Source organism: Astyanax mexicanus, chromosome 5, assembly GCF_023375975.1.
Source record: "Astyanax mexicanus isolate ESR-SI-001 chromosome 5, AstMex3_surface, whole genome shotgun sequence".
NCBI lineage: Eukaryota > Metazoa > Chordata > Actinopteri > Characiformes > Acestrorhamphidae > Astyanax > Astyanax mexicanus.
In genome coordinates this window covers 23,666,975-23,807,500 of record NC_064412.1, presented here as the reverse complement: position 1 = coordinate 23,807,500, position 140,526 = coordinate 23,666,975, and the positions used below count along the sequence as shown (strand labels likewise).

The following is a 140,526-nucleotide window of genomic DNA, read 5'->3' as shown; positions in this document are numbered from 1 at the left end:
CTATGCCCTGCACAATCCTTAAACCGAAATAGACCAAGTACAATAACGTCATTAACAATGACTTTCCTCTACTCTAATATAATTTAACATGGTTTAAAAATATAAAATAATTTCTAAACAAACGAAATATTTAATATTGAGCTTATAGCCCAAGTGCAAAAATACAAAATCAGTAATATGCCCTGCACAATCCTTTAACCGAAATAGACCAAGTACAGTTTACAATGACTGTCCTCTAATATAATTAACAATGTTTAAGAATATAAAATACTTCCTGAACAAACGTTTTTTTTGTTTGTTTTTTTAAGCAAATAGCCTAAGTGTGAAAACACAAACAGCAATTTACTGGGCTGGCTTGCGCAGCAGAGAACCGTGCAGCAGCAGCCTCCTAGCCTGCTTACGCAGCGGATAAGCCGGATAAGAGAGTGTAAGCGGTGTGGGGCAGCAGAAATTCCGGGATGAAAACACAAAGAAATCTGGGCTAAAAACACAGAAAAAATATGGGGTGAAAACACAAAAATCCGGGATAAAAACACCAAAAATCCGGGGTGAATATGTCTCGTCGGTCAGAGCAAATTGAACATTTTTCAGTGGATTAAAGGGGCCGTGATTTGCTTTTTTTTATTTTTTTTTTTACCTCTTTTTTTAAAAACGAATATTCGAATATTCGCTTCGAATCAGTGCCGAATATCCGGAGCTCAAAAAACGCTATTCGGGCCAGCCCTAGTCTGAAGTAACACCCTCCTAGATTACTCACTCACTGCTCTTCTAAAATTTCTGCGTCAGATTTCCCCCCAGGGGAGCCATTTATTAGTCCTAAATATTCCTCGACCCAAGCAGAGCCAAATTATGAATGTACAAAGCTCTCCTCAGTGATAGAAACCTACGACCATCAACACCAGCAGTGTGTGGAGGAAAGGAGAGAAGGCTCCCAGATGACAGATACTTTGCACACAGATTTTGATAGTTTTTTTTTTTAAACAAATCTGAGTCTTAGTTTGAACAGCCTGTAAAGGTAAGGTATTTATGAGCTCACAGGGAGCGCGATGCGCACAAAGACCTAACTGTGGGCGTCCAGAGATTTGCCAGTCTCTGTGCATCTAGGGGTTACTTAAGTCCTTAATACAAAGCAAACAGGCTTTAGAGCTTTACTCTCCGACACATTAACAGCTGAATTTAAAAAGCCATCCTTTAAACAGTCTCACCGTGTCTGCTGTAAGGAGGAATGCAGCGCAGAGCTGCTGCATTAGCAGGGCCAGGCCGAGACCCAGACCCAGGCCCAGGCCCAGGCGAGAGAAGATGCCTGTCTGATAAGAGCATCCGCAGGCCGGATCTCTTTGATAATCACAGCAGCCCATTTCCTTTAATATCTGAAGAATACGTTACGGCAGGTGATGCGTGTCAGCGTCGGCAGGCATTTTATAAGCGAGGGCTGAAACGATCAAAGGAGACCACAAACTTTCATTTCATGTTTGCTCTGACCACTGTCAGTCAAAACCATAGAGGGTGGGGGTGAAACATAAACAGCAAAGGCGCTCAAACATCAAAGTCAACAGAACACCGTAATGTTTATTGTCACAGAGGACTATTGCTGACAAAATTAAACACACCAAGTCTAGAGCAACGTTCTAATATAGCGCCATGCTGCTGAAGCTGGATAATGATAGTCATCAGCTGGGAGCTCCTGCCAGTTGCTACATCACAAACCCAAACACGCAGACACTAGGAAACGGTCCGTACCAAACTGTCCCTGAAGACATGTAACATTAAGCAGACCACAAGCTGCAAAGCTGGGTTAGAGCGGGCCTACCATCCAAGACCAGAACACCCAGCTTTCCCCCAAGGAACATTTCCACATAGGGAGGGGCCTGGAGACCCTGAAATTAATCAAACAATTAAAATCTGTTGATGGAACCTATCATTGTCCTCTCACTGCATGTGGCTGCAAAAGTTCGAGCTGCATTTTAGCCTGGCCAGACTTCAAGCTTGGTAATAAATGGTGAGATGCAGGCTCATTTATTATGCCTGGCTGACATCCCTAATATACAGATTTAAAGGGGATAAAGAACATATGTGGAAAATGATTTTTAACTTGAAGCGATTAATAAATAGCGTTATAATATTGGGCTGGACTAAGCCAAGAGTATGATAAAGCCCAAGATGGATTATAGGGCTTACAAGGGTTTAGCACTTATTGTACACATGCTTGAGTGAGCATTCCTTCCATATTTACAAAGGATTTTGAAAATGGAGTTTTGGACGCTTCAGTAACTGCGCCATGCGTTTGGAGACCAGATTAAACTGTGGAGTGTGACCAGGACTTGCAGAACAATCCTCCCTAACATGCCTTTTTCCTGAAGTAAAGTGCCTTTTAGTGTCAACATGACATCCTGCTCAACACCATAACCAAACGACTCTGCCTCCATGATTTACACTTGCTCAACTAGTATTAAGCTTATTATTAAACGGCTTAATTACTGAAGGCGTCTGTTTCCATTTCAGCTGCTGGTCCCATTTCAGCTCATGGGCATGGATATGGCCTGGCAGAAGGAGTGTAGGTTAAACGTCTGCCACCATAAAGACTCATTTGACATGTTTAGCATTTGATGAACATCTCATGCATCTCATGATACCAGTAATAACAGGTGGTGAACACAAATCCACTCAATCCACTAAATCATCAACAGGAGGCAGTAATCCAGCTTCTACTGACAAGCTTCCTCCATGAAACTAGAGGTCTTCATTTACATCCTGCCATAAAACAGAGCCACAAATAAAAGGAAGACCAGTGACTTTCTCAAGTCTGCCCCTGGATGCACCCTCACCTGCAATTTATTGCTTTTCGCATGTCCTAATACACCTGATTTAACTAATCAGCTCATTAACAAGTACTTTCAGGGTTGAAAAGGGTGTGTTAGAGCATTAAACCAACCAAGATGTGCAATGTGCTTACTCAGGGTGTCTCCAGAACAGAGAAAAAAACTGGACTACGTTCAGATCAGACCAATTGAAGTAAGTGATCAATAAAATCTACTGATAAAACACAGTGAACATTTTAAACATTTGTATATGGCGAGGGTCGGCAATTAAGTTTGGCCCCAGGCCAATTACTTTCCAAGCCATTACGTAGTGGGCCAAAAAAAAATTCTGTTTTGAAAAATGTAATGGGATGGAGTGCTACAGACTAGTAGCTCTCCAGCCCACAGGGATGTTGAGCCCAATTGCAGAACAATTGATCTCAAAGCAGGTAAACCCAAGAAGGAAAAAATAAATAAATATAAAATAAAACACACCATTCCTCACGCAGGATCAAACCCGTGTCCAATACACTACCGCTGCCCCGGCTAGTGAACTGAGACACAGCCAGGAAAAAGGCCCTTATAAGGAGCCCAAGAACGTGCGGAAAGACGAGAATGGGCAAAAAATAAAGTCATGCTAAGCGCGACAGAGAGACAGGGGAATGTAAACAAAAGCTTGTCAGAGAAGAATATTATATTTTATTTTTTCATTATCATTCATTATAGTTCGAACAACCTCACGGGTTAGATGTTTCATGCTTGCGGGCCTATTGCCGACCCATGGTATATGGTGTGTACTTCAGTTAAGAGCCAATCATCTCTATCATAAGTTAATATGAGCTTTTCATTGCTTATGCCAATGAGGTAGACTTCTTTTTAGGGTAAACTTAAGTGCACATCCATTAACTTAGCATTAAAAACAATAGACAACTTTACCTTTCTTACCTCAATTAGAAGTAAAGTTAAAGCTTTAAAGACATGAAGGGTTGGTTTCCCAGACGAATTCTCAGAGGAATTAAGCCTAGTCCTGGACTATACAGTAGTGTGAATGAAGATTGTAGGTACAGTATTTAGGCTAGGACTAAGGTTAAGCAATGTTCTAGATCAAACAACGGAGATACAAATGAAAAGTTTAGTAAATCCCTGATTAGTTTGGCCATATGATGGGCACTCACCCTTATAATCATACGTAAGACTCTATGGGGAGTTTCCTCAACGGGGTTTAAGCACAGTCTAGGTGTACAGATTATTTTGAATGGAGATTTTCTATCAAAAGGAAAATATAGTCTACAACTAGGCTTAATCCCTGTCAAGCAAAACGACCCCATAATTGATAGACACAACAACGACTTGAAAATAGCAATTTTGACAACACTGGCTAAAATGTCCTTAACTGACCCTAATGTGTCTTTGTATGTATGTTAATTGACTTACTTCAGAAGCGTGGTCTGCTCTGGATAACTGTGAGCTAACTATCTTAAGCTTCTCCTTTTTTAACGCAAATTAAGCACTCCTGGCTTTCCAAAGGGGCTCCAGCTGAGAGCCTAAACTGTGATATACACACACTCTCCCAATGCATTTTCCAAGTCCCATTGTCATTCAATAAAGAGCTAAAACCAATATGTGCTTACATTTGATGGAAGGGTAGTTTGGTCAACAAGCTTGGTCAACAACCAATAGGATTCCAGCAGCTATGCTATAGTGAACCAACTGCACGACTTAACCAGCCACAGACAGGAATTTCAGTCAGGAATAACCAGAGGACGGGCATTTCAGTGTTTTACTCTTCGTCCAGTCTAAGCATTTTTGAACAGTAGAAAGAAACACCCACTAATCAAATAGCTATCTATTTAAACCATTATAGTAATGTTCAGCTGCACTGATTTTTATTCCTGGCTATTTAGATAGTATTACTGGTTCTCCCTGCTCCCACCACACCTATTCCCTCTAATCAACTAATCTACCTAGCTAGCTAAATAAACCCATGTTGGGACAGTTTCTCAGACAGGGATTAAGTCTAGTCCTGGACTAGGACTAGGACTAGGGTAGGCCTGTCATGATATCTATTTTTGGGTGGATGATATATTGTCCTAAAAATAATATAACAAACAATATTATTGTCATTTACACCATTTTATGTCAATAAAATAATAATAATGGAATAGAATAATAATACCATAACCAGCCACGTTTGAAGTAATAGAGACAGAAACTTAAAAAGTACACGTTCTTTAACAAAAAAGTGACTTGAGTAGAAGTTTTAGAGTTTTAGAGTGTTTTTTAAGCTCCACACTTAAGCAGAAGTATTAAAGTATTTCTTTTACCTAAGTTTTGCAAGACTTTTATTCTAAAATTTACTACTCAAGTACTAAAAGTACACTACAGTGCTCTACGTAGTAGCATTTCACTGCTATAGAGAGAATTTACACAGATTAACTGAGAAATTACACAGATTTTAAAAGTAATGAACTTTCAAATCTTAACAATATATTAAGACATTCAAATTGAAACATTTTTAATTTTTTTAAATAATAAAAAAAATGAATCATACATAAAAGTTTACCCGCTCTTTGAAAAATGTACATTTTCGACTTTCACATTAAAATGTACTGCATGTCCATGTAAGCCCATGTACTGTACAACAAAGTCTTATAGAAACAAAATAAAGTAAAATGAGTGTTTTAAACAAAGCAGACATGCTGGCTCATTTACATTAATGGCCTGTCTGCAATAAGTTAAATCATTAAGGCTGTGTCCATTTATTGTATGATAAATCAATAATACGATCATTGTGAGAGGACTAGGGGTAGGATTACACAGCATTCTGAATTAAAAATATGGTCTAGGACTAGACCTAATTTATGTGAGGGAAATCAAAAACCTTAGTTAGAAAGGAAGAGACTAGTGATACTTCTATTACTTCTAGATTTTTTATAACAAGCTGATCGTTGGAATCAGGTGTTTTAGAGCAAGGGAGCACCCAAAACATGGTGCAAGGTGGGAGGGAGCAGATCTCCACCAGGACCAGAGATAAGAATCACTGCTTCATGATTAATCTAACAAAAGTGCACAAGGCAATGAATAAAAGATAAGAGTGTAAGAAAAAAGTAAGAATATAAACAGACAAATATAGCTGCTTCTTTACATATTCTTGTACACATACATTGCAGCTGGCTTTTCAACACTGAATCAACGTTAATGTTATGGTTGAATCAATGTTGGATTTGGTGTTGATTTTGAAAAGCGAATCAACCTTAATATGGCAACGTTAACATCATACATTTAACCTCTAATAAACCATGGCTCGCTAAAACTAGAAAATCCTAGGGTGAACAGAGTGTTAACAATAAACTCACATCACTGTAGTAAAGCTGAGAATAAAGAATGTTACCCACCACTACCAATCTGATTCAACATCTGATATAAAAAATACAACAGTAAAACCACTAAAACATGAACATACATAGGTATACATAGGTATGGTGAAGAATTGGAGCCAGATTTAAAAGCATTTACTGCAAATGGAATAAAACCACTTTTTTATCCCTCCATCCAATTTTTTTCAATTGTATGGTGATAAAATGTAAAATGCTATTTCAATATTCAGAAGGTTGAGGACATTATTTTAACGTTTGCACAACCATTTAACATTAAATAAACATTAAATGTTGTTTTAATGTTGTTTCAACGTTGAAACAGCAACAGACATTACTTTAATCATATTTCAACCACATTTAAAGGTTGAAGGTCGGCTGTGTGCCATCTGGGATATTTTACTTATGACTCTCTCATTGTATTAGAACTGTATATGGATTGTAAAATTATTTTAAAGAAAAATAAATAAGCAAATAAGCAAAACAACAAACAAATGATAGGTGAAGGTATGGTATGGAAAGGTGTAATAACCAGATCTAGAATAATAATCTATGCCATAGATTTTTTTTGGTTAACACCAAAATGATATTACAGAAGAGCTCACTTTAAAAACCACCTTCATGCAACAACAGACAGAAGTTAGTAGATGATGCTCCAGAACTGTGGTTCCCATTCCAGCCCTGATCGAGCAGTATCTACCTGGAGATGCCTCCTGGTTCTGGATCAGAGTGTTCTCTATTCTCATTATAATAAATAAACTCAATAGTTAAAAGTTAGATCACACAGCCAGGCAGGCAGGGCGGGGGGTCTCCGCCGCTCTATAACTCTATAGATCGTGTATAATAACAGCGTACCTGTTGCAGCGTGCAGCCCGCAGATGAGCGCTAAGAAGCGGACGGTCAGCAGCAGCAGGCAGCGGCAGCAGCACACGCTCCGTGCCCGGGTTAGTGGAGCCCGCCTCGGACACATTTCCACAGCGAGAGCGCCTTACATCCACTGGAAATCCTCTCTCAGGTGAAGAGGTGACTGAGATCAGGCACAGTCACTCTCGAGCTGCTCTCCACGGTCCGCTGGGTCGCTTTTTCCCGCTCCGTTTTCTCGGACTCTCGCTCTCTCCGGCTGTTCCAGAGCTCACTTTCTCTTACCCCGTTTCGCCTCCTGCTCTCTCGTTCTCTCTCTCTCCCTCTTTCTCATCCCCCCAAACTCCTCACACACTCCTGCTGTTGCTGCCGCTGCTGCCGAGCCCCCATGCCGAGACCACGCGTCCCGGGCAGGGGCAGTGCCGCCACCTGCTGGTGAGCGTGGACACAATACCATCACACACAGGGTATAGCTGATGTGGGACATACCAGGATTTTTGTACATTTCCTGTCCCACCACTTAAATTTAAAATATACATATCCAAAAAATTACTATTTTTTGTAAAAAAAAAAAAATGTACTTGTTATAAGACAAACTGTAAAATATGGTGGAAAAATAAGCTCCTTAGATATTATTCAAAAGACCGAATACCTTTGGACCACCTCAAAAAATGTCCGTTTTCTCTTGTCCCACACATTGGGTGACTCCTTTGGCAAGTTTAACAATTAAAATAAGCTCTAAATAAATGACTTCCTCTTGTATGTTGTTGATATGCATCTCCTTTACTTATGAAAACAACTTCTTTGGTCTACATTGTAATGCACAACCCTGTTACTCATATTGTAAGACTAATATTGAGTAGAGTCCAATTTTTCTTTATATACTTATATAACCATGTTTGTCCTTGATCTTGTATACATAGCTAAATTTTACAGTTAGCATCTGTTCCTGGGGTAAACCACAGCTTAGCCTAGATTTGCAACCCTGTTACTTGCAACCCTGTTACTTATATAAGTTACCAAATATATTGCATAATCTAATTAAAAGAACTGCTTTGATACCTGAGCTTGACAAATCAAACTTTTTGATAGTCTATTACCTGTATTTAATAAATATATGAATAAAAATGATCAAATTGAAGATCAAATTTTCAGAAGTGACCACCCCTGAAATGTACCAAAATCCTGGAATGTCCTATGTTTCAGTATATCAGGGATTTAGTAGCTGTTACTTTTAACACTGTGCAAATATTTAATAAGTTAGGGAATGCCAGTTACACTCCATTATACATACCATGTTTCTTTTACCTCATTATTGATTGCTATAGATTTTTTGATTCAGCATTGATTCAAACTAATGTTGTTTTTTTATGTGGCTTAATATGTATCGTTTGTGTTAAAAGCCTTACATTAAATTTGTATATCTTATATTTTTGTTTTCTAATTGTCCACCCCAGACCTTACTAAATCTAGAGGTTTTCCCTGCGTTTAGATGTGGAAGGAGATTTAACTAACCATTTTATACCAACTCATATGTCCATGCTCCTTAGCTATACATGTTATGTTCAGCTTATGTTCAGGTTAAATCTCTCTTGGTTTTATTCTACTTAATACAACATTACATGTAGCTAGCTAGATACTTTGAGGGGTAAACCATAATTATATGATTTTGGAAGACGCTTTTGTCTATACATGTCACAACAACCCATATGAACAATAATAAAAAACACAAATGATAGTTTGCAAACTTTAGCTTAAGGCATTGTAGTAGCTATTGCGTTAGCGCTAAGCTAATGTCAATAAGCCTACATTTTTGCATTTTACAATTACATTAAAAGAAATGCTTATTCAGCTCAGATTTAGCTTGAGCACAAGTTTTAAGCATTTGAAACACCTTCTGTGTTTTATTATTACATCATAAGAATCGTTAGGTGACACATGTTTCTATGTATTTTGCAGTTTAGCAGTGACTTGTTTTTTAACCCTGGAGGCACATTACTAACAAATCTAACACAACCATTCTAATCCCCTTTTTTATTTCTTTCCTGTCTGTTTTCTCTATATCTATCTTTTTTGCATGTATTGAAATGCCCTGTTTCTGATGTTGCCCAGCCCGGTGCATTCCTGCTTTACAACCCTGCACAGATTAACATTAACACTGAACATATGTCCATCAGCTATTCACACTAATAACTCAGAGCCTAATAACTTGTAGTTTCTACAATAGCTATAGCTTCACATTATCTCTCTGTACTGTTGTTTTGGTTTGTTATTTGTTTGTACTGAGCGGGTCGACCCGAGGGGGATTCAAGATTCAAGATTTTTATTGTCAGGTCACAGAGTACAGGTGTACATGTAAGTGAAAAAAATGGGTGTAGATTCCCACCAATGTGCAGAGAACAATATTTACAAGAAGAAGAATAAAATAAAATATAATATAAAATAAGACATACAGATAGCTTTACAGTATAAACAATATACACAGTACACTTAACAATAACAATGCAGATGCAGATATCTAGAGAATGTGTGTGAAAGTGAGGAAATATTCCAGTAGGTGACAGAATAAATGTAAGTAAAGTGCAGGTAAGGAATGAGTTGAGTTGGAAGTACAGGGCAGAATGCTGTATAACATTGGGAAAGTCTGATAGATTCAGTGTAAAGTGCAGGGTGCAGAGTTTGTATGGGTGTCAGTGGGGTGGGTTGGGCAGAACACTGTTGTACTGGCTGTTCCACAGCCTGGTTGCCTGGGGGAAGAAGCTGTCTCGGAACCGGCTGGCTCTGGTCTTCAAGCTTCTGAGCCTCCTTCCAGTGTTCCTCTGACTAAGTCTTGGTTCCTCCTAGAGGTTTTCCCTCTTAGTATGAGGAAGTTTTTCCGTGCCACTGTTACCGCCACAACCTTGCCACTGTTGGCATCGTAGTGGTGTTCACTTGAATTGAATTATTGTTTTCTTTAGCTATGCTGGTATGTGACACATCTTGGACTAGAGTTTTCCTGCCCACTGGACATCAAATTGGTTGATTGGTTGATTGCAGCCAGCTCCTTTGTGTCCAGCCAATAGAAAAGCTCCTTTAGCTATATTTATCCAAGACACAAATTTAGTGTCCAATATGTAAACTTACAAAAAACACATACTGTTGCTAAAACTTAATATCTCCCTACAGAACCTTACAGAAGAAGGTTTTTTAACCTCAAATGGAATTTAAGGTGAAAATATATATTTTTTTTACTTAGCTTTGTATTATTCAGCTGTTTTCCATTAATGAATTTTTAGAAAATTGTGGTTGTTCAAAAATGGTTTGTGGAACTATCCACCTGTATATCTTTACATTACATATCAAGACATCTCCCGACACTTTATGTCACAACATTCCTTAATCCATCTGTTTGCACCACAATAAGATGAGGAGGATTTATGAGTATTTAAAGTCGAGATGTCTTCACTTTCCTGATAGCCAGCACGCTCCACTGTTTCCACTTTAAAACAGTGCAGGGCCATGGGGATCGGACAGAGAATGGTAGCAATTTACATGCTCGGGGTCTTGCATCCTGACCTGTTTCTGTTCATTTGTGTCATGTCGACAGCAGTGGAGAGGGTTCAGAGCGTGTGCCTTTTGAAGTGATGGGCTGTGCTGGCTCTGTGAACCCAAAGTTCATCTCTCATTTCCTTTCCCCCTGTCAGCTCTGTGACACATGCTAACGTTAGCCTGCGATCAAAGCCCAGCCTTATGACGCACCCCAGCAGCCTCTAATGTGATATTACATGAAGGAAGGCAGGAAGGAGACAGCTGGGTGCTTTTGCTTGGTGAGCCAGGGTACCGTACAGTACATATGTTCCTCTGCTGGGTCTGTTATGGAGTTAAAAACAGCACACTGAGGCCATAGTTCAGCAAAAAAAAAATTATCTGCTGAGTATTTGCCTACATCTCACATGTAGTGAACAGCCAGGTTTGGTGCCTGTGGTGCAGAAGTTCTTTAGTTTTGCAGTGTATAGTGTAAAGTGCATAAACAGTGACATACAGTATTTGCCTCAACCTTGTTTAGCTATGGTAACCTCAAATAGCTTGTTAGCTACATTAGCATTATGGGTCCAGTGCAAAACGTAACAAGCATATATCAGATAATTGCCAAGCCTCTGGCTGGGTCAAATAATGAAGTTGCTAGTATGAATTCTAACATTGAATGACACACTAACTAGTGATCAACAAATATATCAGCCAGCCGATTAATCGGGCAATGTGGACATGCTTTTTCTCAAGTAATAGGGAGACACTGGACAGAACTATGTTCTTACAGGCCAGGCTCTCTTTTATTACTCTGTGATCTCACTGATTGACTAAGTTAAGGTAATATTGTTGTATTTTTTTATGTCATTTTCAGTTTTAAATAAACTGTAAAAGAGATTCTGTTGCTTCTTTTCTTACACTGTACACTTTCTAAACGTAAGGGGGGTCTCAAATAATCAAACAAAGTTTTTGTGCATCTTGGCATGTTCTCCTCCACCAGTTTTACACACTGCTTTTGGATATCTTTATGCCACTTCTTATGCAAAAAATCAAGAATTGTAAGCTTGGATTGGTGGCTTGTGATCATCCATCTTCCTTCAGAAGTTTTTAATTTGATAAAATAAAAGAAACTCATAAGTTTTAAGTGGTCTCTTATTTTTTCCAGAGCTGTTTGTCGGCCCCTGGCCACTTATGCTCTCTAAATATCGCCATCGGTTGATCACTAATATTTACATCTATACAAACATTAACAACAGAAAAACAGTAAAGTAGCAGCTTGTTTTTTTCCTGTTGTATATGAGCGAATTATTAAATGTAAACCCATATAAGAAAAAAGATCAGTATGACTGAGAGGGAACAAATAAAATTCAAATTTGAAAGAATGCACAATCTTGTGGTGCTTCCAGGATTTTAAGCACCTATAATGAGAAAAGAAACAAGAAAAGAGAGAGAGAGAGAGAGATAGAGAGAGAAGGGAAAAGAGGAAAGAATTGTGTAACAGTCATTCATGTGGGAATGATTACAAAGCCACGTTGGGCTGATTACATTTTTATTGACACTATTCTTTAATCCCCACTGATGGTAAAATGGCTGGATATTATTAAAGAAAGCTACAATATAACCTTTTCAAAACAAAAAATGAATAATCTGAGAAAACAGACACCCTCAAAAGCCTCCTGGAGGGCAAAGAAACATTTGATATAACATGATACTTTCCTTAAACTTTGCATACGCTATGATTTATGCAGTTTCTTTTGGAGTTAAGCATTCCAACCTAGCCTAGTAAAAAAAGAGAAGGGTGCAGGGCTTTTTCTTCAGCCTGATTGCATCTAATATTAAACATTTGGAAGCTATTATCTGCTGTGCAGCAAAGGAGGTGAAGTATTTATGACATGGGGCTATTTTTTCTTTATTTTTCTTTCTGATGTCTATCTGTTTTATTTTCCCAGAGCAAAATAAGATTATTGAAATTGCAACCACGCACAGCAAAATGCATCTAATTGTAATGAGCTGGGAGTTTGAGGTCTGTGCGCACAAGCTTCTTTTGAAGGGCCGTCCGCTCCACCCCAAAACAGCAGCAGAGCTTTGGAGAATAGAGCCTCTGTTCTGGACCACTGATGCTCTTCTTAAGAGCTGGAGAAGCTTTCCAGTTGTAGGAACAGAGCTTCTCCCAGACAAAAAAATTAGAGACTTATTCCCAAATTCTAAATCTATTAAACAAATACTAAATCAGATTAATAGAACACTGCAGGATTATTCAATTTGACAGGTGACTGAAGGAATGACTCATGGAAAAATAGTCTAAACCTTTTAAATTACACTTGTTGCTAGCAGTAACAAGTGCATGCTGTAATTTTAATACCGATTTTTTTTTTTGCTGGCTCAGAGAAATTATGTCTGTTTGAAAGATACATGTATGTGTTTCTAAGATGAAGAAATTCATCTCAATTCAATTCAAGTAAACTTTGAAAAGTCATTGTTGTACACACAGGTCTGGAAAAAAATAAAGTTAATAATAATAATAAAAAAATAAAGTTTCTGAATCAGTTTCTCTGATTTTGCTATTTATAGGTATATCTTTGAGTAAAATGAACATTGTTGTTTTATTCTATAAACTACAGACAACATTTCTCTCAAATTCCGAATACAAACATTGTAATTTAGAGCATTTATTTGCATAAAATGAGAAATGGTTGAAATAACAAAAAAGATGCAGCGCTTTCAGACCTCAAAAAATGCAAAGAAAACAAATTTACATTCAAAAACTTTTAAGAGTTCAGAAATTAATATTTGGTGGAATAACCCTGGTTTTTAATCAGTTTTCATGCATTTTGGCATGTACTCCTCCACCAGTCTTACACACTGCTTTTGGGTAATTGTATGCCTCTTCTGGTGCAAACATTCAAGCAGTTCAGCTTGGTTTGATGGCTTGTGATCATCCATCTTCCTCTTCATTATATTCCAGAAGTTTTCAATTTGGTAAAATCAAAGAAACTCACCATTTTTAAGTGGTCTCTTATTTTATTCCTGAGCTGTTCTGTTGTCTTGATTTACACCGAGTGAATACAGACTTGGAGCAAGTTTTCAGACATTAAAGATTAAGATATAATAGATTAAAATGAATAAAATGTACACATGTCCTTTCAGAGTCTTCAGCTTTACCTACACAACCTCTCTAAAACATAAATAACTTATTTTACTACTGAAGAAAGGGTCAGGTTCTGTATCAACCTATGGCCCACATACAAACCAATGATTATTAATAGTGAATTATGTGTGCTTGTCTGTGTGTGTGTGTGTGTGTGTGTGTGTGTGTGTGTGTGTGTGTGTGTGTGCGTGTGTGCCAGGTCATATATTTTGAATCCTGGGTGGCCTTTTTTTATGTTGTCCAACCTGAAGGCCTCCAATAATCATTTGCTGTTAAATGGACAGTGGGACATGTTTGATCAGGTGAAAGTGTGGGTTGGAATTACCCCACAAGTAAAGCGTAGGCTATTAAGAAAATAGGCTGTGCTGTCATGTCTGGTAAGCGTGAGTGTGTTTGTATGGGGGGAGGGGGAGGGTTGTATGGAGAGTTCACAGAGAAAATAGAAGAAGGAACGTGTCGACTAGAGAGAGGCTGGCAGGATCATGTTCGTGTATTTATTTTGCCAGCCTTGAATAGTCAGATATGATAGCATGGCTTTGATCAAAATGACCTGTTTTAACTGACCTATTGTCAGAAACTTGGTGTCGGCATGTTTCACATTATAACCTTCTACAATGAAGCAAAATAAAATATAGCAAACAACAAAATGTAGTCCAGTACGATTCTTGATACATTGTAGTCCAGATTCATAAAACTAAATGGTAACTGTCCCCCACATTCCATGGTATTCCTTGTGAGTTTTTCAATCAAAATGTTAATAGACCAATGTAAAACCCTAACGTTTTGTAATATTTTGACTCTGACTCCAAGCCATAAAAATTAAGTATAAAAATGAAACATTTTCTTCAGTACTAGCTGTTATTGTACATAAATAAACTAGTTTTAAACATAAAATTTGATGAGAATTTTTACCTGGCCCATGTTTCTGTTTGGACTGGCTGTAGAATTTCTGACTGGGATTCCCGCTGTCTTGTTTTTACTAAATTGAGTGAAATGTTGTCATATGTCCATTAGCTGGTATGGGCAGTGTCTCCATATGAGGTCAAATGGTCTCAAGAAATTAAAACATTATAGAAAAAAAGTGTGTAATTGTATATATTTTGCTGGGCAGACTTTTGCAAATGTACATTTGTGATTTGCTTTTCTCACTCACTCTCTCTCTCACTCTCTCAGTGTTTGCTGTTTACTTCTCATCATGTCAGTTATACTGCTCTACAATGTACTTCAGGTTTGGACAAATACAGATTAAATATGCTCAGAAGATACTCATTGACTTCTGCTTGCATAAATGGTAAGGAATAGCCATGTGATGACCTATACAAACAGAACAAGTTCACATAACTAGTTCATGAACTCTGCAGATGATTACTCTGACACTAACGTTACGCCTCACTAAATGACATGTGAGATTTCCCATTATGGAAGTGGACATTTCCCTGAGTTTGTAAAGAATTATGCAATAAATTAACTTAAACCCAAACAACAAGTGATCTGAGTTATTTTCATTAGGTGAACTTTGCAGAAGGAATTGTGTGGGCTTACTGTAAGGAAAACAATCACTGTTCCTTTTCTCAGCTGTTCACCCTCTGGCTGAGGAGTTATTATCTATTTATTTACATTACCCCCGAATCCCTTGTTGAAACAAACAGCGCAGGAGAGAAATTTGTTATTTTACTCTGAAGCAGCCTGGAATTACTATGACTTGCAAGACTTTCCACCAGAGTGTGTATGCCCACAAAATAGCTTTGTGTGCAGAACATGTTTAAGGAATAATATCCTTACACAAAGCATCTTTGGTGCTCCACATTTTTTTTTAAATGATTTCAGACTACCCATAAATCATATTTTCCAGCTTAACCACTTTATTTTTTCACTTTTTATTTCCTCTTATGCATGCGTCCACCATGTCAAGGCAAGCTGCATCACAGGAGGACAATGAAAGGGTGGACAATTTCAGTTAAAATTAGAATGAAAAACACGGACCTAAAGTTGGAAACATTTTGTTAATTTTGAACTTTGTTCATTGTGTTAACGATACTGTTAAATTTTCTAAAATTATTTTAATTACCATAATATTTTACCACAACTTGGGGGATGGCTTAAGATTTACACCCGAGTAAGGTTACACTACCAGTCAGATTTTTCCCCTTTATTTTTGCCATTTAAGCTCTTCAGGTCTTGTCAATAACCGGAAATTCTACAAAATCCAGTGTACAACATTTAGCATTAAAAACTGACAGGGCCTGAAACTGAAACTGAAAAAAAAATTGTATTGTAAAAGATGTTGTTGAGATGAGGAAAAAAGCAGCTTTTCTGGGCCATACAGCACTGCTATTGCACAACAAAAAAATAGGGGTGTCCGGAGATCGGGAGATCGCTGGTTCGAATCCCGTTCATGTAGCTTGCTATTAGCTGCAGGAGCTCTGAGAGAGCACAATTGGCCTTGGTCTCTCTGGGTGGGTAGATGCACTTTCTCCCCACATCACTCCAAAGAGTGATGTCGATTATCACAAGGCATCTGTGAGCTGATGTATCAAAACTGAGTTGCTGCACTTTCCTCCGAGTGCGCTGTGATGCTACTCGGCAATGCTGCATCAGCAGAGGTGCAAAAAGAGGCAGGGTCTGACTTCACATGTATTGGAGGAGGCATTTTCTAGTCTTCACCCTCCTGGTATTGGGGCATCACTAGTGATGAGGGAGTCCTAATGAGTGGATGGGGTAATTGGCCATGTAAATTGGGGAGAAAATGGGATAAAAATTTGAAAAAAGAAAACAAATCCAGTGGTGATGAGCCCCATTACCTCCAATTTTAGACCAATGTTTTGAAAGGGGTCTTCTTACTGATTTGTACAGTTTGTATTGTTTGTAATAATAGAATTACGCATGACTGAATGTAGGTAGATGGTTGTACATTTTAGATTAGTGCCAGTAAAAAGATTAATTCAGACACCCCTCTTTAGAAACATTCATTCAGGTCAGCCGGTCAGTGGATTGATGGTTCATTGTATAAATTATCTATTGTAATTATCATCTACAGTCTATAGTTTACATATAATTGTACATTGTATTGTTTGTTAAAGGCTTCATTGCCTTATATCACACACACACACATGCTCCCATTTGAGTTTTACTGCAAAGAAATTCAAGATGTGTGTAACAGAACTGCTGTATCAGATTAATTTACTTATTCACAGCATACTGATGCAAATACGACTCAGAACATCAAAGATAAAACCATGTCTACCAGAGGAAAAACTTTGCATAGCCCTCCAGGGTCTAACATTTTAAATAATTGAATTATTTTTAGGAGACTGTATAATCTGATAGTATTTAAGGATGAGATATTTATAAGTTAATTCTAACTGATTTTTAACAGATGTGCCGAGAGCTTGATTCAGTTGCAAATGTTCTGTTCAATCAGCCATTTCTTCATTGCAGTGCTGCTCTGTGCTGTCATAGACATTTAACTTAAGCTATCAGAAGCAATAAAAATGAGTGAACCCTTTTGAAGTTGATCTGGATTTCTGCATTCTAGTCAAAGTTTGGACACCTTAATTACAGTGTTTTTTTTATTATATCAAAATGTTCTTTATTGATTAATATTAAAGTCATCCAGAACCAGAATATGTTTTTTATTTAAATTTATCAAAGGAGCACCTCTTGCTTAGATGTTGCACAGGATAAGTTAATCAGAGTTACCAGCCTCAGAATTCGCAAGTTAACAGCACCTCAGATAAGAGCACCTAAATGCTTCTTACAGTAATTTGGTTTGTATTACACTTTTAAGTTACTACATGATTCCTTATGTGTCCCTTTATAATCTACTCTACAAAGTTCAGACAGCTTCTACCTGTCATAGAGAGGAGTAGAATGATACAGGAAGGTTTCAAAAACTCCTTTTCAACATATGAACAACGTAGAGATAGTATTTATAGGATGTTAGATTAAAAGGAGGGCTTTGGGCATGTTCCCCCTCCCACTAGACACCACCTGAATTCATTGTTGGCAAAAATAACTGCAAGTCTTAAAGGATCTTAAAAGGATTGCTTTTAATATGTAAAGCAACAGGTCTTCCCCCATTTGTAGACAAGACAATTCGTCTTTTTCAGCATCATGAATCTCCAAAACATGTCTTTTAACATCTACTTGTATTAAGGCATGGTTCACAATTATCTTTAGTTCAGATATTCCTTGAGAAATTGATTTTGTTTGCCCATGATTTTGATCTAATCAGACTATTTTTATTAAAAGTCAGTGCAGAAATCCTTGCACTTCCAAAAAAGCTCTCTGATCTCCACTAGTTGGTCATTGGACAGAACCAAATGAAAAGCCAAAGGGAAAGGAATTTAAAACGAGGCCTATGACTAAAAATACCACCATTTTTGCCATTAACTGTTACCTGACGTAATGACAACCAATCAAAATAAAGCCTGCAAGCCATTAAAGTCAGAGCCAGTCCACTTTGTGTGTCACACCATGTAGCGGTGGAGAACCTAGACAATGCAGAGCCTTATGAGGAATAAACCACCCACCTTAATTTACCCAAAACACGAAAAAGGAACAAACTGCAGCGTGCCACTGCCAGAACCTGTCACACTGCACATGTGTCAACTGCTAACCAACTATTTTGACACAACTAGGGATATGCAATGTTAAAAAAAAAAAAAAAAAAAAACTCATCTTTTCCATGGAAGGGATGAATGTTTGACAACATTATCCTGCTGCAATTCAATTTTATTGAAGTCTTTAAAAATGCATACATTTTCTACATGGGCATCAATTTGAAAGGCCAATTACCGTATTTTTTGCACTATAGCGCACACAGAACTATAAGGCACGCTATCAATAAACGCCTATTTTCTAGTCTATTTTTATACATCAGGTGCACCGGATTATAAGGCATTTTTACATGACACTAGTAAGAAAACCGGTGTCACCATGTTTTCCTTCTAATTTAGCAGCCTAAAGCTGTAAGCAGTAAAGCTTAGCTAAGTAAACAAAACTGTTCCTAAAAAAAACAAAAAACAAAAAAACATGTTCTTTTAAAGTCAAACAAGCGCTGGATGTTAATCTACACAGATTTCACTCCTGAAAACTATTTATTTGGGTGAGTAAAGCACTTGTTTATTTACAGTAAGCTTAGATTTACAGATTTACACTAAGGCTAGCCAAACAGCACTACTCCGAGGAACTACTCTGTGTTCTGCTTAGCCAGGACCATATTGGCTAGCAGTTTGTCCCATGTAGATTGTTTTAACACAGTAAACACGCATACTACAGTCCAATAAAACTCACCTCTGAATGGCAAAAGAGATAGCACTTTGCAAGGTTAGTGGCTAATGCTAATATTGCTTCAGTGTTGGTGCTGGAGAACTGAACCTTCTGTATAACGCTGCACTTCAACAAAGTGGCTTTACTGCTTCTTACAACCTGACTGGTAGAATTCATACATAAGGAACACCTGATTAAAAGGCACACTGACGATTTTTGGGAAAATCAAAGGGTTTAAAGTGGGCCTTATAGTGCAAAATATATGGTTCCAAATCTCTGTTCATATGAACTCACCCGTTTATTAACAATGCCCTCAAAATTAGGCCAGTAAAATCAGCCACAGCCACATCACTTGGTACTCAGAACATGGCCAATTGTGCCCTCTCTGTGTCTCTCTTGGCTGCAGATAATCAAACAAACAAACCCTACTACGCTAATATTGTTCAAATTGAGATAAAATTTTGTATAATACAACTAGGCAGCTAGTTCAAACATTTTTGTTTAGCTTGTATCAGATTTCAAACCCTTCTCTTGTGGCTGTAGAAAGTGGATTCTGGTCTGGTCTGAGTTGATCTGCAAAAAGGATTATGGTTCAATCATTCCTCAAGGACTGAGCATTTTTGACAGCGATCGTGGTATGGATATGTATAAATATATATAAAAATATGAATATATTTTATTATTCAGGTTTCCTGGCGGATGGCATCTTATTTCACCACCATGACCACATCGGAGTACCGATCTGAGGGCTGACTGGCTGAATTCAGCATTCTGAGGCGATTACTATCGCAGTTACACTGAGGAGGGTTCTTCCATCTAAGAAATGTGCAGTTGGCTTAATATGAATACAGTGGATCTCTTTTGTGTCTATGACCAAAATAAAGTGCTATTTATTTACAGTATTCAGAATTCAGGTATATGTACATGTACTTGTACTACATCTATGTCTTTTTTATGTCCAAAAGTACACAGATACTTCTTTTAAATGATAGATGAATTCTGCTATTTTAAGATGCATCTATTTCTGCCGCATTCAACTGTGCACCCACAGCTTGTATAATCTTATCAGAATGGCACTGTCAATAGAATGGAATGCTTTGTTGTACCTGTCTGTACATGAGCCTCTTATATGTAGATGTACAAATGCTGACTGGACAAAAAGAACAAAAAAAAAACACACACTTGAATCAAAATTAATATATCAGGGGGCTTTATAGAGTACCATTTTTATTTTTTACAATTCTTCACAGCAATATAAGTGCTTATGGGTTTGTTTCTGGGACAGTGATTAAGTCTAGTCTTAGACTATACAGCACTGTAAACAGAGTTTCTCTGTTAAATGAGATATAGAGAGTCTAGTGCTAGGCTTAATCTCTGTCTGGAAAACCAACCCTAATGGGTTTATTGAGACAATGAATAAGCCTAGGCTTGGATTACACAGCATGAATAGAGATTTAAAATCTAGGACTAGGCTTAATCCTTGTTTGGGAAACCAACCCTAAAAGTCCACAATACATACTGTAATTTAATACCATTTTTATCCATCTATTTAACATTAATTCAAAGCTTTCTATTGCACCTATTGAACACACAAAATTTGAGACGTGTCTGGAGACATACACAACAAACAGCAGACAGGACGATGGTGGTGGATGGGGGAATATAGGCCTGGTGGTGGACCGGGAGCAAGGCAGTGCTGGTTAGAGTGAATTCTGGTCTGAGCTAGATCTGAGTTGTAAACGGGGTCTATAAGGTCATTATGTGATCACAGTTGGGCCGGTGCGCCCAGTCTTCTCCTGGAGCTGGGAGATCTTCAGGGCGATGTCCACCAAAGGAGCCAACATGACCTAATGAACACAAATAGCACGTAATGTAAATACACGTTAATACAAGTACCCCCACTTTAAAATCCCATGTAGAGAAATCTAGAACAGATCCCTCGATTTGGTCTTCCCAGCTCGTAAAAACGACTTTGCGAGTTCTTTATGGCACTGCTCTCTTCCTCCTCCTGTAGAGCTCGGCTGTACATTGGCCAACAGTAACTCAAGCCCAGACATTAAGTGAGAAAGTGAGACAGCTGCTGGGCCCAAAAAATAAAGCCTGACCCAGATTTGCTGTCTCTATTTAGGCTGACTGCATTTGATGGTGATCCTTAAGGACAGCTTGATAGCCTTGTGATCAGCCCGATCAGAATTAATTCTACTCAGAAGAAGAATTTGACACAGTGCACGGCTTCACCTGCTGTGCGTGTTATCAGGATTCTGCCACAGCCAATCACCACACACCTGGGTGTGAGCAGTCACTCAAAGGGCAGACTCATCTAGGTTTCAGTTTTCTTTAAATCAGCATGTCTTTACAAACGTGATTGATGGTGGGAGAGTAAACTGATTTCCAGGGAACGTTTCCTGAGCTTAAATATATGATCATAAAAGAACTTTAGTGGGCTGAGATTCGGCCAAAAAACACAACCATATAGGCTTCCCGAGTAATTTAACAGATGTTGAAACAATGTTTAAACATTCCAACATTAACCATAACAATTAATAAAACCACCACTCATACTGCACATTATTAAAAGAACATTGTCTGGTAAATGTGCCAATTAAGATAAATCAATGTAATGGTTTGAAAAGGAAGAGACATTTCTGTAGTACAACTTACGAACAATGAAATGTCCAATAGCACTGTAAAGGAATAGTCTCTGTTACCGCTTGGAAATATGACAAATTTTTTTTGAGATGGACTAGTATGATAAAAAAATATATAATTGACAAGTTCCTTTATTTCAGTAATTCAGTTCAAAATGTGAAGTGAAGTGTTTGGGTTGTCACTGGCTGTAAGCCACAATTGTCAACAATAAAATAGATATATGCTTAAAATAGATCACTCTGTGTGTAATACATCTATATAATAGAAGAGTTTTACATTTTGAACTGAATTACTGAAATAAAGTAACTTTTCAATGACATTCTAATTTTTTGAGATCCTAGTGCATGTTGTGATAAATGTTCTTATATTGACAATTTTTTTTAGCATACAGAGGATACCATCAGTGCTTAAAGAACACTTATGCAACTGGATATTTCATTACAAAGAGCATAGTTAGTCTTGTGTAATTTAATTGGTTAAATTGTAAAAACAAACCAAAAATAATAATAATAATTTAAAAAGTTTCACTATTTCCATTTTCTTTAAATCTTGGCATTACTTCCCCAGTCTGCCAGCCAATTGCCCAAATTTGCACAGATCTGATTAGCTGAGGAGCATTTTTGGGATATTTTTTAACTGTGCACCAAAAAGCCCCGACAGTAAAGTCTAGAAATGTTTCGCCTCTTAAAATAAATGCTGTCAAAATTAAATGTCTTAATTTTTAATGCTCTGAGACCAGTCAGTGGCCTCTTCACTTAACGTTCATTTGGTTTTCTGTATCGTGTATTCTCTGTGCAAGTGCGCAAACCAAACTGTGATGGTTCATAAACAATACAATTATCATTACACCCCTGATACTGATTCATTTTAATTGTGATCACACGTATCAACCATGATTGTGGATCTGTCTTTAAATATTGTTATATAATATTATTATTATTATATTGCACAGCCCTACCCTCTGTTATTAAAATTAGAACTCAGAGTCTAACCTGTGGATCCTGATAAATCTTCTGAGGGTCCTTCTCATAGCTGTCTATGTAAAGTCTGATAGTTGCACCAGCACTGCCTGTCCCGCTGAGACGGAAGATGATACGGGACCCATCACTAAAGATGATCCGGAGTCCCTGGAAAAAAAAAATAGGAATTCCAGGAATAATGTAAACAGTGCTGGACAGCTCTGAGAAACGTAAAACGTGAGAGATTCATTTCACCAAAATATTTGCTGTTTCTGTTCTCATGTTTCTCAAACACAATAAAAATGATGAGAATTTTTTTTCCAAAGACCGTATCAAACTAGAAACAAATGGCGGATGTGAACTAAAAAACTTAATTATACTAGAGAGAAGGGTCTCAATAAGAAGTTACTCCAGAGGTTAAAGTGCTCATGTTTCTGAGATCTATACTCTTTAAGTTTCGAAATCAGTAGAAATCAGTATCTTGAGATCTTCTAACAGATGACATTCTCACCTGTCACAGATTTCATACTAACTGTGTACAAAACAAGCAGAGATTGAGGCTCTGTCTCCAGCTCACCTGCCCCTTCGATACACTGGCATCCACTGGGTCTGTATACTCAAAGTTATCAGCTTTCTCCACCTGATACGTCTTATCCCCAGAGGAAAACTTCTGACCAACAAAGGCTTTATCAAACATGGTGTTCTGCAGCTCTGTAATCATCTTATTAGCAGCATCTGAGTCCACCTCCTCATAGTCGTACCTGTTGGCATGAAAAACGAGCCATGAAGATACGTGTAGACATACTGGAATGGGAAAAAAACACTTCAGAAAAACCGAAATCTTACTTCAGTCATTTATGTTTGACAAAAAAAGGAATGACATCATTTAGAATGTGTATCTTAAAAACCCACACAGTTCACAGTTTGTTATTTTTGTAGAGTAATAGCATTTCCCACTTATCCTGTTATATATACACAAAACCTCAATCATTTTTGGTCACCTCAATACTATGTGTACTTAGAAAGCTTAGATCCCACTTTATCAACTTTGTAAAAAAAAAACAAATCAAACAAAAAAAAATCAGTAAAAATGAGTATCTATCTATATATAAGTATATTTAAAAATATATTTATCCATTTATTTATAATGTTACATATGAACATATATTCTAGATTCAATGTCTGAATATTCTTTGTATTTACAGTAGCTCTTTAATCTTAAATATTTATGTTTATAAGGGGTGTCAATGCTAAAACATTAATGCACATGCTTAATTTGGAATCAGAAATGCACGAGGAAGCACGTGATCTATGTAATTATGTGTTTGTGTATTACTATAATTACATGGTATTTTAACATTTGGTACAAAAGAACATCAGCAATGCCTACATACCACCACAAGAGGGCAGTCACATTTCCAAAAAACACACACACAGGACACACACACAGGACACACACACAGGACACACACACAGGACACACACACAGGACACACACACAGGACACACACACAGGACACACACACAGGACACACACACAGGACACACGTCAAAACGAATAAAAATGAATTAACTGTTGTCTCTGAAACAGTTACCTGGTGAAGAAGTTCCTGCCAAACTTCTGCCAGTGCTCCTTCATGATATCCTCCACACTCTGTTTACGAGCAGCCAGGATGGACAGCCAGGCGAGCACAGCCCATAGACCATCTTTCTCTCGGATATGATCAGAGCCTGTCAGACAAAACACCTACACTGTAACCATAAAGACTACACAGAGCAAAACATCCACACACTACTACACTTTTATTCACACATGAATGAAATACCCTGTAAGAAAGATTTGCTGGTAAACAAAAAGGTTACAGTGTATTAGGAAATAGTTTATATAATCTATATATAACGTAGCTAACTACGTTAAGTAAAGTTAAGCTAAGTAAACAAAACTGTAATAAAACAAATCCTTTTTTTAAGGTTAAAAAGAGCACTGAATGTTAATCTACACATATTTCTCTCCTGAACACGATTTATTTGGGTGAGTAAAGCCCTTCCGTTTATTTACAGTAAGCTTAAATTACAGAATTTCTGCAACACTAAGGCTGGAAGCATTGGCATCAGTGGCTAACCGCTCCGGCAGTGCTAGCCGTGTTTAGGAGCAGGCTACAGGCCGATAATACTCCCCTAAAATACGGTGTTTACTTTAATTTCACTGCAGACAGTATAAACCTAAGATATTTTATGTTTTGTCTGTTCAACTTAATTAAATTTATTAATAAACAAACATTTCTGCATTTCAGGACTGCAATGCATGTTAGATAAGCCAGTATTGTTTTAGACAGTATTGTATTGTATTACTTAATCATATTATAGACATAGGTCAATGCTGAGTTTAGCTTATAACCATTTATTGACATAGCATGCTCTTCTAGACTTGGCAGTTTTGTCTATAGTTGTTGCTGATCCCAACTTACCAGTGCCAAAACTCTCCTCTCCACACAGAGACAGTTTTCCAGCATCCATGAGGTTCCCAAAGAACTTCCAGCCTGTGGGCGTTTCATACAGCTCCATTTTAAGAGCTTTGGCCACACTGTCAAACACAAACACAAACCAGGTATGTACAATAATAAATGCAACCAAAGTGACTAGAATAAAATGGCACAGTGACGTGTGCTGCTCTTACTTGTCTAGAGCACCACTGGTGGGCATACTGCGTGCCAGTCCTTTGACACCAGTCTTCTGGAAGTACGGGATGCAGGTGATGTTAGCACCAATCACAGCTACAGAGTCAGAAGGGTTTACAAAGAATCCATGTTTCCCCAGAACCATGTTACGATCCTAGAACAGAAGGGCAGACAGAAATGAGGGTCAGATACTGAGATAGCACAATACAGTAATTAAATTAATACGATAAGCATTTTCCATTCACAAAGGGTCTAGCCATTTCTGGACAGATCTGTTTGTAAGAGAGGTCTAAAATATACCTTCCCCTGTGCGGATTAAGTGCATTTTGCTGCATCTATTTTCAGTGTTTTTTTATTTTATTGTTAATGATTATGGCTTACAGTCAATGAAAATCAGTGTCTCAGAAAATTAGAATATTACATAAGACCAATTGGTGTGTTGTATCAAGTCTAAAGTCCAAAGTCAATGCAGTGCTTTCAAGGAAAATCTTACAAGTTTACAGATGCAGATTTTATTTTCCAGCAGGACTTGGCACTCTGCCCACACTGCCAAAAGTACCAATTCGTCTTATATAATATCCTAAATTTCTGAGACACTGATTTTTGGGTTCTTAATGGCGGTCAGCCATAATCATCAATAATAAAGGAAGTAAACACTTAAAATAGATCATTCTGTATGAAATACATCTATATAATATAGGAGTTTTAGTTAGTTAAATAAAGTAACTTTTCAATGATATTCTAAGTTTTTGATATGCAGTAGTACATAACATATATACTTTTATTAGTTATGCAATTTTTTTATGCTATTTAGGAAAGCTTTGTGAACAAAATCGATCGCATGACATCACTGGATTGTTATTCTTACACCAATTATCTGCTGAACTTGATTTTAAATTGGTTTATACACATTCATTTTGCTTTTCAAAATGTATGTTTATTGCAGACAGCAACAAACTTTTTGAAGTCTGGCGTAAAATAAACTAAGCACATAGCCACTGTGAAAGTAAACATTTGTCAATCCATTTGTGACAAAGATTGTACAGAATAAAACTCTTAAACATAAGAATTATTACTAACAACAAACATAAACCAGTGTGTCAAACTTATTCCTGACCTAAAAACTAGGGATGCACAGAATAGTTTGCAAGTTTTGTAATTGTTGTAATTTGTAATTTTAAAGAAGATAAAATGTTAATTTAGCCTATTTAATGCAATAAATAATAAAAAAATGTTTCAAGCAAATGTTTAATTTTGTTCGTTTTTGGTTCCGGACAACTAAAAAACACTTTGTCATGGCACACCCATCTGCATATCAGTAATAAAACAATTTCTGGTTAATGAAGACAGAAAAAAGCATAAACACGTACACCATCACCATCAAAAGCTGCTCCAAAGTCATATTCACCTCCCTTCATAGTATTGACCAGGTCGGCAGCGTAGGTGAGATTAGGGTCAGGGTGGTGACCTCCAAAGTCCTCAGAGGGGACACAGTTAACAGCAGAGTTGGCAGGGGAGCCCAACTCTTCACACACAATCTTCTTCACATAAGGACCCACCACTAATTATCAGAGAGAATTTAAAGAAGAAGAAACATGTCAAAGAAACATACATACAATTATTCTTAAAGAACATAGTGTAATGTATAGTGAATTTACAGTTTAAAACAAGATATTCTTGATATTACTTTTATTGTAACTCTTTTTCTTCTAATTTTTGATGTTGTAAATGTTGTAACCGTTCCTGTAAGTGTTTACCAAAAGACTGCTTAGTTTTCCATAATACAAATAACCATTATACCACAGTATTATACAAAAGTATAATTTATAATAATTAGTATAAAAATCATTAGTAATTAGTAAAAAAAAAAAGAAAAAAAAAAGAAAAAAGAATAACCAATAAATAGGCCTGTCACAATTATAATATACAATACATTGATTTGTGGAAAATACATCGTCCCAGAAATGATTGTGATAAACAATATTATTGTACTTTTAAGATCATTAAATGCCACTTAAATAATGATAACAGAATAACATAAAAAAAGCATTTATACCCTTTTTTATAATTTATTTATTTTTTTTTTCCCCATTTTCTCCCCAGTTTACATGGCTGATTTCCCAACCCACTCATTAGGACTCCTCCTATCACTAGTGATGCCCCAGCACCAGGAGGGTGAAGACTAACACATGCCTCCTCCAATACATGTGTCACAAGTCAGTCGCCGCCTCTTTTTGAACTGCTGCTGATGTTACATTGCAGAGTAGCATCACAGCGGAGCGACTTGGCTCTGATACATCAGCCTTGTGCTGATTGACATCACCCTTTGGAGTGATGTGGGAAGAGAGTGCCATGTATGTGATAATATAAATTGCATACATTTACCTGCAACCACATAGGATTTGTTGTTTTTAAAAATATTGATTGACATCTTTTATATATTTTCGACAGCAGTCTGTTTCAATATTATGGATGGCATAGGATCCATTTCCTAGGATCTGTACAGATGTACTGCGCACTGTATTTGTGAAAGGATTGCTGTGAACAGGCCTTGTACAATTTGCTAAGTTTCCAGAAAGTGGGACAGAGACACACATACACTCCACAGAAACTCTGAGTACAGTACATTGATTCTGTGAGTTATTGGGAAATATGAAAGCATGCTCTGGAGAGTTGTTTGGCTAAGCTTTATCACTTTGCCCTAAGCCTTACCATCTGGAAAAGATATCGTTTTTGCTTCATATAGCTAGATAGCTATACCTAGCTATAGGTTTTTTTTATGATATAGTCCCTAAAGGGAGACCAACGTGGATATTTAGTTTTTGCTATAACCAAATAAAAAGCATGGGCATGGCAGTGTTCATATTGTGCCATAGGAAAGCATAGAACAACCATTACTAAGCAATGCAGACAACCACAATACACTTTACTCACCTCCGTGCATTGCATCTAACCGGACATTGATGTGATTGGGTCCAGAGAGTAATTCCTTCAGGGCAGCAAAGTCAAAGATGTCTCTGAGCATCTCTGCATATGACTCCACTGAGTCCACAATCTCCACTACAGAAAATACAAATGCAAAACAATAAAAAAACAAGCCTAAAAAAGTTATAATAAACAACGCTGATAAACAATATGCAAGTGGAGAAAGACAAGATAAAAGACACCTGTGAAAGGCTTAAACGTGTCGACCTCAAAGGTCTGTTTGCCGATGGTGGACAAATCCGCTTTGAGCTCTGGGCAGATGTGGTACTCTTGGAGGCCTTTGCTGATATCGAAGATTTTATTAGTAATTCCCTCTGGTGCAGGCCCTGGAGAAGGCAGATTTAGAGGGTTAGAATCTGTACTCAAGTATTCTGCATCTAGTAAAGTCGTGCAATAAAAAAAAAGAATGCAGTTTATGACAGCCTAAAGCACTACACTAGCCTGCACATTACAATGATGCACACTGTTAAAAGCATAATATAGTGGTTCTTCAATTTAAAACTTAAGGAGCTTTAAAGAACCTTCAAGAAAATGTTTTTAGAAAATATTTTTTAAACAGCTTTATCTTTATTAAAGGTTCCTCAAATCATCACAATTCCAATGCTTTCCTTAAATTGAAGAACCCTAAAAGTGTTTCAAGGAACTTTTTATATTTTAAAGAGTGTATTAACTTTCTTTTCTGTTGCTAGCCAACTTCATAGATGTGGATCAGAGGGTTTCCCACAGCGTTTTATAGTTAAGGTGGCTGCCTTGACAACCCTCCTTTGGCTATGTACTCCCTGCTTTGCAATGAGTCTAAAAAAGAAGCATCTGTTGGTTAAATATATGTTACTGCGGCATCAGGAAGATGCTAATTATGCTAAAAAAAAATGAAGGCATCATCTTGACTAACCAGTTCTCTGTGGGAAAACCTGGATCCTCTCTATAGACATTCATGGGCTGTTTATAGCTTTGAACCAATCAGACTCCAGCTAATAAAAAACATGCTAAAAGTCTTTCTTTCTCTGCCACTGATAAACAACATAACAATGTACATTACATACACCATACATAATGGCAACCCAATGGTGATGCATTTCCATCAACAGACAGGGTAAAGTGGATGCCGATAAATTATGCAGCTACAGATGCAGCCATCTCTCAGCAAGGGTCAAGGGTCACCATGTAAATCCATTAGTCTTGTTGGATATTATGAAACTTTTAGTTAAGAAATTATGTGACATTACCATATTTTCACCAATAAACATTGTGTACCTCCATTGGAGATGTTATACTTGATGCCGAAGTCTCCGTTGGGACCACCAGGGTTGTGGCTGGCAGTCAGAATGATCCCCCCGATGGCTTTTGTTTTGCGGATCACACAGGACACGGCAGGCGTGGACATGATCCCATTCTGACCAATGACCAGTCGGCCAATCTGTGAGAAGTTTCAGAAGAGTCAAAAATTAATAATGCATGGCACTGTGCATGTTTGTCATATGACTCTACTACCTCAAACAACACTGAAAAAAAGAGACACAACAAACTGCCCTTGGGATATAAATACTAGGAGCTGTTGGTGCATCAGATGCTCAAATGTATTTTTTGTTTTTAACAGTTCTGGGCAATTTTATCTTTCGATTATTAATGAAAGAGCCCTTCAGTTGCGAGTGTGGCTCAGTGTTGCAATTTTCGTACTTAAACACATTACCAGATGAGCTGAATCAGGTGTTGCAGAGCCTTAAACTATTTCCTTATGTGCCAGTAGCAGATAGTGGTTTCCAACTGTGGGTCTGGAGGACCCCCAGCCCTTCACATATGAGTGCTCTCTCTGTTCCCAACACACCTAATCCAGCTAATCCCATAATCAAGCCTTTTCTGAGGTGAAGGGAGTGTGAGTTATAGCAGAAAACCACTCAAGTTGGACATATCAGAGCTAGGGTTAAAAATCATAAACTTATAAGCTTGCACCGTTTTCATTTGACATTGCAACTGACATTGAAATAGTGCTCATCATATTTCAACAGAAGCAAATGATTCTAAAAAGTAACAATATTAACAATGTAGTCTGTAATTAAAGAATGGGGTAAAAAAATGTATTATACAGGGCAGTATTCCAACATCATACACTGGTATACAGTATGCTTTCTCTTGGATGACCTTTCAACCACCTTAACCATCAAATACCAGTTTAGAGCACCTAAAACCAGCTAAGCTACCAGTAAATCCTGGATATTTCAGCAGGAATGTGTACAGTACAGTATTATAGTACAGACAATCACATAAGACCAGAGGCAGATTCTTTGTGTGTGTCAATAATCTGATACATTAAGAAACAGTGTTTGTTTGTGTGCGCGCGCGTGTGAGCGTGTTTTCACTGAGGACTCGCCGTAGTGCTGCGTGCCAGCACGCACGCTCCTCCTTCACTGCGCAGTCTCAGCAGAGCATCTCTAATATAGAGGAGAAACCCCACTTCTGTATGTGTTTGGAGTTTGTTTAACCACCAGGGGGCGGGCCCGAGTGAGTCCAAAATGAATGGGTTTATATGGAGCAATTGAACAAAATCAGAGTTTATATAACTATGTAAATATATGTTTAATATTGTTTTGTACTGTAAAATGTATCAATTTCCTCAACACAGAACAGCACTGCAGACATATGTTTAAAAGCTTTTACTCTCTTATTATTTTTATCTACTTATTTTTTTTTATTTATAATCATTTTTGTCTTACAAAATAAATAGATCACATCCCTTACAATTCAAATGCTTCAGATGACACATATATATGCAATTATTTATAATGCAAATAAAGTAGTAATGACCCAAGATTAGCTTAAATAGTTAAAATACAGAAAAAAACCCCCACAAATATAGCTACCTAACCCAAAACCATGCCTTAATTGAACCATACACTGCTTATAAGAGATGGAAGCACAGAATGGCTTTGCTAAACCCTGGTCTTCTTTGAGGAATAATATTATTAAGGGGCTCCAGATTCTGTCATTTAAGTTGTGGCATGAATTTTATTTTATTTGGATGAAAAAAAAAATCAACAACCACTTCTTAAAAAGAGGTCTGACTGCATATAATACTGTCTTGAGGAAACGAATAAAAACTCAATATATTTCATTACATATTTATGCACATATTGCATATTTTATCTTAAAGCTATTTAAATTTAAATGTGCAATTACATTATTGTCAGCTTTTCAACTACTGCTATTGCATCCCATACAGCCTCGGCTGCTAACAAAATATACTCCACCTCCAGGTAGAATTTTATTTTATGATCTCATTTTATTAAATGAAGGCTTTTTATTAAAGGGATTCTATAATTACTAAAAAACGGTTTGTTGCCTTAAACCCCAGTTATTATAAGCCTTTTAAAAACTCCAGCAGTATCAGCAAGCTAACCAACCAGTCAATCAGTTCACAGAGTAGCAGTAATGCTAGCACCTTCACTTCCTAAAAATCCGTTTACTTAAGAAAAATAAATTGTATAGGTGGGTTTTCATTGCTTTTTAAGCAAAACACTTATTTCTACTTTGTGAAATTAAAGGAATATACTGTTCAGGTAATAAGTTACTTTTTTTATTTGGGTTTTAGCCGTTTATCTTCATTTACCCCCATTCATTCGGGTCTCACTCGCGAGCTCCCTCTAGCGGTTCTACAAATCATGTTCTATTAATCGGCTCTGGACTCACTCACTAAGCACCTCGCTGCTTTAGCGAATGCAGCCGTATCTGGAGCCCCTTATGAGGGGCTGCACTGCTGAGACCCGGGCTGGTTTCTCACCTAACCGGCCAGCAAATGTCAAAGGTGTCTCTTGCCGTGGAGTAAAGGCCACAGAGGTCATCTGGCGCTGTGGGGAAGCTAGAGTCGCTTAGAATAGCTAGGAGTTTGTTAGGTTAGCTAGACTAACTCGCTCATGTGAAGAAAACCCTGCAGTTAGCTAGCAAAACTGAATGACCGCATCCTTGCAAAAGCGTATGTTTTGAAACGACCCACAGGCTTGCGAAATGTGCTCTTCCTCCATCTGCAAGCTTGTACGCTAGTGCTAAATCAGTACTAAACGCTAAGCTAATCTATTAGCCTGACTCTGACTCGGATAAATCAGCCCACACTGACCCCGTTGGCTGCAGCGATCTGAACGATCAGCTGAATGGCATCCTTCATGAAGAAGCGCCCGTCCCCTCCCACGACCAGCGTGCCCTCCTGCCGCTGAGAGGGCTCCACGGTGGAGATAATGCTCTGGATGAAGTTCTCGGCATAGTGCTGGTTCTGCTGGAACACGGTCACCCTTTTCCTTAGGCCGCTGGTTCCGGGCTTTTGGTCAGTGTAGGGCTTGGTCTTGACCACCGTGATTTTCACCATGTTTACCCCAGCAGCAGCTCGGCTGTGTGATCCGTATGTTCAGGGGGATGTGGGCCGTGTCACCTCCTCTCCTGCACACACACACACACACACACACACACACTGCTGTACTCTGTTAGCTGGTTGTCAGGCGGCCACGCCCACCACATCATTTAAAGGCAAAGTACAACACTTACTTCAGGCGTGACACGTCGCTACAGGAGTACTTAACGTTCACATTACCAGACTAAAGTGACTTAAATCCGATTTTTACTCAATGTGACTCAGATCTGATTTTTTCATGGCTGTGTGAACGTGCCAAATCCGATTTTTTTAAAACTATATATGACACTGTCATGTGGTACTAAATCCAATATATCCGTTTCATGGACATGCAACATGATTGTCTTTTTGCTTTTACGCATGCACTATGTACTTTTCTCTCGTATCCACACATCTCTTGGTGCAGCTGTGCAGCTATACCTGCAAAAACAGCAAAAGCAAGACTCCTGGCCTTTTTTCACCTCCTGGACCTGAGCATGTACTTCAGACCAAGCTGTTTGCTTTACATTCCAGCAAAAGATGCTCCACATAAGAGCTGCTAAATCATCTATTTCACCGTTATAAAGCTAAGAGTGCATCAGTGTGCACATGTGAGACGTTTCAGGGACAGATTCATTTACACAGATTACAAACAGATACAGATCACTTACATTTGTGAATGTGAACCGATAAAATAGCCAAATCCGATCTGAGCAAAAAATCAGATTGGAGCAATGTGGCTTGTAATGTGAACGTAGCTTTAGTTAAGTCTTATTTGATTGTATTCATCCTGTAAAGGATTCGACCTCTTCATTGACAAACAAAGTAATGCACTGAGAAGAAGGAGCTGCCGAAATCAAATTAAACTTTACATGTATGAATATAATGAAAATATGTGCACAGTACAAGCCAAATGTTTTTGACGCACCTTCTCATTCAATGTTTTTCTTTATTTCTTTATTTAATGTATTTTCTATATTGATTAACATTAAACACATGAAAACAATTAAGAGACACACATGGAATTACATAGTAAACAAACAAACAAAAAAAGGCTTTGGCTTTCACAGTCCCCTGACCTAAACCGTATCAACTAAGATGGGTGAATTGGGACGAGCTGGAGCTTCACAGTGTGAATAAAAAGCAGCAGCACCTCCAGAAACTCCTTAAAGAGATAAGAGAAAACTATTCCAGGGGACTCTACCTCATGAAGCCACTGTGTGCAGATCTGTCCTCAAAGCTAAAATGTGGCTACTTCAAAGAATCTACAGTATAAAACATTCTCTAATTTGTTTAACACTTGCTGTTTACAAAATACATTCACATGTGTTCTTTAGATTTGATGTATTTAATGTTAAATTTACAATGTAGAAAAACATAAAAAGAACATTGAAAGAGAAGAGGTTTGTCTAAACATTTGACTGGTACTGTATGTGATTACAAAGGATAGGTTTATTGGGGAAAAATGTGCAAATATAAGGATTCATGAAGGTGGTTGGGTATTGAGAAGTACAGGTTCTGTATGGCATCCTGCAGCACATTTCCCCACAGATGTTGCAGCCCTGCACACTCTCAGATTGCCAAATTTAGTGTCTCAGCTGATCACATAAATACCCTGAAAAAAAGTTGCAGCCTGCATTTAACTAAGCAAATGGTGTAGCTGCAGTAGGTCAGGTCTAGGTTTATCAACAGTATGTGCTCATTCCATGTTTAATTTGTGTTTAATGTATAACTGTGAACCCTCACATATATAAATGGCTGCTTGCAGGGTAAAATTGTACTTTTTTAATGACAAGAAAACCTAATGTATATTGTTCTGTTAAAGACCATTTACTTCCATATCAACTCATTTCTCTAATCAGTTTCAACAGAACTGAATGACCACTGCTAAATACAAAGTATTACCTGTATTACCAAAGTATTATCTGCGGCTAGCCGGCACTGGAGGCCTGCTAGAAGGAAAAAAAAACAAGGTTCAAGCCTTAGTTTGACTGTTGCACCCAGCCTTACCTGGACTTTATTCAAACAAGAACAAAGTTTGTTATGATGCAATGTTTGCACACTCATTACATTCTGGTTTTCTTTCACATATATAGGCTAGAAGGCAAGCAGTTGAAATTGACACACCCTCTTTTAATAATAATAAAATCTGGATAAAAATATACCATAAGACATTAAAGTATCTCCCGAGTTGTCAGTGAGCTGTGAATTATAATTTTATATTAATTTAAGTTGTGAACAATAGGGAGAAGCTGGTGCTGCTGTGTTGCACAGAAGTGGAAGGGAGACACAGTCCTCTTTAAATACTCTAATAATGCGCCATGTGACATTTACTGTCCCGGGCTACAGTTACAGTAGAGAAAGTCAAAGGGCAGAAGAATTGGCTGAGGGTTATAAATAGAAGGTCAAGGCTGCATGTGGCATTACAGGCTACCAGTGAATAGACATCAGACCTGTGGGCCTGTCTGCCCAGTGCTCTGGAATCTGAATGACTGCCAGACTGCTTATAGATGACCAGTGGACATTATCCCCTGCAGAAGTGGGTGTTCACAGAGTTAGTGCTGTAATAAAACTAATATTTTGATCAGAAAAAGAAAAAATAAACTGATAGATATGCTAAAATTCTATCATGACTCAATTTATTCACAGTATTATAATGAATGCAGTTAAAATGATTCAGTAAAATAAATCCATTACTATTTTTAATGACAACTGACATGTGTCTATAATGCAGTTTATACATTGACCTGCCAAATTAATCATGAATACCTTAGGATACACCTTGGGAACACCTACAACTGTATAAGTTATGAGGTGTTATCTTGTGAGTGATGCTGAACATTATCCAGCCTGCTAATCCTTGCTGCCACACAACCGGCCCTTAACGTTGAAATGTGGTTGAAATATGACTAAAGTAATGTCTGTTGTTGTTTCAACATTGAAACAACGTTGAATCAACATTTAATGTTCAATGGTTGTGCTAAGGTTTAAATTTTAACGTTGAATCAACATAACGTCCTCAACCTTCTGCCTTTTAAATCAGCATTTTACATTGCATCACCATATAATTTCTAAAAACGATTGGATGGAGGAATGAAACTGTGTTTTACTTCTATTTGCAGTAACTGCTTTTTAATTTAACATCATGTTCATGTTCTATTAGTTTTACTGTTTGAGTGTTTTTGAGTTCAGATGTTAAATCAGATTGGTAGTGGTGGGTAACTTTCGTTATACTCAGCTTTACTACAGTGATGTAAGCTTATTGTTAACACTTTGTTAATCATAGGATTTTTTAATTTTAGTGATCTATCTATTAAAGGTTGAATGTATGATGTTGAAACAATGTTGCTATATCAACGTTTATTCAACGTTGAAATGCCAGCTGGGATGGCAAGGTGATGTGAATTATCGGAGTATGAGCAAGCCCTGATAGTGGGTGTCAGATGGATGGGATTCTTCATTAAGAAGACATTTCATTACCCTACATATCCATCCTGCAGGTCATTGTATCTATGGGCAGCGCTATCCCATGACCTGAAAATTCTCCCTAAAGAGAAACAATTTGGTGTGCTTCATTAAAAATAATTACAAAAGCTGCATGAGTCTATGAATGCATGCATGTTTTTTTATAAAAAAAAATTTGTGTATATTAAAAAAAGAAAATTAAACTGTTGATGTATTTACTGTGTTCACTGCATATAAAGTAACAATGTCTATGAAGTAAAATCAAGTTTTGTTTAAACTACACATCGACTATACAGTTAGCAGCTAAATAGACCAGCAGGCTACTCCAATTTTAGCATTAAATATTTTTCAAACTCTCTTAATGTACCATGAAACAAGCTAATATGCATGTTTGGAGGCAATATATGCATGAGGCAAATGTAGCTAACAAGTGATTGAGACATTTAGCAGCAGCAGTTAGTATCATGCCAACTGTATATATAAATCATCACACGCTCGCTTAATCACCACAGCAAGTTGTTAGGTAGTCTCAAACATACTTGCTAGTGTGATTTTACACCCTCCTATATACTTTGTCGTGCAAAGTCCAGACAACAAACAAACAGTGATTGAGTATATTAGTGCATCTAAAAAAAATGAATATCATTGAAAAGTTACTAGATGTATTACACAGAGTGATCTACAGAATTTTAAGCATTTATTTATTTTATTGTTGATGATTATGGACTACAGCCAATGAAAAAACAAAAATCGGTGACTCAAATTTTTTTTATATTATTTAAGACGAATTGGTACTATTGGCAGTGTGGGCAGTGTGCCAAGTCCTGCTTGAAAATGAAATTTACATCTCCATAAAAGTTGTCAGTTGTAATATTTTCTGGGAAAACACTGCACTGACTTTGGACTTTAGAGAGCACAGTGGACCAACACCAGCAGATTTTTTTTTTAAAGCACCACTTATTCTAATCAAAATTGTGTAAATTGCTTTTTTGATACAGAAAGCAGTACCGGAAGTATGGGAGGGTGAACCAAAATTTTCATGTTGCTTAAGTTGGGGCTTTTTTTTACTACTGATGCAGGTTTTTGGTTTATTAGTTTTGCTTTCAGAGTTTAAATGATGAAATGATGTGTTAATCTATTTGTATTGTTGCTTAAATATATATATTCTAATTATGTACAGTATATTCTTGTATCATTACAAATTCTTAAACCTTCCAGCTGAAAGTTTCCACCACTCTGAATGTTCGGCCACATTTACTGCAGCTACTATTGACCTTCAGTTCATTAACATTCATGCCCAGTGCTCTTTCTTACAAGCCAAACAAAAGACAGGCAAGCTGCTACATGTTACAGTCAAGAAGAAGTGCTTTTTAAAGTCACATTTTAAACAAAACAAATAAAATAAAATAAAAAAACAACATTTAAATCTGATCTGTGTAAGCCTAGTAATTGCAAGTGAGAACATGACCAAATCTTTCTAAATCAACATAACATTTCAATGTAAATAACTTTAATGCCATAACTGAATAATATCTTCCTGCTTACTTTGTACATTAATAATATGTGAATAAATATTTATACTGAGTCATATACAGATCCCCTGCTTGTTGCATAAAGGTGATACACTCTTTTGCTCTGTTCTACACTAGACCTACAATAGACCTGTTGTATTCTAAAGTATTACCCCACATACCTCACAGTAGTCATCAGTAGTAGTTAATTCTGGCTTCACATTGTTCAAAGAAAACCCTATCCAGATAAATCTCTCCATCCAGATAGTGATTGTGGTTGGATGAAAAGTATAAACTGTAGGGTAATTTACCACAGCACGACTTAGATAAAACTCGGATGTGAGAAATCCCAGAACATGAAATGATGACCAATGAGTCAGAGCTTAGAATTTAAAATATATTAAAGTTTACTTGAAAAATAGTTTCAGCATTACAGATATATAAAAGGAACAAAAATTAATAGATATATATTAGAAAAGAGTAAAAGTACATCAACGAATAAAATCTCGATAGATCAACACATTCACAACCCAGAGAGAGAGAGAGAGAAAGAGAGAGAGAAAGAAAGAGAGAGAAAGAAATTAAGCCAGTCGAGGGACAGAGAGAACTCCTCAGACTTCATCCAAGCAGTTATACATTTATGCAAATGACGTGATTGGACAGAACTTATCAATATGATTACGTCAGCAGAGTCCAGTTAACAGTTTGTTGTCCAGTTTTAATGACGTGATCCGCTCCAGCCTGTCTGAGGAACAAGTTCTTATCATGATGTTCAGCACTGTGTCCTTCATGAACACAGCAAACAGTCCTTAAGTGTCCTAAAGTCTGTGAGAAGAGGAAAAGAGTGGATGCAAAGATCTTCTGGCCTGTGCGACTTTACGCCGTGTAGAACAGGCATGCGCTGGATATCTGAGGAGAGGTTCCCAGCACTTCACTCAGATAGCTTGTTGTCTCCTAGTTCATATGCACTGGTCCCAGAACAGCAGTGAAGCTTCTCTGCCACTCACGTTCTCCTCACAGCTCTCATTGTTGATAAAAACACTCTGACCTTCCTGATTCCTGAAAAAGCAAAAACAACCTCCAAAGCCTTGTGTCATTGTGACAGACAAAAGAGAGCAAAGATCATAAGGTTATTAAGTGAATTATAACGTGAACAGTAAAAATAATAACTGTATATATAAATGTATAAAAACATTTAAGAATTAGAGTGTGAAGGTGTGGTTATCTCCAATCACACACTTCAAAACATATACCATTCTGACGCCCTATTGGTTTATACGATCCATCGCACCTGCACACGTCACCTCACTCTCCAGCAAGAACATAGCAGATGTATGTAGCCTAGTATGAAGACGATCTGAGGCAGACCCAACAGAACTTGAGCAATTTCCCAATTAAGCTTCTTTAATATATCTGGATTTTACTAAAATTCATTATTTTTTATTGGGCTTATGCAGCTGACAGGTTGCCCAAATTTTTCAACATTAACAATTTAATATAACATTATAGTCATTATTGCTTTTAGAAAAAGAAAATGTTTTGGAGAGGCAGGTAGTGCACTATAGGATCCTGTGTCACAGCCTAAGCTTTTGTCCTCAATGGCATTTTTTCTTACATTATTTTAAATTTTATACTTAAAGTAGTTTTGCTTGAGTAAAAGCTTGAGTTGATACTCAAACAGGTACTAGCTATACCCTAGTATCTATACTTCTACCCGAGTAATGAATGTAAATACTTTTGACACCTTTGCTACTTCACACACATCATGAGGTATTTGAGTATTACATGATTACACTACTTTTTTGATACGTCCTGCAATGTCTTCCTCACAACATAATTTCGTAACATGATTTGATTTTTTGAAACTTCCTTTCTTCTTTAGTTGTATATTGTTTTGTTATTTTGGCCCTAAGACCACCATAAACTGTGCACTGTGCTCCTACATTCATGACTATAAACAACAGGCCTAGAGCTTTTACAAGAGTTTACAAATGTTTACAAGAGAAAAATGCACCACAAGATGGCGCTACTCGTACATTTTAGCTTGAACAATAGCAGATGAATCAACCTTGATTTCTGAGCTCATAGAAGAAGAAAACCACTGTAATTCAAATGTTTCTAAAAGGTAATTAACAGTGGTTTCACTGGTTGGATGCCGGACACATAAATCTATAATTTATCACAGATATAAAAGACTCTAAATGTCTCTGTAAATTATGGAGTATTTTTCTTTTGATAGCTGTTGTTTAAGAGTCCGGCAGAAATGGTACAGCAAATAAACTGTAAATCAAGAAGAAATAATCAAAAACTCAGACCAACAGCCTCCTCTCTGACCAGTGTGAGAGCCATTTAAAAAAAAGAATAGTCCTGAGGTTCCACAGAGGGTTTTTAATGTTTGAAATAGTTTTACACATCTTTTAGAGAGACCTTAAAACGTAAGGCCGGAATGACACTTTTTTAGCAAAAGCAATTTCCTCTCAGTATTTATGTTGAGCTGTGAAATGTGTAAAGTATCAAACCATAACACTTTGGTGGTTTGTCCACCCAGACTCAAATGAAGAAAAGTGCCCCAGGCGTGTGTCCACTTGAAAAGACCCTGATGTAATGTCCCATGGAGATGGGTCACTCTGCTGAACTAATACACTGCCCTGTCAGCCCGGCAGAACCCCTTTAATTTACAAGCACCCACACACACCCCATAAAAACACACAAAGCCCAACCCTGCTAACTCTCCAATCTCTTCCCCCAATTATGAGGCCTTAGGCTGAGGCAATATGGCTGGCTTGAAGCTCTAGAAGTCTCTGCAGTAATCTCCAAGCCCTCATTCTTCATCCCACTGCATCTAGCCCTTTTTCCCAATCTCTCTGCTTTGACGAGACCTGCTATTATTTTTCTGCCGTAAAGCAAACTAGCTGAGGTTAAAGTCAAAAAGAGTGCAAACAAAGGGAGGGAGATCGATACCAAAGCTCTGCTCATATCGACCAGGTGTAAATACGCCCACAAAAAGGCCTGGAATTACAAAAACAATAATGACAGACGTGTGGCCTGTAGGATATGAAATTAAGACAGAGTTTAACAACAGTAGTCTATACTATTTATTATCAACACTGCTAGTGAGGCTTTAATATGAGTTCATAAACTTTGGTTTGGTGTCTGCCCGTACATGCTCAGATCAATAAACATGGAAGGGTTTACCACAAAGCAAACAACACTGTGGTTTGACTGAGTAACATTGTTGTATATTAATGCATATAGGTCTATATGAGAATTTTTAAATGAAAAGAAATATGACCATCAAAGAACATTGTGCTAATACTAAAAATACTATAAACAGCTTTTGCTGTGTGACATGGAGCATGATCATACTGAAAGTAGGCATTATAAGATAAGTAAATTGTGGCTATGTAGTCTAAGATGTGCCAGTTGTTGTGCTGGATACTCTAAAGCATGTGCTGGTTAATGTGGCAGCTTCTTAAATTCTCAAATCCTCTTTTACTTTTGCTGTGTGACTGAATTATACACACTTTTGTATCTTTTTTGGGGGGTATATCGCCAGTGTTGGGAAGTAACGGATTACATGTAACGGCGTTACGTAATCAGATTACAAATTATGAGTAACTGTAATCCGTTACAGTTACTGCTTCAGTAAATGGTAATTAGATTACAGTTACTCTGCTAAAATAAATGGATTACATTGCGGTACTTTTCTATTTTTGGTCTTCCAATCCAACACTGACAAAACGCAATCACATTCACATAAATCACGACATCAAAATATTATATGATTCACAACCTCCTGCTCAGAATGTTTTCACTGCAGAAGCGCCCCCTAGCCCGTCGGCGGGCCCGTTCTGACTATGTAAAGTAGAATGCTTATAAGCGTCAAATATTCTAAACACACCGACCAAATAACCGACTCATATTCTTTAGTACTAATTTAACTACCTGCATGCAAATTTACAACCATCTACATGAAACCAGTCGCCAGAAATCGCCAACTGAAAACAGCCTGTTTTTTCACATTGTTTACATGGGGAACACGCCTCCCCAACAAAATAGCCTTATAAAATATTATTAGTATATAAAATAACATCATATTACATTATAGAAAATTCACTTACTATCACAGCATCCACAATACAGCACTGAACCGCAGATAAAATATCCATAAAGTCCTTTATTCGCCTGCTTACTTCTCCTCACAAACATGCGTTTATTTTCAGCGCAGCTGAAACGTAATATTCTCAAGCTCCTAGCGACCACACAATGTAATATTTTCACGTAAAGTTGTACGTGAATACAAAGCTAAGGATGTCCTCTTCTAGATTCTGTGTTTTTTATATTGGTCCACAAACCACTATTTCTCTTGAGTGATCGTCTTTTGAACCAATAACGTGAGCGCTGGATCAATCCAATCCAATCAAATCAGGTCATAGCCTTTCTCCAGCGTCACAAAAGTGATTGACACCTATTTCAACCAATAGTCCACCCTTAGACGAAAACATTGGTACGTAATTTGCCCTGATTGGTCTCCTAATGGCTGGGGGAGGGGCATGCCTAACCGCTGTCACCAAATTCCCTCTGCTAAACATAAGTGCGCCCACAGTGCGCATACGTGTGATTTTGTTTGTCATTTCATCAAAAAGTATTAATATTACTCTGAAATAGACTTACATTCATTTATTTTATCACAAACAAACAAAAATATTACAAACTCTGGCTGTATAGAGACAGATTTACTGGAGAGGTTTTGAACACTTTGGAGACGCCTGGTGGACACCTAATATAATGCAGTGTAACTCTTCAATGCATTGTGATATAAATTACAAATTTTGTAATTTGTTTGTCAAGACCCTACTGAATCAGGAAATGTAGAGAATGATTGACTATTCATCACCAACATCCATACACACATTGTAAACTCTAAATGTAACAGGCGCTTTTTTTTTTTTTTACTTCTGCATTTGATGTTCTCAAATGGAACTTAAATAATGGAAATTAAAGTGTTGAAGTGAATTATTGTTTACTGTTTATGATTACACTGCATTTGACATTTAATAATAAAACATTCAAATTATATTTTGTTTGCATTTGTGAGTTCTTAGAAAAGGAACAGATTGTAATCGCATTAAATCCTATTGGACCGAATTGTATCATATAAAGACATAATTTGAGGTATCGTACATTATCGTATCGCTGACTAAAATAATCGTATTGTATCGTATCGTAATGAATCTTGTGATTTACACCCCTAGATAATCCTGGCAAAAAATCCACCTGCAGAAAGTGGCAAACCTGCAAATAGTTAGCTTACAGTTGTTGTTACATTGTTTGGTTTTTAATGATTTTATCATCAATTTATAGAAGTGTTTTATAAAATTGTTTGATTAAATGGTTTCATAAGTATTTTTATAGGGTGATTGAAAAGGCTGTTTTATTTGTCTATCTATTAACTGGAAGGAAAAATAAAACAATAATATGCAAGATGTGGTTGCTACATTCATTCAGGCTTAAAAAAATGACAATATTGTAAGTAATCCAAAGTAATCAGATTACGTTACTCACTTGAAGTAATGTAACTGATTACGTTACAAATTACATTTTGAGTGATGTAATCAGTAATCTGTAAGGGATTGTATTTTAAAAGTAACCTTCCCAACACTGTATATCACTATCAGCTTTGCACATCTAGACTGAGATTTTTGCTCATTCTTCTTTGCAAAATAGTCAGGCCGGATGAAAAGCATCTTCAAGTTGTTCTGCCAGCTGCTTTAAGTTGTGCCATTTTGTGTGCCTGCTAGCTGTTGTTTTTCCACAGCTTTAAAATGTTCCGGTTTGTGTCAGTTTCTTGAATTCTCTTTGACTTTTGCTGTGTGACATGGTGCGTTAAAATATTAGTGTCTATAAAGGCACACATATCTTCTATCAGCACAGAACTTTAAGAGGGTGTAGAATTTACACAATGATTGATTTTAATTAAACTGCATTCTCAGATTTCTGTTCTTGGCTGACAAAAGTGGAACTTAGTATTGTGGACAACCCACGTCAATGTTTATCATGTTGTGCAATCTGAGATAATTACTGCTCACCACAAACATCATTTGTAAAAAGTGGTTATCAGAGTTACTGTTGCCTTTCTTTCAGCTCCAACTGCAAATTGTTTTTCATAAAATATGGCCAATATTGCCCAATATTTGCATAATTAATATAGAATATGTCTAGAATACTTTTAGAAATAGTAATGTGTAATGTGTATTTAACTCCCACTTATGTGGGGTTATTTCTCATAGCATGGCTACGTCCATTAATAGTTGTTTAAACTCTATTAAATTCATAAATTATATAAAATATATACATTTTCCAACAATAAAAATGTGTTTATATTCCAGTGCAGTCATGACAAAGATACAAACTACCTTTATATTTATGAAGCTCCACAATATGTTTCATTTATCCTTAATGTGGCCTGCTGGGGTCTTCCAATCAATAAGTGTGGGCACACACTAACAGGGACGTCAGGCCTGCCCAGAGTATGAGCGCTGTGCTGAGAAACACCTTTAATGGGAAATCTCTGCTCTCTGTGTGGCTTGTTAATTTAGTCCCTATTTCACTGAGCTAACTTGGTCATAATAATGACAAATGTTGCCTTAATCAAAAGATGAAAGGCAATAAATAACAGAACCATTACTTACTCCCTTATAGTACAGCAGTACTATACACAGCAGAACTGTGTTTGCAGTTTGGAAGAGAAGGTGTTTTAATAGAATGAGGAAAGAAGTCTCAGGTGAGGCTGTGTTTGTTTGTGAGGGTTACACATTCAGAGATTCAGTTCAACTTTTAACATTTTGAAATATAATTTTAATATGATGTAATGGCCAGGAACTAATTATATTATACACAAATTCAACATTCACTTTTTGACCTACTACTTATTCTACAATTGCTGCATAAATCTCATCACATTAAGAGACATCAAGAAGAAATTTACTGATATTTCATTTATGTCTAAGCATACAGTGGAGCAAAACAACACACCTTCAGAGACTCAAGACAAAGACTCTAAAATGTGCAGGTTGGTGTGCCGACTGCTTTAGGATGTGCCAGGTGCTGTGCCAGGTACTCTAAGACATTTATAGTATTTATGTGATTGCAGGTTTAAAATGTACCGGTTGGAAAGCTGGGTTTATAAAAACACTGTGTATACAGGACCACACAAGATGCAGACTTTATATAGTGCATTAAAACAATACAACACACTACAATACAATTCAGTAACCTGTGTTCATAAGCCCAACAGTAACAAGCAAGGAAAATACAGTATGCTATAAGACAGGCAGCAAGATGTATCAGCTAAACAAAGTGCATTCAGGAATAGATAATTAATTATGTTTAGCTGATCCCCAGCCAAGCAAGCTGCTTTTCTCTTAAGCTCCGACTTCCAAACAAACTAATTCATCAATCCTGATCTAAGACAGGGCCTTTAAATCAGGGTCTATTTGTTTGTTGGCCTGGGAGTCAGAGCTCAAGAGAAAATCACCTTGCTTTGTTGTGCATAGCACTGTCTATTGAGCAAAACAGGACTCCAGTTGTTGTGACTCCAGATGTGGCATTTGGCATGCCAGATGTTTTAAGATGTGCCAGTTGTTGTGCCGAATGTATTAGGATGTGCTGAGTGGTGTGTCAGCTTTGGTGTGCCCACAGTTTTAATATGTATCCATTGGTGTGCCAGCTGTTCTAAGACATACCAGTGTGTGTCAGCAGCTTTAAGATGTGCTGTTTGAGTGAAATTGAATTGAGGTGTTGCCTACACTGAGATGTTCAGGGTGGTATGCCGATTAACCTAAAATGTGCCAGTTGATTTGTCAGCTGCTTTAAGATGTCAGCTGTTTTAAGATGTGCCAGTTGTTTTGTCGGCTGCTTTAAGATTAACATTTTGAAATATAATTTTAATATGATGTAATGGCCAGGAGAAAAATAATTAACCTTACATATTATACACAAACTTAATATTTGCTTTTTGAATGTAAAGCTGGTGGTGTTATTACTTTTTGTACCACTGCTGCATAAATCTCATCATATTAAGAGACATCAAGAAGAAATACACTGATATCTTATTCATGTCTAAGCATACAGTGGAACAAAACAACACACCCTCAGAGGCTCAAGACAAATACAAAGACTCTAAAATGTGCAGGTTGGTGTGCCGACTGCTTTAGGATGTGCCAGGTGCTGTGCTGGCAGGTTTGAAATGTACCGGTTGGAAAGCTGGCTTTAAAAAGACTGTGTATAAAGGACCACACAAGACGCAGACTTTATATAGTGCATTAAAACAATATAAAACACTACAATACAATACACTACAAAACCTATGTGCAAAAGCCCAACGTGAACAACCAAGGAAAATACAACTAAACTAAACAAATAAAATGTGCCAGTTGTTTTGTCAGCTGCTTTAAGATGTGCCAGTTGTTGTGCCACCAACCTTAAGATGAGCCAGTTGTTGTGCCGGCTGCTTTAAGATGAGCCAGTTGTTGTGCCGGCTGCTTTAAGATGAGCCAGTTGTTGTGCCACCGACCTTAAGATGTGAAATGTTTCATGTCTATAGTATGCCAATTGGTGTGTCCACAGTTTTATAATGTTGATGTGGCAGCTTCTTTAGGATGTGCCAGGTGCTGTGCCAGGTGCTCTAAGATGTGCCAGTTGGCATGCTGGCTGCTTTAAAATGTACTGGTTGGAAGGCTGGATTCAAAAGTTTTCAGACACTTTTTTTGTTTACTATTTTTTTGTTTACTTCATAGCTTTAATATTATTAGTAATAAATGTATTGTGTGAAAGGGAGAAAACACATTATAAAGAGAAGAGGTGTGTTCAAACCTTTTGACTGGTTCTGTACATAAAAAAATAATTCTGAAACTCTGGACTACAACATCCACAAAGCCCAGTTCAAACTGGTGCACAATTAAAATTCATTCGGGGGAAACAGCGCCATTCGCTAGAGGTTCCCCATACCTCTAAACTTTTATCTATTTGTGTTTTTCACACAGGGGAAAAATAATATCCATGTATGATCTGATGTTGTTCGAATATTGAAATACAACGACGCGGGTAATAATAAAGTGTGTGTTATAATTTCAAGCATCGTTTAGGTTAAGGGTCGTTTCCGGGGGAAGGAGTTAATGTTGGGTTTCTGGTGTAGCGCGGCAGTTATAAACAGATTGGAGCTGAGTTTTAAAGTTAGATAAATAATTAACTGCTCGTGTTTACTTTACTTCGAGGAGCTCTTCAGCTTTTGGTAGCGGTTAATTTTTTTATAGGACAAAACACAACACCACATAACCTACAATGCCGTAAGTTTAAAGGCTTTAATTGCTGATATAACTCTAACGTTACATGTCTGTTTCCTGCATGAATCAAGCTACACAGACACACCTATCATAGATAACTTTAGCTAAATAACTTACATTTATATACACTCCTGCGTCTAAAACTATGTGCACTATAAAGTTACACACTAATCTCATTAACCTAATGAGTAGTATGCAGTATTAACGAAGCTAACTATTTAACCTAATCTAGTGTGGATTATCTGCATGGTCAATTTAATCACTTAAAATAGCCACTTTACACAGTAACTTTATGTATTAAATCTTGAACATATAACCAGGATAGTCAGTTAGTTAGCTTCACTGGATTTGAATCAAGATTCCAATATAAACATTTGAAAGTTATATTGTAACAGAGCTCACCATTATAAAAACCAATGATACTGCTTTAAATCAATCTATTCAGGTGGTGCTTGTATTTTTGTATCTGCATTCATTCAGATATTGTGGGTGAAAACTCAGTAAACAGGATTAGAACTGTGTATTATTCCAGTTCATATTAACAAACAACACTTTCTACATCCACAGGGCATAAAGGGTCACTGAATGATTTAATTAAAATGAAAATAATTTAAGGCATATTCTGCCAAGTCTGTGCTATTTCTGTCCATAGAAAATTACATGTATAAATGTAAACGAAATAACTTTAAAATACATTTTATTATTAAGCATAGTGTGCAAAGGTAAGTTATGTATAAAAAATAAAGTTCTTAAAACACTGAAAAAATAGCAATTGTTACCTGTCCCCACTCTCTAACTATAAACTATATACAATAAAATATAATTATTAAAATCCTTCAGGGATCTAATTTTTTCCATCTATGCTTTAAAAATATATATTTTTCATAATATATATTTAAGTTAAAATACACATTTTAGTTGTGTCCCTGGTTTTCCCTTATTCCTGTAACCATAACATGTTACCCCATCTGAAACATCTGGGACCTTCCACAATCACATCTACAACAGGAAGTGACATCAGTTGTTTTTTCTGAAGATCATGGGAAGACCAAAATGAAGTTCCCTCATTAGTTTTTCTGTATATTTGATCTTATTGTAACTATGACTGAGGAGGTCGATTTCAACCCTCTGTCCTGTTACCTAAATTAATTCTTAGATCTTTTTTGTTTAATTTTAAAATACAAATTTTGGGAAAATCACTAGAATGTGCTCAGTGTCCTCATACTACTGTCATATAGACCATTTAGCTATTTTTCATGTTTTTGCTAATTCTATGCTGAAAACTCAGTCCTGTTACTTTCAGTCCTGTTACTCATAAAATGCAACATAAAAATGAGTGCCAGTAACAGAGAAGAGTATTGTCCCCTGGTTTATTGATTTATTAATGTGAATATTAGTTAATGTAAACCACTTTTTTTCCAATTTTGTTTGGTTAATCTTTCATTAATTTGTTTAATAAATAGTAATTTTTTTGTCATAAATATAATTTTTTTGCGGTCAACCATTTAAACACTTTCTTGAGAGAAAATCGAAGAAATTATTTGACTTGCTTATAAACATGCTTTTTAAATGTCACATTAGTTTTGGTAACAGGATTGAGGAAAAATGTAGTCATCTTCAGTTTATAAACCTTGTAATAATTAAATTAAAATTAAGTTTAGCTGCCTGACTTTGACCAGTACATGTTTTTGGAAGATTTGGAAGAGTTACTGCAAGCAAACGGCACCCGTTTGGTGGAATGGCCCTTAAGTCATCTGCCAGATTCATCACAGATCTTAGACCAATTAAACAGCAAGTTTGGGACCACTTGATGAGTTGCCCTCTCCACCACCAAAATCAAAACACTAGCACTAGTTGAGAAAGTATCTTTTGTGGGAATGGTGCTGCATTCCTCCATTTTGAAAATGTGGTAAGAAGCAAAAAGCGTAATTTGTCCCCAATTATGAAGGCCAATTACCCAACCCGCTCATTAGGGCTCCTCCTATCACTAGTGATGCCCCAACACCAGGGGGGTGAAGAGTAACACATGCCTCCTCCGATATATATGAAGTCAGCCACCGCCTCTTTTTCAACTGCTGCTGCTGATGCAGCATAATTCGGTAGCAAGCATGCTCTGAGGAAAGCACAGCTCTGAGCCGTGCTAAGCAGCTGCTGACCAACATCCACTCAGAGCCCTCCTCCTGTTTGTAGCTTAAAATAAATCTAAAAATGTTACTGTAAAAATTATTTATGGAATGCTTTTGTTTTTGTTGCAGTGTCAAAAGAAATCTTCCATCAGCAGATAAAGAAAACGTAAGAACTACACTGACAACTTTTAAGTAAATTAAGAAAAGGTCCCCTCCCTGACTGGTATGTCTGTCTGCCTGCCTACATGTCTGTCCTCACTGTTCGATTTTTTTAATCAATTTGTAATCTAGACTCCATCAAAGAAGCCATCTTCGAACAGGACGTACTCCCCTGTAAAAAGAACTGTACCCAAGAACCCAGCATCCAAAACTCAAGGTACTAGAATGTTCTTGTGTTTAGAAATGTAATGCTGATGATCACATTTTACTGTTTATTCTAAATAAGAAGCAGGAACCATTAACTATTGCATTTTAGCAGTATTATCATTAGTTTGGACACCTGTCTTTATTGTAGTGAGACAATGGCTTTTTGTAAGCATAACTGATGTCTTTCCTCATACTGCTTTGATGCTTAATGTCTTATCAGCAGGTAACTCCAAAACCAGTGGGAAGACTGTCAGTTCCTTAGGAAGAAAGGAGCCACAAACGGAAGAAGAGAAGTGAGTGTATTTGTTGTAAAACTCATAAAACATGTGTTGGGTAATTTAAGACAGAATCTCCTCCCAGTGTAACCAAAACCTTTCTCAGTACATATTCTGTTTCACACAGAAGTACGATTTTAGGCTGAATAACCACAGACACATTTGACTATCGGGTGTAAATACATTTAGCAGAACTTTTATCTGGATACAATTCAGATTGTAAACTGAAAACTAAAGCAATGCATTTCGAAGCCTTGACTGCTGCAGTTGAGGTAGCATTGTCCTATAAAGACTTCTTCTCAATATGCTCTTGGTCATCATATAGTGACATTGTGACACAATTTCTTTAATTATAGTGATAAAAACTTTTCTGCCTTTTTCTACTTCATTTTTGTGCCTTTACATTGCATGTGCACAGTAAATTGTGCAAAACAGTTTGGAAAAGCTTTCTACAGGGTAATGGCCGAGAAATGCAATGTATCTCAGCTGCAGACTAGGTTCACATATCTCTATAGATCAGTGGATTAATAGATCAATCTTTTAAAGCAGTCTACAACCTATAACCAAACCAAACCGTTGAAGTACCACCTACTGGGGGCTACTGTGTGGGCCTTACCCCCGTTTAAATGCAGTAAGTCTACGGAAACATGACAGAAAGCTTGAGAATGGCACCTTCTTGAACCTTAGGCTAATTATTTTGCTATTAGTTCCACATGGTTCAATTGTAGGACCTATGAAACTGTAAAGAACAGAAGTGTAAGCTTACATACAAGGTCTACCAATTTAAGAACTAGACACAAACCTCTTAGATTGAATAGAATTTATATATTCAATATAATATTTAATATTTTTGTGAATACATTCAATTTTCTGAGGTCATCTGATGTAACACCCTTGAAATGCTTTGGGTACCACAGTTTGGGAAGCACTGCTGTAGATTATTACACAATTAGTTAAGTAAATTAGTCAAAAAAGAATAATAGGGGGTTGCCTCTAATCCCTCCATTCAAATGAGAGTGTGTACTAATTTTCAGCTTTATGTTTTATGTTTAGCAGTCAAAATCCACAATTAATTTGGAAAGAACTGAAGAGATTTTGCCAGTACATATTGCATGTGCATGTGTTTTGTAATTGCCTAATGTATTGTAACTTTCAGTTCTGCTAAAATGGTAACATTTAAAATCAATAATTAAAAACATGCAACATTTTCCTGTTTGGATTGTACGCAGCATCTCCATCTCCAACTTTTTTTTCTGGTTTAGTGGGAGTGATATTCTTATCAGACCATTGGAACCAAAAGACATCTCTCATCATTAGGGGATATTTCCTTTGTCCCACTTGGCTGATGGTCATTATGACTGATCAGAATTTAATGACAGGACATGGAGGGAGCTTCATCACCAGCCAAAAGCCTTTGTGATTTACACAGCACTAAAAATAGTTAGATAAGGAGTGTTTAAGAAAAGACCTATTTCCTCTCCAGCGCTTACTAACACAGAGCCCCGCGCGATCCATCAAGACAAGCATTAGTTTTGAATTTTATAGTGAAGTCATTTAAGAGGAAGCTAGTTAAATATATATAAAAACATCAATAAAGAGAATGAGCTTATGATTCATTTAAGAAAGTATTCATTTGAACGAGCCATCGCAGTGCCACACACGGAGTAGCACAGGATGTTCACTGGAACTGGATCTGAATCACAGGATCAGCGGGGAATGAGCATCATAGAGTTACAGTACAACATTTTAAACTCAGTTTGGTACAGTAATTGATGTTGTCTAAGACAGTGGTTTTAAACGTTCTACAGAACTGTAATTATATTCTGCCAAATTTGTTTGGCTCAGATAATATAAAAAATCTTTTAGTCGCACAGTGGGAAATGTGTAAATACATATATATACATTATAACTGAGTTTTTTTTTTTTTTTTTATAAAAATATAATAAGAATTAGGGAAGGCTTTATTTAACTAATCTCTTTTTCTCCAGAATGATTTTTTACAGATCTAAAGTGGAGGAATCTATAGGAGCAATAATGAAAACTAAGCAGGAGCTGGAGAAAGTAATGGTATGTATGGTCTCTCTTTCTTTTATTTTCCTGTACTTTTTTTACATCATGGAGGTATAATTTTGTCAATCTAATTTAACTATTTTTTTTACTTTGTATAAAGTTAAGTATGGATTTTTTTGTGTAAGGCACCAGCACTTTTTAGGTTTGTTTGCTGAATTTATTATTTTGGAGAAGAAAACAAGAACACGCCATAAAGTGTTTATATTATTGTGTTTTAGCATAATAATATGCGATTGCTTTTGCAAATTTCATATACCCCAAGGGATACGGATGTGTTTGTTTACATGTGTATTCAGTAAAACCCTAACACAAAAAATATATATATAATTTTATTCGTTTTAAAACAGTTTACAACTTCACTGTATGTTTACCAGTTTTATGTAATTATTTAGTGATTTATTTATTTATTATTTATCTAAAGTATTTACATAAAGTATTTACTTTGTTTGTTACCCTGGATTTTTATAAATATTCTAATTATTAATATATATATATTTTAAGTACTTTTTTCTGAAGCTAACATGTCATTAGTGCCAGAGTCCTGCTCATTGATTTGATCTACTCTTGGATTACAACAATGCTAATAAAAATCACCATTCAAAATCCCTGTTAATTCTAAGTTTAGGTTTACTTTAGGTTTTTTATTAATTAGTAATCCTCAGTGTAGTAAGTAATGCACGCTGACTATACACCACTGTGTCTGTGTAATTGATTTATTCTGTAGCCAAAAGAGGGCAGCAGTGAGCTGTGCAGCATCTTGCTGATGAGTCCTGCTGATCTGCACACTGAGCTGGAGAAACACAAAGAGCTGAGTGAGTCCTCATCACCCCTCACCATGTAGCTTCACCATTCCTACGCTCATAATCACAGCTGCTGTCTGCATACTGCATTTCTATATTCCTTCCTCTCAGTATTCAGAAATAGACTTATATTAAGAAACAGTATTTATAGATTTGTGTTTTGTGGTGAATGAAATAATTATTTATTCTCTACTTCAAATTTTTTCTTTTCTTATCTTTCCAGCATCTAAGGTTGGTGTTTGTGTAAATGCACCACAGAGGCATGAAGATTGCCTTCTAGGTGAGTGAATTAATAATAAAATTAACTTGAGCTAGTAGCCACTGATTGGTTAAATTCTGTTCCAAATATGATTTAATCCCTGTTCAAGTAGCAGTCAGTTTTTACCATAGAAATTTGCGAACAGAGATATGTATTCACATTGTGTATAGATATTAATATTGTTTTATGAATGCAGTAAGAATGCATACTATATGTAATGTATGTAATAAATTATATATATATTATATAATGAATTTACCATTACAATAAAAAAGGGATTTGTTGCAGTTTGGAAAAACTCAATTTAAATAAATGTTTTACATTTTAAATTTGCATTGGCAGCTTTTGGCACATGCTCTCATCTGGAGTGACTTAAATTTGTGTTCTGGAAAGAGCCAAATGTAGTGTTAGGAGTCAGATTGTTGTCTTTTTTAGCCATTTTTCATTTTCCTTGTAGCATAATGTTACATTTATCACAAATGCTGTATCTCCATAATGGAAGCTTTTATTAGAACTAAATTTTTTTTTGTAATTTTGGAGCGTTTCTGTTGGTCTTTTCATCATAAAATTTCGGCACAATGTAAAAACCTGCCAGATTCTCATTGAAGCAAAAAGTGAAACATTTTACAGGCAAGGTTTTTGTCTGACAGTGACAATATTTTATTGAATACATATCTGTAACTTTAAAACAATTTGTTTTTGTTTTAAAATGTCGAAATGTGTTTTGTAATTTTTATGTAATTGGACACACCTCTTCTCATTCAATGTATTTTATTTTTTTTATATATACATTTTTATATTGTAAATTTGATTTTGAAGACATTACAGCTATACAGGAACACATGCTGATTTATTTTGTATTTAGTAAGTGTTAAACAAACCAGAATATATACATATATACAATTTTATACTTTAGATTTTTCTGAGTAGTCCTATTTAGCTTTTATAACAGGTCTGCACACTCTTTTGGGTTTATTTTTTTATCTCAGTGGTTTCATGAGGTTGAGTCACCTGGAATAGTTTTGTTAGCATGAACAATAGTGGCTGCTGTTCCTTCACACTGTGAAGCTCCAGCTCATCCCAAATGACCCATCTCAGTTGATGAGGTTTAGATCAGGGGATTGTGGACTTCAAACATTTTGTTTGTTTAATATGTAATTCCATATGTGTCCCTCAACTGTTTTGATGTATTTAATATTAATGTAAAATGTAGAAAATACATTAAATTTAGACAAATATTGAATAAGAAGGTGTGCTCAAACTTTGGACTGGTACTGTGTATATATTGTGGCTAATGAGCATGTATTTGGCAACAGTCAATTCAGCCTATAAAACAACACCAAAGTAGTTTTTTTTTTCCTTTCAGATTTTTATTAAACATAACAGTACACATATATTTTTAGTGTTGAAAAGTTCCATAAAGCCAGAGCACTAATAGCACATTAGTAAGAGAGTGACTATCAGACTTGCGATCCACATTCAGATGAGCGCAGAACGATCAGAGTTTGACAGAACGATCATTGTTTGTCTCTAACAGGAGGATAAGTGGTGCGCCGTATTGAATTGATTCAAATCACAGTATTATGATTGTGACCTTTTTGCTTTGCTTAAATGCGTCTGAGAAAGAAAACATTTGGAGTTCCAATCATTTACGGTTCGTGATTGATTTCAGGCTCGGAAGATTTTGGTTTTGTTCACATGAGGTTTTTGAGAAGGCTTTGGCATTTTCTGGACTCTGGCTTTATCGCAGCGAGATGACCATAAAAAAATGTTCGCTGCAATCACTGCCCGAATAAAAGACTCCTTCTTTCTCGAGAGCAAGAACAACATTTAGTTTTCATAACACAAACAGCCGAGCGCTTCTGTTCGTGGGACAGAATTAATTTGATTATTTCAAGCATGTATTGTGCCTTCAGCCAAGTTGCACTTGTGATCCAGTCACATAATGGTGATTTGTAGCAAGTGAATGGGGGGGATTGTAATGACGTTCAGCATGTTTTTAAGATAAGGTCGTTCGAATTGTTTTAATTAGTCACACTAAAGGACCTCGGCGTATGCGCTGCTTGTAGCTTAACACCACAGGAATGTCACATTTTTGATCACATGGTGGAGCATGAAATTTATCAGTGTGCAGAGCCTGTCTTACAACAACAGAGTACACTATGTTTTCACATTGATCGCCCCACACTGTGAATTGAGCTTCTGTTGCTGTGAGACATACATTCAGTAAACAGTTTGTTATTCAAGGCTGCGTAGGGGCACAGCTATGGATGTGTCGGCGTGTGGAATCGGGGCAGATGATCTTGATGTTTTCAGACTCGCATTGGGTTAAATGTTTGCTTTGCTGAGAAAGAGAGAAGGGAATGAGGAAGATAGAGAGATGTGTATCTGTCATTCATGTAGAAATGATTACAAAATAAGGATGGAGTGGAGTTTTATTTTTATAAGCAGAACGAGTGACAACATACATTATATAATAGCAAACAAACCTTTAATTTGTTGCACCATTAAAAATTCAACATTAAAGTTTGATTTGTGGAACCTTTCAAGATAAAGTAGTAAAGTAGCAAAGGGTTTAATGGTGGGACATAAGCACTGAAAGTTACATTTTACTTTATTGCTATTAAGGTCTTCTATTAGGGTCCTTCAACTTGTTTCTTTTTCACATGCGTCTCACACTCCTCACACAAGCAAACGCAGACACCCGAGCTGATGTGATTATGAGGATATGACATTAAGTTTGTGTCATGGCCAAGTTGAGCGGCAGAAACTGTGATACCGCCAAGACAGCTGAGAAAATTAACAAGACAAACATCCAAATCTGTGTTTCTACTGCTGGTCTTCTTCTGCTCCTAAACATTCCCAGTAGAGCTGCAGCTAACAATGATTTAATATTTGATAAATCATCAGATGTTTTCCAATTAACTGATTATTAATCAGATAAAAAAGATTTCCAAAAAAATCCAATTTCCAGCATTTTATTTTATAAACCAAACTGTCTTTGTACTAATTTTGTAATTGTATAAGGAACACACAACCTACCATTATTCAAATAGTGTTTAGATAAATAATTAAACAATGAATTTTGTTCAATAACACAACAGTGTATTTGTCAACATACACTTGGTAGTGATTCTTCCACTTCCACACAACATGAGAGTCATAAAAGAGCTAAAAAAAAAAGGCTGTAACTGCTTCTGCATTAAGGTGGTACAAGGACTTGCTAATCATGAGTGAGATCTAAAATTTACTGAAAATGAGCAACATCTTGTTTAACTATTCTAGCAGGCTCTAGTAACATTGAGTGAGAGAATAAATAGAACTTGCTGCTAGCGTAACTAACACTATGGTTATTTTGAAACTGCTGCTTGAACTGCAAAATTTAAGGTGGAATATAAGGTGGAAGGGAAAACTTGAGGGGGAAAATGCTAAGGCTAACTTATTTGCTAAATGTTAGTGAGATATATATTTTCTAAGAATGAGGCACATCTTGTTTAACTACTCTAGCAGGCTCTAGTATATTAAGTGAGAGAATAAAAAATGGAACTTGCTGCTAACGTTAGCTTAACTAAAACTACATTGGTTTTGAAACTACTGGTTGAGCTGCCACATTTAAAGGTGGTATTTAAGGTGAAAGGAAGAACTTGAGGGGGAAAATGCTTTTGCTAACTTATTCGCTAAACGTTAGTGAGATGTACATTTACCGCATTAAGAATGACACACATCTTGTTTAACTACTCTAGCAGGCTCTAGTAATATTGAGTGAGAGAATAAAAAATGGAACTTGTTGCTAACGCCCATAGGAACATTGACTGAGAGAACAGAATGAAATTAATTTCCTACGAACTAGGCATGAGTATTTCACCCATGACTCCAACATGCATCTAGATTAATGGTGCTTTAATGCTAAGGCTTTGCTTGATTTACTGCCCCACATTAGGGGTAGTTTCTGTACTTATGTGTACAATAACGTAGATCCAGATAACTGATTATTAAATTAGTTGCCAACTATTTTAATAATCAACTTTAACCGATTTAATCGATTAGTTGTCGCAGCTCTAATTCCCAGTGGCTTCTGCAAACCTACCTGGTGGTTGTAGGCCCTGAAGTAATAACCAGGAGGTTAGGAGAGCATAATCAAACTCAATCGGCTGAAGACTAAAGAGAAAGACTGAGAAACACTAGAAAGGGGCATGATTCTCAATACACTGCAGAAAGTTTTAGTAAGCAGTCTTGAAGTCTCACTCCCAACAGTTGAACCGGCTGTAAATTTTCTTAACTCGTTCACGCATTACCAAGTGGCCAGGCTGGCACGGCATGTGCTGATGAGCGCAAAATGGAAAAGAGAGCACGATAATTCTGGGGCAAGTTTGCTGCTCAGACTAGAGAGTATTGATTATTTGTGTGTTTCGAGAGATTTGGAAAATTCAATTAAAGGAGTTGAGCAAAGGATTCATAAATCGGCCCTCGCCTCCGCCCACCGCCCGCCCCTACAGAGACATTGTTATGTTCTAAATCAATGTTGCACTTCACAATATATTTTCTTTGGAGCATGAAAATAAATAACATTTAAACAGTTCTGCTTACTGCTGAAACAAGTTTTATCTTCACCAGAGCCCTCTGTCACTGCGAGGCGGCCGCCGGCGCGCACTGCTGAGGTAGTAACGGATTTTTATGGCAAATGTTCCATAAGAAAATCCTATATAATGTGAATTTTGCGATGGAAAAATGAGGAGGAAGGGGACGGATCAGCAGTATAAAAATTGATCAGGCCGCAGATGGGGTCGAGTCATGGGAGATTTGTAAGACAGCCTTAATAGACTGTATTAAAGAAAGATTCCTTTAAAATGTAATAAAACAAATAGGTTTTCAGCAGTTGGCTGGGGAAAAGGGTCACAGACCCTGCTCTCGCCACATCAATCTGGCACTGTTGATGGATAAATGGGGTCTGTTTGGGCTGGATTTTATGCTTTTTTATGCTTTTTTCTTTGGAAAACAGAGACACAATTAAAGGCATGCCGTATATTAGAGAGCATTTGGTAGGACAGGTGACTGGCTCTTTTTTTTTTTTTTTTTTTTCCTAGGCTTTGATACAGATTCCATCATATGCTTTTATGACCACATACATCTGCAGCGGAATTTCAAATTGAATACATCACTATGATCTGAGGAATGTTATAGTTTTCTCATTTGAATACAGATTACAGGTGTGGCTTGAGCTATGTTAGAGCTATCAGTGCTATCTTTGGGGTTTTATCTCGTACTGTTACATTTGTAACCTGACTGTATGCTTTGTCAAAACTGATCATGTAGAGTGTGTATTCCCTTTGTGTGGCTCTCACAGGTAGAACGCAGACTGGCAGCTCGTATGAGTTTCTGAAGGAAATCTTAAGGCAAGTCTTCTGTTTTTCTCATTTACACACACTTGCAAATGCAATAGCTCCGCTCGTCTTTGGAGATGCTGCATCTTATTGTCAGCGCGCCTGATGCACGCCGAGCAGCCTGTCAGTCTGGAGGCAGTGAGACGTCTGGGTAGCTGCCAGTCAATTCGGCATGTGTCAAAAGCAGACGGCGCAGCAGACACCTTCCCATTCGGCCCGAGACACGTTTAAACTGAACTTGCTCTCCTCGAGGGCTCCTGCTTTTCCTTTTCGCCCACAAGCTGACAAAATGTTGATTCTACGATGTGCGCCGAGCTGCGCTGCTGCAAAAATGTTTGGACCTCTGGCATGCTGTCACATTAGAGCTGATGCAGACGGAGATATATACATGCACATTGGAAAAAGCTGGAAAAAAGATGTAAACACTTCTTGCAGCTTCTCGTAGAGTAGTGAAATTCTCTTTTTCTGTGTTGTTTGTGCACATACACCTTGATGTTTGCATGGCTGAAGTGGTATTGTTTTATCTTATATATATATGTTTTCTCTCTTGTCTCTGTATTTGGCAGTGGCTGAGATGGCCAATCTGAACAACAGCTGGTGGGCCCACACAAACCATTTCCTATTTCGGCTCAAGGTGGATCATATAACTCTCACTTTATCACCCCTAGAGGCCACGTGAAGGACAAAAGCGCAAGGTGGCTCATTAACAGGACGGTTTCCTCCATGTACCACATAAAAATACATGTGTTGACACACTGTGGATAAGCTATATGTAGTGTGATATAGTGATATACAGCTCTGGACAAAAAATAAGAGATTACTTCAGTTTCTAAATCAGTTTCTCTAATTTTGCTATTTGTAAAATGAACATTGTTGTTTTATTCTAAAACTTTATAAATAAAATTTTTGTCATTTTGAGCATTTATTTGCAGAAAATGAGAAATGGCTGAAACAACAAAAAATATGCAGAGCTTTCATACCTCAAATAATGCAAAGAAAACAAGTTAATATTCATAAAGTTTTAACAGTTCAGAAGTTAATATTTGGTGTAATAACCCTGGTTTTTAATCACAGTTTTTATGCATCTTGGCATGTTCTTCTCCACCAGTCTTACACACTGCTTTTGGATAACTTTATGCCACTCCTGGTGCAAAAATTCAAGTAGTTCAGCTTGATTTGGTGGCATGTGATCATCCATCTTCCTCTTGATTATATTCCATCGGTTTTCAATTTGGTAAAATCAAAGAAACTCATTTTTTTTTTTTTTACAGAGCTGTATTTCCAACTGTTTACTATCCTTAAACCTGACCCATTAGCACTCATCTAATTAGGCTTTTCCCAGACTCTTTCCATAAACAAATATTGACATGACATGAACTGTATTTAGATAATTTAATATAATATACTGTATAATCAGTAGCATCATACGAGTATTTAGCACTCACCTAATTAGGCTTTTCCCAGACTCTTTCCAGACCACTATATGGACAAGTGTTAGGATACCTGCTTATTCATTGTTTTTCCTAAAATTAATGGTATTAAAAAGAGTTTATTCTGCTTTTGTTTGAGTAACTGTCTCTTTTGCCCAGGGAAAGCATTGTACTAGATTTTACTGGAGAATTGCTAAACACTTTACCCCCAACTCCCTAACTCATTCCTGAAGCACTAGATAAATCACAGTCATTCCAGAGAACACAGTTCCACTGCTCCACAGCTCAATCCTTTGAGAATGTATACCCACTCTCCCATGCCTGGTAATTAGACAGTTCTGTTATTTGTTTAAGACAGAAGGCTCCTAAACAGGGATTATCCCTAGATATAAACTATATTTTTCCTTTAATTGAAAATCTAAATTCAATTCTATTCAGCCCAAGACTAGGTGTTATCCTTGTCTTAAACCTGGGAAGTCTGGGAAACTGCCCTGTTGAGTTTCCAGCAGAGTCTCATTCATATCTACCAAATACCTTTTTAATTTACTTAGTTTTTTATATGTGAAGAGCATTAATAATATGATGTTAGATCATTGACTTCTGGTTAAATTGTATGTTTTATTAATTGCAAAATATATAGCAATAAAGAAAAGAATATTGTATTGTTTTATTTTTCCATCATTGTGCAGCCCCAGTTCAGGCAAGTGTGCTGTTTGGCTCAAGACAAGAATACAAATGCCACCTATTTATTTTTCTCATGTGTCCTTCATTTCTTAACATTGTTTTGCATCTATTGTATTTAAACCCAGAGTCCAGAGTCATGTGTGGGTGTTTATATATGTGGCTGCAGGGCTTGTCCAAGCTGTATCACTATAGCCCCTTTGTGACCTGATAACATTTACAGTTGTAATGGATTTTTTTAATGTCAGTCATTAACTGGTGTGAAAGAGGGGGTGGGTGAGGGGGGGTTGTGTGCACCTTTGTTCCTCTGGTATTTCAGCTTTATGGCATTGTGTTCGGATATGTCCTTTCCCATCATTTTTGTTTTATAGCCCGTGAAGTCGATGCATTTTTATTGGTACATACAGCCTTTGTGTGAGCATGATCACTAGTTGTTGTGAGGCTAACTCTTTGTTGCTCATTTAAAGTGTTTGGGCTTGATTGGAAGTCTCATAAACCTGGGAAATACAGAGGAAATTATCTGCGTGTTTAATTGCGTGGGTCTGAGTTCTGTATTCGGAGGAAGAAACCCACGCAGAGAAATGTACAAAAGCATTTATTGATATGTAGAAAATCTGATATTAAACAATGGTAACAATTGGTCCATTTCAAAATTAATTTTCACACTCACAGTTCACACTGAGTGGCTTTGTATTGGCACGTGATAATATTTGTGTCACTGAACATTTAACTTTTCCCTACGTTCTGAAGATCCACCATACTAAACTACGCTGAGGGAACTTCCTCAAACCATCTATTAAAAATGTAATCTAATTTCCCAAATTGGGCCCATTCCAACTGAATTTAGGGGATTCTCCTTTCTTTGTCATCTTTCTTCATGATTATCCCCTGGTCGTTGGGTCCTTACTGAAGGCTGATGATTGGTGTCTGGAGACCCCGTCTCAGTTTGTTTTCTTTTGGCTCTTTTTGCTGGACGGCTCTGTCAGTTGGACGAGGTTGAAATATAGTAGCATGGCCAGGAAATGGAGGAAAGAGAAAACGGAGACTAGCACTGGAAACAAATCAGGCAGCCTAGCCGGAGGCTCCAGCACCACGCTCGTAAAGCTCAACCCAGCCATGGCCACCAACGAGACGGTGAACTGTAAAAAGACAAGATGAAGAGCACCTTTTCTGTTACTGCAGAAAAAGACATCAGTAAGACAGGGGATTTGATGCTTTTCAGGAAAGGAAGACGGCACCACAGACCTATCTGCAACAAAAGGCACTCGTAAGCTCATAAGTAGCTGTTTATTTTTGCCTGAGTGAAAGAAGACGAGTATATTTCCAAAGGTATAAACATTAACATGTCTATTTAGGATGCTGCTGGAGTGAAGGATCAGTAAGCAAGACTGGTAACAGAAACCCTGGCTCTAATCACAGGGCCCCATTATTTATGCTGCTTCTGTAAATAAATGTCTAGGCCTGCGCTAATGTCACACATCTATAAAAAGTGCCTTCAGACATTCAGACTTGTTTAAAATCCATAAACAAATATCTGAAATTACATGAACTGCATTTAGATAATTTAATATAATATACTGTATAATCAGTAATGCATCATACGAGTATGCCATATTGTATTCAGGGTTCAGATGGTCATGAAAAACCTGGAAAAGTCATAGTATTTGAACATAGCAATGTTCAATGCCTGGTTAGGTTTTGAAAAAAATGTATATATATCCAGAAATGTTAGGAAAAGTCATGGACATTTCAAACCTTTGTTTTCCTTTATCGACTGAGAAAAGCTGTTTTTTTTTTATTAATTTAATATATATCACTTGTATTCGCATTCAGACAAATATAAGGCATTGACATACTAAATATTCGGAAATGTTATTCAGCTAGTAAAATGTCATAATTTAAAGTTTTTTATTATTAATATTAGGTAAAATATAGGTATACTATAATCAGTTTTAACATAGATTTTTAGTTTTATTGTCTATGTCTGTATTGATGTTTTAAAGATTGCGTGGTCATTAAATAAATTTGCTGTGAAGGCATGGAAAAGTCATGAAAAAGTCATGGATATGTATAGGTTAAAATTTGTATGAACCCTGTGTATTGCACACAGATTTTTTTATTTTAAAAAGTGTGAAATGTGAAAATAGCAGTGTTTTATGTTAAAATAAGTTTTTTTAATTTGTTTGACATTATATTGTTGGATATTCCTTTGGTTCAATGAATTATGTATGCACTAAATATTCTGCAATTTAGAATTGTGGTTGTTTTTTTGTTGCATTACATCTTTGTCACATTATTTTACACAAAAACAGCCTTGAAACTTTTTTTTTTTTTTAAAGATAAGTGGATTATTTTGGGATGTTTATGCAAAAAAAGTTAATGTGTATTTCATTTCATTAATACATTCTTGAAATTTAAAAAAATATTTTGTCATATTGGGAAGAACCTTTATCACAGAAATACCTCAGAATATTTTGTGAAATATCGCCATATTTCCCACCCCTAATGCATCACCCAATTAAGTTGAACATTGTGTGTGTTGTTCTGTAAACTGAGCTTGCTGCTACCATCTAGTAGCAATACCATCTGGTTTGTTGCTCTGCTTACCGAACACTTGACCAGCAGGCTGAGATTGTGCTTGGAGAGGTAGTTCTGCATACGTTTGTGACAAGAACCCAGTCTGAGCTCTTCCTCTGGGCTTCTGTCCAGAGCAGAGAGGAGGTACACTCCAAGATAGAGGAAGGCCAGCGAGGTCACTGTGTAAGGCAGGAGCAGACCGTCCTTCAGCAACAGGGGGAGCATGCTATAGGATAAAACAGACAACAACTGAAACATATTATACAAGCACAAAATAGTCAGCTCTTAACAGAAATAGACAGAGCAGGATCTTCATCATCATAATCCTCATCATCAGAGCAAAGAATACAGTTCCACTGCTCCTCAGCTCAGTGCTATGGGGATCTTATCTGGGGTGCTAATTGCAGTTTCTGTGCAACAGGGGTTGTTCGAACTCTTGGTCTTCCTTTCCTAGGGTGGTCCTGATGAGAGCCAGTTTCATCATAATGTTTGGTGATCTTTGCACTTTGCACTTGAGGATACTTTCAAAGTTCTTGAATTGTTTTTCAGATTGACTGACCTTCATTTCTTAAAGATTTTTTTTATTTACTTAGTTGAGAAGTTATTGCCATAGTATATAATAAAACATTACTCAAACATGGCTATTTACCGAAATACCAATTTTCACTCTTCACAACTTTACAGCTGTAGCTCTCAAATACATTAAGGCCCCGTCCACAAGAATCCAGATATTGTTTCTGTTCTCTCTTTGATTTTTGCGGATTAATAACATGTTTACAGCTTAATTTAATGTTACTCTTACCTTACCTAACACAGTGGAGGCACCAAAATGCGCTGCATGCAATTTTTTTCCTTCAATGCAGGTTCTGGACCAGGCCTGGTCGACAATTATGAAAATGAAGTAGTTGTTGCTGAGGAGTGGCGAAAAACTTTCGAATGTCTAGAGCATAGGTCAGCAATACGCTTCTCGGGCTCCATTTCTCATTATAAGGTGTTTTTTCCAAGCTGTAACTCAGCGGTAGTATATTGGACCGCAATTCTGACGACACAGGTTCGATCCCCACGTGAGGAGCGGTGTGTTTATTTATTTTTTTCCTTTCTTTCTGGGTTTACCTACTTAATTTTCAGAAAACAGATTTTTTTTTGTTGCCCGCCACGTATTGGCTTGGAAAATATCTGGCCCGCAGCCAAAACTAATTGCCGACCCTTGGTCTAAAGAAACCCATGTTCATTTCAGTGTTTTTAAGAATTACTGCGTTTCTGTGTGGACGGGGACATTTTTGAAAACGCTGTTCGTGTGGTCAAAAATATTTTTAAAAACGGAGACAAAATCTGAAAGCCATTCATGCCTACATTAAACTTCATCTGGTTTAACACCTTTTTTTAAACTTTTTTTCCCCTTAGTTTAGATGTATTTAGTGTTAATCTACAATGCAAAAATCCATTGCAGGAGAACAAAATATCACAATGTAATTTTTTCCCAATTTTGCACAGCCCTACCTTTAACCCACGCCTGGCAATTAGCATATGTCAACAGGTTCATATCTATTTGCATCTTATTTGTGAATTTGAGTCTTATTCCATTGCCAGTACATCTCCACAGAGACTAGACAAGCTGTGTGTGCATTTGCACACCTGTGTCAGCAATGTGTGCTAGTCAAAGTAGCTTAATATATTTATTAAAACTGACCACCAACAAAACATCTATTTGGTAAGCTTCACAACCAAACACAATGGTCACTGTTTGAGACTGACTTCATCATGCCATCGAAAAACATTCAAACGGTCAATTTAAACAGCACAACATTCTGCTGCAATTTGTGTTTGGGACAATAACATGTGGCGGTTAGTTGTCTCTGTGTATCCCCTCTGGGCGTTTGCTCTAATAGCCTGACAAAAACCTCTTCACGGAAGAAAACTGAATTATATTCTGTAACAAAAAGAAGTATGTATTCCAGCCAAAGACGAAAACATTGTTGCTGCTAATGAAACAATATTTGAGGAAGCAGTCCGTATGAATCCACAGCACAGTGTTTGCACAAAAGACCCTTAGAGAATAGGCATGTGGACTATGTCGTGATATCCATACACTAAACCATGTGAATAATAATTAGCTGACCTGGAAGGATCTGACATCGTATAAGTGCAGTGCTGTCTGTTTCTTAATCTGTTACCATTAGTTGTGTTATTTATGAGACTTGCTTTAACACTTTAATATAGAAAGATCATGTGATGCGTATGCTGTAGACTTTTGTCAATATGTTTTGTGTTCCAGTCCTTAATGGAGGTCACAAATTAAACACTATAATATTTGTAATTGCAAATCATGACAGTTATGAATATACCACCAAATTTAAACCATCCATATCCATAATTTAGCATTTTATAGAAAAAAAGAGAGAAAATTGAATCTCAAGCGCTGCCACTCTATCTCAACTGATGGCTGCACTATATATCTTTGGTGAAGCTGGCAGGAACAATGCTCTTAAGAACTACACTGCTTGGTCAAAAAAAAAAAAAAAAAAAAACATCGGCACATGGATTAAACTAAGCAAATGATCTGGGGTTGCTGCAGTTGGTCTGCAGGTTTATGTTCTGCAACAGTATGTGCTAAAAGAATGAGGTCAGCTGACTCCCTAAATATACTGAATATAGACCAGGTTATTCCATCAATTGATTTTTTTTCTTCCCTGATGACACGAGCATATTCCAATTCATGGGGTTGAAATTGTGAAAGAGTGATTCAGGGAGCATGAGATCATCATTTTTACAGGATTTTAGGATTGTTCACCACAGAGTCCAGATCTTAACCTCAATTAGAATCTTTGGGATGTGCTGGAGAAGACTTTGTGCAGTGGTCAGACTCTACCATCATCAATGCTGGAAGATCTTGGTGAAAAATTAATGCAACACTGGATTGAAATAAATCTTGGAACATTGCAGAAGTTTACTGACACAATGACACAGTGAATGCATTCAGCAATCAAAGCTAAAGGTGGTCCAACTAAATATTAGTGTGTGTACGTTTTTTTTTTTTTTTTTTGCCAGGCAGTGTTTGTCACCTAACTGATATTTGTACACATTTTTGTAATATTACCCACCGCATCAGTTGGGATGCTTCTTGTACTTTTTGTTACGGATTCTGTATTTCTCAGCTTGTCCAGAAATGCATGTATAAAAAGTAAGTCCATTAAAGTTGGCTCAAAGCCTGAAAGTAGGAAGAGTCCAGGAGTAAGAAAGACTAATTCTCGTATAAAGATTCTTCAAACGTTATAAGACCACATCTAATATCAACAGGAGATAACAAAAGCAACCATAACAAACATTTTTCTAGACTACTATTTACCTGAAAGTGGAGATCAACAGAAACCAAACGGCCATCAGTGGAAGTTCATTCATCATAAGGCACACCGGCCTGCAAAACAATCAAATAGAACTTTTATTGTATTTTTATTTGTAGATTAGATGGATGTAATGCTTCCTTATTAATCGTATTCACGCTGAAACATAACACTTTAATTATAAAACATTTTATTAAAATTATAAAGCTCCTTCAAAAAAAACTAAAAATGTCTATTCTGCATTAGAAGCAAGAAGTCAGCAGACGTTTTAAGGCATTACACGCACGCAAAAAAAACTAAACAAAACACTGTGCTTATGATTAAATGTATAAAATGTATCAAGCACGAAAACACATTCACCTGATGTCAAAGCTATTATTATCTAGAGAGGGGCTTGTAGGTATGACCTCCCGAAGCTCACCTCACTGAGCCAATAATTACAAGACCTACGTTGTGATCCTGTTACACTCATACCATTGGCCTCAGAGCTGATCCTTTTCTTGCGCACACGCACACACACATACAGCACTGTGGCCCAGAATTCTCTCCTAATCCAGCGACATGCATTACTGATTGATTTGAACAACAGGTGCAAGATATAACTCAACAGTTAATAAAGCAACAATCTGGATAATCTAGCTTAATAGATCAAGGAAATCTGTAACCAAATCCACACAGGTGGTACTGCATGCTTTATATATATATATATACACACACACAAGGAGATGTTCCGAGGTAAATTATTATGAGGCTTTCTAGTCTATGAGCAGGCGCCACTAAGGGGGCAAATGTAAATTAATGGTCATTTTACATTAATTGGTCTATTGGCCAACTCTACTGGAGACTGTTTGCAGAAAAATACCAATACTGTAATTATTGGTCAGGATACAATTTGAGTTGAGTGATACATAGCTGTAATGGTGTAAACATATTTTATGGGATTGAGATTTACAATACAAAAAAAAAGTTTATTGTTTAACATGTTCACCAAATAATTAAGTAATCAACTGCATTAGGCATTTTTTTTAGCAGTGAATCAAACCTCAGGACATCCATTAAATGTTACTAAACACTGCGCACCTTCTGTAGTAAAAAAAAATAAAATAAAATGAACAGAGGCTTTCTAAATGTTATATAAATTATATAATCTATAAATTAATTATAAACTGTAAAATTAATCCTATAGAATCTACTCTATTCACACTTTGTTCACCTCATATTACTTATATTATTACCTAAATTGGAAAGCTTAAACACTGTAAAGTCAACCTAACATTTTAGTACATCTCACAAAAAGTACATCCTTTCTACATTTGCATAATAGCCACATATAAGCAAAGGCAGTCTTTTCATTAGGGCTACCTTCCCTTGAGTATTCAGTTATGTATTTTATGTGATAGTTGACTACCTGGCCACAGTGTTTTAGGCCATAAGAGCAAGCTACCATTATCACACCTTATTGCAAAGTGTGATGTTATGCTGGCTAAGAACTGCAATTGAGAAACAATGTGCTGAAATAATCTTTTTATGTAATGTATTAGAGGCTGGCACAAAGAAAGCAGTGCCGTTTTATCCTGTATTAACAAAACAAAAACACAAGACAAGCCTTACCTGAATCAGCAATGGTTAATTTTACACACTTATGGTGAATTTTTGTATCTTTTTCATAGATACAAACACACAGTCAATGTATCAATGCAGAACTAGGGGCTAGTTCATTCAGGTGAATGCCTCAGGCTGTACAAGTCTCAGAGTCCTCTTCATGCAATGTTATAGACGTATTAAGAGGTCACACACATTATGAGTGCTGTACTGTGATACAATAAAATTAATAGAACGGTCCGACTTACAAGGCCGGCAGCAGGATGGACTTCTCGTGGACTTGGAAGGAGAAGAGGAAAAAGGCCAGTGAAGAGTTCACCTACAGTACAAAGCCAGTTAGATGATCAAGGGCCAAAAATACCAACCACTGAACAGTTTATTACAAAGAATTATCAACACTTCTCATCACTTACCAAGGCCAGCTTGAACTGCCACAGAGTGGGTTTGGTCAACAGTTTAATTGAGGAAGGCAAGATGGACAGCAGTGTGAGAGCAAAACTGAAAGAAAAGAGACATAAAAAACTTTACTTAGGCTCAATCCCATTTCTCTTTTGTACTCCTACCCCTTGTTTTCTAGTGTAAAATGAAAGGGTGAAATCCTACCTCTAAGAATTGGGACAACTCTTATGCACTCGATATATACTAGATATATAACAGTGGAGCAGCCTATAGTCTACTGCTTACCCCGGCTAGCATTGCTGGAGCACTATTAGCATTACCTGCTAAGCACTAGCTTTTTGGCCGTTCAGAGGTAAGTATTATCAGCCTGTAGCCTGCCTCTAACCCCGGCGAGCACTGCTGGAGCAGCATTAGCATTACCCGCTAACCGTACTAGCCATTCAGCCTTTAAGTGTCGAGTATATTGGACTGCAGCCTATGCGTTTAACGTGTTAAAACAAGCTACGTGGGACGAACAGCTAGCTAATATCACCCTGGCTTACCAGAACACTCAGGGTTCCTCAGTGTAGCTCTGTCAGGCGGCAGTTAGCCAGCATTAGTGGTTAACCGCTAATGCTCCAGCCTTTGTGGAAATCTGGAAATCTAAGATTACTCACCCAAATAAACAGTTTTCAGGAGAGAAATCTGTGTAGATTAATGTCTAGCGCTCATTTGATTTGTCTGACTTGTCTGAAAATGTATTTTCAGAAGGAGACCTCTAAAATGACACAATAAAGCAAAAAAGCCAGGGAACCAAGCAGGCACCTGTTTTTCCTCTTCTGTCCAGTATTGGTGGACAAAATTTCCAATGTTCTTGTTACAGTGCTATAAAATACACTTTGTAGTTTAAAAATAACATAATCTAAACAGACCTACAGACCTATAGATTACCATTTATGAAGAAACACTGCTATCAATCCTAAACAGATTTACATATTTAAACCTATTGAAGACCTACAGAGTGTTCACTACAGGCCTTGTACACTCAAACAAAGTGAGAGTGAATAAAATCCCTCTGAGAGGCTCTTTTCGAGCTCAGAGTTAAGGTAATAAAAGCCCTTTGTTTGGTGAGAAATCTGAACACAAGCTCATCTCCAGATTACTGAGCAGATATCATTTGTTTACCAAAGTGCGCAGATATCCTTTAGGTTTGATAATCTGCAGTGCACTCAAGCGTAATGAGGACTGCAGAAAGTGTACTGGCGGCCGGGTGGTAAACGGATGGAGGGCGATGGTAAACGGATGGACGCGGGATTACCTGAGGAGCAGCTGAGTGTCTCTGGACAGCAGGGTCTTGATCTTTATCAGTACGTTCAAGCTGCACCATGTGTTAGCCACTTTATCCTGCACACAATACACACAAAAACACACACAGATAAACACAAATAAACTCTTATTAAACAGTAATGTGTAAAAAAATATTTATGTTTGCTGGGAAATAAACATAGCATGTTAACCATAAACATAACATGTAGAGATGCAATAAAAGAAAAAATGGCTGAATACCAGGTTTTTGTAGGTTTTCATTAATAGCATTTTGTACCACTGTATACATAAAAAAGCTTAAATGTAGTTTTGTCTTGCTTTAAAACAAAATGCAATTCCAAATCTACAATTGAAAAATATTTATTGAACACTTAGCTGTTGTAATATCCAATTAAACATACAGATAAAGCACAATGAATTCACCTCAGCAGAGATATTTTGCCTGTAATAAAGAAGTTACTTTATCAGTGCTATTTCAGTCATAAATGTACCTCAGCAGTGCTTCTCAAGTCACAATCAGTTGGAATTTATACTGAAGATTGCAGTCAGTCTTCTGGTGAACGAACAGATGCTGAGGCTAAGTTATCTAACTAGCTAATGCTCCTTGCCATTTACAGCTGAAAAACAGCTATTAAAATAATTGTAAGATGAATGATCACAGGCCATCAAACTAAGCTAAACTACTAACTAAACTAAACACAGGCCATCAAACTAAGACACATGAAAGCTGTGATTAAAAACCAGGGTTATTTCATCAAATATTCATTTCTGAGTATTGTTTTAGTTAGTATTAGTATTGTTGTTCTTTTTAATGAATATTCACTGGTTTCTTTGCATTATTTGAGGTCTAAAAACACTGCATATTTTTTGTTATTCTGGCAAATTCTCAATTTTACAAATAAAGCGTCTAAATGACAATATTTTTATTTGGAATCTGGAAATGTTGTCAGTAGTTTTTAAAATAAAACTATTAATTTTGCTCAGACATATACCTAAAAAAAGTAAAAATTAGGGACACTGATTTTTTTTATCTGATTTTACAAAATTAATAAATTGTGATGTTTTGAAACAAATGAATTCCACAGTGAATCTGCCTCTGAGTCAGATATTAGCCCCTCTGTCTTGATTTCTGAAAGTGAGAGTACCAAGTTACAAAATTAGACGGAACAGATACGGAGGCCTTCTTTAAATACCTTTTAGCTTCTGAAGTGAAAGCAAATAAGTGACATTACTCCAAGTAATCGTTTCCCAACTTAAAGGGTCATAAAAATTCCTGGGAGTTTTGAGTGACATTTGTGCGCCGGGCAAAAGGTGAAGAACTACTCCAGCCATGAATCTCCCTGTCAAGGATCTGGGATGTCAAAAAAAGCTATGCACTTATTTGTAAACTCAGAGACATGGGGTTAAATGTGTGTGAGTCAGCGTGTGACTCTTCTTTCTGCATGCCAAGCACATTCCCGCCAATCTGCACCAATCTGCACATTCCCGCCTGCAGTTTTGCCATCCTGAAGACGCCCAAGTCCCACCCTTTAGGAGGCATGCCCAGTCTCCGCTAGTTTAGTCTATTTCTGTAGTTACGTTTACTTTGCTACTTGCTACTGGAGTGCCGTCGTGGGATTCCTCATAGACTACAGGCCTTCAGCAGTTGTGAAACAGTGTGATTAGTAACACACACACATACACACATGCTACAGCCCTGCGTATAAGCTACACACAATATTGCCCACTCTTCACAAACACAGCTGCTACAACCTACAGCTGTCTGTGTGTGTACCAGCTGAACTACACTGAAAAGACCACCATATCCCCCCCACCAGACCCACTTCCAACTGCAAGTGAACTCTCTCCAATCAGTGAGCTTGGAATAACTTCCGCAATAACGTCTGTGCTCTCCACTCTGACCCACGTGTCACGGGATGATGGCCTCTTGGCTACTGGCTCCACTGGCAAAACGGACAGGCCAGCTCAGCTAAAAGCTCAAGCTGGTCCACACAGCCTGTCACTGACCACAGCATTTGGTTCCATTTTTGTGTGAGCAACCCGAGATGGCTTAACGCAGGGCTGGAGTGAAAACTAACGCCCACAGTTTGTCCTGGCCGCGTTGCTTACATGTACTTTTTCACAATTAGTACAAGCAGGTGCCACCCAGGCAGCCTGCCTTCTCACACTCTCATCTCTGGCGTGTGCTTTACACAGACCACACATGCACATTTCTGTTTATATCTTGTCAGCCAGGACATCTTATAGAGATCCTATATATCTTTACAGTCAAGCAAAAACTTTCAGATCTCAAATCAGATGCTTATTTTTTCTTTTTTTTTAACAGAAGTTGATGTAAAAAACACCCACTGATTATGAACTTTTTTTTTTTTTAATTTTGATCCCATTTTCACCCCCTATTTACAAGGTCAATTACCCAACCCACTCATTAGGACTCCCCCTATCACTAGTGATGCCCCGACACAAGGAGAGTGAAGACTAGTGGCATCACAGTGTGCTCGGAGGAACGCGCATACATTCGATCTGATACATCAGCTCACAGACGCCTTGTGCTGATCGACATCACCCTTTGGAGCGATGTGGGGAGAGAGCAGCAGAACATCCAAACCAAGAGAAACTGATCGATTTTAAAGCCTTGTCAGGTTTACTCGGTACACCCACCCGTACTCTCGCTATTGTAGATTAACTCTTAACACAGTTTACCTGAACAATATAGTAAAAGCAAATGTATGGCTGTTTTGATTAATGTTTTAGTTTATTTAGTTTCTTAAACCAAACTGTTGGGTTTCCATATCTCGATACTTTATGATCAGTCTCCACAGCAGTAGCTCTTCAGAATGTATTTACTATGTATAATATGATATGATAAAAAAACATTTAATATGAATACAGAAGAAACAATTGAAAAGGAACTTGGCAAAATAAGGTGGATACAATTCAATAATGGGATTTTTATAAGCACCTATTGATCCATTTGCAAAACATGGATTAATTTAAGGAAATATTCGGTTAAAAATGGCACGGTCGTAAAAAAGGACTATTATTATTCAACTGAATTATTTATATCAGTGCTTTCTCTTTTCACACCTTTTTTGCGTATTTGGCAAAAAGGTTTTGTTACCTAAAATATTATTTTAGCCCAGTTTTAGACTTTATCTCTGTCTGGGAAAGTGAGCCTAATGTAATAATAATAATAATAATAATAATAATACTTTCCTATGCCTAACCCCAAATCTAACTCTAAAAATAAAGGTACTTTAAATGATTCTTTGAGTAAAAAGAGAAAGAACTACTTTTTGGGTTCCATAAAGAACCATGTTTGTTCCTAGAGATGTGTAAGTGTGAAGAACCTATTCAAACATTCAAACAAAAAAATTCCCTTGATGTAAGTGTTCTTTATCAATTTAAACATTCTTTACACTCACAAATCTTAATTACAAAAATCTACTTTTTACTCTTGGCTGTCCTAAATTTTCTTTCCCCAGTTTGTCCTGAAGATGTACAAAACAAAACACAAATACACACACACACACACACACAGGTTTATTATCTATTTGTTTGGCATACACTGTTCCTTTCTCCAGGTTAGAGTAGCTCACACCCTGTGTATTATGTTAGCATCATGTCACACGCAAACGTGTCATATATACTAACTCCTGAGCCCTCATCAGAATTTTCAATTACTTCTCACATCACAGCACCTCCTACGGCACCTCCACAGCGGCCCGGGGTATGTTTCAAAAGCAAGCCGCGAAACTTGGCTTCCGTACAGGGCTGCGATACTGGAGAACGCAAAAGTGGCTTTAGACGGTATACAGGATGGGGATCCAGTTTTCAGCTAAGCCCAGTCAAGCTGATCCATTGTTTAGTGAAGGTGAATGCAGTAACTTACTCACAGGAAGTCCTTTCTTATGGATCTGATCGTCCACAACGGGGATTTAAGGATAACGTACGTAATTTATGTGTCATGATTAGGAATTTGTCGTATTCGAGATTCTATATAAAGTAGGCTGTCTTTAATGTAAGCTTTTATGATACAGTATTTGGAAAACAGCAGTACTGCGTTTATTTCACACAACCACACACTCTCACACATGCATACATTCATAGATAGATACAATGCATTTGGATTAGCATTTCAAGGGCATTTCCATGCCAACCACGCACTAGAAAGTTATTCGACAGACATGGCGAGGAGTTCGTTCAGCCACAAACAGAAGCTACAGGACAGGCCAACCTCCCACACTAAAATGACAGGTGTTTCAGTTTCATTGTCCAACCCCTGTATAAGAAACGTGATATACCTTTTTTCGCACTATAGGGCGCACTTAAAATCCTTTCATTTTTCTCAAAAAGTGTCAAGCGCCTTTTAATCTGGTGCGCCTTATGTATGAATTTTTCCAGTCAGGTAGCATTATAAAGGAGTTTCATTGACGTTTCTCCAGCACCAAGACTGGAGCAATATTAGCATTAGCCACTAAACACAGCGTTAGCTCTTTCGCCGTTCACAGGTAAGTATATCGGACTGTAGTAGCGCCCTTGGCTTACTGGAACACTCAGGGTTCCTCAGTTTAGCGCTGTCGAGTGGCATTTACTAGCGCTAAGCACTGCTAACCATGGCTAGTGCTGATGGTAATCGTGCTGTTGAAAATATTAAAAATCTTACTATTGGTAATCTTACTCTAAATAAATGGAAGTGCTTAACTCACCAAAACAAACAGTTTTCAGGAGAGAAATCTGTGTAGATTACTGTGCAACACCCTTCTGCTTTACTAGCGTCGCTTAAAAAAACGTCCTATAATCCAGTGTGCCTCATGTATAAAAATAAACCAGAAAATAGACATTCATTGGTAGAGCACCTTATAATATGGTGCACCTTATAGTCCGTAAAATATGGTATGTCGATTGTTTAAATCACATTTAATGAAAACTGTCATAACACACTATTAAATATATTTTTAAAGATTATACCCAGATTATACCCAGTGCAACCTTAGCTTCCTAGTTAAAGGAGAAATATGGGGTAAAATGGACTGAAATTGGTGTAGGGAAACATGATAAGTACAAACTTTTGTTGAATATCTCACCTCTGTTTGCCCCAGCATTCCTCAAAACAGCGCTTTTAACTGATGCTCCCATCAGGCTTACAATATTAGTCTTAGGGGCATAGCGCTGCTCATGCAAAGGAATCACAATTTTTACACCATTAACAAGCTCAAAGTAACTCCAAACTTCACTGGTAGAATGTCATGGCCCCTAATATTTAAAACGAGGCATGAGAACTATTTTCAGCTGTTATAATGTTTGTGAATTCCAAGGAATTCATTCTGCTATTTGTTAGTAGTGAAAAAAAAATATTTCTTTGCATGGGCAACAATATGCCCCTACAAGTTGCATTGTAAGTCTGTTGGGAGCATCGGCTAAAAGTGCTATATTTCAGAACACTGGGATGAACAGGTGGCTACTGGACAAAAGTTTATGCTCATTACCATGTTTCACTACACCCCAATTTTATTTCATACCAGATTTCTCCTTTAAGTAAACAACGCAACTACAAAAATGTTACAATGTACCATTTTTAATTCCACAACCTTCAGCACTGTATTTTACTGTGTTTTCATTTGCCTTCAGCCAATTTGTGCAAAACCAGTGAAATAAAAAATATTCCTGAAAACAGAACAGGAAAGATAGACCTTCAAAAAAATAACTACAATACAGAACTGACCACAGTAATGATTTTATCTGGTCAGACTTCGCCGGGCAACAGTCAAGTCGCAGCCTCTATGAGTTCGAGGGCTTACCTCAAACAAGCCACGGTCGACAGGGAACAAGCGATGCAGAACCTGCAGGATCTGCTGTGGGTCTGACAGGAAAGGCCACCAGCAGAGAGCAAAGGTCACCAGCACAGTCAATGAGATCTTCACCAGCAGAAGCAGCCTGCAAGGAATAAGAACAGCAGAAAACACCCCTCAGCATTTGGTTACAACATATGTACAATGTATTCAGAGTAAGAGAAATATCTATTTTTTGGGTTGCTTCTTTATATAGAACAAATGTTACATAAAAAAAAAAACATTTTTTATTTAATGGATTTTTGTTGATCATTTAAATTATTCTAATCTCTTCAAAAATCCCATGGTCTCCAGATTCAACTAAAGGTTTGCTAACTTCAAACAGGAGAAAAAAAAAAAAAAAAGCATTTTTCATTTTTAATGGAAGTCAATGTTTAAAAGAGCTTATTCCATGTCATTTTGGACCATTCCTATTTGATAAGTTTTTTTATTACATGTGTGTATTGGCAAGTACCTGGCGATATATTCAGATCGATTTTCGTACATACCATCTTTTTTTAGTAGCTGCTTAAAAAGCTTTCTTTTTAACCTACTTAGGAATTGTCAATTTTTGCATTTTACTACAGTGGAATGTACTATTTAAGTGTGATGATGTGGGATCCATTATCTTTTAATGTTTGTATATTTTGTTGTGTTCTTTGACGAATGTGTGCACAGGACACTACACTGATACATGTCGAGCAGGTTAATTTTTTATTTTTTAAAGAAGATTGAAGTGATATTTATCACCGTAATCACTTTCTTGTGCTAAATTTTATTTAAATTGGACCAAAAATAAAAATAGATACTCTGTAAATATCTTTTTAACACAAAGTTTCATATGACACTCATGTTTGGATTATTCTGAGGAGCTTTAGTTTAAGACCTGTAAGGGGAAACAGAGCTTAAACATTTATTCCTCTACAGGATCTTCTTTCCGCTGCACAGCTCGTTCATCTGTTAGTATACCTTACATCTGTTAGTATAATAACAGTGCACCAAGGGCATTTGGTAGCAATTGCATTGTTGGATTCGATTGCCTGGGAAAATATGTCCAGATGACTCTCTGACCATGCCTGACCCTCCCTGCCATGCCAGTGTGTGCAACTACACCACTACAGCTGAGTCAGATCAGCAAATCCAGCAGAGACACTTAGAGCAAACACAAACATTTTAAGGACAGAAGGCATTGCTGACATTGCCAAGAACCATTTGTGCTTTTAGAAGATGCTGGGAGACACTAACCACAACATTTGGTGTTGCATTTATATTAACTGTTAATTAACACCTTCCAATGAATAAACATATACTGACCATTAGGGGTGAGCAATATGGCACTAAAATAATATCACAATATTTTAGAGCACTTTCGCAATAATGATACTCTTGGTGAATACACTACTGCAACAAAATGAAAACAAAATTTTATTATTGCATACTATATGATATGGCACATATCTAACTGAAATATTAAAGAAATACAAGAATTTTATCAGATATGTAACAGAGGTCAATGATCCAGAATGTCATGATACTAATAATGCACTCCCAATATCTCCATATATCGAGAATTAAAGTAAAATAAATAATACTGGACAGATATAATCTGTCTCTAGTAGATACATAATAGGAAATCAGCAAAAAAAAAAAGAATTACCCTGATGTGATAATTAGGGGTGGGTGATAAGGCATGAGATTTCAGGGAATAATATCATCCATGATATTCAAAAATGTTGGCAATATTATTGCGTACAATACTATATGGCACACCCCTACTGAACATACATTAATGTGTGCAAATAAGTATGTCAACACTGTCACACTGAAAACTCCTTTATATCACTAAATCCTCCATTTTACTTTTCTGCATTTTGGCTGTTGTTCTTTACACTGTGTGAATATCTATAGAATGGCTTTATGTATTACTCCGTACTGACAATTAGTTCAGTATGAGTAGAGTACGCAAATGTAAGAGTGTTAAACAGGCTGTTTGCTCAACTGCAAATATTTCAGCAATCTTTCATCTTATTTCTATCTTTTTTTGTCATTAAACTTTCGATAAATAATTAATGAACAGGCGTGTGACAAAATATTGCGATATATTGTGTTGCTTTTGTTTGTGATGCATTATCAATATGTGGTGTCAAATGTCGATTAATTTTATTGAAACATAGGCGCTTTAAACTCCCTAAAACTTGCACTGCAATTGGACTTACTAAAGTTACTGCTTCGTTACTCCACATGGTGGCGCTACTCAAATAAATAGGGTAAACCTGCGGTGAAGAACGGACACCAATAAATCCATAAATTCTGGTATTTACTTAATTAGGAGTAGTTTATCCTCTACAGTAACACAGATGCTGTGAAGTATTGTAGATCATTTTCTTACAATATAATGATTATCGCAGAATCACAGTAATGTGATATCAACATTATTGTGGGCAATGTATTGTGATAATATCGTATCATGAGATGCCTTGTGATTTTAAACCCTATTCATGAAATATTCTATTTTAGTACCATGCAACTATTTGAATTTAATAAAAGTCACAATAGAAGGAAAATCAGTAAAATAAATTCTAATAATAAACAAATAAAAAGCCATACAAATTATGATACAAGGGTACAGCTATGGTGTACATTCAATAGGCATATCATCTAGTCAAATCAAATAGTCTCTACAAACAAATACAGTAACAGATTTGTGTGTGAGATGGATGGAGGTTTGGACAAACAGTATTTGATTTCCTGTCCTAGTAGCTGTCTTCTTTATGTCCTAAAGCCAGACATATAACACATTTTAAATTGTTTTAACAGTTTTAACTTCTAGAACTTACCCCCTGCCCATAAGGCCTTGCTTGATACACTTGCCCAGGAGGAAGCAGAAGAAGGGCAGTGAGTGGTACAACTCCATCTGTTTGTAGTTGAGAGCCAAGGAGAAGGCCAGAGCCCCAAGCAGGTTCCAGCCCAAACCAAGTCCCACTATGCCCCACAAAGTCAAGGCCAGGCTTACACTGTTATATCTGACAAGTATTTAAGGCCCGACACAAAGTAAAGTTATTTTTATAATGCACAACATTAGTCATGGTTATCAAAAGCTCAGACCATACAATGAAAAGGATACTGAAAATGGCCATAGTCTATTAGGATGAGTCCTGGATAAAGTAGGATACACAGGGCTGTGGCAACCTTTGAGGGAAAAAAGTGCCAAAAATTAAACGTACAGTAAGGGGAAACTACTACTGCTACTACTGTAAATACAATACAACACAAGATAAATTCAAGATACCTTCCTCTTAGAGGATCCATCACTGAGGTAGATGCAGTAAAGGATGACTGCTGGAAAATATATCAGTATGTCTGCAAAAAGAACTAATAATGGGGAAGAAAAAAGAGAATTGTAATGTCATGTAATACACGTCACAGATCATAATGCAAATGCAAATAAAAAATAATAATAATACTAACTATCATCCACACTGTGCATATAAAATCTGCTATAAGCTCCATTAAGTAAAATACACTTAAGTACAAGTCAGGAAATATTTTCAAGAAGATAAAAGATAATCTATTTGCACACAAGGGCAAGGGGTTTAAAATGAGTAAAGATAAATAAATAATAGGATTCTTAATAACTACACAGATAAACAGCACTTAAGCCTTTTATCTCTGAGAAAGAGGAGACATATCAAGCTCTGTCTCTTTTGCTAAAAAAAAAAAGAGGACAACTCAGCTCTTTGGGTCTTAACGCATGTGAAGCTTATCAAAAAGACAAAAAAATATATATTCAACAAGCTGCTGGTGTGCTCAGAAAAAACGAAGTATTAACTACTACTTGAGTCCAGACCTCAACATCACTAAATGTGTTTGAGATTACATGGACTAGGAATGAATTTTGAGACTGATGAAAATACTATTAAAGAAACTGTACAGAAAATCTGATTCTTTAACGCTTCTGAGATGAATGTAATAATATAAAAGATGAATTACTAATTACTAACAATTAATTGCCCTAATTAATACAAAGTGGCACTAGGTCTAGTTAATTCAAATTAACTTGTACTTAATGTCTGATATTTCAGACTAACTGGAGATAACTGAAAGGTGCTTTCTGACTTCTCTTATTTTTTTAATAAAGTTGTACATTTACATGTTCACTTTTCCACTGAAGGTATACAGTACAGTTACACACTTACCTGTGGTGCGCATAAACAGCTTATGTGCTGCACTCTCAAAACCTCGAGAAGTACGCAGCTCAACCCACGCAGGATTGATGAGTTTTGCACTACACAGACAGACATGGACAGATACACACAAACGTGTATCAGAATTATTAAAGACCTTCATTTTAAAAAGGGACAGTTACATATTGTATATACAGAGTTAAATGCACACTTACACATGACCACATAAAAGACTGTGGTAGGCGGTGAGAGGGGGGTAGTCCAGACCCCAGTAGCCCAAATCATTGTCTGTGGTGTTGAAATACCTTATTAAAGTGCAGACGAAAAAAACATTAAAGCTTGGGGTGTGCCATATCGTATCCTACAAAATAATAATGTCAATGTTTTTTTATGTTTGTTATAATTATACTAAATAACTTTTTTTGCAGTAGCATGTTTTTGAAATTAACTTGTTGTCATATCACAAAAATACCCTGACATATTGTGATATTATTTTAGGGCCATATTGCCTAGAGGGAGAGGAAGAGGGAGAGGGAGTCAGTGAATGAATGAATGAATAAATAAATGACTGAATGAATGAATGAATGAATGTCAAACCACTCCTGAATAGGAAGAGTGGGTAAGTGTGAGGGAGTGTGAGAAAAATAGTCAATTAGTAAGTGAATCAGTGAACAGTAAGTGAGTGTCTGTAAATGAATAAATGAGTAAATGAATGAATCATTACTTCTCAGTAAGAGTGAGTGAGGGAATGAGTAAGTCAGTGAACAAATCATTGAATGTCGAACCATTCCTGAATCGAAAAAGTGAGTCAATCAGTGAGTCAGTGAATGAATAAACGTCAAACTATTCCTGAATAGGAGGATTGGGTGAGTGTAAAGGAATGTGTTAGAATAAGTGAATGAGTGAGTCAGTGAGAGAGTGAGTGAGTGAATGAGTGAGTCAGTGAGTAAGTCAAAAAATGAATGAATGAATGAATGAATGAATGAATGAATGTCAAACCACTATTGAATAGGAAGAGTGGGTAAGTGTGAGGGAGTGTGAGAAAAATAGTCAATTAATAAGTGAATCAGTGAACAGTAAGTTAGTGAGTCAGTAAATGAATAAATGAATGAATCATTACTTCTCAGGAAGAGTGAGTGAGAGAATGAGTAAGTCAGTGAATGAATTAATGAATGTCAAACCATTCCTGAATCGAAAAAGTGAGTCAATCAGTGAGTCAGTGAATGAATAAATGTCAAACTACTCCTGAATAGGAAGAGTGGGTGAGTGTTAAGGAATGTGTAAGAATAAGTGAATGAGTGAGTCAGTGAAAGAGTGAGTGAATGAATAAGTGAGTCAGTGAGTAAGTCAGAGAGTGAATGAATTAATGGATGAATGAATGAATTAATGAATTAATGAGTGACAAATCATTCCTGAGCAGAAAGAGTTAGTGAGAGAATGAGTGAGTCAAGTGAATGAATGAATGAATGTCGAACTATTCCTGAATAGGAAGAGTTAGTGAGTGAGTGAGTGAGTGAGTGAATTAACCACTCCTGAATAGAGGAGTGGACGAGTGCAAATGAATGTAAGAGAGAGAATTAATGAATGAATGAATAAAAGAATGACAAACCATTCCTGAACAGGAAGATTGTAGGTCACTTCCTGCCAATGCCTCTGTGCTTCATAGTCCCCAAACATGGGTGGTTTACCAGCACCTAGAGTTCATATAATTAGAAAAGACACATAGTTTTATGCTTATAGTGTACTCTAGCAGTGTAATCTGATAATTAACCCAATAATACTACAGGCACGCCCATTTACATACATAATAAACATGTAATTATGTATTATTCTATATGCTAAGTGCTACGTTGCTCGGCTAACCGCAAAATAAATATAAATTAATATCTTTTGAAATAAATAAGTCTTTTTATTGTAACAGTGCACTGCTCAGCTATCAGCTGAACCCACAGCTCCTGCTGTAGAAAAACTAACCTGAATATGAGCTGAAAGAAACAGCCCATCTCGTAGTTAGACCGAGTAACACGCAGACTGACACTAGGCTCCAGTTATCCATGGCTGGTAGCCGGTAAAAACGTTAAAATACAACAACATTAAGCGCTAAACTCTATTAAAACCCAGGATTTCTCCTCTGCAGCTGCTGCTTCCTGAAAGCGCGCGTCAGCACACAGAGCGTGTCAGAGTAACCCGGATGTTCAGATCTACAACTCATATCCACGGAGCATTTACTGTACGGATGTTTTACAGATCAGCGGATCTCTAACAAACCCGCGTTAAATCTTTATACAATTTAAGTCACGTTTATTGTTTATTCAAAAATAATAATAATTTTCACAGGTTGAATAAATCTGTGGTTTGCGCCATATGAAATTTAACTGAGGATTTTACGATTTAGTAATTGGCAATGATTCAAATGTAACTTTTCAACTATGTTTTTATTATTTTCTTTTTTGTTTTACTAATGCTTTGTGTTTATTATGCATTTATTGTGGGTTTCCAACTAATGTATAATTTCTAAGGGCACATATCATATATATTTTTAAGTTTTTAAATTCAGGTCCACAGATGTTTGTGTTTAATATGTAACAATGTTTACATGCTTTTTAGATTAATTAATGAATGTTGTGGTGTAGTGATTTAAGTACTTGTGATATTGGTGACTATATTGACATTCATGTATTTTGTGTTTGCTTTCTTGTTGATTTGGTTTGGTTTAAAAATCATGACAAACAGGAATGTTTTTGGAATGGTTCACTCATTCACTCACTATTCAGTGAATAGTGAGTGAATGAGTGAAACATTCACTATTTACTCTATAAATATTTACTCTATAGTATTTGCTTTATAGTGAACTGACTGGGGAACAACCAACCCACAAACACCTTTGTTTGTAAGGTTTAAAAATGTCTGCCCTTCAAAAAAATCCAGTTCAAGGCCAAGTTGGTCATCCAAAAAAAAAAACACCCTATATGCTGGTAGGTTAGCAAGCTAACTAGCTATTGACCAGCAAAGGATATGTTTTCCTGGATGACCAGCTGGACTTGTAGCAGCACCACCACATTATACTACAATATACGTATACATTTGTATCTCTAGCCTACATCATATGCACACTACATTTTGCGATGTATAATGGTGTTTAATAGTGAACTACAGTATGTAGGGAATAAAATGTGCTGTTGAGATTTCAAACAGCACTACAGAATGGCTGACACACCACTATCTCTATAATAGGGAGCGATTTTGGGAATTTAAGAGTTCAGTCAGCCATTGGAAAAACAAATTAGCAACGAGGAAACATAGTTCATTTCAATACATTTCTAAACATTCCACATCAAGCTAGTTTGTGTCAATCCTCAAACCTGCTTTTATATCTGGTGCCTTTGCTTCCACATTTTGCCTAGGTTTTGACTGTGATTGGAAGTTCACTTAAAAATGAACAAGCAATCAAATAGCTTTAAATATTTGAATCCTGTAATGAAGTCAAATATTACAATGTCCTCTGCAGTCACCGTCTAAACATAGTGACACCCTAATTGAAGATTTTGGAGAATAGAAAGTAGATTTCCAAAAATCACAGAATCGTAGAATTGACACCTATTTTACTTTATTGAATTCACACTTTTGGAGCCTGTAACACAACACCATTTTAAAGCATATAAATGGCTCACAGTATTAGTTTTAACACAATTCTGTCTAAACTGACTGTCTAAAAAGACTGCTTAAATAAATGTACAGGACAATGGTATTGAAATAACTGTACTTTAATTTAAAAGGATAATTGTTGGAGTTAGCTGTTTTGTTCCCGTTAACCATACCAATACATAACACTTCTGTAGACTCACCTATACTCCAAAATAGAAACATCAATTGAAAAACAGTTTGACCAATCAAAAGTGGTTCTAGCATCTCTCCTACTTACTATTGATTGGTTTATTGGTTTATTGATTGATTTATGAAGACAGCTTCATAATTTGTAAGATGTACTAACATGTGCTGCTACTTATTATGTATGTAACATTAAGACTACAGTGTTAGATATTCATTTTGTCCATTTTTATTTCATGATTTTCTTCGACTTCAGGTTTTGGTCTATGACTCAAATTAATTCAAATTAAAGCAATTTTGAATATAAAGTACATAAAGTACCCACCCACTACTACTGCCTGTCTTTTCCATTGGTTCTATCTTAAGCATTTTATGTTTTTTGTTCTTCATGGTGTAAATTAGAATTGGTGTCAAAACTGATTTGTTTGTGGTTTCTTACCTCAGATATTTCTGCAGTTCTTCTCAGGATCATCTCATTGGCAGTGTTGTATTTCTCTTCAATCAGACATTTGGTAAGACATGCCCCCTTTGTGGTGGGCACATCAAACATTTATAAATAATAACCTTGGACAACTGCTGATTTGCAATGACACTTTCATTACAATGAGCAGCCTATTAGTCATTGTCTCCCCCATTAGTTATTAATGCCCCTGTGTGCCAGCTTTACTTTGTCATTTATTGCTTCATCTCTGTGCCTTTGAAATATTTAGTAACAGCTGTATCCACATTTACTGTTGATGATCAGCTCCAGGAGATGGCTTTGCTCGCCATTGGCTCTATAATGAGAACTGCTGTCTTTCCCCTAAACTACATGCTGTCTTGTGTTGTGGCCAATAGAACTAAAGGTCATCTTGGATGGAGCAGTGTAATATTTTCTCTTCTGATTTTTTAGGACCTGCAGTCCTATGGCCGTTGAAACAGTGCTTTAGCACTATAAAGGATACCAGAGTTTTTGCCCGTTTTTGATATCTTAAGACACACAATTTATTTTGGTGGCAAAAAAGCTTTTTTCAAAAGACAAGTAACAAAATGGTGTGGATGGTGTGGATGTTTAAAAATATTTCATGATGTACAACCTTAAAAAAAGGTCTTGTCATGTTTTCTTTAGTATCTTTAGTAAAGGCAATGGTTTTACCTATACAGATGAAAAAAAAAACTAAAATACACAAATGGTTTATTCTCTAGTCAAATTGGTTAAATCAAATATGTTTGTATTTTTTTTTAAATGGTTAATGTTTTTACTTTTGTTACAAGACAAGCCTTTTTCGTGGAACACTCCTAATGTGATACAACGAGTTATTTCTATTTTTATTAAACCACAGTCCATTTAATGGTGATTTTTTTTTCTTGACCTAAAAAAAAATGTGTACTCGAAGCCAATGAAAATGCATTGCAGCAACATCCCATTGACTTTTATTTTGCGGGTTTTGAGCATGTGAGTTTTCTGTTTTGCTAAATGCAGAGAAAAATGTTTTTAAAATGAAATTTCATAATTTCACAAGATCACAATTTATTGTGTCACATTTGTAGCAGATTAAGAATAGGATAGCAGTCCTTTAATACATCTCTTAAAAAAATATCAGTGTATCTAAAAAAAACTGGGCAAACATAAAGACCATAATGGAAAGTCCACAAATTTCTGTCACTGCAAGAAACTCTTGACTCTGTGGGAATAGAGTTCGACCCACCTGTGCCCTGTTCCAGAGCAGGTGGGGCAACAAATGTCTTGCTTCTTTGATTGGTGATCACTGAGTGACCACTCCACCCATTGCCTCTTTCACAGGGGTAATTTTAGGTGAGGAAAGTGGTTGCTAACTTTCACACACCATAAAAGAGACACAATCGAAAATTCACTCTCTCGACTTTATCTATCTATACATACATACAGACATACAGCTTTGGAAAAAAATAAAAGTAACCTAAAAACGATCAATTTGATTTTACCAAATTGAAAACCTCTGAAATATAATCAAGAGGAAGATGGATGATCACAAGCCATCAAACCAAAAAAACTGCTTGGATGTTTGCACCAGGAGTGGCATAAGGTTATCCAAAAAGCAGTGTGTAAGACTGGTGGAGGAGAACATGCCAAGATGCATGAAAACTGTGGTTAAAAACCAGGGTTATTCCACCAAATATGGATTTCTGAACCCTTAAAACTTTATTAATATGAACTTGTTTTCTCTGCATTATTTGAGGTCTGAAAGCCCTGAGTCTTATTTTTGTTACAACAATGTTTTATTTAAAATCTTAATTTTACTTAAACATAATCAGAGTCAACGGATTCAGAAAGTGAAGTCTCTTAATTGTTTCCAGAGCTGTAGTCACTACTTAAAGCTAAAACTCCATGTCCATGGCAACTAAAGGAAAAACTCCTTCTTAATTTAATAAATAATTAACATTTTATTTCAAGTAATTTGGATAATTTACTTTGGTCCATTCATTAAGGATTCTTCATACAATGTAAATAACAAACGTTTTTTACTCTCTGACTCCAAAATTAAAGATATAAACTGAAAACCATTTAGAATCTTGTGGTTGCCCAAGTCAGCTTCATCAACTGGCCTAAAAATATATTTTCTCCTTTATTAAACCGAATTTGTAATTCAGAATAAATAAGCCTGATTGATATTAGTAATGTCAACAGATGCGTGATAATAATACAGATGCAGGCAGACACTTCTTCTGCAGGTTCACAGAGCATCAGTATTCCGGATCGGAGCCCTAGAATGTTTCTCTTGTCTAAATTGCTCTGTAGTGCGGATGGCCGTGTGTGAAAGCGCCACCTAGTGTAGGATTAAACATGTAAGTCTTAAATGGGGCTGTGGAGAATTGTTAGTATTAGATAATAGAGTGATAGGAATGAACACTGGGACTAGGGGTTGTCGTCATGTATTTAAACTAAATAATATTGAGTAGTGTATGCGCATAGTACCAATGCATTGATGCATGTGATATTTCCCTTAAATATTGGTGTTCAAATACCTGCGGAAACTGACGGTCAGATTTGGGGTTTACACGGAAAGAGCATTATTTTCTTTATATCATATTTTTTTCTTATTGTTTTTCCGTTTGTTCGCTCTCTGATTTGTTTAGTTGATTTGCTTATGAATTTGTCTGTTTTTTTTTTGTTTGTTTGTTTATTTGTTCGTTCTTTTGTTGCAGCTCATGAAAACGACAACGATTTAAAAAAATGAAATTCATTAAATGTTCATTAAAAGCAGGTCTACTTCAGAAGACCCTTTATTATGGCTCGTGTGATCGCCCCTCTTATGTTCGTGAATTCTGCCTCGTGTTCCACCTTTCAATATTCCAACAATTCCATTTCCCATGTATTTAATTTTCTCATCCCGTCATATATTTTCTATACTGTGAGGCAGCAGTTCGCTGACCGCTGAACACACATACCAGGCAGTGAAACGTGTGTGTTCAGTCTGAGCAGACAGCTGTGCTTCTCCAGTGGAAAGTGAGTTTAGGAAGGCGAGGCCTTTCTCTTTTCCCATGGGGATCAGTGAAATAGTTAAATATAGCCCTCTAACCCTGTAACCCTAAAGCATGTGTTGTTTGTGTAGAGCTCATCAGATACACACAAGTGTTGGTGAGACGGATTCACTTTCAAAAGAGTTAAAGCGCCTCAAACTGACTCCGTCTGAGCTGGAAAAAGCGTTCAAGAATAAGACAAGAAGATGCTGTTTAGCGAGAATTTAGACCGTGTAATAATATTTCAATTACAGTGCACTGTTTTAGTTAATTTTTAAAATGAAGAAAAATAAAACAGGAGCACATACTGCACAGTCAGTGAGACTCGCGCAAACGAATAGGAACTATTAATAATTAATATATTTAAATAAAGATCAGTGGCAGTTTATGTGTTAATAGTGACAGAGTAAAGGCGGCAAAGATTGTTATTTAAAGCCAATGACAGTTTACTCTTAACCTAATACGAATAACAGCCAAAGTAATAATACTACTACTAATAATACTACTACTACTACTACTAATAATAATAATAATAATAATAATAATAATAATAATAATAATAATAATAATAATAATAACGTGTTTATATTTATTTACACAACTACAGCTATGTTGCAATTTTACCAACATGTGATATATATATATATATATATATATATTTAAAGTACTATTTTAAAATACAAATAAAGTACTGTTTGGGCTTTATACAGTTAAATTAAATGAAATGCAAATAAAATAAAATAAAATAAATCATAAATTAAAATGTATATAACAAATTTTAGATGTTATCAATATCTGTTTTTTTTTTGTAAAATATTTTAATGTATGCTTTGTGGAAGCTGCGAGCGCGGGTTCTTTCGTTTAATCCTTTTCAAAAAAGACACCTAATCAATAACTAAATTAACAATTAATTACAAATAATTCAAGAGCAATTTTCATCCCACCTTCAACGAGAACCTCTGATATCCTTTTCAGGGATCATTAATTTAGGAATAGATGTTGTCTGAGAGTTCAGCTCTTTTTAAAAAATATTTATTAACAAACGTATTCAATTTACAACACAATATAGCTACATAGAATACATATATATGAATCTGATATAAACAGACTACTTGTCCAGTTGTGGAACAAGAACATTTGATATTTTATAATACAAACAAAATAAAAAACGACAAGAATAAATCCAGTAACAGAATCACCTAAAGAGAGAGAGAAACACACACACACCTACACACCCTTCTTGCGTGTATATATGTGCGTGTGTGTATTTCTTTTGTTTTCATTATATATAAAAGGCAAAATATATAGTGGAAAACAAATCTCTCAATAATGATGTAAATATTTTCCATCACATATATATAATATATGTGAACATCTGTATCCCATGTTACATCCATATACAGAATGGAAAACAATGGAGAGGAAAAGTGGACTGTTTCAACAGCAGGTGAACGAACACAATAAAACAGTAATGAAACATAAAGACAAAATAATTGTGGAGCACGTATATGTTTCATTTCTTTTATACAAATATGTACAGGTGTTACCTGTGCTAGGCTCATCCTCCCTCCACTCATGTGCACATGTGTTTTGTCTGTTTTCTCTGTACATGGCTACAGTGCGGCGGCCGCTCCAGTGCTACAGTCTCTTCATCCCTCCTTTAAATATTACAGTAAAAAAATTAGTTTTTTGTTTTTGTGAGTCTTTTTTTTTTCACTGCGAAGCCCATTTTGAGGGCAACGCCGTGCTGGTCGCGGTCAGAAACTGTCCTGGGAGAAGAGTCGTGTGCGCGCCGAGCACGGGCGACGTCCGCGCAAGAGACAGCGAGGGCGCGCCGAGCACCTGAGACCGGAAGAACGCCGGTGCGCCCGTCCCGCTGCTGCTGTTGTTAGTGCTGGTGTTGTTGCCGGCGATAATGTTCTCGATGGTGAAGGAGGGTCGCGGGCACGAGGGCTCGCGCTTGATGGAAGAAGGCGTAATGGGCGCTGTGGTCGTGGCCGCCACTGGTCCTCCACCGGTGCCGGTAAGGCCCCCCAGCTGCAGATGAAGGCCTGGCGCGAGCTGCGCCAGTTGCGCGCCGAAAGCCTTCCTGCTTAGTTCGGCCGCGGAGGGTAACAGTGGCACGGCGGGTGGCAGCACGTGTCCAACGGCGGGCGACACGTAAGGGTACTGAAGGGCAGCTGCGTGCGCGTGCGCCTGCGCGTGCGCGTATGCCACCGCCGCCGCCGGGTGCACGCCACCGTAAGGGCGTGCGTATGGGCCGTACGCGGCACCGAAGCCGTGCATCACCAGCGCCGCCTGGTCTCGCAGGATGTCGGGCTGTCGCTTGAAGCGCTTGCGGCGGCGCAGGAAGCTGCCGTTGTCGAACATGTCCTCGGACTGGGGGTCCAGGGTCCAGTAGTTGCCCTTGCCCGGGTTGCCCGGTTCGCGTGGGATCTTGACGAAGCAGTCATTGAGCGACAGGTTGTGTCGGATGGAGTTCTGCCACGCGGGAAACTTCTCCCGGTAATAGGGGAAGCGGTTGCTGATGAACTCGCAGATGCCGCTTAGAGTCAGCTTCTTCTGGGGGCTCTGGAGAATGGCCATGGTGATGAGCGCGATGTAGGAGTAGGGGGGCTTCACCAGCGCGTTCTTGGGCTTGGAGGAGGCCGTCGGGGCGCACGAGTCACCGGCGCTGCCTCCTCCCGCTCCTCCTCCGCTCTCCTCCTCGCCGTCGCCTTTACAGTCGGCGCCGTTCCTGCGCTCCTTCACGTCCGCGTCTTCCTCTCCCACCACGTCCTCCATCTCGTCGTCGTCGTCGAGGAGCACGCCGCGCGCCACCCGCGCGCCCTCGCAGTCGCTGTCATCGCGCTCCAGCCCGCTGCCGAGGCCGATGCTGTCGTCGCAGTCGCAGTCGTCGCCCTCCCCGACCACGTCGATGTCCACGTCGTCAGGTGCGAGCGTCGTGTGCCCGGACATGTCACCGCCGCCTGCGCCGGACAGGGTCATCGCAGCTTCTTCGCCCGAGGATCCGCGAGACACACACGCAGAGACAGAGGCTCTGTGGATGATGAAGAGTGTGTCTGGATGCGCGTGTGCGCGTTAGCGCGCCCTGTTTCGGGTGGCACCAACGGAGCGCTGCTGAGTGAGTGCAGGTAACAGACTGCAGCTTCAGACCGACAGACAGAGAGAAAAGTTTTCTGTGCGCGCTCTCGGCGGCTTTCTCTCTCCCTCCCGGTTTTCTTCGCGAGCGTTTTTGCCACGTGCTTTTCCAAAACAAGCGCGTGAGCGTGTGAGTGTGTGCGTGTTTTAAAAGCAGCCTGTCTCTCTCGCTGTGCTGATAGATTACACTTTGCCTACTTTTCAACTTAAAGATATACCGGCGGCTTGGTCACGTGACCAAGCCCCCCCCCTCCACGACCACCACACGCCCCGTGACGTCAGACGCCCCGCCGTCCGGTTTTAGAGCAAAGCAAAGCTTGAAGTTTGTTGAGGCAGAGGTTTTTCACTGCTTTTTTTGTCTGCAAACGGGACAACGGTGGTCGCAATCGGTCCGTCAGTGAGAGAAAGAGAGAGCACAGAGGGTGAAAGGTAGCTAGATATTATTAATATCTAATATCTGATAGTGTTACGTGAAAAAAAAACTTTGAATCAGAACAGTGTCGAAAAGCTGCTCTTCTGCTGCTGAATCAAAGCGCCTCCAGCTCATTCCACTCTGACCACATTAAAACACACTCAAGTTCAATGTAAGTACGTGCTTTTTACGTCTTTTGTGCGCCTAATAAAGCAAGATTTGGCCGCAGCAGGTGGTGAAGGTGTTGTGTGTGTGTGTGTGTGTGTGTATGTATGAGTGTGTGTATGTGTATCTGTGGGCGGTGGGGGAGCGCGGAGGTGAAGCTATAGTGAACGGGTCTGAGCGCAGAGGTGATAACGACCTCCATCACTACGCGCGTTTGCATGTGAAACAGTCGGAAATGAGCGAGCTGGAGGGGGGAAACACACTCACACACACACACACACACCGTGCATTGCGCAGCGGATCAGCAGAGTAACAGTAGTAAATAAATCCTGCTGAAGAAAACGAAACAATAACAGCTCTATTTTATTCGTATTGTTATTCGCACTGCGCACTGTGAGAAAGAGTTGGATCTCCGAGCTGGAGGTAATGCACCGGTTCAGAGACACAGTGAAGCCGCGCGCGCCTCCTTATTAATATGTCAGTATAATATGTTCAGGGCTGGTTCTGAGGAACTATAGTGGGAGTTAAAGAGCAATGTCCGGTTTGACTGGAACAGTCATTTATTTAACAGTGTATCTCCTTATTGATCGGCGTAGAGAGTCTCCACCCCACAGCCACAAAAATATCTTTAATTAGACAGCTGCGATTATTCCAGCAGAGCGGAGAAGAGTGTGCGCGTGTGCGCAGCAATGAGCGAGTGCAAGCGCGAATGTTTCTAAAATTTAGCGTTTGGATTTGTTTGAAATTAAAGTAGATTTAAAGTACTGAATTATTATATTATATTTCAGTTTAAATAAATAGATTTATGAATAGATCCATTCAGATATTTTGGTACTTAAATATCTAGACATGACAACAACCACACAATAATGTAATTATTATTATTATTATTATTATTATTATTATTATTATTATTATTATTATTATTATTATTATTATTATTACTGTAATTTATATTACTGTTATTACTGTTATTTTTATTACTATCGTTAATAGTAGTGTTGTCATAAATGTATTATTAAAATAAAACTCTAATTGCAATTATTATTGTGCCAATATATAGTAACACTATTCTATAATATAAGCAGAATTGTATAGACATATAATATAAATATATAATAAACACATTATTATTTTTCGCATGATAAAATTGTTATTATTTTAATCAACCTTACAAGCTCTTTATTTTTCATCTTCCTATTATTTTCCTATTGTTATCAAAATAATAAGTATTCCTTTTATTATTGTTTTTCTTCTTATTATATTGTATGTTTAAGTATTTTCTAATCGATTTAATTTTACTATTTTGATGTGCTGTGATTTTAAATTTGTTAAATCTGTGTTACACTTAATGTTTGTTAATGTAATGATTATAAATTCTGTATTTTAGATGTGAGTTCATGCGGAGTGTTTTTATCCAGTCTATGTTTTGAGTGTAGTGTTGTTTAAACTGTTTTTATTGTATGAACTGATAATAAACATCTAAAAGTCTTTAATGCTGAACCTAAATAACACAGCGTGGCTTTTGCTCTTAAGTTGAGTTGGTGTTTGTAAAGGTGTTGAAGGGAGCAGGGCCGTGTGTGTGTCCCAGTGACCCGTTGGATTTAACGTCTATCAATACGGGGCCACTTAGCAGATGAGAGCACCCCCGCCCCCCCACACGCACTTGCACCTTTGGCTTTAAGATCCAACATTGGTGCTCAGTTTACCATGGAGTTAAGCCTGCTTACACTCACTCTCAATTTACTCTGGGGTTTAGTTTTTTGTTGTTGAGAACAATTTGCAATGTCAAAATTGACATTTAATTAATTGTTATATACATTGCATATATTTACACGTAATTCAGGTTTAATCGTACCACCACAAAGCTCATAAAACACTTTAAAATGTATTCGCATTTCTCCTAAAAGCTGCGTTTACGGGAATAAAACGCTATAAAATGTATTATGGGAAATAAAAGCACCTTTACCATTCAGGGCCTGTAACATGATGGTCCACATTGTCCCATCTGACCTTAAGCCAATGTACTTTCAGTTTCTTGCGTGTAGTAGGCTAATCGTGATGAATCACGATAGGTGTAGAATATTCTGTTAATTCAGATTTTTTATACATTTTACACATTTTCACAGTTTTGTGTGATTTGCTTTATACATGCAATATGTTTTATTTATTAATTTTATCATATATTTATTTAATTTAATAGTTCTTCTCTTCAAATTCTGTTATTTTTTAACTAACAACACCGATTTCACTCATTACATTCGAATGTGTTATTTAATGTACACAAAATGTTGTGTTACATGATCTTAGTCTCTTTTTATCAGTGGTGTGAGTTTAGACACACAGGTCATAGGGATCAATCATGATCACAGCTTCATTCCCAGGTTAACAGTAATCTGGGTAATCCCCTTTATTTTTCCTTGTCCTCTCCGTCATCATCAGAAGCTCCGCTGTTTGTTAATGAAATGCGCGTTTAAGCGCTCACGCACACATACACACACAGGGCCTTTTAGAATGATGAGGTAGGGCCGATGTGGAACGAGATTAAAGAGCAAGGTGAGCGACCAGCAGCAGAGCAGCAATCTACACTGTGGATGATCATACACAGGAAGCAAAATACAATAAAAGACAAAAACAGAAAAAATACATTTTTACATTTGTTTCTTATGCCGTCTTATTTTCGTGTTTTATGTTGTAACATAAAAAAAAAAGTTATTGACTTGTTTGTCACGTTAATTTCTCTTGTTAACAACTTTTTTAAATAAACTGATATTTTAAGACCACCCAGTGTCTGTTGTTTTTGAATGCTTGAAACATTTAAAACACATTTATTTAAAACAAGACAGGTAAAACATGACTGTTCGCCTTCCTCATAATTTAGAGCTTTCATATTACTTTCCTATTTATATAATCTTAAAAAAATCAACGCGTTTTTACACTTTTTGTAGTCCGTATTAATCCTTTTGGCTGTTTGGTTGAACATTTTAGCAGGGCTAATAAGTTCATCATTAGTTTGCTTTTTAATTAGTTTGTTCTATGGAGGTAGCATGCTAGTTTGCGAATTTGACATATAAATAAATCCTGCAATTTATTTCTGTTTTCTATATCAGTTTCAATTTATTTTAGCAATATATTGTTTGGTTTACTTTAACTTTGTCTTTCGTGGTTTAATTTGAATTGATATTGGTATGTATTTTGATATTGGTTTGTTTTTGGTTGAGTTAATAATTGTGTGGTTTGTATTATATTGATTTGGTTTAATTGTGTTGCTAGTGCTAGATTGTTTTGGTGTGGGATTCGGTGTTGATTTGGAGAAGTTTTTGGTTGGTTATGTTTGTATTTAAGTGGGCTGTTTGGTTTAGTTTTTTTGGATGGTAGATTAATGTAGTTTTTTGTTTATTTTGTTATTTTTGATGTGCTTTAATTCAGTTTATTATATTTTTTTTACTTTTTAGGAGTATATATATATATATATATATATATATATATATATATATATATATATATATATATATATATATATATATATATATATATATATATATATATATATATATTTTTTTTTTTTTTATTAATCCAATTCGCTCAAATGAAATAGGACTTAGGGCTGTTCTTTATAAAGCGTGGAAATGAATGGAACTGTTGGCGCGCTTTTAATTACCCTTATTATGGCAATTATTTAACACCAACGCGGAGTGATCAGCATGTCAGATTTAATCAAAACGAGTCATTCTCAGAAAACTCGCTGGCATCACGTGTGCTCTCGTTTAAAAGCTTTTTCATTTGGATACGGTGTTTAATTGGATTTTGTTCGGTGGACACCGTGATCCCACGGGCTGGACCCTCCACAGGGCAAGAGACAGGGTCCCTTCCTTCTTAGTGCTCCGTTTCACCCCCCCTGAAGAATCCACTCTATCAACCTGCAACTTTCTGTCAAACACTATAATGTGGCTCATTTTTATCTTTCCTTTATCCTCCCTTTTGGATCAGTGCATCTCTGCAGCCACACAAAGCCTAAAGAGCCAAACGGATATTTTTTTCTTTATGTACACTATCCCAAATCCAAAAGAGGACAGGGCAGAATAGCCTCAAAACATGTATATTGGACACTGGTAAACACACACCTCTCAAAGATATTTTAAATCTGCATGGGATATAGAACTTAAATGTACAAATTGAAATACACGTCATTTTTTTAATTTATTGCCGATTATACAATGTTCAGTACAATATCAAAAATTGATATTTATGAATTTGCATGGCGAGACATGAGAATTAAAATAAAAAATAAAGCTGTAAAAATGAAACTGTCTTGTCTACCTCTTGTCTGTATTTTTATTCTGTTGAGAACACTCCCGGTAAAACGCACTGCCCTTAGAAAAAAATACATTTGACTAAAACTGAAATCAAGGCGTTACCCATTTTTCTTGTATCAATTTACTGTAATTGTACATATATAGTTGTAGTTATTACTGAACGAAAATGTGTTTTCAGTTTATTAACAATAACCACAAATGTTAAATTATTACTAAATCTATGCATTTTTTAGCAAAATGATTTTTAGCAAAATGTTACTTTTGCATTTTGATAACGACAGCTATAAATTCAATGAATGTGAAGTGTGTGTCTTTGTGAGGTGTGTGTAGGCTGAACCTCAGCCTTTCTCTTGCTTCCTGATGGTGACAGAAGCAGGCTGGACAGGGGAAAGAACAGGTTCAGCTTGGCTAAACACATTACCATACCAATGTGTCCTGTTAAAGACGTGTGATGTTACCCGGTTTGTAGTCTCATTGTCATTTAGAGCAGGACTGAAGGAGCACATTAGCGCGTCGAGAGGGTGTTAGTTTATTCCTCAAAGCCGTGATTTAGACTGGAAATGGTGGGATTTAATTGGGTAATAATGCACTAAGCATTAAGACAAATGTAAAAAGACAGCTTTAATCTTACATGCATCCATACAAATTAATTTATAAATTACATTATTTTGAGAAAACTCACTCCACACATAGTGGAATAAAATAATGTATATTTTTTAACACGTGAGCCACTCTTCTATCCTAATTTTAAGTGTAAGTATGAAATAATTAAATCTCCCTTATCGTTTCACTTGTTCGTTTCCTCCCCGCTCTAAACATTTGCATACAATAAATGACATATACATGCGTATACACAGTGTTGATTCGGGATTGTTGTACTTATCAATCGTACGAATCTGTAGGAATTAAATATTGATTTGTGTGAAAATGACTGGATTCGTGTAATTTGTGTTACATCTTGTCTCGTAGCGCACCTCGATTACCTCTTAGCTCTGTCTGCTTTTAGGTATTGGTACATAAATATCTGTAACATCCATGAAAATTGCGTACATTATTTCCAGAATTTCTTTGTAATAATGCGCTTCATATTGATTCTCAGTGATGTTGATCAGGCTTTGCCTTTTAGAGGCTGTTTTAGAGCCCGTTACTGGTGCACGCACGGAGAAAGCGGCTTTGGCAGGGACGCGCTCTCGATCGGGACCTGGAATCATTTTTATCCGGCCTAAAATAATGTAAATCTCAAGCCAAAAAAAATAATAATAATTAGATGCTTTTTCTCACCAGCAAAATCTCAGTATCAGTGAAGTACAAAATCAATATGAGCAAAATGGCTATTGAGAGGTGTCAGTAAAATGTGTAAAATTTAAAATTAATTATGTTTAAACTGTCTGTAGGTCGTAGGCTTTCTGGGCACAACTTGTAATATCAAACCAGTAAACTACTGTTTACATTTTAAAATCATTTTTTGTTTTTCAACACGTTGGGGATGAAAATGTAAAGCTTTGCAATTATGCTTCACGATAATTTGTTTGCATTGCCAGCTTCGATTTGTGAAATTGTCTTGATAGTCTCCCCATTATGGCCAATTTCCATCAGGAGGTCTGAGAGAATTAGATACAGCAACACTGTTATGGTCCCTCTTTGACAGTCACACTATTTTACTTTACAACAACTCTATTGAAACAATTTCACACAGTGGATTCAACAGAGTCAGCACCATAATGTCACCCTGGCCTTCCTCTTTTAAGATGCAATCAATGTCTCCAATTCATTATGCAGCAGAGTCTGCTTTAGGTATGGGCTTTGTCATTAGCCAATAATTCGCCTCTTTTTGAGTCCTGCATAACTTCTCATCTCTGTACTTCTACAAAAAGCCTCTGGCTATAACTACTAATGAAATCTCTTTGCTTAATTTGATTTTGCTGGTACACTTGCAGTTCGGAGTTGAACTTTCCCACGAGAGAGCCACACTAAAGGCACTAAAAAGCCACAGAGGAGGAGGAGGAGGAGGAGGGGAGCCTTCCGAAGAGCTGAGAACATAATTTCTATAATTACCCAATTGGCAGCCTAATGACCTCGCATAACAATAAAAAGGTCTGTTGTCAATTTCATCTCTGGTTCTGACATTCAGTAGATTCCTATCTTGCATGTTGAGGGTGTGCAAGATAACAAGTGCAGGCCCACTTTTCATCACTCTTGCACAGGAGGGTCCACATAATTAACCTCTCAGTGGAGCTTCAGAGATCTGCTTGTGCTTCCCATCATCGTCCTTCTGAGAGCTAGATAATTTATGGTCTTCTAAGATAGGACAGCATTTAAAGACGAGGCATTTTACTGTTGACTCAGAAATGGATGACTGGAATTAGAAACAGAGAGCAGAACAATTGTAAAACTCAACAGTCCCTCATGTGTTTGCAAACAGGGCTTTTCTCTTTCAGTGTACTTAATGTAGAAAGGTGAGCTGTTGACATTTCTGATTCATACTGCAGTTAGTGTCCTATTGGAACTTTTATTTAATGAGTTAAAATGATGCAGCGATCAGCTGCAAAAAAGCATGTGCTGTGTGACAGCCATGAACTCGATGACAGGAAAAACAAAAAAACAACATCAAACAAACAAATAAACACATGGACACTTATGCACAAATATAATTTTCTTTGTATTTCGAACCAAAAGCTTTCTCAGGGTAAAGAAGGTTTTAAAGGCAGCAAGACACAAATGGTCACCAGGAGCTGCCAAACCCTCATCGCAAAAATGGTTCACTCATAAATTGATGGCTGATGTTTAATTGGGGTATTATTACATTTTATTATTTATTAAATTCTTGTTTAAATACATTACATCTTTGTATCTATGTGTGTTGTTAAATATATATATATATATATATATATATATATATATATATATATATATATATATATATATATATATATATATATAAACAGTTTAAATGCAATATACGACGAAAGCCTATGATGTTGATTTTAACATGGAACATAAAGAACAGAAGAAAAGAAAAAAAGGATGGAAGGATGAAAAAATATATATTTTTGTGTGCCTAATTGTATTCATAAGTTAATTTGTATAACTATGTACCTGCTACAACAAAGATCTAATGTGTATGTTCACAAAAAAAAGAAGAAGAAAAAATCACAATGTATAATCCTCTATTAGCTTAGATAAAATAAATAATGATGTACAGGTTACTAACATTTTATCATTACATTCAAACAATTGTTCCTCTTCTGCTGTGTTCAGACATTTCACAGACATTGTTTCAAAGTCATTTGACTGTGTCTGGTGACAATGTTGGTTTCTGAGCTGCAGAAGTATCAGAAGTGTTAGTCCACAGTGCCAGCAGCAGTTGAATCAACTGAATCATCAACATTACAATGTGCCATCTGTTGGTCAAAACAGGTATAGGAAATAACAGCATCCTTCAACGGGCATGAAATGAAATGTCGTTGCTCCTTTTTTTAGGGTATATAAATAGAACAACATCATCTTAAGATATAAGTCTATGTCTAGGCCTTTCCTATAATGCACGGTTATACACACGATCCACACATACAAACAAGCATTCTGTACCTGGCCCAGCATCCATCCCTCCTTCAGCATGTCAACAAACTTCAAACATCTGCAAGCTCTCTTCACTCAGAGCTGGACACTTGAGTTGCACTAGAGATGCACTATAAAGCACACTGCGAATGGCTTCTTAAAGGCCACGTGTTGGGTGTTGCTCATGTTGTTCCCAGTTGAGTGGTCTTCCATTAAGCGCAGGAACTTGTGGGGAATCAGATTATTGGTATTATTTAAACACATACTAAAATCATCAAAGCATGGTGGTAAATTGTCATTTGGCAGCCAGGAATCTCATCCCGGAATCCAGTGACTTTCCGCAGCCCGGCAAAAGGGACTTGCTAAACGACTAATGGGACCATGTGACTAGACTTGAGAAGAGGCTCAGAACAGCAGATTCAATTATCATGTTAGAATTCTGCATGAAAACAATCTATACTACAAATTACAGCTATTCCTGTCAGATGACTTGCATCTGCTGCTAATTTTATTTGGGGACAACTGAACCCCTTCTTTGAATGTTATCAAATGTTTACAAAGTGCTTAATGTGCTAAATGCAATCAGTGCGGCCTGTGGTAATTGCATGCCGGCGTCACCACCCAGGATTCACTGCCTGGATGCCTTGATCTCCTGAAAGGAACCCAAGTGTCAAAATTAAGTGTACAGGACTAAACAAACCTTGAGGACAAGGAACTGAGGTATTTAGTGTGTGCTTTGCTTTGCTTTCCACAATTGTTGTTATGGGTTTAAAATGTACAGGTATGCTGTGGACAACCTGCAGGTAAGAAGTGATGTATAATATGTCTCAACAACACCTCATTACACAGTATATAATTTATTTAGAGTACTATATATATTTCTTTTAGTAGCATATACAAGAAAAAAAACTAAATACAAAGAAAGTCCTGTATTTTCCTGCGTATCGTTTGTTGTCTAGTAAAGTTTAATTTTCTGGCATCTCCTAAAACAGCAAAATTGCGATACAGTGCAGGTGTACCATATGAATAAATGTCTCTTTCTCTTCGTAACTCAGCCCAGTGGGACTTTTGAAGCTGTTTGGTCGCATCCTGTGATAAGCCTAAACTTTTTTGCCTCATTTTTTCCCCCTCATCAGGACAAAGCCTTCATTCTTCCTCCTGTGTTGCTCTTCTTTATCACCCGCCTCAGGGCTGCGGCACAGCCCCCCCCTCATCCCCTCCACCCCCACTTTAGTCTGTGGAAACCACATATTAAATTTGCATGGCATCAGTCACTTCATTGAGTGCTCAGCCAGATTCCTCGCTGGGTCATTCATCTGCTTTGCACGGACCGGACACGCAGCCCCGACAAACAAGCCAGTAAAAATATTGAGGAGGTTTCATACATTTCAACTGTTGTTGGCTCGGTTGTGCCGCTTTTGTTCCACTAATCTACATTAGTGATGTAAATGAATTGTACATTTTTTGGAATGTTTATGAGCTTTGTTGATGCAGTGGATATGGTTCACTGTCCAACTGCATCTTCTGATGTTCTGACGTTCAATAAAAACCAATGAAATCCAGTGTATGGGTGTTTGACAGCAATGAGTCAATCAGTGTGAATCAGAGCAGTGTTGAAGTTGAAAAACATGGCACCATGCACCCCATGATAAAAACAATTCCCAATCTCTGAAAAAATAAAGATGCTACTTTTTTCTGTCATAGAAGAACCAATTTTGGTTCCTTAGGGATTCATGCTTATTATAGATACCGGTATTTGAAGATGTGATGTGTGCAAATATCCCCTTTAAAAGTTCTAAACACCTACAGTATCACTTGAAGTTAATGTTCATTTTAAATAAACATTCACATTAGATTTCATTCCAATTGGTCACTCTGGACCATTCTTTCTAGTCTATTTCTTATATGACAGCAACAATAGGCAGTAGCTTATTTATATTCCCTCTATATCTGTTCCTTTTTTCCCCCCAAATGTTTAAAAAAACCCTGCTTGAATAAAGTGTAATTGAAATCATTCTCTGCCTTTCTTTTTCATATGTTTGTGTTTGATTGTTAAAAATACCAGAAGCATATTTTGTGGGCATCCTATATAACACCACAAACTAAATGCTTCATATTATTCATATTCATATTTTCCACCACAGTTAGACATTGATCGCAGTAAGATTAGCTTGCAATATTCTATGGATTATCTTATCAATTACTGAGTAATTGATTGTTACAGTTGCAACACCAAAGAACGGACATCTCTTTGGCTTTTCTAACAACTTGAACTTCATGACCTATCCCGTTATTGATAGTACAGCCCTTACAAAACCAACACACTCAGACTCACAGGACATACAGTATCTCTGGCTCTGTTTGATTCAGTATTGGTGAAGCTCTCTGGCCTGTGGTTGACGTTTGCGGCATTAACCATATTAAGTGCTTCGCAAACATTTGATTAATTTTCAAAGCAAAGTTTGGCCTTCTCAAATCTCATTTCCCTAACCTAAGTCATCTGACAAAATCCCACTAATTCCCTAGATAGATAGTTTTTCAAGTGGAATTCTGGTACAATCTGATTACCTTTCGGCCTCCGCAGCCTCTAAACCAGATTTCTAAAGGCTTTCTGTTTATTTGCTCGGAGGGCACTGCTGATGGACAGCAGTTTGTTTGTGCCCATGATTTTCTTATGATAATCTTGTTTACAGATTTGTAATTGCTATTCTGGCCTGACGTTTAATGAGGTAACTGTTAATTACTGAGCAAACCATGACAGTTTTTCCTAAACAATATTGAATTAATGGAAAACGATAGCAATGATGTAACTGTCTCAAAAAGAATACTAATCAGTCAGTTTAGGTCGATGTATACGTCTCCAAAACCTCTCAGCCTGGACAATAAAATCAGTTACACACCACACAGCTGGAATTCAGTTCCAGCCACAGAACACATGCAGTGGTTTAACCTGCTGTGTTGCGTAGCGCTCAGTGCCTAAGGCAAACCTGCCAACTGTGATTTGTAATCTAGATCAATCTCAGTGAACTGAATATCAGCAAATACTACTTTACACTTTTTTTTTTTTTGCTCAGAGTATGGCTCAGACATTTGGCTTTTTAGTAAGTTTTGGCTAATTAAAATGTGGCTTTTTACTTCAGTTTTACTTCAGTCAGCACACAGACACATACAATGATACATGATATGTTCTTGAGAATCTAACATTACAATTCTTTAGTGTGAAACACTAACTGTATTAAGTACAAGCCATTGTTGTATGAAAATCTAATATCTTCAGAATAGAGCTTAGATCAGGCTCAAAAAACCAGCTCGACCTGGCCCAACATTTTTTTTAGTAAGTAGAGCGTTAAAACAGAGCTTTTTACAAACATTTTCAGGCTGTTTGAATAAGCGAAATCTCTTCAGAGTGATGTTAATCAACATTGCAACACTGAAGAAGCATAGACCTATTATTTAAGAAAAATGTTTATTAAGCACAGCTACACACAGCGCTGCAAGTCAAATGTGGACAAGTGTAGAAGCTCACGTGTGCGTGAGCCCAAGAGCTGCGTGATTATAACATTCTAACTTGTGCAGCTTTTATTTGAAAAACAGTTTGATTTGATACTGATTGTTGTGATTATCAGGTCATAGCTTTATATAAAATAAAAATAGCATTAAAAATTCCTACATCTCAGACCATTTTCTTGTGGAAAGTGGTAGGAAATCTTGTCTGGGTCAGGATTGGGCAGAGAATCTAAGCTCTACTCTACTCTCTACCACAACTTTACTTTACAGGATGAGGAGAAAACTTTATCCTGCCATAAAAGTCAGTCTAAAAAGTTTGTTTGTGGTATTTAGCCTATTTAGTCTACAATTCATTTGTGATATTGATTTCAACTGATAAGTTGCCAGTAGCTCAACTTTTTTTCTGTGGAGGCTGGCATGTCAATGTAGTTTTAAACAGGAGATTTGATAGATGTATTAATAATGTGTAACATTGCATTGCAACTTTTGAGAACAGCAACATCCAATGACCACAATTTATTATAGACAATTTCCTAAATCAATTTATTAATCACAAACACTATGCAGAACACAACTATCTGCATTGGATAAAATAGCTTTTATATTTACCATATTAGGTCTAAATACAATCTAATTGAAAATAGCAAAGAAACATTTGTCAGGTCATTTCTGAGCCTCTGTGGCATTATGAGCAGGATTGGCTAGTTCTTTTCTGTTTTTACATGAATGGAAAAACAAGTACAATACCAGTCAAAAGTCTGGACACACATTCTCAATTAAAATTTGAATAAAAAAATTTAATTAATACTGAAGTCATCCAGGCTATGAAGGAACTCAAGAAACCATGTAGTGACTCAAACATGTTAAACAAAGGAAAATACTCTGTGAAGCATTTAGGGTGCAGATTCTGAGGCTGGTAACTTTGATGAACTTATCCTGTGCAACTCCTGCTCTTCCTTTCCTGGGCCGGTCCTGATGAGAGCCAGTTCCATCATATCATCTTCACAAGACATAGCTGTTGACTAAAAGCCACTCCAGGTGCCTCTACCTTATAATGCTGACTCATGAAAATGCCAAGCAAGAGGTACCAACTTCGAAGAATATAAAGTATAAAACATATTTTTGTTGATTAAAATGATGAAATTATACCTTTTATAAACATTTCATTAAAAAACACTAAATTTAAAGTGCTTGCAAATTTTGATTGGTACTGTAACCTTTCAAGGCTTTTTTTTCAGGTTTTGATGCTTTATCACAAAGGATATAACTAGATGGATATAAAAATTTAAATATTTCTAAAGATACACAGAAAACTACAGTAAGGATACACAAAACAATAAACACTTAATGAAATGCAGGAATAGATGTGTATAAAACAAACAAAGTCAGTCAGTAAAACTCAATGTTTCTGTTACATCTTTACTGGAGGTGCACACAGCAGTGTTTTGGTATCAGCGCTGTCAGCATCTCTTCTTTTTGACCCATCCTGCTGTCCGGCTATCTGCCCACCACACCCCTTGACTGGGTATTTTCAGAGTTCTTACTCACTCCTCACATGAGGTCTCCTCACATCAAGCTCTGGTTTCACATTAAAATAAGGAGGCGATCAGGATGACACAGAAGTCACGGAGGTCATCCCCACAACCACACACCAGACCAGAGAGAGCAATACATGAACCCAACCCACTGGTGCATGAACAAAAAGCACATAGAGACACAGTGTGTACTAATTATACATGTATTAGTCATGTTTGCAGGGTATGGGATGAACAACACCTTACGCTGTGGGGATACAAAGAATACAGTTCATTTCAGCCAATCAGTAAACATGCCTCTTATGGCATTATACTCAGTTCTGTTTCAAAAATAGTTCAACAAAAAAGTTGAAAATTAATTTTGTTCCAATCTGAACCAAGCAATAAATCTCTCCACCACAAATCTTTTACACGTAGCTATATCAGATACGACATGTTTAAATAGCAATTAAAATTTAGTCGTCATTTCTCCCCTCCTGCTGTTTACAGAGTATCATTTTGCTGCTAAATACTACCTAGAGCTAATAATAATGTGAGTATAGCTCTAATCTATTTATTGGTTCACACACATGTTGCGAAGGTGTAAAAGATACGTGCTGGGTTGAATTACCTTGTCAATTTGTCATTGACTTCTCTGGCAGTCATTTATTGAGTAAGCTCAGTGTCACGCATAGAAGCTGAGGTACACAAGTGTCGAAACTCACTGATAAAGCTGCTGAACATAAGGGTGTTTAAGAAGAGGTGATTTAAATCTCTCACTTAGAGAACTGTGATTTGTTTCACACCTTAAACTATAGTTAGAGGTGATGTTCCATGATGTTCCAAGCTGAGGACTTGAGGACACCTTCTTGACTTCTTGGCTCTTAAATGTTTGAATTGAGACTACAATGTTTATTCACACTATATTGCCTAAAGTACCTGCTCACCTGCATTGGGTTTGGTGATGTATGGCTTGGAAGGAGCTGCTCTGCAAAGGAAACCTATTCCATGAGGCTCTCTACACTCTACTGTTCTTGAGCTAATCTGAAGGTCACTTAAAGTTTGGAGGTCTGTAGTGATTGATCTCTGCAGAAAATGACTCCTGTCATTAAAGTTGGCAGAGCAAGTTATTTTTTTTCCCCAGTCACTTCCACTTTATTTTAATATCACTGACAGTTGGCTGTGGAATATTTAGTACTGAGACTTCACGTCTGGACTTGTGGTAGAAGCAGTCTGCATGTCTAGGTGCTTGTTTTTACACACGTGTGTTCAGTGGTTTGTTATATGTGAGCAAATACATTTGGCAATATAGTGTATGTGTGTAAAAAAAATAATGCAAATTAAATTTTTAAAAGTTTTAATTAAATAAATAAATAAAAATCTGAGTTAGAATAAATCTTTATCACTGACGAAAGTTTACTTCTTCCCCTGTAAACCGGCCATTTTGGAGAATGATGGAGATATATGGAGAAATATGTGTTTTCAATTGTTTGCCTGCACATCATTTCTTTTTGAACATAATGCTCTGAAAAAATAAGAGACCACTCAAAAATGATCAGTTTCTTTGATTTTACCAAAAATGTCTGGTGGAGGAGAACATGGCAAGATGCATGAAAACAGTGATTAAAAAACAGGGTTATTCCACCAAATATTGATTTCTAAACTCTCTGAATATGAACTTGTTTTCTTTGCAACATTTGAGGTCTGAAAGCTCTGCATCTTTTTGTTATTTCCATTTTCTGCCAATAAGTGCTCTAAATGACAATATTTTTATTTGGAATTTGGGAGAAATGTTGTCCATAGTTTAAAGAATAAAACACCAATGTTCATTTTGCTCAAACTTATAGCTATAAATAGCAACATCAGAGAAACTTTTTTATTCTAGAGCTGTATAGCAAAAAACACCAACTACCTACAGTATAAATATACCAGAACCAGAGTCCTAGATAGAATAATATTACTTGGGTCAGATGTGTTAAGAAATGGTCCATTAAAATATGTGGATTGAAAAGCCTGGATCTGATGCCTCAAATGCACAAACTGTACTGTGAGGAAGTACTGAACTGTACTCATTCACCCTCAGTAGGACACAGAAATATCATACTGTGTTCTATCAGATAACAGTCAGATTAAATGTGATCACAAGAAAGGTCATGTGTAAACATTTTTAGGACACATTGTGCTTGAGTTACAGTGAGATTCTTAAATTTGAGGGGTGATCTTGACAGTATTCAACATATTGAGCTAAAATGAGCTAAAAATGCACATTTTACAATAATTGCACACAATTAGCAGAGTGAATGGTAATGCATTGGTTAAGGGTTTGAAAAGTGTGCAGGTGAGAGGATGATTGTGAAAATGTCATTCATGTAGACAACCGGGGTTAATTTTTTTCCCCATTATAAGAGTCTTAAGTAGGACTTATTATGCAGCATCATACTTACCTGGTAAATTGTTTAAACTGTATATTGTCGCTGTCTAATAAAAAAACATAGATATCCAAAACAACAACTTTATAGTTGATAAAACCTTCTTAACTTGCAATGGAAGTCAATGTGAAAATAATAATTTATTTCAATTTATTTTATTTCTATTGGTCCATTCATGAAGAAATTTACACACAGTGTAAGGAGCAGTTTGTGCATTCAAATTATGTAGTAAACTCAAAATCGTCAAAAATAAGATGATATAAGACACAGTTTGTGCAGATTCTAGTCAAAGTATGCACATATGACATAAATTAATGCACACATATATTAAATCTAAATGTAATAATACAGTAGGCCGGTGAATTGAAAGGATGGCACATATTGCAGCGTGTTTGTGGCGACACTTACTCCGTCCACACTTGAGTGTGTACCAGCATAGTCTTGTGTTAGGGGTGGAACTGTTAGATGTGAGTTGTTTCCTGTTCCTGGTGGAGTCATTTGTTTCATCTGGTGAAGGTCTCTGTTTCCCGACCGCTGGCAGGGCCAGATTAAGAGGTGCACACGGGATGGATGAATGCCTGCTGAATGAAAGATTGGCGGCCATGCCTGCTTTTTTCCTCCTTCAGACCTTAGCCTGTCAGAGCAATGAACCTGGAGGAGATATTATTCCTTTATTCAGTGTTTGGGCTTTTTTTTTTAGGACCTCTCTTTATCTCAATTCCGGTTGACATTGAACTTATTTAGAAAAAAAAAATAAAGAACAGGGTTTTAAACAGACATTTAACTAGTGAAATTATATCAAAGCTAGTCCACAGTGTGTACTGCGAGTCTCATATTAAGAATTCTCTCCATACACTATAATGGATAAACCACACGCTCAACATTAAACATGGAGAATCTGAGAGATTTCCAGTACAAGGCAGGGAGAGACCAGTAAAGTCTCAGACAATTCAGAAGGTGTCGGTTGCCACCAACATTGTGACATGTGTGCAACAACTTCCCAGCCTTGTTTACTGCCGGAGAGCCGAATGCCCTCAGGACAGCGAGGCCCGTGTTCCGGACAGGTCAGGGGGTGGGCTGTGTCAGATGAAATACTTCATACAGCTTTAGATTGCCTGCTTTGACACACACATAGACAGAGGTTAGGTCACTAAATAGATATTGATCCAAGTCGCCACGACCCATGGAGCTGTTGTATGCGACATCTGAGAAAGATAAAAATAAAGGATGGGAAGGCTGATCTTTTTTCTCACCCTGGCTTGACTTGACCTTTGAAACCAGCCTGAGGCCGACGAGTACGGGGAAAGTGTTGAATTAAAAGAGAAACAAAGTGCACAACAAATCCCACCTATCGCTCTTTCTAAATTAGTCTACGGAAATCCTAAATTACACTTACGGCTCTAGGAAAATCCCTGAATTGGTGTAAAACATTCAGTGGAAAGTTAATAAATTTTTGATAAAAACAAACAAAACAAAAAACAGATTTTGAAGTTCGTATTCGCACATTCAATTAATATTAGCCTATGATATAATAGGGGTTCCTTGATTGGGGTGGCATGTGGTCCTTAAATCGTGTAACCAATAATCCAACATACGCATCTCATCTTTGCGTTTCTTCTTTCTAGCTATATATATATATATATATATATATATATATATATATATATATATATATATATATATATATATAGCATAGAATTAACAAAGGCAGATTTCAGATCCAAACTAGCAAACAGAGCATATTACATACATGCCAATGAATTGCTTTTTAAATTTTATTCAGATTTCATGAAAGATAAATTCTCTTTAGTCTATAATTTAAGATTTTTCTTTTTAAAGTGTCTTTTTTATTTTATTGAATATCAAAGTATCAGTAAAAAAATAAGTAGTAAATTAAAGAAAGAAATTATAATGCAACTTCCTGATGGGTCAGGTATTTTATGGTTAAATTACCACCATTACACAAAGTCACTTTTGTATAGTTTTCTTATTTGTACTTCCTATACAGATATTTAAAAAAAATGCCACATGCAAAATTATTTTATTGTTTACACAAACTATAAGCCACCTCTTTCCACAGGCTTGTTGCATTAATAATATTAAGAACTTATTGCTGAATGAGTTTTCATATCTTTAAATGTTTCTTGCCTTTAAAAGTCAAAACATCTTTTATCTAGAAAATCTTGGTACAATGATGTACATGGACTTAAATAAATGTTGATAATTTTTAAAACTTAGTTTTTTGCCATGTGGATTAAACAGCTAATAAGTGAGCTAATTCTATTAGCTAGCTAAATATCATGAATACGGTATCTGGTTCAGTATATAGCCAATATATCTGGCATTTGGTCATAGTTTGTTTTAATTAGTGTAGTGACTACTATACTGTACTACTATACAATCAGGCTTTAAAGATTTTGTAAAGAAAAACCTTTAAGAAAGAGATTTATAAAGTATGTTTTGTGGTTGTTGTGAAGAATGTTTATAATGTATCTGATTTATTGATGATCTTATTATACACCATGATAACAGCTACATCACGAATATAATTCAATTTCCATTATCCTCAATATATTATTGACACATATGATGGTGGATGAAGGGTGCTTCTCGGAAAGCTGGCTTGATTCGTTGATTCATGGCTCTGTTGTCAGCTCTTTGTGGTCATAGGCCAACCAACCACCAGCCTGATGTCACTTCAGAACACTTCAGTCTTAGTCAGTCTCAACTCACAGTCACGAGAGTCCCCAAACTTATTGAAACAACCTCTAAGTGTCTCAATAGTGACTTTATCATGCTGCCGTGATAATGCAGGCTTTACACTTGTACACTTTATTTGTTACTGCTTATCTGCTTTTTGGCTGTTCAGATCAAAACAGACTGCTCTGTACACAATGCACTGTATTTCAATATCCAGTTTCCTCTCCCATGTATATACAGTACAGGCCAAAAATTTGGACATACCTTCTCATTCAATGTGTTTTCTTTATTTTCATGACTATTTACATTGTAGATTCTCAGTGAAGGCAATAAAACTATGAATGAACACATGTGGAGTTTAATTCATAGTTTTGATGCCTACAGTGAGAATCTATAATGTAAATAGTCATGAAAATAAAGAAAACGCATTGAAATGAGAAGGTGTGTCCAATCTTTTGGCCTGTACTGTATGTATAGATGTATAGATGTATATGTGTTTACAAAAGCAATTTACTAACCGATTATATTTAAAAGAATTCTCTTCGGACTTTGAGACTCTTGTAATCTTTTCGAATAAGTGACATATCCTTCTCTGCATTCATAAATTCAATACTGAAGAGGCCAATTGGCTTTAGACTTCATTCATCCCATATTAGATTTTTATAGGAGCTATAGAGTGAATTAATAGCCTATGCTCTAATCTGATTTCCAACGTTGTCACATTTTATATTGACCAGATGTAGCAGCAAGATCCTTCCACCCAATGGGGGAAGCTTTTTTATATATGTACCACCGGTACGCCTCAACTTTCCTGAGAAGATCCGTCAGGTAATGAGAAATTAAATGTGGGCATTTTAGCCGGGATGGCACAAAAAGCGAATTACTGTCTGAATGTTATGGGTCCCCATTTAGGTTATTTATTCTTCAGTCTGTAGTTCTTTAACATTTGGTGGCATTTGGAATCTTAATCACATGTTAAGTGGGGACCATTTGTATGTTAATGGATCAATGGCATGTAGTTAATGTAAGTGTGTGGCTGAGCGCCGTGGTTTGAACTGTCACTCTGGGTCATTGACTACGGGAGAGTCAGCGTGGAAGGCACGGCTTCATATGTATGTGCCTGAGGTGTGTGCTTCCTCACGGGGTTCTTACACCTACGGCTGTTTACTGGTGATCAGGATCGAGGTTAAACTCAGTTCAGAGTGTTTAGTTCCTAATAACCTAATTAAATCATTTTGTTAGATCAAAATTAAAATGAAAAGAGCTATTATATAAGGAACAGTACAATGTTTTATGCCTTTGTAAAAAAGATTTCTGGATGGAATACTAAAAGCAGTTCAATGTCTTGCATAATGTTAATGTTATGGTACCACTTTAAAACAAGGCTACTTTATAAATTGTTTATAAATAGTTTATAAAGGAGTTTATTCATGTTATTAATTAGGTAAAAATACTTTATATAACAATTAATAAGCAATTACAATACATACATAAAAAAGACAACAGTGCTCTGTTGTTTGCCAATTAGTGATTCTACATACATTTATACTGTTAAACCTCAGATCTTTCTGAATGCTTTTTTTTACTTTCTCTGTTTCATCAGTCAGCAGTTATTAACATATGTTATTAACTTTAACTACCCAGATTAATCATTTATCCACTAAGTCATGTTGGAGATACAAGATTTTATTTTGATAGCACTAACATACAGTATACTGATATAGCAACAAAGCAACAAACACAACAAAACATACACCAACACTTATTTATTCATGTTTTACGTTTATTAAGAATCAAACAGCTGCAAATTAGCGACAACACTAAAAACACCACAACATGACTCCCCACCTTAACGCATGCATTTTCAAAGGGAAGCGCGGAAGTTGGACATGCTCTATGCAAATGTGTAGCATATTAGCATACACAACTGTAATTACAAAATAATTAAGGAGATAAATTGGGCAGCCAGGTGGTGGGACTTGGAGTTCTAGTCGGTTTGTCAGCATCTTATCGTTTAGCTGGAGAACAGTACTTTATGAAACAAGTGTTGCTGCGCACTGCATTAATTGTTATCATTGTCTTGGAAAGCAAACGTGTGCGGTGTGATTGCAGGAGGGGGAGAGGTGAAGAGGGAGCCGGGCTAAATGAGAGGGGGGAAATGAGAGTGGAAATTGGAGGGGGATTAGCGGGCCCGCTAATGAAGCAATTAGAGAGTAAAGCGTTCCACTCAGGTGCCTGGCCCTACTCTCCTCTCACTGCAGCTGCGATCTGATGCTGCTCGACGAACACGGCCTCTGTGGAGATGTTTAGCGATACAAGCATGCTTGTGTGTGTGTGTGTGTGTATATGTGTGTGTGTGTATGTGTATGTACAAGTGTTTGCCACACCACCCCCTACTCATGTTTGTTTTGTGCAACATTCTCTTGGATCCTATTTCATTAAAACGGATGTAAAAAGAAAGGTACAGTGTGAATGCAACAAAAAGAGATCATTAGCAGTTTGGACATTAGTTTTTCTTTTCTCTTGTAATCACAGTCAATGCAGTGATTGAACAGCTGGCGGGTGAAATAGATGGAATAGATAAATACAAAGCAAGGGTTAGAATGAATGGGGGAAGAAAAAGGGCAAGACACAACGTCTTTGGCATTGACCCGTGGGCAACGAGGTAATGAAGCCCCTCTCAAAGTCAACAGTTCAGAAACTCCTTTGTCCTCCTAAAAGAGTCTTTAATTTTTAACACAAACTTGCACTTAGGTATGCATGAACTTTGCTAAAATCCAGAGACATGTGTATAATAGGGCCGTAATGGATGATGGCCATGCGCTCCGTCTAATGATGTCAGGTTGTTCCGCCGGGCTGCTGATTGAGGAGGGCCTAATGTAACTTTAATTTGGAGTGATGTATGGAGGGAGGCTGAGGTGGCCCTGTCGGGGCGCTAAGGACGGGTGCGTGTGTATCTGGGATCGGGGGGAGTCGAGCTCAATGAACTCTTTGGAGGAGCAGCTGGAAGTTGAACCCCCCCACTCTCCTCCCCCCACCTAGTTCCCTCCGGTACTGTCACCAGAGTCTCCTTAACCAGGATTGATAACGCCGGTCGCCTCGCTAACCCGCACGAGCCCGACTATGGCACATGACGCCCTCGCAGAGCGGAGGGCAGGGCCAGTTGCCTTTGGTTACCAATGGGAGGACAACAATTTACTGTTATGAGACAAAGCGCACTCTTTTTCCCCTATTCACAGGTCCCCCGTCCCCTCCTTCTCTTCCCTCCTCCTTTTCAGCACAAATGAAGTGAGCCAATGCTAAATCAATGTTTTCAGTACCGTTCATCACCATCTTTATCATCGTCTTTCATTCGGTTATGAGTGGGAAGCAGTTCTTTGCAAGCAGATGCAGTTGACATGTTGGCTTTGGGGTTTATTTATGTAGTCTGCTTAGGTCTAATATACTGTGTATATATATTAAACACTTGAAATTTAATTATTTTTTTTATCCTTTTAAATTTAATAATGAATAGTTAAAAATGTTTAGCCTATTACATTTAAAATATTCAGGCATTCTTTGCATTGAGCAACCAAAACTCTGAGCTTATAGATATGAGCTTAAAGACACAAAACCCAGTTTTATTATCTTTTTGTTTAACTTAGCACTGAATGAGCACTGCAGCTAATTCCAAATTCCTTTTGTCATCATCGTTTCCAACTAGAAGTACTTTCCAACTAGTAATAGATGCGCGGCGGAGGCTCATCGCAGGCCCGAAAATGAATAGTGAACAGTATTCATCAGCCTGAAAGGAAAGCGTCCCCAGATCCAATTATATATATTCATTAAGTGATAATGATATCATGGTCTTTTAACTGGGAAGAAAAGAGGGTAATTGAATAATAACAGTTGTACAGTCTCGAGGGAGAGGCCTGCTCAGCGCCGGGGGGACTGACCCCGTGGGGTAGACGGCTGAAGAGAGCGGATTGATGGAATTCTATTACCCCGCTGATAGATTTATTATGAAGGCCTGAGTGGACTCGCTGCTCCACTTTGTCACTCACACTAATCAGCTGCTGAAGGCTTGGAGCAAGGGGTCTATGTGTGTGCATTTGTGTGCGCGTGTGCATGTGTGTGTGCATGTGTGTGTGTGTATGTGTGTGCGAGTGTGTGAAGGGCCTTTGGCTGCATCCGCATACCCCCTCACCCCCCTCCCCCCCCAACGCACACCCCCTCCACCCAGTGTCTACCACGCCTGACAAAGACAAGGTTAGGAGAGGATGACAGACATGCTGTCCTCGCCCAGTCCCTCTTGTCCCCTCACAAATGGGCCAGCTGAGCATCATGACCTCTCGGGCGAGCCCTCATTTGTTTATTAATGGCCGACATGTGAACTAGCATAAGGACGCGGATTGTGCGGAGCAACAGTCAGGTGGCGGTGTGCTGCGGCAGGGGGGAACAATTTGTAAACGCTGGGGAGAAGAGGAGGATACGCGCTCATTTAGGACGGCGCGCTCCAGTATTATGCGCTGGACACGGGGACAAGGGATTAATGGGGTGTGCACACAAACACACACAAACATACAGACAGACACACACTCCCACACATGCCCACACTTTTTGTCACACCCTGCTTTTGACACATGGAAGAAGCCCTCTAGCTGTCTTGTATGTAATAGCTCAAATACGGCCTGTTCTGTATTGATTTTGATGATGACTAGACCATTGTCCTATCATTTGATTATATGCTTTGTTATAAAGTTATAAATGCATCGCAGTGCATTTTTATTTGAATGCAGCTTATATGACACAACAATGGCAGTCAATTGCATGTTGATGATATATTGTAAAAAAAAATGGTACCATTTAACACTTTAAAATAGACTACCTTTATAAAGGGTTTATAAATGGTTTACAATTAGTCTATTAATGGGTACTAATTAGATTGTAAATGCCTTATAAATCATTAATAATCAGTTACAACACATATGTAAAAAGGGCAACAATGATCTGTTGTTTGGCAAAAAGTGAACCCACAGCCATCTGTGTTGTTGCCCTTTCTATGTATGTGTTATACCTTATTATTAGTGATTTTTAAGGCATTTACAACCTAATTAGTAACTAGTAATAAACTAATTCTAAACCATTTATAAACCCTTTATGAAGATTGTCTTATTTTAAAGTGGTACCAAAAAAATATTTACAGTGCAAACAGATTCATCTTTGCCTTTTTCTTTATAGTATATTATATTATATACCATGATGTGTGTGTGTGTGTTTAGGCTCTCTCTATTCTCTATGTTAGTTAGTATGCCATGTTTGATCCCTGGGTGTTAGTCTTGGATTAATGGCAGAGACTGAAGCACTCCATTATCATGACAGCTGGCTTTGAGGGGTCTGCTCTCAGCGTGCTTATCTTTTTGTCAAGCATGTCCTCTTGAGATGTTCTTCAAGACAATAACACAGCCCTTGAGAACCTTCAAGCTGACCTACAATTGTATGGTCTTATTAGGATAGTGCATAAGTGAGATAGATAGATAAATAGATAGATAGATAAATAGATAAATACATTTTTTGTGTAAAATAAAGATGTTTTGTGTTTTAAAGGCAGCATATGTTGCTCTAAGATCTCTCTCTATACTTTTCTGCATTAATGCTACCGTGACAGATCCTGGATTTTGGTCTTGTTGCTGATAACAGTCTGGATGGACCCTTTTGTCTTTGGCTTTAAGCAAACAGTGAACATTTCATCTGGAACTGCTGGAATATAAATTCCTCTGACCACGCTACACTTTTCACTTCTGTTTGGTTGTGAATGTATTTGTGAATGTTACAGTACAGTGCTGGACTAGCTAGGTTTGCTAAAGTAACCTCAGCTAGCAGTCTGATCACCGTTGTTCGGCTTAGGCTTGTGCCTTTGACTTTTACACACTGAAATTCCCTTAAATGGTTTAATAATATAAGGCACTGTAGAGTGGAAAAATATGCAAATCTTCGTTTGAGGAACATTTTGAAGTTTTGAACGTTTTGTAGTTGAGCGGACACAGCATACAACCTCTTCTGTTATGTAGCTTCAGACATTAATTAAATGATTAAATGATTCAGCATCTGGTTTCTATACCCAATACTGAAGAATCCTCCTTTAATTGATCATAGAATGGCATATTTTACACTTGATTTTCTTAGTTTTTATAGAAAAGTACTTAAAGAAAAAAATTATCCGTGTCTCCCAGGCTGAAAATTTCGTCCTCTCCTTTGGCTGATCTTTCCAACCTCAACAAACTCTTCTCTCTTCTGTAAGGCATTACTGTACGTCTCACTGTTTGATGTTTCCTGCAGTAATCAGTGATGGGCTCTTTACCACAGTCTGTCTCCCCACCAACACCTCGCATGGTAATGGGCCTCCGTGTTCCAAAACCTCTATTTAAACATTGTTTCCTCTGGTAAAAAAAATATATCTATTTGTTTTCCACTTGCTCTCAACTACACGAGGATAAATATTTTGAAGCTCTATAAGCATAAATAATTGATTTATGTTAAACAACAAAGGCACTTCACATTGATTCACATGGTGTGCTGAGGGTATTTGTTTTAGGACATCATACAGCTCTGTGATGTACAGAAGAGAATAATGTTTACGCAGGCTGGATTACATTTAAAGTAGGAAACGCGCATTATACGTGCGCCCGCTCTCCGCGAGACTGGTTCTGGTTAAAGCGCCATCGTCACATAGCGGCGCTTCGGTTTTTGTTTACGCCCAGCAGGGCTGAACTGTAAACAGGCTGCTTTTCTCGTACACATTCAGCGTTCAAATATGACAGCACGAGTCAATCAGACGTCTGACCCTGCTGACTTAATGACAGACATTGTGGGGTTTCTGTCATTAGGACCAGAGCTGAAGCTCAAAACATCAGGTTTTTGCATAAAATTCCAGATGTCAACATCCAAAGACAAATGCATTTTTTAATGGACCAATAATTATATCTCTCTGTATGCTGTTCATTATCCTAATCCACCATTGAGACAATGTTAGAACCTTTATTAAGTAAAGGCAGAAGAAGTATATTGGTCAGTCTACAGACATGTCCACTTTTGGAATGGCAAAATGTCTTAACTTATTTTCTTTTTATAACTTTTTGACTTAGGTTATATTATTACATAACTTATTGTAATAAGCTTAATTATTTTAGACTTTTTTTTTACATTTATTTAAATGTTGTGAGTCCCAAAGAAAAGTAATACCAGTAAGAGTTGAAAGTTTGTATAAAAATAGCTTTCAACTGACAATCAAAACACATGTTGTCAATCATGATATAAAGCCATATACCATTCAAAAGTTTTGGACACACCCTCTGATCAATGTTTTTCTTTTTTTCTTACATTGTAAATTAATACTGAAGTCACCCAGACTATGAAAGAACACATAAAGAAACATGTATTTTTTCAGCTGTTAGTTAATCTGGAGCTGTGACAATTTTAATATAGCTAGATTAAGTAACATATATATTAGCAGATACTATACCACTCAAAATCCTGTGGTTTTTCATTGTTTTAAAATGTTTTGGATTGTATACTAAAGTCATCCAAAGTATGACAAAACAAACAAATATAATTATTTAGTAACAGAAAAAGTGTTAAACAAACGAAAATATATTTAGCATTTAGTTGACTCTTATCTGGGGTGCTGTTAACTTTCGGTTTCTGAGGCTGGTAACTCCTGGGGCAGTTCTGATGAGAGCCAGTTTCATCATAACGTTTTTGATGTTTTTTGTTTGTGACTGCACTTCAGGATACTTTTATTTACTTTTAAGTTTTTGAAATTTCTCAAACTGACTGACCTTCATACCTTAAAGTATTTTTTTCGTTACTTAGCTGAGTAGTTCCATAATATCCTTGTAATAATATGTATTAGAACATTATTTAAAATAGGACTATTCACTGTATACCAACTCTACCTCTTCACAACTTTACAACTGATGCTCTCAAACACATTAAGATGCAAGAGCTTCAAGTAATTAACTCTTGACAAGTTCAGCACAGCTGTTAACTGAAAGCCATTCCTGGTGATTCTACCTCATACAGCTGACTGAGAAAATTCAGCCAAGGTGTGCAAATCTGTCATCTAAGCAAGATGTCCCTCCTCTGACGAATCTAAAATATAAAACAATATTCTGGGTTATTTAATTCTATTTTGGTTACTAAATAATTTAATATGTTTATTTTTCATACTTTGGATGACTTTAGTATAGAATTCAAAACATTTTTAAATAATGAAAAACCACAGAATTTTGAGTGCCATTGTATCTGCTGAAATACAGTAAATGTTATTTAAATTTGGCATTTATTTTTTTTGTCACATAAATCATATATTTGTTAAGACTCTTGTTGTTAAAATTGTAGAAGCACATGTAATTTACCAGAGAATATGGCACTCACCTTTCACACATCAACTGTGTGAATGAGCACTTCTGTGGTGCTTGAATTACTATACAGTATTACTGACTCAAAAACAAATATGGCTCAATTGTTCGACTCAATAAGGTTTAATTGTTCAATCTTTAAAACTTGAAATAGTTATATACTTTAACTTTAACATGTTTTTTATGCAATGCATATGTAAATGATATGGAAACAAAAAGACATAGGCATGTCTATAAAATGACCCATTAGTGACATGCATGGTAAAGCTATGCTATTTCATTAGCATGACTTAACTTGTTACACCGTTCTACATGGCTCTTTTTTTTCTCACAGCTTTTTTTTTCAAGCACATTTGCCACATCACCTGCAGTGATGTAGCACTGGACCAGTTGAAGTGGATCAATACTAAATAATGGCTGTGGCTCGTTGGCATGTAATCATCTTGTTGGCTGCTTTGACACTGATCCTCCATTATGAGCCAATGAAGCATGCTGGACAGGCTCTGCGGTGGGGCCTGTTCTTATTGCTGCTGGAAACTGCGAAGGCAGGCTGGTGCTGCACCACAATTCACACAAACATTGCTTGAGTGTCAGTGTTAATTATTTTAGAGCTATGTTGGAAACAGAAAGTCATAAAACGCAGAACTAGGCATACAAATGCTGGGTCTTAAGATGCTCAGTCCCAGCACTTAAATCTGCGGGACGGTTTATTAACGGTCAGTCATTACAGCTAAATAGTTCAAACATCCTTAAACTGCCCCGAGCTCAGACTAGATGATGCATTAAGCCTCCCAGAGCCTGACTAGATTAGAGCAGTGGAATCTCAGGGGGTAACTGTCTTGCTTCTGAACTCACCAGGTTGGTTCTCCTCATTCATTCTCCACAGAGCCTTAGACCTGTGCTGGACCAGCAAAAGGCTGAGCCTCTAACCTCACCTGAGGGAAGATCAGATGAAACAGGAGCCTCAGTGTTCAGATCTTTAGCATTATCACCTTCTCTGACCCTTCTCCCACCATGTCGTCCTGACCCCAGGAACGCCCCCCTCTTCCCAAGCCTCATTAAACCATGCCAGGCCTCCTCCGTCCTTTCCATTCAGCCGTCTCCTGCTCCAACAGGGCTCCATGCTGAAAACGCCATAGGGCTGAGGATAGAGCCTTATGGGACACCGTCTGGTGCTGGCTGAGCAGTGTCACGGCTGTTTGCCGGCTCTCTGTGGGTATGCTGGGAGCAGGACTGCAGGGGTAATGAGATTTAAGCCTTCTAATGGGAGATCATTGGCGTGGGAGGGCTTGGAGAGTGATGGGAGTCTGGAATACACTGTATAGAAGTTGACAATCACTGATACTGATACCATTGATAACTTCTTGTTCAGTCTAACTAAACATGATCAGTCATCAATCTCATTACCAGAAGAACCATAGTGGTCGCATTGTCTGTATTGCTGTCTGTATGTAGCCCATGGACAGTTTTTTTTTTGGGACGAAGAAGAGAAGAAGATGTTGATTTTGCCGTAAGAAACACTGCAGAGCCGCTATTCAATTATGCTTCAGTCTTCCAAATGTCATACCTCGCTCCTCACTTTTTAGGGCACAGACATTGACATACATACCTATGGCTATACCCTTTCATTTAGACACCATTCGTCTTCCATAACTGCTCACTCTCTTTTTAACTCCTGCTCAGGCCCGCACCACATTTCACTAGCAGGGTGAGTGACACTGAAGTGGCTGGCTATCAGGATAAAGTAATGTATTCTCCAGATTGGTTGCAGCCCTGAGGTAGGACACCATGCTCGCCTCCTGTGACTAGTGGCTTTGCTCCCTTCAGGTCTCAGCAGTAACTGGCTTTAATGTCATTTAGCTGCGGGGTGGCCGTCTCCTTACTGCTCCATGAATCCATTTCCAAATGCCATAACATTTCCTGAAAAGCCCCCACTTTTGAAATCCAATAATTAGAAACGTCTATTTAAAGTTCACCACTCCTGAGCCAGTATCAATTAAAAACCCTTTTTTTTTTCTTCAGAGTGATCAGTATCAATTGTCAACAAATTAAATCCACGCACTTAAGGTGGCAGAACGTGAAGGAACGCATTCATCTGCGGTCGACAAGCTTGAGGGACAATTAGAGCCGTGCCTTAGCTCTTTATCCATACTAAGCAAATTTCAGTTTCATTAAAGCTTCACTGCTGGTGACCAATCATATGAATGAAACTATTTTAGGTAAAGTAGTTCTCATTATGCTCATTAAACACTGCAATTTCAGCACTTCTGGTTTTGGTGGACAGAATCAGGAGATGCTTACTGTTAGACACATTTCATACACACACACAAACACAAATAGATAATAGACATCTATGATGTATTATGCCTTCTTACAGAGATGCATAGTAAGAAAGTAAAGCTACTTCACTACTGTGCTTAAGTAGTAAAATGCTATCTAAAAATCTGTATCTACTGGAGTATAATTTTGTTCTCCTACCTCCACTTTTACTTCACTACATATTTTACAATTAGATTAATACTTTTACAAATTATTCAGTTACAAATCATTCCAAACCCACATCATCACTAAAGCCAGAGTGGTAGATGCTCTACATTGTTACTAGGTTTGATTAAGCTCCTCATTTCTGAGTGAATAAAGTAATCAAGCTGATCTTATAAGAAGACACAGTACTGATATAACAGTACTGTACTTTTATTTTCAGTACTTGAGTAGAACATAGTCAACTCCTTACTGCTTAAAAACTTAAATAAAACATTTTGAATACTTTTGAACTGTGGTGCTTAAAAAACACTTCAGCTTCTACTCAGGTCACTTTTTTGATAGAGCACTTGGAGTACTTTTACTCATGTTTGGGTCTCTAGTACTTTATACTGCTTTGCCTGTTCATAATTTTTCTTTGGAGTTCTTCAGACTTTTTCTGTAAGTATCCAAGTTGCAAACGTTTTTCCTGTTGAAAGAGAAGAGAACTGGAATATTTCTTGCGTTTAATGTGTTTTGTCCTACAGCTACAGTCCCATCAAGAAAACATTTATTGCTTCGTTAAGATCTATTAGCGTTAGACAGGAAGCTCATCATTTCCAAAAAGAAGCAAAAACCTTATTGTTAGCGAGCCGCCATCTGTTTTTTCCGAGTTCTTCCACCATCCGTTTGAGACAGCACATTGACTTCATTGAGAGTTGATTAGAGGACTGATTGTCAATCAATTATGCATACCTATTGTAAATCATTATATTTTCTCTGCTGACGGGAAGTTTGAATATTACATGCCACATGAATCAGGTTATCGTTTTGGCAACGGATGAATCCTGGAATCTGCTGCGTTATTCCATTTAGAGCATAAAGATGATACTGATTGCTTTATTTCCTCGCAATCCTCATTGATTTGAACCCTTGTTTAGATCAAACTGCATATCTGCTGAAATGTGCTGTGCTTTGTATGCTTTGTTTGGAGAATCAGTTTTATTTTATTTTTTTTCGTTCTGAATGATTCGCTTCAGTGAATCGTCCTTGAGTTGCTCCCTCTCTCACTCTGAACGTAAGAGCGGGAGAGCAAGGCAACAACGGCCCGAGGTGTCACCTCTAATAAAACATTTATATCTACGGAGGAAAGCATGTCCATTGCTGCTGACCAGAGCAAACTGACGATGAAGGGAGTGGGTTCTTTTGATCTGAGTAAGTTTTTGAGTGGGGGAGCAATGGTGGTCATTGTCTTGGAGGAACATACCCCCCCCACCTCACCACCTCCTTCTCCCCCATCTCCCACTGCATGGGGCAAAGTGTTAAAGTCTCACAGTGGTAGCAGTAACTTCAAAAGCTGCTCCATGAATGGAGCTGTGTGACCCCTGCCCACTACCAGCAGCTAAATTGGTAGATAAAGAATCAGGGTAATTTGTATCAACTCAATAAGTTACTATGTAGCTAAACAGGAAGGTCATGACTTCATGCTGCTACTGGAGCCCCATGGCAACTGGACATCAATGCAACATCAGTTTTCAAAAAAACACTATTCGCTCTACTCCAATCTCAGAACTGGCACTCTGTAAACAAGGCCCGATTGTAGACGAGCACAACAGGCCAAATTATCTCAGCCTCGTCGTGGCATGGTGAGGGAGCAACTGGCAAAGGGAGGAAGTGACACTTTTCTGTCACTCACTTTTGTTTTTTTTTCTCTGCGCAGGCATGAACAAAAAAAAAAAATCTGCATATGTTTGCCTGCCAGGCCAGCTTTCAGTATGAGATCATGGCCGGATGGACCCAGATTGGGATGGACGGGCGGGGGCGGACGGGCAGTGGCGGGGGGAACTCTCTGGTCTAGGGTCAACGGTGACCTTCTCGGCCTCATGGGAATGGTTGAAAACGGTATTCCCCCTCTGTCCCGCTCAGTTTGCTCAGCTCTACCAAAATTCTCTGTGCAATAAACTCAGTGTTGCCATTGTTGGGCCAAACAGTGCATTCTGACCATGGCAAATGCAAAGAATGCCAGAGTCCATGTCCTAATGGCCCACTGGGACATACAGATTTGATTATGAGAATGGTCAAGGTTGTTATTCACCCCTCCGAAGAAAGGGCCTCCTTGTTCCCGGCTAGGACAATGGAGCGTCTAAGTGCCATGTGAAACTTGCTGAACTCCGTGCAATAATTCAAGCCTTTGATTTTACAAATGTTTTTTTGACGTCCTCCACATCTGCGAATACCTCCGCATTTTCTCCCGCTGCCTCGCAGAGCATTGCTCGGCTCCTCAAAGCCGTGCCCACCCCTCCGTGCCACTGGCTCTGCTAGAGACGGACTGACAAGGGACAGAAAGACAGAAGGGGAGCACAGTGGCAGAGGGTGGGGAAGGAAAGAAAGGATGCATAGGGGAAATGGATGAAGAAAAAAAAGGGCATGGAAGAAAAAGTTGGCCACGTACATAAGTTTTGCTATTTGGCTTTGTTGTTCGAATTAAAACAAAGGTTTCCTTCTTGGCTGTCACAATCCATTAGCGGATGGGAGAAGCTGCTATCAGAGAGCTGGCTGGCTCGCCTGGAGCCGGGAGTGAAGCTGACGGTGTGTGGAAACTAACACGAGCACTGCGCTGTGACCGCGTCACCTGCAATCAGCGCCAGTGCCCGGCCAGATTAATCATGACAGTAGGCAATATTTCCAACATTATTAGAAGAGAAACCTAATATTTTGGGACATCAGGGATCTGAGTTCTGGTGTCCATCAAAGTGAGAGCCTTCATTTTATGCTCCGTGGATGGGTAACCTCAGCACTTAACCCCTTTTAGATATTCCATCTCTCTCCCCTCCTGTCTCCTCTCGCCGCTCGGCTCTGTGCCCCGGCTGAAAATAAGAGATGCCTGGCTCTTCTAATGCATTCATCCCACCCACAGTATCAGCAGCTATTACGCCATGTTTTCCAATAGCAAAACAAGTGATTGTACGGCTGTATCCGAGAATAACATGTCTACACCGAGCGTGTTTTAACTGCTGAGTTTTGGACCGAAGGGCTCGGACAATTGAAAACAAAATAGCTGCAAAGAAAAGGCCGTTCAATATACTGTACTCAATATTCTGCACACACTGAATTTGATTATGCTAAAGAAGGAAGGCTCCTGTATTACAGCAGCATAAAAAACACCACTTTTATGTTGATTGCAGCTGGTTATCAGAAATGGGTCGCATCCACATATATTTGTAATGCACGTTTTTTAATGAACAATGGGTTCTTCAAGAGATGCCATAGTAAAACCACTTTTGTATCATTTGTAGGTTATCAACCATAATTTTTTATTAATTAAACTGGTTCTTTATAAGACCAAAATGGTCCTTCTGTGATCTCCTTTAACTCAACAGAGCATGTGGTGATGCAATTTCTTAGTTTTGTTTGTTCATTTGCCCCCATTTATACAATGTAGATGTTCTAAGTTAAACTAGCTTCTTTTAAAAGTGTATTTTTTGCTTCTACAGTTTAGTTCCAACAATTGAACCATTCAAATAAATGCTTTAATTAAATGCTTTGCGTTCCATAGAACTAGTTCTGATCCAATTTTTTTGTCTAGAACAAAAAAATGTTTTTTAATAACTTATATTAAAATATAAGATCTAAAATTGTTGCTTTGTTATTAGTGTTAGATCAGGATTTTAATCTCAGTTTTGCACCCACAGTAAAAGGGTATGAATTTTTATTTATTAACAATATTCAGAAATGTGTCTGGAGTCTTATGGGTTAACGTATCCTTTGTAGCACCTTTTTGTTTTAAGAGCTTATTTAAGAGGTCTGTTGAAGTAATATGTCATTTATAACACTCTTCTGCATTTCTGAATCAGTTAATCAGTATAAAAGATTTGTAAAATATTTAAAGAATATAATCTAAGACAATCTAATATTGACAGGCAGAAATAACACCATTTTCTCGGTTTCCAGTATTGTGTTTGATGGGTTACCTGCAAACAGACTCTATAGACTTTATACAAATTACAAAGAAAAGAAAGATTGTTTTGATTTTCTCTCTTTTGCACTTTTCACATAGATTTTTCCATCATTGGCATCTTGTTTAACTTGTCATCCAGCCAGTATCTGGTTTATTTAACTGTCAGTTCCTTTGATTTGTAGTGGATCTATAGGAAGCAGTCCATTCATTGATCTCGCTCTCTCACTTTCTTGCTCTCGCGCTCTCCGTGGTGTTGTAGCTATTTTCTAGTCAACTCATGTTTGGCTTGTCTGGCGCAGGATGCTGCGCACTAATGTGTGACTGTTCATTAAGGGGACTTAGTGTGTTTAATACACCATAGCATTTCCCCATTTATTTAATTTGTAAGGCTCTGACATCAATTGTTGAGCTTCGTTTGCCCAGTCGTGGCATCAGATGTCACCGTTAATAAGGTAGAAGAGCTGTGTGTGTGTGTGTGTGTGTGTGCGGGGGGGCATGTGTTCTGTGTATGTATGTGCATGCATGTGTGTGTGTGTGTGTTTGTCGCCAGAATGCAATACTGCATAGGCTAATGCTGGTATCACCCAGTTGTGTGTATTAAGATAGTGGGGGTTCTATATACTGTTTCATATACTATATGATTGCAGTCAGTCAGTGATTTGGCTGTTAAAACTAAAGGGTATTTTAGAACCCCTTCACTGGGGGTTCTGCATTCTGTATTTTCTATGTTTAATATTTTGCCTGATTTTTTGTCCTGTGATCATGTTTCTGTAAAGCTGCTTTGTGCCAACACCAGCTGTAAAAAGCGCTATACAAATAAATTTGATTTGATTTATATATGATATGTAATAACACATTTTAAGTATACAGAATAAAGACATATCTTTCAAAACGTTTTTCTTTTTCAAAAGTTCTGCAGTAATATGAGTAGACTATTCTTAAACAAATGCAACAAAATGCAATCTAAAATCTAACTGCACTGCCATATTTAAATTTTAGGCATTCTGGAACGTGTCTTGCATATTGTGCCAAAATGACTAAGGATTCAAAATGACAAATTTAAATTGACTTCCATTGAAATCCAAGCAGGTATTTGATTTTTTTTGCATGACAGTAACTGATTGGTACTGTATGCTCACTTAAATGGTCAATTATTGTTTATAGCAAATACTAGATCTATAGCTAAACACTTCTTTTTCTATTTTTTTAACCTCAAAAATGTTTTTTTCTGGTTTCTCTGTCAGTCATATTTAGACCAGAAGCTCCTCTAATTTCAACACCGTCTCCTTCCATGACCTGGTCATATCAGCCTGTCCTGCTAGGCTGTCATGTGCTCAGTCACCTGAAACATTAAAGCATTAGTTGAGCGCTAATGTCTGCAATGTTTTAAATGACTGATAAGACGAAGCAGGGTGGTCCAAGAAAGCGATTGGCTGCCCCTTGGCCCACCTAGCGAGTGGAAAGTCATTTACAATAAACACATTTGTTTGTAGATTTAAGCATCTCACCCTGTGAAAAATGCATTGCATGTGAGACAATTAGCATTGGCTCATGCAAGCGCTAAACATCTGCTTGACTTTTGTTTCTTGGGCCGTTTCCACATTCTTCTCTCTGGTATTCTGAGAGAAGACATTTATAATGGCATGTGTGTCCCCAGTTTTGGCCACTTAGTCTGTCCTTTAAATCTCTGTTGGCCTTTCTGATGGAATAGACCCACTTTTTACAGCGAAGGCTCATTTGAATATCGGGGCACAAAAGGATGCATGTGTTGGCTCAACTCAGACAGCGGCCCTTTATGCACTGGAAAACATGACTTCACAACATGTCCAGTGCTCAGGCCAGCTCTCATTCATCATTCCAGCAGCCCCCAACCATAAGCTAGCTGCTGGGTTTGATTAAAATGAACAAATACAATGGCCAAAGGTCTCTGCTGCACAGCGAACGGCATGACTCAAGTCTCGAACGCGGCCCATCGCTGTTAAGAAGCTCTTTGTCGCGGCCAGAAAAACACGCATCATGGTGTTGTCCTCCAAGAGCTAAATCCTCCCACTCATAGGTCCAAGCATAATTCATGTATCAATGGTGGCTGTTCTTCTCTTTTTTTTTTAAAGCGGTCTCAAACCCGGATGTGCTCCAAATAAGTCCACGAGAGCCTACCAGAGTGTACGTTTTAAATAAAAGTGTGGGGGCAGGGAGAGCAAGAAAGGAAAAGAAGGAAAATTCTGTTGTGGAGGGATAATATATTCGTACCCACTTACTTTGAGTCATGCCACAAAAGCTTCAGTGTTGTCTATTCGCGGCAGCTGTGCCTGGACTATGAAACTCCCTACAATCCTTTGTAGGCTGCAGAAGAAAATTTGCTCTTTGTGAAGCTTCATACTGCATGATTTAACGCACGCCCTTGCAGAGCCCGCAAAAGCATCTGCAGTCGCAACAGGCTAAAGAAAGTTTGCATAAATTAACAAAGTTACTGTAAATGTGAAACTAAAACTACTGCAAGTTTTATAAGCAGGCTTGAAATGCTGACATTGTCCTCGAGCAGTAATGCAATATGAAGTGAATGGGGATTTTAAGAGGAGCTGTTTACACAGTTAAGCCTCTTGACTGGGCAAAAAAAAAAAAAAAAAACGAAAGCCTGTCTTTCTCTTTTTGCTTCCTCTGGTGGTGTTTCATTAAACCACTTTGTCGTGATTACATTTCATTTCTTTCATGTGTTGCATATCAGATTTTCTCAGTGCGTCAACACCTCTGCTGGAAGCCTGATGGACGTCATGTTATTATGTGAGAAGAACACCTGTGATGTGTTATATATAAAGCGCATTTAGCAGAATTTGAATAAATAACATTCAAAGGTCATCTACGTATTTGAGTTTGTATTTGAGTGTCACAGGAGTGGGTGGTCAGCAAGTCCTAGCACTGTCGGAATGCATGGAGTTGCTTTCATGGTATATTCAGGGGTTACCAGTTCAATAAACACAAGGAGGGCAGATTAGAAGAAACAACCAGAATAGCTCAGAGAAATTGGTCTGCTAATACATCTCCATAATAGATCTGTTTTCCCAAGACGTTCTGTAACAATTCTTCTCTAATTCGATTAGCTTAATCAAATATTACTTCTAACACCTAATTGTCTCATTGTCTCACTAACCCAAAATATCTCTGCAGACTGAGCTAAAGAGAGAAAGAGAGAGAGAGAGAGAGAGAAAGACCCAGAAATGCCAAAGCCAATTTAGGTACATATGCACATTGTCTAGCTGCTACAAGACTTTAGGACACAGCTACAGGACAAGAAATGGATTTCCACCCTGGAGCAAGTTTAGTTCCTCAATTAGTTGATAGAAATACAGTTATCAAATACATAAGAACGTCTAGAGGCGGAGCCAGATATTTGAAACATGTTGGCCAAAGCCATTCACATGGAGCCATTCACATAATTTAATTGGAAAAACTAGTTTGCAACCTGGAATCACCACATATGCACCCTCTTAAGTTGGAACCTGAAGTCCGGCACAATGAAATTTCCAGTGCAGTCCAAACCAACCAAGTTTCCAACATATAAACAATGGTAAAGTGTCCCCAGGACTTTGGGAAAATATCTTGTTTGGAAGGTGTGTGTCCCGTTATATTTGGCATACATTTAACACAGCATTTTAGAAAAATAACATCATACTAAAGGCTAAACATGGGTTGCTTTGCAGCTCTAGAACCCAGACAACTTGCTCTAATTGATGGAACCATGAATTCTGCACTCTACTAGAAAATCCTGAAGGACAATATCCAGCCATCAGTTTGTGACCTTAAGATCAGGCGTACTTGGGTTCTGCAGCAGGACAGCAGCAGGTCCCCCTATGAATGGCCCAAAAAAGTAAATTAAGGTTTTGAGTTTCCTAGTCAAAGTCTGATTGAGATGTTTGAAAGGCGTGTGTCTCGTTACATTTGGCATACATTTAACACAGCATTTTAGAAAAATAACATCATACTAAAGGCTAAACATGGATTGCTTTGCTGCTCTAGAACCTGGACAACTTGCTGTATTTGATTGGACCATGAACTCTGCCCTCTACCATAAAATCCTGAAGGACAAAATCCTGCCATTAGTTTGCGACCTCAAGCTCAGGTGTACTTGGGTTTTGCAGCAGGACAGCAGCAGGTCCATCTCTGAATGGCCCAAAAAATACGAAATTATGATTTTGAGTTTAGGGGTTTAGGGGGTAATTACTTTTTTTTTTACATAGGGCCAGGTTGGTTACAATAGATTTTTTTCCTTAATAAAATTAATTTTCATTTCAAAATTGCTCTCCTTTAAAAACTGTTATCTTTGTCTGGTCATAAAATAGATTTTTGCTTATTTCAGAAGAGCAGCTATATGAACTCAAGTCTTCTGAAACAATAGAATGTCTTCACAAATCTGTACATCCTTTGTATATTAACGTATATTAACTACAGCTCTATCTTAAGGGTTTTGACTTTTTAGCCTTGGAGCTAAGTGCAGCTAATGTATAGTAGCTATGCAAACCATGGTTCCCTCTTACCCACTGTGGAATCACCTGAAGTATCTTTTAGCTGTTGTTCTGTGGATTTTGAAGCTGTTAAAGAATAATCTTTTTCTATGGCTGAGGACAGTGAGGACAGGACTTCAAGGTTAGCTACTGTATCGTACTTAAAGTTAGCAACACAACACAACTCTCATAACAGGACATGTCAATAGATGTCAATAATTTCCCAAACCACTGTGGCAGAGATTTTTTTTCATTTCGTCAGAGGTTGTGAGAGGAACTTTTTTTTTTATAGTTTAATATTTGAAAAAGATTCTGGGCTTTAAAAAAAAGCCTCTGGGGGCTCAAGCCCCCCCCCACTCCACCTATGTAGTTGTCTCTTCAACAAGTTGGTAATTTGTTAACAGGGTCTGAGTATGTTATTTATCCCTTCATTTCATCTCTTTCAGAGTCTGTTTCTGTCTGATCTGCAGTTAGTCAAGCTTGTATTGAACTCCATCTGAAAGGCATCAGCCATGTACTTTCTTGGCAAAAACAAACGCCTCGCTCGGCTGCTTGTTTATCAGTTGAAATGTGATGATTGCAATGTAATAAGAGCGAGTGCAAAGGAGTCCAGTAGCTCTCCAATTCAATTTAGCTAAAACTTTGGCACAGATATGTGAAGCCTCTAACACTCTATATCAAGATGTGAGAAAAAAAGATGTGGTTACGCCAGTTTTCTCTACTAATTGTGCATGCAGCAGAGTGTGTATCATTGGCTGCATGTAGCACCTAAGACCACCTACCTGGAGCGTCATTGTCCAATAGTTAAATTGCATTTAAAAAGAAAGAATTGCATGTGAAGTTTTTGGACACACCTTTGAAACGTCCTACTGCTGGTCTAGTATTTAGCATTGGTTATTAAATTAACTGGATTCAAGCGTGTTGGTGAAATTGATTAGCTATTGCTATTGACTCTTGTCGGGTTATAAAGGCTACATTCCGTATGAGGCATGACAACGTGGATGCTTTTATTGTCCATCAGTATATGAATATAATCTTGAATAACCATGTTTGTTGATGGATTTGTAGAAAACAAATAGTTGCAATCTGATTTAATGACAAATATATGCACATTATATGCACATATGCACATATATGCAAATTAGCATGCAGAAGTAGTTTGTTAAAGGACCATTAAGTTCTATTTTTTCTGTAATAACTCATAACATAAACAGGATGCATCATCAGATATTAGAAAAACATGCTGGCTGAAGCTCAGCTAGTGTCAGCAGAGCCTCAGCCAGTATGCTCTTATTTGAACTGTGCAGTATACAGGAACAGGTAATCACTGAGCTTCAGTAAAGGTGCTGACCATAGCTGGGTAAATACTTTATTACTGTTTATTACTAATTGCTCCTTTAAGTAAAGTTTAACTAAAAGTTTGTTAAGTAACTAGAAACATCTCCAAAAGGTATACAGTCAACATTTCTTGTTAATCTTGGCAACATAATCATTGCATAATCTTTGTTCTGTACAGTTTTAAAACTATAAAAAGGACAGAAGCACATTGAAAATGGTTGGGACATATTTATTGCTAATTTCTTTAAAGATTCCTCAAACCTTGTCCTAATAATTAGCAGCCATGGGCTCCTTTAGGCAGCTGCCAGCACTCTAAAAATTACAGTAATCGATTCCCACAAAGCAGGAGAATTATTCTTGAAGATAGCAAAATATTTGCAATGTGCACATGTATGTGTTAAGGCTGCACAGATGCAGTTTAAGGACTTTATTAAAGAAGGGTTGGGCACAGAGAGTAATCAAAGCGAGCAAGGTCAACACCGGTAAACAGCAGCAGGAGGGAGTAAACATACCAGAATCGTAAGACAGTCCAAGGGTCATTCCTAGCAAGGCAAAATCAGAGGGCAGGCAAAAATAAGGTACGGTGAAAAAAAAGCTAAAAATTACAGAGGTAACTCTGCCGATGGAAAAAGCTGTGTACAAGGATAAATCTGTCAATATTTTGTGGGAAGTAAATGAAGTGAGTGTGTAGTGTGTGTAACAGGTGAAATCAATATTCAAGTGATTGACTTCTTGGTACTGCTGTGTGCAGTATCTTGTGATTGTGAACAAGAGAAAGGACAGTATGTGATGCTTTCTGGGTATTGTAGTCTGGAGATGGGAGATCACAGGTAGAGCTGAGTGTGGGAGAGACAGGAACGTTTTTAGCTCCAGGTGTGACACTATGTGACACAGGGGTGGAAGAAAAATGTTTTAGCCTTATGTTGCAGCCAGTGGTGTGTTATTTTTTTCCTGGTAAAGGGACGAATGTATTCAATAAACATAAACATCACACCATCTATATAGAAAAGCTAAAGACAGAAAGAGCTTGGCATCTACAGAAGGATAATAGTTCTAACTTTACCTAAAAAATGAAAGATATTAACAAAATTTGTCGTCTTTAAATCCATGCCTTTTGGGAATCAGGCAATTTGTATGCATGTAACTATTCACATTAAGACATTTAGACTTTTATTATCATAGTCAATTAGGTGAAACTTGTTTTTGTGGAGTCATTAAGGGTTTTCATCTTCTGGAACTGCCCTGAGAATCCTGTGTTGTAGCACAAGCCCCTGTATTTTCATTCCAGAACTCAAGTCTTAATTGTCTCCATAATGAAAGAAAAAATGCAAAATCCACTTGAGCAAAATGTTTGTCTTCTCATGTTTGGGTTTTATTGTTTGTCATCGCCTCCTACCATAAATCAAGCCTTATGTGCTTTCAGTATCATAAAAGTCTCCTGAATTCAGAGTTGTGTTCTCCTCTCTGTCCGGCCTACACAACGACGCGTTTATATCCACCCTGAAACAGGCCTGGCAAGGCCACCAGCAACAATGCTTGTTTGTTTTATTATGTATAAAATGGAATGCATATTACTTTCCAGGAATGTGCTGGAAAATTCAATCTCTATCAAAGCAGCATGCTCTGGATTACTGCTCCAACTATCATCTGTCATGCCTGATATTTCCTGTCTTAACTGACTGCCTGCATTTGCACAGAACATAAACTTTTTTAAGAGAAAGACTGTTGCATGAACTGTAAAATAGCTTAAGAACGGTATAAAATATGGATATGAGCAATTTAAGCAGCTAGTAAGTAAATTATTTAATTCAAATTAAGTAAAACAACATGTATTTTTTTATTCTCAACATTCTTCAGAAGAAATTTTTCTTTAAAACACGCTTTCAGAATATTCATGAAGATTTTGACATTTATTAATGTTTTTTTCTGATTTGTTTAATTCATAAGAGCAATAGAATCCATCATTATGAGAGCTTAACCAAACAATTCAGCAGTTAAAAACACACAGCAAGATTTTTTTTAGGGCTTTCCTCAAGAACACATTTTAAAAGATAAGCAACACTAACACAAAGTGATTGGTCAGGAACACATTTCCCAATACTTTTAATTCAGATGATTAAAAAGTATTGGTGCAGAAATATGTATTCCATATTTCAGTGTGTTTGCTGTAAATAATATTCTCAATAATTTCCTCTTAGAAAAGGAGCAAAATGTGTTATAGGACCAGAGTAAGACTATATATAACATATATACATATAATATACATGCTAATCCTAAAGCTTAGTAACCACATAATGACCATATTGTTGCTGAATGTTAGTGCAAACCCTTTTAATGCCTTTTATTCGGGTCATTTTTTTGCATTTATATTGCATTTCTCCAATCAGAGGCTGATTAAAACTTATTTGATGATGATTGATAACGACAGCCGTATATACATCTAAAAGAGGCTGAAGATTTTCCCAGAAGATCTTTTCCCAGGAATGTCCCCAAACACAAGACTGATGTACATCTGTCCTGTCCACTCTCTGGACATTTCCTCTTCATACCAATGAGTAATTCATTCACAGTTAAAATGATTTTATCCCTTACAGCCATGTGTTTTTGAGACTGGAGCCAAGATGAAAACTCCTAATAACATAAAGCATCCTTTATCTTTCATCAGGAGCGCGACACGACCTCTGGACAAACTGCTCATTCAGCAGCAGGGACATCTGAGGAGTGACAGCTCCACAGGCACAGATTAATCATTCAGCGTGTTGATGGGGTCAACTTGTGGCAGTAAAGGCAGGGGTAAGCATAACTGCTATTTCTTCTAAAATATCTTCAAGAGGAAAAAGGTTCAGGACAAAGCAATTTTAATTATTTTGATTTAGGATGTAGGAATATGGACAAAAAATAAAAGAAGGGATTTTAAATGGGAAATCATGGAATTCTGGAAGTTTGTAAACTAAGATCTATAGTCAATAACCTTATAAAGTATGTAAAGTCATATGTAAAACAAAGCAATCAAGCATAGCAGAAAACATAGAACCCCCAGCAAATGACAGTGGCAAAGAAAAGCTCCCTCAGAGCTAGAGGAAGAAAACTTGGGAGGGACCCATCCTCCTTTGGTCAGACTCCTTATAAATGCAGGGTAGAATGTCACTACATTACAGCCATATAGGTCTAAAAAGATAAATGCACTGATATAATTATAATAGTGGTGATTAAAAACATCTGGGACCACTAGTCCACTAGTTTGCATTCTGTCCTAATTTAACAAAGTTGTTCACTACAAACGATATTGTTAGGACAGCAATTTGATTGACAGTTGTAGTCTTTGAAGTTTCAACATGCTCTTTTTACATTTCCAATGAAAACCCTGTTATTTTGCTGCAGAAGAAATCAACTGTTTTTTTATGGCCACTTGCTATTCTCTGTTTTATATCACTTCATTTTAAACACAGAAAAAAGAACATTGCTGTTATTTTTTGTAAATTTGACACTGTGTGCAGTTAGCTAGCTAAAGACCTAGCTGTAAGTCAGTTTGTGAAGCTTAGCTTTTGACCTAGCACTTACTTAATTCCTAGAGTTTTTTTTTTCCTCTTCTGGTGTGTGTTTAGCTCTAATTGAATCAGTAATCAGCCCAGTTTTAGACTAAACATTTTTAGGATGTGGGAGTTTAGAGATTTTCCTCACTTGGCTTTTAATTTTGACTCACCTTCTGTGGAGATTGATAAAGAAAAAGCAATGATCTTAAGGCCTGGTTCACATAAAACCTATTTTCCTTTAAATACACTCTTCAAAATCTAACTTAAGATTTTTTAAATGACTGTTTTTTATCACATTGTTTGAGAAAAAAAACTATGAGAAAATTTTCTTTTACAGCATTGCAGATTTAGGTGTCAAACGGCTCTGATTAGTAGAGCCCTTTAATATATTTCTATAATATTGATAATTTCCACTCAATACATTTTGCAATCTGTTCCCCTATCCTACTACTATCCTATGTATTTGCTAGTATTTAACATTTCGCTAGTAGATGACTAGGGCAACAGATTGCAAAATGTACTAAGTGGAATTGCATCAATATTATAGTAATATTATAGAAAAATGTTCAATGTACCCTACAAAAGTCATCTACTAGCAAATACGTTGGATAGTAGTAGGATAGGGGAACAGATTGCAAAATGTATTGAGTGTAAATGAATCAATATTATAGAAATATTTTCATAAACAAGTGAAATTCATGCATTTCCATTGAATTAAGTTACCTACGGACTTTCAAAGTTCTAAGTGCCTCGTTTTTAATATCAGGGTCCTCAAAATTCTACCAGTGAAGTGTGGAGCTTCTTTGAGCTTGTTAATGGTGAACTAATAGTCATTTCTTCACATGGGCAGTGCTATGCCCCTATCGCAAGCATTGTAAGCCTGTTGGGAGCATTGGATAAAAGCGCTGTATTTAGGAATGCTGGAGGTGAACAGAGGTGGGATATTTAACAAAAGTTTGTACTCATTATCATGTTTCACTACATCCAAGTCTATTTCACACCAGATTTCTCCTTTAACATGTACACACCTCTTTTCTCACATTTCTTCTTAATTTTAAAGGTTTTATCTCACACATTTTATCATATATTGCCAGATTAAATCGAACAAATAAACAAGCAAACAATGATTATGCATTGATAACATTAATTTTCCACTTTAGATGTTTACATTAGGGTCTTTCTGGCCCTGGTTGCCTAAGGTAAGAAAGCTTGGGACCTCTCCAGGCCTTTTTAAACCCTTAAGGATCTTGTTTTCTAGTTAAAAAAAAAACACCAGACAAACAATGCAGGCTGTGTGGTGGCCTTAATGACCCACTACAACTGCCACCATGTCTCCATCAAAGGGTAGCGGGAAGAGGGAGGGAGGCTGAGAGCAAGAGAAGGCCAGTCTTTTCCTCACTGACACAAACAGTTGATACAACATGATGAGAGCTTTTCAGAAAAGCTGGCTTTGTTTAGCTCCTTAAGTGCTGCACAATCTTTTAATGATAGGAAGTTTTAGTGCCATCAGAGGACACCGGTACTGTAGACTCATCCTGTGTATTTGTTTTCAGAGTGTGTGAGGGAAGTGATTACGTTTTAATGAGCAGGGCCTGTGCCTCACCAAAGCTCTGGCCAAAAGTTTATTTTTATTACCTTGCGGGAAGATGTTTGCTCATCTTTTCCTTTCTCTCCCTCTCTTTTCTATCCCAGGCTGCTTGAAGTGGTGTAATGTGATTGTAATGGGGATATTCACATGAGGAAGCACTTTGAGCTCTGCTGTACAGAGCTCCAGTTTACCTGCGTGGCAACTAGAGCTACGATAGTATTGATATGGAGATTTTTTCTGTTTTGTAATTAAAGACTATGAAGGAACACATAAAAAATCTTGTTAAACAAACCAAAATACTATATAAATTATTTAGGCGGCTCTTATACCGGGGTGTTGTTAACTTTAACGGTTTCTGAGGCTGGTAACTCTGATGAACTTATCCTGTGCAATAGAGGTAACTATTGGTCTTCCTTCCCTGGGGTGGCCCTGATGAGAGCCAGTTTCATCATAATGTATTTGATGTTTTTTGTGACTGCACTTGAGGATACTTTCAAAGTTCTTGAACTATTTACAGATCTACTGACCTTCATTTTTTAAGTATTTTTTCTTGACTGAGTTCAGTAGTTTTTGCCATAATATGGATTTTAACCATATTCAAATAGAGCTATTCACTGAATACCAACTCTACCTCTTCACAACTTTACAACTGATGCTCTCTCCATGTGTGCATTTGCACATCTGTGTCAACAATGGATGTACAATAAAGTAGCTGAATTCATTTACTAGAAGGGGTGTCCAAAATATTTCACTGTGAATTTTTTGTATACTGTTATTATTGTATATAATTATAATTTGGTACCACTTTAAAATAAGGCTCCGTTATAAAGGTTAATAAATTGTATATAAAAGAGTTTATTAATGTTATTTATTAGGTTAAAACAATGAATAAGCAGATACAACACATAAATAGACAAAATTACAACATTCCATGTGTGTTTATACTGTTAAATCTTAGATCTTAGATTTCTGTTAATAACTGTATTTATTTAACTCTAATAACATATTAAATGACTAAACTGACTTTCTATATCTATATATGTTAAAACGTCATTCTTACTCTAGTTATTTCTATGTATATGGTTATTAACTTAATTTATAACCATTATTAAACTTCTTTATAATAAACTATTTATTAGTGCTTTATAAAAGAGCCTTATTTTAAAGAGGTCCCATTAATTGTATAACTATGCACTCAGCCTTACCTTGTATACTTTATATATAAATCTGTATACACTTTTTCTTCAATTAAAATATTCTCAATAGCAAAAAAAAAAAAAAAAGACTGAACTGAATTAAACTGTTTAATACATAAAATCAAATCAATCAGTTTAAATGTAATATAATTAATAGCAGAATTCACTAGGTTATTAAGTATGTAATTACACATTTACATATGGAACGTGATAAATAAAAAATAATAAAATTCTAAGACGTTTAAAAAAAAAAAAGGAATACAAGACATTTTTTTTTGGGGGTTTAGCTTGTAGATATTTTTTCTACTCTCAGACCTTTTCACCATTTCTCTCTGAGACGTGTGTTGCCTAGTGTTCTGCTTTTTCACCCTGGCCTCTATTTAGGCCTCCTCACCCCGGGTTGTATAAAGCCGTCCAGTCGTAAGAGGGAGCAAAATTACATTGCTGCTTTACTAATGTTTAATTACATTAATGTGCAATATCAGTCGTTAACGGGCATCAATTATAAATGAAGATGTAATGACTGCCATTAATATTTAATTAAAGGGCAATCAAGTGTTATTTGGCTGTGTTACAAACCTAGACACTAATAAAAGAATATTCTGTTCACCCTGTAATGGGAGAAGAGAAGACAAAGACACTCTGTATTTTCATTATGGTGTAATATGAACAATGGGTGCATAGGTTATGGCTAGATTTACTTAATCACTTACTCTTTCAGCTTAAAGTGGTTTAGGCTTAATTGGAATAAGAAAAACACTATACCTAGTCCTGCACTCAGTCAAAAAAATAGATTATTTTCACATTAATAAAAAAATAAACCCTTTACAGAGAACACACACTATGGTAAAGGATATAGAGCATTTTGTTTAATGTTTCAATATAATCAATACACCAAAGAAGTAACACAGGTCTGTCTATACAATGTCCAATGCCCACCTCTATAATGCTAGTGCTGGTAATAAATTACTCAGCTATATTTAATGATACATCCTGGTACTACATAAAATATCATCCTTAATGATCCTTAAAATACTGGTGTTTGAATGTTTCAATATATCAATTATTTCAGCAAAAAACAGGGACTGTTTACTATAATCTTTAAAATATTGAAATACAGCTCTGGAAAAAAAAGAGACCACTTCAGTTTTTGAATCAGTTTCTCTGATTTTGCTGTTTATAGGTATATGTTTGAGTAAAATGAGCATTGGTGTTTTATTCTATGAACTACAGACAACATTTCTCCCAAATTCCAAATAAAAATATTGTCATTTAGAGCATTTATTTACAGAAAATGAGAAATGGCTGAAATAACAAAAAGATGCAGAGCTTTCAGACCTCAAATAATGCAAAGAAAACAAGTTCATATTCATTTTTACGTTTTAAGAGTTCAGCAATCAATATTGGAATAGTGGAATCACAGTTTTCATGCATCTTGGCATGTTCTCCTCCACCAGTCTTACACATTGCTTTTTGAATAACTTTACGCCACTCCTGGTGCACAAATTCCTTGTGCAGTTCGACTTGGTTTGATGGCTTGTGATCATCCATCTTCCTCTTGATTGTATTCCAGAGTTTTTTTTAAATTGGTAAAAACAAAGAAACCCGTTATTTGTGGTTATTAAGTGGTCTCTTATTTTTCTTCAAAGCTGTTTGTTAGACTTAGAGGATTTGTTAGTTTACTTTTCCTTGACAAAATCACATTTTCAAACTCACACACAGCAGCAGTTCATGTCCTTTGGAGGTCATGTGTTTCAAAAGCTGCTTCTCGTTGTGGTGTTGAGCCTCGACAAAGACGAGAAGTGAAAATGGAGTGGATTGTTTTTGTACAGCACACCACAGCGAGTCTGTTTGGCATCGAAAGCGGCCTCACAGTTTGCCTAGTGGCCCGGCCTGTTGCGCTGAAGAACACCCATGCAGCTCTATTGAGATGGTAAGCACGGCTTGTTTACTCAAAGTTTTCCTTTCTTCCCCATTCACAGTCACCAGTTAGCAAAACAAAAGGGTCTATGAGGCAGTCATTTGTCGAGTGGGCTCACGAGTGCGCTGGTCAAGCGGAGGAGGCTGGTTTGTGGTCCGGCACATGTTTGTTAGGGTGGGTGTCACCATTGTTTTAACCCAGGATACCCTCCCTCTGCCGCTTGTGATGTCTTTGTGTCTGTCCTCATGACTTTCGGACAGTGCCCTCCTCCAGGCTGGAGGAAAGCTTTAGAGGAAATGTAAGCTAAATGTTTATTGCTGCATCTTCGCCATTGGAGTCCAGATAGAGTAGAAACTGATGAAAAGCCAACAGTATTTGTGTCGGCCTCCAAACTGCAAAGGCTATACTGTATACATATACGTTTACACTCCAGAAATGCTCATGCATGTGGTTCAATGAACCACTGAATTTTTTATCTGAAAAATGACGATACAAACGTGAGAATTCATGAGTCAGCAGAGCTAAATGATGGCGCTCTACACCGGTAATACAGGCCTGAGCAGAAGGTGATGAGAAGCAGCTGTGTTTGATGACTGTAAAGATGAAGAGGAACCCTGATCAATACCCTGTAGGAAGGGGATGACCCACAGGGGTGGGTAATTATCTCATGAAGCAGAGGTTATCTTGTGTATTCGGTCCCCAGAGGAGACTCTGCAGCCAGAGATCTGTACATATTTAGCCGTGTTAAAATGTTTTATGAAGTTTCAGTGGAGTACATTATCTTCATTTTTTTTTACACCACTCTTCACACCCTCTGAACAGACTGTAGATGGATGGACTTCACAGGGCTGCTTCTTCTTCTTCTTCTTCACAGAATCTTCAGGATCATTCCGGCACAGAATATTTAGCATGAGATTATTAGTCATTGAATCTGACCCCGAAGGATGAGCTACATTAATGCATACTGTATGTATAAATCTCGCATTTATATCCCCCCCAAGACATTAATGACCAAATGTTACTTTTCATTCACGCCATTATTATGATCTAGATTTCTTCGTGAGGATTTTTTTTCTCTTTTACAAAATTAATTTCTGTCTTCTTTCCTCCAACTAATATTGTGAGTGCAGAGATCTGTTGGTGAGGACTGAAGGAATCGAAAAGAAATGTTCTTCTGAGTGCCTGTGTGTCACTTAGAGTGATATTCGGCTGGACCATTTAATTTTTAAAAGTTTAAAACTGGGTGCAAGGACGGCTTGAGTAGGAAATGAAAATGTTGAGTTTCAAATATGCCCATCAAAAGAAAATGCATGAATTTTTCACCTCCTACTAATTTTAGTGCCGTTATTAATCTCCGCAAGAAAGAGATTTACATGGATATATCGCAGAAAGTACAGACCATGTTTAAACGGTCTCTCTCATGCATGTGTGTGAGAATTTTTCCTTACAGTGACTTTAAAGGCTAATGTGTGTCCATTACAGACTTCTGCATATGGCTGCCATTCCTCAAGTCTTCAGTATGCAGAGAACACCATGCCATAATTAAACACAATCCCCAATGTCACGCCATCGCCTATGCTGCACTGACCCTGCAATATTTCATCCAATTTGTGGCGTTTGACGGGCCGTCCCCTTGCACAAGCTTTTTAGACTGACATCGAGAGACCAGGGGCCTCCACACAGTGGAAAGTTCTCGTAGAATTTCAAAACTGCAAAACTCACTTCTCTCATTTGGGGTAATATACTGATTATCTTAATTTTTTTTCATTGGTGTTTAAACTCTTTCTAAGCTTCACTTTGTGTTGACATTTAAATCCAGATAATAACCTGTACTGGTACAAAATTCTTTCCAATCCAATTTAATATAATATACCTATGTGATCTGAAGTCAGCAAGCAAATTCTTTCAGTTTTTATTGATATTTAGTTCCCGTTAACAAACTGTAACTAAATCCAGTGATCTCAAATAGTGAATTACACATTAACAATCTCTGTAATAACAGTGTAACTATTGGGATGTACTTTATTCATGCTTATCCATTCCAAAACCACATTCATCCACTTTTAATTTTATTTTTGGGTCATCGTCAGTTTTCTTATAACACTCCACTGTGTCCACATGTCCACAGGGCTCCAGGCATTTCAGAGATGATGAGACACATAAAGAAAAATAAAATATCCTCAACAAAACATGTACATTGTGATCACGTCACTTTTTGGCACAATGGGACAAACTTTACTTCACTCTACTTTCGGTCCAACATATATACAACATATATCCAACACACATATATATATATATATATTCATTTTGGCATGTTCTTCTCCACCAGTCTTACACACTGCTTTTGAAAAACTTCAAGTCAACTCTGGTGCAATCAAGCAGTTCAGCTAAGTTTGATGACTTGTGATCATCCATCTTCCTCTTGATTATACTCTAGGTTTTCAATTTGGTAAAATCAAAGAAACTCATAATTTTAATGGCCTCTTATTTTTTTTTTCCAGAGGTGTATAACAGGTTTAGTATAAACCCGTTTAGAGTATTTTAGATTCAGATGGATTTCATGTTGGTCTTAGCTTTTTGTTTTAGCTGGATGTTTGAACATTGCAAGATGAATAAACCATTATATCAAATTAAAATGATTAAACGTTTTACATTACTTCACTGTACATTTCCTTTCCCAGGTGTTCCCAAAGTTACCTTTTGGTAAACGATCTCATATAATGTACTAGACAGGTGATGTGTTTCATGAGGGCACAGGATTATTTATTGTGGACATAATATTATTAAGACATTGCATTATATCACAATTACACTTTAATTTGTTTCTGATTACATTTTTTATGTAACCTTCCCAACCCTGAAAATTATATCATATAATGTGACCTAATATAATACATTTACCGAAAATATGTAACTTCTGACATGTAAATATGACATTTAATATTATTTATAAAAAGTAAGAAAATACATACTATATACCAGCTAATTACTGCTTGCGTTGGTCTGCTGTGTTGGGGTCTGTAGCTCAG

At 37.2% G+C, this 140,526-nt stretch overlaps 5 protein-coding genes across 6 annotated transcripts in view; 1 reads left to right on the top strand and 4 right to left on the bottom strand.

The window, feature by feature from the left end:
• Window positions 1-7,455, bottom strand: part of ror1 (receptor tyrosine kinase-like orphan receptor 1) — a 200,768-nt gene extending 193,313 nt beyond the window's left edge. Inside the window, exon 1 of the mRNA XM_049479540.1 lies at window positions 7,028-7,455. Coding sequence (XP_049335497.1) covers window positions 7,028-7,142 — 115 coding nt within the window. The 5' untranslated portion in view covers window positions 7,143-7,455. The remainder of the gene's footprint in view (window positions 1-7,027) is intronic.
• Window positions 7,456-20,152: 12,697 nt separating this feature from the next.
• pgm1 (phosphoglucomutase 1) lies at window positions 20,153-32,669 on the bottom strand. The gene is made up of 11 exons (XM_007248208.4): window positions 32,339-32,669; window positions 29,485-29,647; window positions 28,413-28,556; window positions 28,180-28,305; window positions 26,616-26,806; window positions 25,245-25,399; window positions 25,036-25,151; window positions 24,163-24,298; window positions 23,145-23,328; window positions 22,601-22,735; window positions 20,153-20,806 (listed from the first exon to the last, which is right to left on the bottom strand). The coding sequence occupies exons 1-11, from the start codon at window positions 32,582-32,584 to the stop codon at window positions 20,717-20,719; spliced, it is 1,686 nt and encodes a 561-aa protein (XP_007248270.1). The 5' UTR covers window positions 32,585-32,669; the 3' UTR covers window positions 20,153-20,716.
• Window positions 32,670-46,685: 14,016 nt separating this feature from the next.
• si:dkey-148h10.5 (integrin subunit beta 3 binding protein) lies at window positions 46,686-59,759 on the top strand. Of its 2 annotated transcripts, none has more exons than XM_022664561.2 (9): window positions 46,686-46,928; window positions 49,181-49,217; window positions 49,343-49,427; window positions 49,638-49,710; window positions 51,681-51,759; window positions 52,487-52,574; window positions 52,786-52,842; window positions 58,166-58,214; window positions 58,769-59,759. In XM_022664561.2, the coding sequence occupies exons 1-9, from the start codon at window positions 46,924-46,926 to the stop codon at window positions 58,773-58,775; spliced, it is 480 nt and encodes a 159-aa protein (XP_022520282.2). In that variant the 5' UTR covers window positions 46,686-46,923; the 3' UTR covers window positions 58,776-59,759. The 2 variants fall into 2 exon arrangements, with proteins under 2 accessions (XP_022520282.2, XP_015461072.2); XM_015605586.3 differs by having other exon boundaries at window positions 46,694-46,928; window positions 49,641-49,710.
• Window positions 59,760-60,892: 1,133 nt separating this feature from the next.
• On the bottom strand, window positions 60,893-81,718 carry alg6 (ALG6 alpha-1,3-glucosyltransferase). The gene is made up of 14 exons (XM_007248207.4): window positions 81,527-81,718; window positions 81,162-81,246; window positions 79,768-79,857; window positions 79,565-79,653; window positions 78,658-78,740; window positions 78,493-78,557; window positions 78,206-78,391; window positions 75,339-75,474; window positions 69,530-69,615; window positions 68,247-68,331; window positions 68,082-68,152; window positions 66,237-66,305; window positions 62,921-63,116; window positions 60,893-61,452 (listed from the first exon to the last, which is right to left on the bottom strand). The coding sequence occupies exons 1-14, from the start codon at window positions 81,606-81,608 to the stop codon at window positions 61,255-61,257; spliced, it is 1,521 nt and encodes a 506-aa protein (XP_007248269.3). The 5' UTR covers window positions 81,609-81,718; the 3' UTR covers window positions 60,893-61,254.
• A 6,158-nt stretch (window positions 81,719-87,876) lies between these two features.
• On the bottom strand, window positions 87,877-90,207 carry foxd3 (forkhead box D3). The gene has a single exon (XM_007248205.4). It carries the CDS (start codon window positions 89,846-89,848, stop codon window positions 88,574-88,576), a length of 1,275 nt encoding a protein of 424 aa, XP_007248267.2. The 5' UTR covers window positions 89,849-90,207; the 3' UTR covers window positions 87,877-88,573.
• Between the last annotated feature and the right edge of the window lie 50,319 nt (window positions 90,208-140,526).

Coding starts and splice junctions, on each gene's coding strand:
- pgm1 (XM_007248208.4), bottom strand. CDS start 32,584: ATGGTGAAAATCACGGTGGTCAAGACCAAGCCCTACACTGACCAAAAG. Junction 25,400..26,615: donor CAGCTTTTGATGGTGATGGT/GTACGTGTTTAT, acceptor CTTCTGTTCTAG/GATCGTAACATGGTTCTGGG. Junction 22,736..23,144: donor CCAGTGTATCGAAGGGGCAG/GTGAGCTGGAGA, acceptor TTTTTTTTCCAG/GGACTCCGGATCATCTTTAG.
- si:dkey-148h10.5 (XM_022664561.2), top strand. Junction 49,428..49,637: donor CCCAGCATCCAAAACTCAAG/GTACTAGAATGT, acceptor ATGTCTTATCAG/CAGGTAACTCCAAAACCAGT. Junction 51,760..52,486: donor AGGAGCTGGAGAAAGTAATG/GTATGTATGGTC, acceptor TTTATTCTGTAG/CCAAAAGAGGGCAGCAGTGA.
- alg6 (XM_007248207.4), bottom strand. CDS start 81,608: ATGGATAACTGGAGCCTAGTGTCAGTCTGCGTGTTACTCGGTCTAACT. Junction 78,741..79,564: donor GCTGTTTATGCGCACCACAG/GTAAGTGTGTAA, acceptor CCCCATTATTAG/TTCTTTTTGCAGACATACTG. Junction 69,616..75,338: donor TCGACCGTGGCTTGTTTGAG/GTAAGCCCTCGA, acceptor TATTGTGTGCAG/GATAAAGTGGCTAACACATG.
- foxd3 (XM_007248205.4), bottom strand. CDS start 89,848: ATGACCCTGTCCGGCGCAGGCGGCGGTGACATGTCCGGGCACACGACG.